Here is a 144,179-nt window from a genome sequence, read left to right on the forward strand (position 1 = left end):
AAATGTATGAACAGCAGATCAGGTGGCAGCCTTCCAAATCTGAGATACAGATGATTGATACTGAAAAGCCCAACAAACACCAACAGCTCTAGTGGAATGGGCTCTGATGGGAAAGGGAGGAACCTTTTCATTGATGGCATAGGTCCTGGAAATTAATTTTCTGATTCATCTGGCAATGGTGGAGCTGGAGGCAGGGGACCTTTATGAGGGCCTGTGGGCAGAACAAGGTCCATCAGTGCCACCTATCAGTGCCAAAAATGCCATCTATCAGTGAACATCAGTGCTGCCTATTAGTGCAGCCTCATCAATGCCCATCAGTGCCGCCCATCAATGCCTGTCATAATACCAAAGTGGCACTGGACCTCCTCTTCTGGGGTCCCCTGCCAGTGATCTTGGCTCCTCCTCTTCTGAGAGTGTCCCCATAGCAAGTGGCTTGCACATAGTATAGCTTAGCCCTGCTCCCTGCTCCCTCTTCACAGGATTTGATTGACAGCAACAGAAGCCAATGGCTACCTCTGTGTCCTATATGGCGAGGAACACAGACAAGTGCCGTTGCCGACAGGCACAGCGCTGAATCAAGATAGATAAATATTTAGGGAGGTGATACAACAATGGGACATTTTTTATTGTAATGCATGGAATGCTCTACAGCATAACTTCTCCCAAAAGGGAAAGTTCTGCTTGCTTGCATCCTCCCCTCCTCTTTAACAATTGGCAGTTTATTTTTGGAGGGTGTGGAGGGAGCAGGTACCTGGTTTTGGCTTGAGCTCCTCTTTAAGGTAAAAAGTATCCTTGCTTTATAATTAACTTTAACTACAACAAACCTGAAAGTAAACAATGAGTGTCTTTTAATTAAAAAAAAAGTCCTATTTAATCCTCAAATAACTTCTAGTCATAATCCTTGAATAACTTCTAGCCTGATTAACTCTTTCATCCTCCTTTTTTTGCCCCATACTGTGTGTGTGGTGTGTATATGTGTATATATATATATATATATATATATATATATATATATATATATATGTATATATATGTATATATATATATATATATATATATATATATATATATATATATGTATATATATATATATATATATTTATTTTTATATATATATATATATATATATATATATATATATATATATATATATATATATATATATATTTATTTATTTATTTTTCTAATTTTACCATTGTACAAAAGTAAACGTTTCTGTTTTGCTTGTTCTTTATTTGTAGTGTTAGCATTAAAATTGCTCAGAATATGAAAACAACATTTTTATTTGGCAAAAGCTTGACACAAGAATCAACTTCCATGTCATATTATACAGGACAGCATGCGGAATACAGTTTTTAATTTATATCTGCAGTATCACTAGCTGTTTTCTAATTATCACTTGGCAGAGTATGGAAAAAGCTTAAAGATGACCTCTGAGATAAGACAGTTCTAAATACATAAGGCAATTGTACTTTTGTTGAGCTGGCAGGGCCACCCACTGAATCAGCTGAAATTCTAACAGTGTATACCTATCTTTAGTACCTTTTCTTTTGATATCGGCTCTCTGTAATCATTTGCACAGCAGCACATAGACTAGAAGAGGAAGGACCAACATTAGGGCACTATGTAGTTATTGTCCAGTCAGTAGGGCATACTCTGGATTATTCTGTACAGCTGAACTCAGGGGCAGACTGGCAACTTTTGGCCCAGGGGGCAAGTACAAATCCGAGGCCCATGGTGCAGTGACTCGCCCCCCCCCCCTCCCACTCTCCCTCTTCCGTCCTCCTCCTGACCCCCATTCCAGGCTGAAGCCCTGCTCCAGGTACTCTCTACTCACCAACTGAATCGGGGTTCCCAACCTGGCCAGCAGGAGGCAGTTGGGGGGAGCTGGGACAGCTTGATTGGGGCTGGCCAGGGGAGGAGAGTCTCCAGTGGGGCATGGACTGTCCTCTGCTCATACACAGTTTACGCCATCCATGCTGGGGAAGGAGGCCTGCGCTCTGTCCTTGTCTTCAACCCACACTCAGTAGGTCAGTGGCAGGGACTTTTTACTTCTCTCCACCAGGAATCCTTTAGGCATGTCTGTGGCAAAAGGGGTGTAGCCTTTTTTCACAGGACATCAGAGTGGCCCAGGGGGCAATTGCCCCCCTGCCCCCTGGCCCAGTCCTCCCCTGGCTGAACTGCAGTGGAGGTCCAGGACCTGGCTGTGCTTTCCTGCAGAGGTGTATAGATTGCAAACATGGCTAAACAAAAGTATTTTTGGGTGAAGTGACAGATTCTCTGGAAAGCTAACCCTCACTTATCTATACTTGCCTTTCACTAAAATTCCCAATTACTTCATTGATTGGTTTTACTTAGCAATGTGCAACCCCTGTGTATGTAGATCTGTTTTGAAGCGTACACAGGGTTAACAATCTGCATACAGTGTTCAGGGCTGGTATTTGGTTGCTCAGGCTTGGCACCAAATTCTGGGAGAAAGGGGCAAGGTAATATGCCCCTCCATACCTAGAAGTACCTGGTACTTCTGAAAGTTCCAAAAATAGACTCGACGGCAGGGGAATGTGGTGAACGGCAGGGGAATGTGGTGAACGGCAGGGGAATGTGGTGAACGGCAGGGGAATGTGGTGAACGGCAGGGGAATGTGGTGAACATCAGTATTGATGAATTTGGAGTGAGTGGAAGGGATTTAAGAGAACTAGTCACTTGGGCAAAGTGATAGATACTCTTTAAGAATGATGAGTATACTTTGTATACTTTGTATGTCCAATCAATGTATCCAGTAAGATATTACAATAGAGTCATAGTACTTGTTTTGTTTATAATTTGCAACGGGTGGTTAATGTGAACCTGATCAGGAACTTCACATGAACCAATTTCTGCAAAGCAGACATTATATTGAAATTATATAGATATTATTTAATTCAGAGCTATCCAAAATCATTCCCCCAGACTCTGAACTCTTGGAATTTCCAAAATCATTACTCCCAAACTCAGGACTTCAGGCTATGCAAAATCATTTGCCCAAGCACAGGACTTCAGGGCTATCTGAAATTGTTTCCTTGAACCCAGAACTCAGTAGCATTAGAAAAAATGTCCCTTAACACAGGACTCCAGGACTATCCAAAATCCTTTCCCCAAACTATGACTTTAGGGCTATATGAAATCCTTTCCATAAGGACTAAAGGACTATCCAAAATCTCTTCCCTGAACTCAAGTCTCCAGGACTATTGAGAAAAGTTTCCCTGAACTTAGGACTCCAAGGCCATCCAAAATAATTTTCCTGATCTCAGAACTCCAGGGCTATCTGGAATAATTTCCCCTAACTCAGGACTTCAGGGCTATCTGAAATTACTTCCCTGAACTCAAGTCTCCAGGACTATTGGAAAAAGTTTCCCTAAACTCAGGACTCCCGGGCTACCTGAAATTGTTTCCCCAAGCTCAGGACTCCAGAGCTATCCAAAATAATTCCCCTGAACTCAAGACTAAGGCCGGCCATACACGGAGCAAATTTCTTTCCCGGCAACCACAGTTTGCCGGGAAAGAAATTAGCTTGATCCCCCCATCAACACAGAGAGTGTTGCTTCAGGAATCCCTTTTTCTGGGCCACTGTCTTCACCCGGCGGGGGAGGGCAGGGGAAGCTGTCCCTGCCAGGAGGAGACAGTGATTATTGCTAGCGGCTATAACAGCCACTAGCGATAATCACAAGAGAATCCGGCTGGCTGGTTATACACAAGTTGATCGATCGATCAACTTGGTACATTTAGCTTGCCCGTTAACAGTTCAGCAGGAACTGACCGACATTTGAACCATGTATGACCGCCCTAAATGGCTATCTGAAATTGTTACCCTGAACTCAGGACTCCATGGCATTCTAAAATCATTTTCACAGACTCAGGACTTCAGGGATATCCAAAATTATTTACCCAAACTCAGGACTCTAGATCTTTCTAAAATCCTTTCCCCATACCTATCTGAAATCTTTAACCCTAAACTCAGGACTCCAGGGCTTTCTGAAATAGTTTCCCTGAATTTGGGAATCCAGTGCAATATCAGAAATAATTTCCCTTAACTCAGGACTCTAGGGCTATCTTAAATCGCTTCCGTGAACTTAGGTCTATTGGAAAAAGTTTTCATGAACTAAGGACTCCAGGGATTTCCAAAATCATTTCCCCAAACTCAGGACTTCAGGGCTATCTGAAATAGTTTCCTTGAACTCAGGACTCCAGGGCTGTCAGAAAAAAATGTCTTCAAACTCAAGACTCCAGGGCTATCCAAAATAGTTTCCTCAATTCAGGACTCTACAGCAATCTGAAATAGTTTCTGTGAACTCAGGACTCCAGGGCTACCCAAAACCATTTCTCTGAACTCAGGACTCCAAGGCTATTAGAAAAAGTTTCCCCAAACCCAGGACTTCGGGGCTATCTAAAATCATTTTTAATATAGCATCCCTCACCCTACTAGGCAGGGCTGGCCCAAGACATTGTGCTGCCTGGGTCCAAGAATGAAATGCTGCCCCCCTCCCCCCCCAAAAAAAAAGAATAAAAAATCACGCCCACCAAAAGGCCCAAACATCCATTATTTTATATAAATATAAAAATTTTGAAAATATTATACTGTATATACTTTTATCTTCTTTCATAACTCACCACCAGACCAGTCCACCAAACACCCATGTCTGTCCTAAGTCCTCCTGTCACCACTGTGTCTGCCGCGGCCACCGCCCTAGAAAATCCAGCCTGCCCTACGTGAGATGGAGTGCGCTGATGTCTGTCATTGCCCACACCACGATTCCGTGAGAGCCGTTCCCAGGAGGAGAAACTCTGCCTCCTCATACTCATCAGTTTTCACTATAGGCAGCAGTAGGAGATAGTGAAAAGTCACTCGTAAAGGTGCCGCTAACTGATGACACAAAAAACTGCTGAAAAAGATTCTTGGGCATCAATTTGCTGCCCCACTCAAAGTTCTGCCTGGGTCCAATGGACCCAATGGGACCCATGGTAGGGCCGGCCCTGCTACTAGGTCACGGAGCCTCCAGCAGGAGCAGTGTACACCACCAATCCAAGCCCACACCATAACTATCAAGCCCGCTCCCCTCCTCTGGCACATTTATGATAAATGTTCTCAATAACAAGAATGCCTGGACCAGAAGATGATTAATCATTGAGCTTTATTTGTGACATTTCAATACAGTTCTATTAACTGCAGTGGCATTACAGTGTAGTGGTTCTTGACTCAACTTGTGCTGGAAAAATGCACCCTTGTCTGAGGTGCATCCGAGGCGCATCTGGTATCAATGACTGAACTTGGGTTTAAGTTGTTCACTTTAAGGTCAACACAGAGGACAAGGGGGCACTCTTTACATTTAGAGGAAAACAGATTTCGGCTCCAAATACGGAAAGGTTTCTTCACCATAAGAGCTGTGAAAATGTGGAATAGACTCCCTCCAGAGGTGGTTCTGGCTAGCTCACTAGATTGCTTTAAAAAAGGCCTGGATTCTTTCTTAGGTGTAAATATTATAAATGGGTACTAACATTTTTTTTTTTTAGGTAAAGTTGATCCAGGGAATATCCAATTGCCTCTCGGGGGATCAAGAAGGAATTTTTTTCCCCTGCTGTAGCAAATTGGATCATGCTTTGCTGGGGTTTATTTTTGCCTTCCTCTGGATCAACAGCAGGTATAGGATTGTGTATATGGGATTGTATGGTTGGGTTTTCAATACTGTTTTTTTTATGGTTGAACCGGATGGACTTGTGTCTTTTTTAAACCTGACTAACTATGTAACAAAGTAACTATGTCCTAATGCTTAGTACACACAGAGATCATACGGTGCATATCTCTGTGGTTACATGAAAAGCCACACCCCTTTACAGTAAGAAGCACGCCACGAGGGACACACTTAACCCCTGCATCTCCAATAAAGTTAACCCGTTCCCTGCCAGTGTCATTTTTACAGTAACAGTGCATATGTATAGCACTGATTACTGTAGTAATGTCACTGGTAACCCCAAAAGTGTCAAAAATGTCAGTCAAGGGTCTGATCTGTCCGCCGCAATGTCGCAGTCCCGCAAAAAAAAAATCGCAGATCGCCGCCATTACTCGTTAAAAAAGAAAACACCAAAAATGACAGAAATCTTTCCCTTAGTTAGTAAACGCAATAACTTTTGCGCAAACCAATCAAAATACGCTTATTGCGATTTTTTTTTAACAAACATATGTAGCAGAAAACAAATTGGCCGAAAATGTTAAACAATTTTGATTTTTACATTCTTTTGGGGAATTTCATATAAAAAAACGTGAAAAAATATTGTTATTTTTTTTCAACATTTACGCTCTTTTTTTGTTTATGGCGCAAAAAGTAAAAATCGCACAGGTGATCAAATACCACCAAAAGAAAGCTCTGTTTGTGGGAAAAAAGGACGCCAATTTTGTTTAGGTACAGCGTCGCACGACCGCGCAATTGTCCGTTAAAGTCACGCAGTGCCGAATCGCAAAATAGGCCCTGGTCAGGAAGGGGGTAAAATCTTCCGGGGCTTAAGTGGTTAATATGCGATGTCTGACATCGCACTAGTATGATCCTGGGTTATGACACCCCCAGATCAGTTCACAGATCGCATTGCAAACTGTGAAATGGTACAGGAATCAAATAGCATGGGCGTGAACACGCATGCGATCCGATTCCAGTGCGGACCAAAGAAAAGGGTCCTGCACCATTTCGGTGCAAATGCGATGCGATCTCAGCCATACAAACTGTATGAATTTGAATCGCACAGACATTGCATGTGATCTGCACAGCTATGCGGCACGAATCACATGCGATGTCTGTCATCGCACAAGTGTGAACCCAAACCGCTGCGAGTGTCATTGTGAGGGCCGGTTCATACTAAATGTGGTGTGATTTCGCTGCAAATTCGCACCGCATCAAAATCGCAATCAGTTCGCAAAACATAGCGCAATTTGCAAAATCGGATTGCATGGGTCCGATCCCGGTGTGGACAAAAAAGGGTCCTCCACGAGTTTGGTCTGAATGCAATGCGAATTGAATTTGCATCGCAAAAACTTTGCATGCGATCTGCACAGCAAAGCAGTGCTAATCGCATATGATGTCTGGCATCGCACTAGCGTGAACCCGGGTTATCACACCCCCAAAACGGTTCGCAGTGTGAAATTATACAGGAATCGGATTGCACCGGTGTAAACACCTATGCGCCTTGATTCCAGTGCGGACCAAAAAAGGGTCCTGCACCATTTTGGTGTGAATGTGATGCCAATTCAGGAGATTGTACAATCTGATTGCATCACATAAATGGTACGACCAATACTTTCCAGTCTGTATGGGCTGTGGGCACAGTGAGACTTTTATTGCTAGAAAATGGGATTGATTTTATGAAGGCAGTGAGGGGTGAAGGGTACTGACACCACACACATGACAGGACAATGGCGGCAGAGGAGTGAGCTGAGCCGGGAAACCAGCAGGCGACATTGGCACAGTGACAACACAAGGAGGAGGAGGGGAGGGGAAAGAGTTGCTCGGAATCAATAAAGCTTGTTGAACCAGTTGTTCCTGTTGTTCCCGCAAGGCATGATGGACCTTGTAGTTTGTCTTCCTGTATAGCATTGGATCGGTGGCTGGCTGGCGGCTCGGAGTGTAGATCACATCAGGAGGTCGGTAAGTGTGTTTTTATGTGTCTGTGTGATCTGTTTGTTGTAGGAGTGTGATAGGAGGGGGTACGGGGGGGATCGGAGGAGCTGTCATTCCTTACACTGCGCCCCCCCCCCCCCCCCATAGACATCAGTGTCCTCACCACCCCCTCCATCCTTCATATCACTTGTCCTGTGTGACCTGGAGGGGTTCCTGTGCTGGGGGGATGATGGCAGTGCCCAGCAGCTGAGGGTGACCCCACCATATGTTTCATGTCAGGAGTCACAGCAACCGTCTGAGGACTTCACAATATACAACAACTTCCATGGAGTCACCACACTTCCCAATGGAATCCAAATCCGGTCTATGTATATCGTGTATAGTGACTGTTACCAAACAAGAGGTTAGAGAGGGGCCTGTTCCCAAGAGCTTACAATCTAAATGGGAGGGGCAAGTGATCAGAGATGTGGGGGGAGCGGATGGAGACAGTAAAGGCCTTTGCACACAGGCTGTCAGGTAGACCTGATGAGAAAGGGTCGTGTTGGCTCCGTGTAAGCCCCCAGATCCCGAAACATGACAGAGCCTGGTGTAGACGGGTACAAGACCTTCTATATCCATCACCTACACCAGGGGTCTTTAAACTATGGCCCTCCAGTTTAGGAACTACAAATCCCATCATGCCCAGTCATATCTGTGAATGTCAGAGTTTTACAATGCCTCATGGGATGTGTAGTTCCACAACAGCTGGAGGGCCGTAGTTTGAGGATCCCTGGTCCTACACCCACCACAGTCCACTGTGTAAAGCCGCCCATAGATGGATCCAATCTTGCCCGGTTCAGCAGGGACTGGCCCAGATTCCATCCATCTATGAGCCGGTTGGTTGTACGGAAGTGGTCCCATCAAACGACTTCAGTACAAGCAGCCTGTTGGATTGTTTTTGCATGCGATTGCTGCCTGCAGCTATAGCTGCTAGCAGTGATTTTTTTTTTCAGGTACTTATATAGCGCCTGATAATAACAAAAAAGTATATCGGCGCGAACACCAACAGGTTAATCTAAATAACCACACAACATTAAATGATATACACTATTTTTGAATATCGCCTATATAGCGCCGTCCATTTACACTGCGCTTTACATATACATTGTACATTCACATCAGGTCCTGCCCTCAGTGTCGGTTCACACATATGCGATGCGGGAACCCTGCGAATCCACTGCGTGTTCCTGTATCGCAATGAACTCGCAGGCAGTTCACACTGCCATATGTGAATCGCTGGGGGTGTCAATACAAAGTTAACCACACCCCCAGATCAGTTCGCACGTGAATTGGATCGCGTAGGTGTGAACACCCATGCGATCCGATTATGGTGTGGACCAAAAAAAGGGTCCTGTGTGAGTTGTGTCCGAATGTGATGTGAATTCAGCCATACAATCTATATAGCTGAATTCGCATCACGTGATTTTCAGAGCAGTGCGCTCCGAATCACATGCAATGTCTGTCATTGCACATATGTGAACTGGGACTCAAGGAGCTTACAATCTAAGGTCCCTAAGGGCTCTTTCACACACTATGTCCGTCGGACGGAGTCCGTTTTTCTCAGCGGGGGATCGAGCCGCCGATCCCCCGCTGAGCAGAAGTGTGACAGCTGTGTCTCCGTGCTGTGTGCGGAGACACAGCTGTCAGTTCCCCATACATCCCTATGGGGGAATCGGATGGGAACGGACCGTCGGTCCGTTCTCATCCGATCCCATCCGATCCACTGGACGGATGGAAAATAGGGTTTCCATCCGTCCAGATTTATCGGATCGGGTGTCAGCGGACATGTCTCCGCTGACATCCGATGCCCCATAGGAATGCATGGGGGGTCCGCCTGTGTGAAAGGGGCCAAACACATGCATACATACACCTACTAGGGCCAATTTAGACAGAAGCCAATTAACCTACCAGGAGGTCTTTTATAGTGTTCTGCCTGGAGAAACATTGGCCCGGCAGGAGCGATTCCTGCATCAACACTGGCTTTGTTGATGGGGGAATCGAGCGACGATCTTTCCTGCAGTGCGTAATTGCAGGACAGAAAATCACATCAACTATAGCCTGCCTAAAGTCTCGTACACACAAGTTTTTTTTTATTTTTTTTTTTAACCCAGCAGGCCTAAGCGAAAAAAAAATCTGACCGCTCAGGAGGAGCCGCTGTACTAACTATGCGATGTTTGTACAGCGATCTCCCTTGCTGTGCTATTGTGCTCTGACAGGGGGATGTCTCCCTCACTAGAACACTGCGGACAGCGCTCTCAGCCATTAGCCAAGAGTGCTGATCAAGAGCCAATCTGCAGATCTTTTTTGGTCGGTCATGCCCATTCAACAGAAGCCGGCCAGACTGCAGTACACACGGGCCCAATGTCAGCTGGTTTCTATTGAACCGGCCGATACCACCTGTCATTTGGCCCATGCCTACTAGGCTTTATGGCCCATACACACGATCCAAAAATCAGATGAAAAATGGCGCATTGGTAATTGATCGCGAATTAATCAGTTTTCGAGAGCTGATCGCGAGAGTTTATCTGATTGGACAAGCACAAAATAGTTTTCTTATACGATTTTTGTTTAATCAGTACAGTTGTCATTCAAAAATACACTACAACACGTTGCATCACTTCTGATTTTTTTTTTTTTTTTTTTTTATATATTTTTTTATTTTGTCTTATGAGAATTTTTGTAACTTTAGCAAACTCTTCATGTTCAATATGCGACTAGCTACAAAGACAAACAGACGATCTGTCGTCCAATTTTCGGATCGTATGTACGGTAGGGGTGCACTGATCCGCCTTTTCTTGTCCCGATACCGATATCTGACATTGTGTATCTGCCGATACCGATCCGGAACTACACACATAAACAATATGCATGCGGCTACAGTACAGAGCAAAGCCGCTGCTTCATGTGTATGGCTCCTCCATTCACAGGCGGAGTGCATCTGATATCACTCCGCCTGTGAGCCGGGACTATACAGGAAGTAGCGGCTCCCATCCCATACTACTACTGCACCAAGTAAGGGATGGCTGAGCCGGGACTCAGCAAAACCGCATCGGCGGCTCAGTGCAAGTAAAGCCCCGTACACACGAGTCGAAATTCGGCCGGGAATTTTCGTCCGACGACCGATCTGCCGATTTTCGGCTTGTTAGTATGATGCTTCCGACAACCGACTCCGACTTTTCGGCCGAAAAAAATCTGGTGCGCAGACTATAAAATTTTTGTCCTCCGTCAAAACATGGCCGATTTTCGTGCAGTCAGTACAGATTTCGACAGGGAAAAATCTAATGAGCAAGACTGGGCATGCTCAGAGAAGGAAGAACACAAAGAAAGCAAACCAACACATGACATCACTTCTGAAGTAGAATTCTGTCGTGCGGGAAAATTTGTAATATAAATAGAAGAAAAATTTCCGCGCTAGATGTGACAGAAAACCAAATGATTAAGAACAATAGTGAGCAGCTGGCACAAAATCAACTAACAGTGATTCAAAAAATACAATAAAAACCAAAAAGTGCAGCGCTGAAATCAGTATACAATTATATAGCTGAAAAGCTCATATAAAGAAAACAAAAAAGGAGAGGGGATAATGTCCAAATGAATAGTCCCAATATTAAGTGCAGAGATGTGAATCCACGTGCAAAATAACTTTCTTCCAGTGACACCAGGGAAAAGTGTAGGAAGGGGACACCCTTGTGCTCAGGTATAACAAGCAGCTTACCGAAATTCCGTGGCTGCTCAATTTAATGAGACAGCCTCTCCCAGCTAGTAGTAAACCAGTAGGTCAACCGATATCAAGCTCAGGTGCTTCGAAAGACTCCAAAAGCCGAAAGCCGTTTCCGGTGTGTTGTTAAACCGATCACATTAATATGTGGCACACTTGGAACTTCTCATATACTCCATTGAACGTAAAGCCATATGTAGAAAGAAACAGAGGCCCATAGCGTAATCCCGTAAACCAATAGGTAAATTTATTAAAAAAACTACTTACAATTTAAAAGACAAAAACAGGCATGTAGTATGTGCCGGTCACGGATCTAACCGCGGCGTCCCGCAAGTCTCCAGATCAGCATATGGATAAACAGCCGGCTTCGTTGGGGGGCGTGTGGACGTTTATGTCTGGGATCGCCCAGGAAAATTGCGGGAAAATTTGTGTGCAGTCTAGGCACATTCCAACCAACAAAACACAACTCTGGACAAAAGACGGACGATCGGTCAGTGGAAATTCGTTGCGGGGCTTTAGGGACAGCTGAGCCGGGACTCAGCAAAACTGGATCGGCCTGTAGATCGGTTAATTTTACCGATCCAGCTATTGTGGCAGTATCGGCGCCGATATCTGATCCTAATATTGAATCGGTGCATCCCTAGTGTACGGGCCATTAGTGCAGACACAAACTGAATGGGCACGGATGTCAAGACAACTGATATCTCTCCCTGCTCACGGATCTCCTGCTGAACAGAGCAGAGCCTCAGTGTGTGAAAGGAGCCTAAAGCCTAGTACACACTATGAGAAAATTGGATGACTGGTTGTTCAACACATATCATGATGTAGTTGGACTGGTATGGACTTGTATGAAAAGTCTCAGCCGGCAAAGGCAAACGTAGCTACGTACTAGAAGAGAAAGTGTAGTATGCTTCAGAGCATGCGCATTTATTTTTCTATTCGCTTATTACCATACGATTACTGTATACATAAAAATAATATTGTATGTTGTGATCACTTACGATAAACCTATTTTAACCTTCACCTTCAGGTTTTGTCGTTTAAAAAGTCGTAATCGGCTGTCAAAAGCACTAAACTAATGATCAGATAATTGGCCGATTTGCTGTACAAGATTTTTCTTACAATCTCATCCGGTGTATCAATGGTGGGCATTAAAAATGGCACTCTTAGGAGCATTTTACTTTTTTTTTTTTTGTCTACCTCTAAACGCCCCTCAATGTTGACCTATGTGACCACGCACACTTAGATGTTTACAGAAAAAAAAACCCAGCGCATTCAGGAAGGATTTACGTTTTCACAGAAGAAATGCATGTTAAACCTAGGTGCAGTTAGCATTTACGCATTCATTTTACTTCAGTGGCCTGAATAAATTATTATTATGCCCAATTAAATAAACGCCTAAGTTTTTGATAAGCCTAAAGGTGTCTAAAACAGAGACAGCTTTTCTCTAGTCAGGAGAAAGGCATTCAGGAGAGCTGGCCAAATGCCCAGTGTGAGTTTTCAGGAATTGCCTAAGGGTCCTTCCAACCAGGTGGACTCTGCTTTGCATATCGGTGGACCGATCCGCTAAGCAGGTGGGTGACAGGTCCGTCTCTGTTCACTGTGCTGAGACAGACCTGTCCGAGCCCCACTCTCCTCTATGGGAGATCGGATGAAAATGGATCGCCTGTCTGTTTTCATCCGAACCTCCAGACGGATGGAAAATAGGGTTACCATCCATCACGGACAGGATCAGATCGGATAGCAGCGGGTGTCAGCGGACATGACACAGCTGACTTCTGTTGCTCCATCGGGGTGAATGTAGCATCAGGCTTGCTTGAAAAACTGACAGGTGGACCTGATCGAAAAGCTTGTGTGAAAGAGACCTATAGGTGGACAGAGTAGCAGATAGCGGACAGATTGGGGTAGGGATGATCCCAGAACCTGACGGTTTTGGGGGTTAGGGATGATCCCAGAACCAGATGGTTTTGGGGGTTAGGGATGATCCCAGAACCAGACGGTTTGGGTGGTAGGGATGACTCCCTATTAGGAACGATACCAGGCATGTTTGGATTCTGGTCCGAACCCACCTGAGTGATCCTGCCAGCAAGCTGTTACCTGTACTGGACCAATCCTAAGTGACCAAGGCATTCCCTGTCCCACAGCAGCACACATGCAATAGGCATGTATATGTGTATCTATGATGGAGAGGGTGCCTTAGTAGTTTTAGGATTGGCCCAGTACAGGTGACAGCTTGCTGGTGGGATCACTCAGGTGGGTTTCGGACTGGGATCCAAACATGTCTGAGATCGTTCCTAATGGGGAGTTCCAGAGGATGGAGGCGGCTCCAGAGAAGTCCAGCCTCTAACAGTCATATCTTTGTACTGTGCTAGCCATCAATTATTGCAGAAAGTTTGGCATTTAAACAAATTTCACCCCCAGCTCTCCTTTATTTTGTTTAATCCCCTCTTCTCTAATGCTGAGTTATCCTCCCATCACATACTCTCCCAACGAGTGGATCCAGCAATGTCCTGCTTCAATCTGCTTCTCTTCTCCCACTTCTGGGTTCCATGTCAACATCCTCTGTGATGTCATTAGGAGGTGGTTGTCTCTTCTGGATAAAGGCAGCCAGCCAGCCCCCCTGATAATGGATATCCAGACTGAGGTGCCTCCATCTTCCATAAATGGAAGCCAATGCCTCCTAGAATAGGTGATTTGCAAATAGCATGGGGCAATGGAAGTGCAGCATGTCATTCTTGCCTAGGACAAGGAGTGAATGTCTGCTTTAAGTGATTTCCCTTTATTGGCTAACATGTACCTTCACCCTAGAGTGGAAATTCCGCTTTATGTCCTCACACCCCCCACCACATTTTGCTCAATTTTTTTTTTTTTTTTTTTTTGGAAAAGCGCGTACCTAGTTTTGATAGGTACTTACTCCCATTACGGCTTGGATCGCCTCCCCATTCCCCCCCCCCTTTTTCCTGCAGTCTTCTGGGAAACATCACAGGTCCTAGAAGGCTGTGGGACCATTGACAAGGAGCAGCTTTGGAAAGCTGGCTGTGAACTCGCAAGGAAACATGCCAGAGCTGGGGACCTAAGGACTGGTGAGGATGGTGCTGGATCCCTGGACAGGTAAGTGGTCCTTTTTTATTAAAAGTCAGCAGCTACAGTATTTGTATCAGCTGACTTTTAGAGCCGGTTCACACTGAGGTGACACGACTCCTTACTACTTCGGGGGCGACTTGTGCATTCCCATGCACCACGACTTCGGAGCGACTTGCAGGGACTTCACATAATGGAAGTCTATGCAAGTCGCTTCGAGGTTGCCCCGAAATAGTACAGGACCCTTTTTCTAAGTCGGAGCGACTTGTGTCGCTCCTATTAGAACGGGTCCTGTAGTGGTCAATGGACCGCGAGGGAGCGCGACTTGTCAGGCTGACAAGTCGCGCTAATGTGAACCGGCTCTAAATGTTTTCTTTCTAGAGTGAAGATCTCTTTAATGATGCAAGCTTTCAGGATAACTTAGGCCCCTTACACACATAGGTCCGTTTGTCTGTTTTTCATCCATCCGTTGACGGTTGAAAAACGGACATCAATGCATCTCTATGTAAAAACGGATGACAAAACGGATGATCATCCGTTAACATCCATTTTCATCCGCTTCCGTCAATGTCCGATCCGAAAAACAGATGTAAACGAACAAACGGTCCGTTTTTCATCCGTTTTTGCATTGGTAGTGGATGTAAGAAAAACGGATGAAAAATGGATGAAAAACTGATACATTTTGACGTGACTGAACTGATGAACTGAACGGATCGTATGTGTGAAAGGGGCCTTAAGGCCCGTACACACGTACCGATCGTCGGCATACAAACGTCGGTGGACGAAGGATCTGCCGATTGTACGCGTGTTAGTATGGTGCCTCCGACAGATGTCTGCGCACAATCCGCGGACAAAAGTCTTTCGTGCAAACATGAAAATATTTGTATGCCGACACCAGAACGGACGATTGTTCGCCTGTCAGTACACAATTCGGCCGACAGACCGCAGATTTGCAAGACTGGGCATGCTCAGAAAATAGAAAACACAGGGAAAGTTAACCATTACATGACATCACTTCTGCAGTCGGCGGACAAAATTCTTGTGCTGTCCTTGTGCTGTCTTTGCACTTTTCAGCAGACACCGACATCCCGGGGAGAAAAGAGGAACATTTGTAAGCCGACCATCGGTACGTGTGTACGGGGCTTTAGGCTGCATTTACATTTTAGTGTTTTGTGAACATGCACAAAACTGTAAATTTTGAATGCATTTATGAAACGCATAAAAACACGTCACGATTGCAATGCCATTCATTCTTACTGGCACTCCAAACTCGTCTTAACAGATGTACATTTTTCGCGCAAAAATGCATCCAAATCCCTGAAGCCCAAAGCGGTTCTTGGTCTGATTTGCTGTGCTTGTCGCATATAGGGCAGCCCATTAAAAATGATAGGCTGCTGCATACACGTGGTTAAAAAAAACACATATGCACAATACGATTTTGCTTATGTCTACGAATTGCTGTAATGTGACTATATCGTCTGTAATAACTTGTTTGCCAGTAAAGGGTCTCACTTAAGGAGGTACTAATCTCCACTCCAATGATTTGTTTGTGAGGTCCTTCACCATCACCAACATCTTCTCTTTGACTTCTTCGGTGGTGCCGAGTCTTCAGATCTCTTGATTGGCCAGTGAATGATGATGTAACTCCTGCACGTACACAGGAATTCAATTCATTCATCCTGACACTGAGGCACAGTGCCAGGAATGTAACATGTGCAGCTCAATCTACAGTCTAAAAATAAGATTGCCAATGGGCAGGTAAGTTAAGTTCATTAGAGTAGAGACTCGCCTGCATTCTCTTCTTTAATTTCACTCAAAACTCCGAACTTTCTGCATAATTTGTACAGAATGCTGGCAATAGACAAGGTAATTGGCAGGAATTTAATACAGTAATGACTGACAAGACCTGCTTCAGGCTCCGTTTACACTTGTACACCTCCAAATTTGTGCAACTTTTAAAGGGTGCGTCTTGGATGTGACTTGTCCCTCTGCAAAGTCGGACCCACTGTTGCACCTAAAACGTTCAAGTACTACTTTCATGCAACTTTTGTGGGTAAAATTGAAGTCTATGACCCTCAAGTTGCATTAAAGTCACACCAAAGTAGCGTATGAACTACTTTGAAGTTGCTGCAACTTTAGGTTGCACATATGGTTATCATTGGGAAAACATGGGGTATGACTGGTCATGCAACTTTGATGTCCAAATTTGTATGACAAGTCTCATAGGTGTGAAATGGGGTGTAGCTCTGAAACGATCAAGACTATTAGCAGAAGATTTGGTTTGTCTAATCATTTTTGAAGTTGAAGTGAGAAAACTGCTATGTGTATTTTTGTCCTTGGTGTTACATCCCCCATTCACATGACGTGAGCAGTTTTCTGGCTAGTTCCCTTTGCCTGGCTACGCTCTACATGCAGAATCTATTTTACATTTGTAAGCTCAGCCGCCCTGTGCAAAAAGGTGAATTCTTTATTTATTGTTTTTGAGACTATTCACGCATTTTTGGCCTCATAGACTTTAGGCTGGGTTCACACTTCTGGGAATTGGGCGTGGGTTTCCCTGCATCCGGTTTGCATGACAAACGAGTGTGACCGCCTCTAAATGGAGCCAGCTCACACATCTCCGGAGCGGATTGCACAGCTCCATTTCAGGTCTGAATTCAACCAAAAATTCAGGCCTGAAGCGGAGAACCGGGACGCACCGGTCGCATGCAAATCAAGTGTGAACCCAGCCTCAATGGGAACACCTGCAGACATGCAATGTGAGTTTTTACTGTTTACTTGCATTGTTTTGTGCCTCAAATCCAGCCCAAACCCTTGAATACTGATCCAGCCTGTAAAACATGGGTGTCCAACCTTTTGGCTTCTTTGGGCCACATTGTGTAGAGAAATTTTCTCGGGCCGCATATAAAATATATACTATAGTTAAGGTATATAAGTAATAAAACGCAGCCGCGCCCTTCCCGCGCTGCTGTGCCCCCCACCAACTAGTGGATGATCCCCTCCAAGGCAGTCTCTGCCTGGAGTTAGTTGGAAGCCGCTGTGGCTGTGCCCCCGACTCGACTTCCTTCCTCCCCAGCAAAAAAAATAAAAAATTGTCGGAGCAGTGGGCCGCATTGCCTGCGGTTCCGGGCCGCAGGTTGGACATACTTGCTGTAAAACAAGGGGAAAAACAAACCAAAACGCTTTAAAATCACCAGGAATACGCTCTGCCCATGTGTGTATTCATGTTTATGGTGTCAGGGGGCAACATGGCATTAATATGACATCTTATGACCTGTCTGTATGCTGTGTACAATAACGTGAAACTGACGTTTCCAAAAAGCTTGTTTTTTTTATCAGTCTTACATTCCAATAGTAAGTCATGCCGTTTATTTATAGGCTTGGTGATCTTGCCCTGCTCCAGTCTATAGATAACACTTTGATTATACAAGTAGGATTGTGTAATTCTGTGCTTCTTCCTGCTAATTTACCACTGTTCTCAGTAAAGACTGGCTGGCATTGAAGATGGGAATAATAAGGTGTTCCCTTATGAAACTGAACAGGAAAATCTAGTCTTGCTTGGTTAAATGTAGTGCTGCCGCTGAGCGAACTGACCACTATTTGGTAATCCAACTTGTAGCACACTAAGGCCCCTTTCACACAGGCGGACCGTTCAGATCCGCCTGTTCATTTTTTTGGCGGATCTGAACGGTTCCCCCCCCCCATGCATTCCTATGGGGCATCGGATGTCAGCAGAGACATGTCCGCTGACATATGATCCGATCCGTCAAATCTGGACGGATGGAAACCCTATTTTCCATCCATCCAGCGGATCGGATCGGATGAGAACGGACTGACGGTCCGTTCCCATCCGATTTCCCCCATAGAGATGCATGGGGAACTGACAGCTGTGTCTCCCCTAAGGGCTCTTTCACGCGGTCCACCTCCGTAGGCAAATCGGTGCTGCTCAGCAGCGGATCGTAAACACAGATCCCCGCTGAGCAGGAAGGTGACCGCTCCCTCTCCGCTCTGTTTTTCATCCGATCCGTTTTTTTTTTTTGACGGATGAAAATAGGGCATTCATCCGTTAAAAAAAAAAAAAGACATTGACGGAAGCAGATGAAAATGGATGTTAACCGATGATCATCCGTTGTCATCCGTTTTTCCATAGAGATGCATTAATGTCCGTTTTTCATCCGTCAACGGATGGATGAAAAACAGACAAACGGACCTATGTGTGAAAAGGGCCTATGGGGGAAATTGGATGAGAGTGGACCGACCGCTTGTCTGCTTCATCCGATCCCCTGGACGGATGGAAAATGGGGTTTCCATCCGTCTGGATTTCACGGACCGGATTGGATGCGGATGGCAGCGGGTGTCAGCGGACATGTCACCGCTGACATCTGCTGCCCCATAGGGATGCATGGGGCATCCGATCAGATTCGCCTAAAAAACTGACAGGCGAATCTGATCGGAGCGCTCGTGTGAAAGGGGTCGGAGCGCTCGTGTGAAAGGGGCCTAAGGGTCCTTTCACACGGGCGCTCCGCTTGTCCGCAAATCATCCTATTTTTTTTGCGGATGATTTACGGACATAATGTAAGTCTATGGCATTGCGAATGTCAGCGGAATACCATCCGCTGACATCCGATTTTCTTCCTTTCAGTTCTGTTCCGTTTTTTGGAACGGAACAGAACCCTATTTTTCCTCTGTTCAGAAAACGGAAAGGAAGCAAAATCGGATGTCAGCGGTGTCATACGCTGACATCCGCAATGCCCATAGACATACATTATGTCCGTATATCATCTGCAAACGGATGGGATGATATGCAGACATACAGAGCGGATGACACAAGTGTCATCCGCTCCGTGAAAAAAAAAAGTCCCGCAGCGGAGCAAAAAACCGGAGCGGCCGTGTGAAAGGACCCTAAATCAGAAAATCAACGTGGATAATTAGATTCTAGGTGCAACAAAGCCAAAGTAATTTAGAGCCGGTTCACACTACTCCGACTTGGGACGCGACTTGTGTGCCCTCAAGTCGCTCCAAGTCTCTTGTCATTACAAATTCAATGTAAATGAATGAGAGCGGTCTTAATATGCACTACTGAAGTCGCTCCGACTTCAGAAAAGGTTCCTGTACTACTTCATGGCGACCTCTATCCGTGCACATAGACTTCAATGGGATTCGCCTCGAAGTCGGATCCTTATTTATTTTCAAGCGACTGTGATCAGACTTTCCAGGAAGAAGAAAAAGATTACCCAGGCATTCCCCACAGACAGGCGCCTATCATTTAAGTCTCTAAAGTCTCTGCTAAAAAGTCGCTCCTTCATGGGGCGACTTTCTGGTCGTGGTAGTGTGAACCGGCTCTTAAAGTCTTCCTGTTACAGGCATGGGAGAGGCTTTTTGGACACAGACTGCATCTGCTGTCTAAGGAAAATGAATTTTGCCCCATGGTGATGTGGTTACTTACATTTTATAAATGACATACCAATGCCCTGCCATAACATACCTGTATGGTAACACACTGCCAATGCATTGCCATAATTCAGCAGGTATGATTTTGGAACCGTTTTGGTGCATTTTGCAGCCCATGCAATGCAGAAGATGCCTTGCTGTAATGCACGTTAACATGTATGTGTTAGGGCCGGTTCACATTAGTGCGATCACAGGGATCGCATGTTATTCAGAGGGCACTGCTCCTTAATTACATGCGATCTCTGTGCGGTGCAAATTTCAGCCATAACAGTTTGTATGGCTGAATTCGCACCGCAATCGCACTAAACACGCACATGACCCTTTTTTTATCCGCAGCAGAATCGGATCGCATGGTGGTTCACACTATTGCAATACGATTCTGTGCGAACTTGCAGATCGCACTGCGATATGTGATCTCAACTGGGGGTGTCGCTAACTTTTAATTGACACCCCCTGCGTATCGCATATGGCAGTGTGACACGCGGTCTCTCCAAGCAGAGATACTGGCCAGATGGGTCAGGCTTCCTCAGTCCTTGGACTTGAGGGTGTCTTTGAGTCGCAAAACCAGAGTGGATCTTCTGTGGTGGCTCCAGTCTCCGGCCGTAGCGGAGGGAGGGGAAGTTCTTCCGGCCGTTGCTGTGGACGGTGATTACCACGGATGCCAGCCTGTCGGACTGGGGTGGCGTTCTGGGCACCCTGTCTGCCCAGGGCACTTGGTCAGTGGAGGAATCCTCCCTGCCGATAAACATCTTGGAACTGAGAGCGATCAGGCTGTGCCTGCTCCATTGGTCAGATCGTCTGACCCTGTTCAGGTGCAGATGGACAATGCCACTGCGGTGGCTTACATCAATCACCAAGGGGGCACCAGGAGTGCCCTGGCGGCCCAGGAAGTGACCAGCATTCTGTCTTGTGCCGAGACCCATGTCCTGGCGATTTCGGCACTTCACATTCCAGGTGTGGACAATTTGCAGGCCGATTATCTGAGCTGCCAGACCCTGGACCAGGGGGAATGGTCCCTGCACCCGGAGGTGTTTCAAATGCTGTGTGCGAGATGGGGATCCCCTGATGTGGATCTGTTTGCGTCCCGGCTAAACAACAAGGTGGGAAGGTTCGTGGCAAGAACGCGCGATCCTCTGGCAGATGCCTCGGATGCGCTGGTGGTGCCTTGGCACCGTCTGATATATGTCTTTCCCCCAATTCAGTTGTTGTCCAGGTTCCTTTGCAGGTTGGTCTCGGAACCGCAGTTGGTGATTCTGGTGGCCCCGGACTGGCCGCGCTGGTCCTGGTACGCGGACATCATTCAACTGGCCGTCGAGCCTCCATGGCGGCTACTGTTACGAGACTGTTACGAAACAATCTACTGTCTCGGATCGATCTTCCATCCTGCTTTACAGTCGCTGGCTTTAACGGCATGGCTGTTGAAAGCCAGGTCCTGAGAGACAGGGGTCTCATCGGAGGTCATTCCTCCTCTGCTCAAGGCTAGGAAGGTCTCATCTGGTAAGATCTATTACCGTACCTGGAAGGCTTATTTTGCCTGGTGTGAATCCAGGGGCATCCCTCCTCGCTCCTTCTCTGTGGCGAGGGTATTAGCTTTCCTACAAACTGGTGTTGACCACGATTAAGGGGCAGATATCTGCACTGGCTGTCCTTTTCCAGCGCCCCTTGGCGTCAAAATCTTTGATTCGCACCTTTATTCAAGGTGTGCGTCATTTGGCCCCTCCTCGGAGGGCGCCTTTACCTCCTTGGGACTTGAACTTGGTTCTGTCCGTTTTGCAACGTCCTCCCTTTGAAAACATCAGGGAGATTTCTTTGCCTCTGCTGTCGCGAAAGGTTGCCTTTCTAGTGGCAATCACTTCTGCCCGCAGAGTGTCGGAGTTGGCGGCCCTGTCCTGCTGCTCCCCTTACCTGGTGGTTCATAGGGATAAGGTGGTCTTGCGACCCAACCAGTCCTTCCTTCTAAGGTGGTTTCTGATTTTCACCTTAATGAGGACATTGTTTTGCCTTCACTCTGTGCGAATCCTAAGCATCCTAAGGAGTTTGCTTTACATTCCTTGGATGTAGCCCGGGCGATCAGGGTGTACTTGTCGTCCACTGAATCCTTTAGGAAGTCGGATTCTCTTTTTGTCCTTCCTGAGGGACCTCGGAAGGGTATGTCTGTGGCAACCATTTCTAAATTGATCAGACAGACGATTGTACAGGCCTATTCACTTAGGGACCGGGTTCCGCCCTTCCCTGTCAAGGCGCATTCTACCAGAGCGGTGAGTGCGTCCTGGGCCTTCCGACATCAGGCTTTGGTGGTCCAGGTGTGCAAGGCTGCGACTTGGTCGTCAGTGCACACCTTTTCCAAATTTTACAGATGTTCTGGCATCAGCCGATGCCTCCTATGGCCGCAAAGTTCTCTGTGCGGCAGTGCCTTAAGTGGACCCTGGTTTTGCGGGTCCCTGGCTGTTGGGGTTTTTTTTCTCCTTTTTTATTTGCTTTCTTGGGTTGTTGCTCCAGTTGAGCCTTTTTTGGTTGCCCAGAGGATTTACCTTTCTGTTCAAGTAAGGTTCCTTTCTCTGACTTGGGTGCTGCGTTGCCTTTGTGATGGGTTAAGTTTCCCACCCCTCATGTCTACACTGCTTTGGGACATCCCATTGGTGAAGACTGAATGAGTGGGCGGTGACTGTCAGAGGAGGTAAGAGAAAATGGAATTTGAAATCTTACCGTAAAATTCCTTTCTCTGAGTCCTCTGACAGTCGCCGCCCCCGCCCCTCTATTGGGGTTCTTTTGGACTTTAACAGCTTGCTACCAAACTGAGTTGGGAATGCTGATAGCAGGGGGGTATTGGGCCAGTGGGACAGCCCCCATAGGTGTGTCTATGTAAATTACTTTGTTTTTAACAAGTCTATGCCTAGCTTGCTCCTATGGATGAGGTCAATACCCATTGGTGAAGACTGAATGAGTGGGCGGCGACTGTCAGAGGACTCGGAGAAAGGAATTTTACGGTAAGATTTTACAAAAATTCAGTTTTCCTGTGGCAAAAAGCCTAACCAGTTAACATGTTAAAGGAACCAGTCTTGCGTGATCGCACATTGCTCAAATCATAAGCTACTGTCAAGTTTGTGTGTGACTGTAGCATTGAGTGCATTCAAGGCCAGAGGCGGTGTTTAAAGCGATTGTTAAACATACGTTTCTTTCTAAAAAAAAAAAAAACCCAACACTCTTCTACTTCCTGCAATACCTTTGCATAGAGCGACCCTGAACCTCCATTTCTGGGGTCCCTTGCTAATGCACTAGCCGCCTCCTTTTCTCTTTTACGTCACCATAGGAAACCGCTTTCTATGGGGGCACACCTACAGCCTCGCTCTCGAGCCAGGCTGTGTGTGTGTGTCTATTGACACACAGCATGGCTTGGCCCCTCACGCCCTCTGACAGCAGTAGCTCCCACTGTTCTTGGCCAAGCTTGTGGGAGATGCAGTCAGGCACAGCACTGGATTTATGCAGGACTCGGGTAGGTATTTGAGAAGGGGTTGTGCACAGAAAGAGGTAGCATGTGTGTGTTTTTTTTTTTTTTTTCCTTAAAGCAGGGAATGCATTAAGGTAAAAAAAACATTTTATTTTCTCTGAAGGTAGTAAACTAACTGCCCCCCCATCGTCCGTGTAAATGTAGCCTAATGGATTAAAGTGTAAATCCAGGCAAAACTGAACGCTAAACCTGTTCTCTGCCACATTCCAACCCTAATCTATCCAACACTGTAAAGCAAAAATTGCTATACTTGCCTATTCTGCAGCTGATCTGGTCCGGTCCCCAGCGGCTAGGTCTGTGCAGAAGAGGATCGACCACGGCTGTGAAATGCCTGGGACGTGACGTCACCCATAGACTTACTATGGGGCTTCCGTTGCCTGCCTCTCCTGCACCCGCCTTCACACTGAAGATGGGTAAGTACAGCGATTTTTTTTTTTTTTTTTTTTTTTTTTTTTTTTTTTTTTTGCAGGATTAGAATGTGGCGGAGAGCAGGTTTAGCCTTAGTTTTGCCTGAGCTTCTACTTTAAAAGGTTATTCTTTGAATTTATTAACACTTGCCTAGCCACATACTTTCTTTTATTACATGTAAACCAGTTAGATATTTAATTTACTTACTCGATCATCACTTATTCTACTTTTATATACATTTTTTAGTATTGTGTTTTTATAATAGTTTTCCTTTCTGTTGAAAGTTCCCCTTTGCCTCTCTTGTGCTTATTTTGTACATATTGCCCCTGTATAATATCCTCCTCCTGCTGTGGATACGTATAACCAGCATTTGCACACTTCATCATTGGCTTGAGAAAGGGGAGAGTCTTCTCCGAAATGCATTTCCATAGTAACCTACCCAATCCTGATCCTGAAATAATGCACCAGGTTGTTGCACCATCTTTTGTTTTGTTCTTTTACCGCCCTTAACTTCCCATTGCAGGCAGTTTTGTTTTCAAGTCGGTGGTTTTTTTGCGCTTTGTGTGTGGTCAGTACAGCTGAATAGGGCCGCTTGCAGAGGGCCCAGCAGGTGTTGTGCTGTGTTCCCGCTGGCTACTGCATACTGGAACTCTGAGCGGTATGTCTAGCGTCCGTTGGCATATTCGCATGGTGGAGCAAGGACTTACTGTGTCCTTCTGGTGCAAGGGGTGCTGCAATTCTACTGGCTCTGAAATCTTTACACGCGGTACAGAAACATGGGTGGCTGACTTCCTTCACTTCTCATTGATTCTGATTGGGAAGCGGCAGCAGATCCTGGACAGTCCACCCCTGTTCCTTGGAACAGAGAGTGCCTGTCTCTTCTAAGATGGCTATAAGACCCTGGTACCTGCCTTTGTGGGTTATCCTATGGCATTAGGAGATTGGTGGGGGAGCTTGTACTGCATGACACGTTTTTGCTCCCCCCCCCTTTTTTTTTTTTTTCTGACCTGTCCTGTTTTTTTTTTTTTTCAGGCACACATTTTGGACAAGCCAGCCCAATAATCTACAGCGCCTGAACCCAATAGCCCTAGGACTAAATGTGGCACGAGTAATGCTTTATAATTCCTGTCTTATTTTAAACACTTATGTGAGTCATGCATTCAAATCCAAACCTTTTTGGCTCTCAATTTTTATTTTGGAGTGGAGGAACTCCTGCTTTTGTATCGCAAAATCCTTGATCGGATTGGCAGTTACAGTGTGGAAGGATACCGATCTCCGTTATGTGCTGTGTGTGGAGTAGTAGATCTCTTGAGTTCCCTGCCAGCAGTGACCGCTGATCCTATCCTCTGCCCTGCTAACCCCCTGTACACTGCCCTAATGACTCTTATACACTGCCATGATGACCTCGCATCCTTTGCCCCCTGACTTATTTTTACTGCACCCCCAAATCGGGCTAGATCCACCCCTGCAAATTAGGTGCAGATTTGTTGCAAGTTGATAAATATGCAAATCTCTCCCTATCAAAGGATATGAAGGCAGAGGTCCTTATTAGGAGAGCCTGGGATTCTAGCCCTTCTGTCACAGTACTGGCCTTGGCTGTCCTGTTTTTGATTCGCAACCTGGATGTTTGGGTCAACTGCTTGCATAATGAGATGCTGAGGTCAGAAGCTTATGGCACTTTTCCACTGCAAGTATCGTCTCGGCTCTACTCGGCCCTGCTTGGCCCGGTTTGCTTTTCCACTGCTGGTACCGCATGGTACGGTGTTGGAACGGTTTGGTACGGTACGGTATGGTTTGCTTTTCCACTAAAGTAGTACTAAAGTTAAGTGGGTGGGATGACAACGATTCTCTGACCAATCAGTGGCTAGTAGTGACTGCATGCAAAGGATTGTAGGATATGGTACCGGGTATGGTACCTCTTGGAACCACAATCGAGGTGGTACTGTTTTTGAGAGCTGTACTGTTCGGTTCCATGCAGTGGAAAAGCGCCGCCGTACTGTACCGAACCGTTCCTACACTATACCATGCGGTACCAGCAGTGGAAAAGCACAAAAGCGAGCCAAACTCTTCGGTTCCATGCAGTGGAAAAGCGCCATTAGTATACAATCTGCTGTGGAAGAGGTTGTGGATTTCCCAAGGCTGTGAACAAAAGATGGAAAAGAGAGGGGGTTGCCAAGCCGACCATAGTGTACTATCCAGGTTTATTGGGAAACCATAAAAACAGTGTTCAGTGTCCAGGCAAAGGATCGGTGGAGGTGGATGGCCAGATCGCAGCAGACTCAGATGCTCCTCTGTAGATAGGCATCGTGGAGGTCAGGAGAGCTGCTGCTGGAGATCACTGGGGCTGCCGCCACAGAGACCTTGCTGACACGTGTCAAACTGCTAAGGGCTGTCGGGAAATACGTTTCGGAGGCTTAGACCTGCCTCCAAAGGATGAGAGTGAATTGGGAAAAGTCGTTTTCTTATTCGGAGTACAGGATTTTTTTTGGATGAAAGATATGTATTCTATACCACAAAACCTTTTTCTAGAGGAGAAAACTAGAATTGTGCTCACAGTACAGGAGATTAAAGGCATTATCTCGTGTTTTTCTTAAGACAAATCATGAAGCTTTTGAATCTGATTGCCTTCATTCTTAATCACTTGGCCACAACGTTCAGAGTAAAAAAAAAAAATGTTTTACCTAATCAAACTTTCTAGCATCATTAGTCTACCTTCTTCAGAAAATGTGTGTGCATCTAGCCTGGTAGCGGATGAGGAAAACCTGTTGGCTGAATGTCTTTGGAAACCTTAACCAGTGAGGTTTGACAGATGCCAGTTCCTGGGGCCCAGTGGTACAAACATGACTCAGTGTGGGAACAGCAGCAACGTAATCTAATTACACAAAACTGGATGCTGTAGGGAAAGCACTGATGGTTTTGCAGAAAAGACAGAAACCAAGGCATTCTGATTCTTTCAGACAAAACTGCCAGTTTTTCACTTCAGTCACCAGATTTTAAGTTCTAGACCTTGCAAGAAGCATTTTGCAGCAGAGAACACGGCACGTTTGCTGCCTAGGTTCTGTTCAAAGTCACTTAATACAGTACTGGATTTTTTTTTTTTTTTGAGTAGACAGACCAAGATCTATGCAAAGGTATAAAAAAAAAAGTTTTCCTCTTGGTAGAGTACAACCACCATTCCACCCAAGAAATCCCAGTAATTCTCAATTCCCTGAAGATGGGGTAACTTAGGCTGGTCCTTAGGGTGGTTGTAACCCCTAACATGCCCAGTGAAGGGACTGGCCTCAGGTGATAGAGATGAAACCAATCCTCCTACATAAGTTGTACTTTTTTTTTTTTTTTTAGCTGCAGCAACCTTTCCCCCTACATATATGCAGAGCGCAGAATTTACACAAAATCTCTCAGCTTTGAAAAGCAGAGAGATGGAAGTTGCATCAGTGAAGAAAGCGAGCTGATGGAAGGGAAGGGTCATGCCCCCATCACATAGCTCACATCAACAGAGCTGAGGCTGTCCATCCCAATCTGTGCCCTCACCTGTCACCATTTTTCTCTTGGTGTTGAGGAAACTTGTCAGAAGTGACACTTGGTGCTCTATATTGAGACCAGTACACACTATAGAGGGAGAAGCTTTGCTCATATTTCATGTCTGAGGTTTGCAAGCACTTAACCGGTTGCCGACCGCCGCAAGTACATATACTGCGGCTGTCAGCCCCGGCCAGGCAAAGTGACGTACCGGTACGTCACTAGTTTGTGAGCCAATAGCGAGCGCGTGCCCGCCCCGGCTCGTTCCCTCGGAAGTCCGTGCGTGTGACCAGCAGACCCGATGTCCGCCGGTCACTCGGCGATCGTCGGTGGAGAGGGAGAAAGGCAGGCGGCTAATGTAAACAAGCTGCCTGTCATTCTCCCCTGTGTAGAAACAGTGATCATACGGTTCTACTATGTAGGACCGTTGATCACTGTTCCTACACCAGTAGCCATGTCCAATCACAGTTAGAAGCACACCCCTAGGGACACACTTAACCCCTCCTTCCCCAATAAAGTTAACCCCTTCCCTGCCAGTGTCATTTTGCAGTAACAGTGCATATATATAGCACTGATTACTGTAGTAATTTCACTGGTAACCCCAAAAGTGTCAAAAATGTCAGTCAAGGGTCCGATCTGTCCGCTGCAATGTCGCAATACCGCAGAAAAAATCGCAGATCGCCGCCATTACGCGTTAAAAAAAAAAAAAACACCAAAAATGACAATCTTTCCCTTTGTTAGTAAACACGATAACTTTTGCGCAAACCAATCAAAATGCTTTTTGCTATTTTTTTTTTTTTTAACCAAACATATGTAGCATAAAACAAATTGGCCTAAAAATGTTAAAAATTTTTACTTTTTTTTTTTTTTTGGGAATTTCATATAAAAAAATGTGAAAAATATTATTTTTGCAAAATTGACGCTCTTTTTTTGTTTATAGCGTAAAAAGTAAAAATCGCACAGGTGATCAAATACCACCAAAAGAAAGCTCTGTTTGTGGGGAAAAAAAAAGGATGTAAATTTCGTTTGGGTATGGCATTGCATGACCGCGCAATTGTCGGTTAAAGTCGCACAGTGCCGAATCGCAATAAGTGGCCCAGACGTAAGACAGCAAAATCCTCCGGTGGTTAAGTTACGACTAATGCATATTGCTGCACTTTCAGTGTTTCTGGACACCAAACTAGCAGATTTTTTTTTTTTTCACCAATTAAAGGTGTTCCCTTAGAACTCCTGAAGTGACAGCACCATGGGATGCCTCAGGAATTTTGAAGAGTTTACCCTTTCTCCATTTGAGCCTTTACGGGAGCCCTCCTTAAATTTCTTGACACTCAAAACGGCCTTTCTTTTTTCCATAACTTCGGCTTAGCATAGGGAATTTTACAAGCCTTCTTTTTTACTATTCTCTGACCAGACCCAACGTACTTTCCCAGGGTGACGCTGAGCTTCCATAGGTTTTAGGAGATTGTATCATCCATGGTTCTAAGAATGACATATATTAGGAATTGCATTGCCTGACTGCACCTACAAGCCTACTGCAGTACTTAGTAAGGACAAGAGAATTTTTAAAGGTCCAGCCAACTTGGGCTCCATTCACACCTGAGCAAATCGATTAACTGGCATTTATTTTGCAGCTTTATACAAGATTTTTAACCACTTAAGGACCACCCACCGCAGTTTTACTGCGGCAGTCAGCCCCTCCTGCGCGAACCAACGCAGTACTACATCGGTCGGGCGCCTGGTGCTAGGGGGCAAGCGCCCACACTCAGTGGGGAAGCTGATGCACGGGGCCGGCAGCCGCAATTGCCGCCGTGCACCTGCGATCGCTCCCCGCTGAGAGAGAACGGTCAGCTGTTGTAAACACAGCAGACCGTTCTTCTCTCTGAAATGATCAGCGCGCCTGTGATCCTTCTATATAGGATCACAGGTCTCTATGATCATTTCAAAAGCCCATCCTCCATACAGTTAGAAACACTCCCCTAGGCTTACATTTAACAACTTGATCACCCACTGTGTTAACCCCTTCCCTGCCAATGTCATTATTACAGTAACAGTGCATATTTTTAGCACTGATTACTGTAGTAATGTCACTGGTCCCTCCAAAAGTGTCAAAAAGGTCAGTTAGGGGTCTGATCTCTCCGCTGCAATGTCGCAGTCCCGCTAAAAATCGCAGATTGCCGCCACTACTAGTAAAATAAATAAATAAAAATTACAAATCTTTCCCCTAGTTGTATACCAATCAAAATACGCTTATTGCGTTTTTATTTGTTTTTATTTTTTTTCCTCAAATATGTAGCAGAATACAAAATGACCTAAGCGCCGGGTCACATTGCAGCGACGCTACTTCGCACCGCGACCTGTGTTTAAAAGGGAAAAATAAAAAACGCAAAACACATCAAATTGCATCACAAACTCAATACTTGCATTTCTGGTGCGATTCTATAGAAGTCTATTATACGCAAAACGCGGGGAAAAAGTCCCTGACCCTTTCCAAAAACGCACCGGTTGCAGACTGCATAGATGTGAATGTTTACCATAGGAAACCATGTTAAATGGACTGTAGTGCATTTCTGCAAACTGCCAAATGCATTAAAAAATGCATAGGTGTAAACCTAGACTAACTGCACATAACAGACTGATTTTATTATTGTGGGTTTTGTAACACTTTAACTGATTTGTGATAACTGACACCTAATTGTTAGTTACTTAACTTGAACTGTGTAAACAGTGTTATTGATTAACTGTTACAGGGAAAGTTATTATCTACTTAGATCAGTTTATTAGAGGTACTTGTATAGTGCCATCAGTTTACGAAGCACTTCACGCACATTTCCTCCAGCTCAGTAACTGAAAGTCCAATGCAGAAGTATGGCTAGAAATCTGGAGGAAGAGTTTGCAGGAGCCTGACATTGCACCCAAGATCCACTGATTGCAGGTACAGTGCTTTGCAGGTTGCTGTGGAACAAAAGAATAAACACATTTCTCTTTCAATCATTGACAGACACCGCTCCATATTCTGTACCATAGGGTTATGCTGCCCTCTGCAGGAGTAGGACTATGCAGACAACACAAAAGCTTGGCCATGCCCTGCAGGCTGTCCTTTAGCTGTAAAAATCCCACCTCTGCTTAGATGCTCAGTTTTTGTTTGCCTAGTTCAGGAGTAGGACCTAGTTTGTGAGGGGTAAGGATGGCATTGGGCGTTGGCTTGGCGAATGCACCAAATGCCCTATACATCTTGAGATGCCTGTTTTTTACGCACGTTTGTGAGTAACACTCTTATTTAATTGCTATTAAATTTACTGCATTGCTACACTTAGATTGGTGCTTGGTCTTCTCTTCTCTCTTTGTCTTGGCGAATGCACCCCCTGCCCTCTTGTGTCTCATCAGATCTGGCATCTGGTTTGGTCGCTGCAGTTGGGACCACCCTACGAGGTCTGAGTCAACGTTTCCCTGACCCGTCAGACAGTGAGCATGATTCATCCATGGCTGCTGCGCTGCACAAAAAAGGCGCTGGTAGATGCACTGATTGCATCAGTGCAGTAGCCATTTATGTTGGAGGGTGTAGCCGAGTCTGCTGCGGACATACTTGTCCACTTCTCACCCACAAACAATCCCATGCTGTTATGGTGTTCTATTATCCAGCTTATTTTGACATGTCTAAGTGCTGGGTGCGTCCACTACGACCTTTGATGGTCCCAAGACTCTTTGCTGTCCGGTATTCCTTTGAGGAGTCTCTTCTGAGGAAGTGGACGATCCCACCGGCAGGTGGGTTCCCCTATTTCGAGGTTTGCTAAGGCAACCAGGTTTCCGGTGGTAGAATTTCCAGCTTTTTAGAAATCTGGCTGACAGGTGGGGGCTCAACAGAAAGGTGCCGAAGTTCGTGGCCAGGTGGCGAGATCCTCTGGCAGACACCACGGATGCTCTGGTGGCACTATGGAGCCGGTACCATCTGATTTACGCCTTCCCCTGCTCCAGCTTCTTCCACGACTTCTACGCAGGATTGAGGCCAAAGGGATTCCGGTCATTCTGGTGGCTCCGGAATACGCCTTGCCGGTCTTGGTACGCCGACCTGGTGTGACTGGTCGCTGACATCTCCTGGAAGCTTCCTCTAAGGGACGATCTGTTGTCTCAAGGGCCAATCTTGCATCCTGTTTTACTGTCGCCGGCTTTGACGGCCTGGCTGTAAAGAGCCAGGTGCTGTGCTGAAGGATAGGGACTTGTCTGGCTCTGTGATTCCGACTATGTTGAATGCGAGGAAATCTACAGACAATGTCTGCCTTGGCAGTCTTTTTTTCCGAAGACCTTTTGGCTTCCCATTCATTGGTGCTTTCATACCTTCAAGGGGTTTGTTTACTCTGCCTGTACGCTCTTCTCCGTCACCGTGGGATTTGAACCTGGTTCTGTCGGTTCTTCAAAAACTTACCTTTGAAAACATACGCTGTCACAAAAGGTGGCTTTTTTGGTGGCTTTCACCTCTGCTCACAGTGTGTTGGAGTTGGCAAGTTTTGTCTTGACATTCTTCCTAGCTTGTGGTTCACAGGAATAAGGTGATTCTGTGACCATGGCTGTCGTTCCTCCTGAAGGTTGTCTCTGATTTATATTTCAAGGAGGACATTGTGTTGCTGTCCTTGTGTCCCAGGCCGGCTCATCCCCAGGGAATTTGCCTTGCATACTCTGGATGTTCGGTCTATTCGACAGCCACTGAGTCCTTTTTGGAGGCCAGACTCGCTCTTTGTTAATATGGATGGCCTGCAGAAGGGGTTTCCTGCTTCCTGCTAACATTTTCAGATAGATCAGACAGACAGTGACCCAGGCGTATTTGCTTCCTTGTGACAGCACATTCTACTTGGGCACTTAGTGCTTTTTGGGCCTTCCATCATCAGACGTCAGTGGCCCAGTTGTGCACAGCTGCCACTTGGTCATCGGTGTGTACTTTTCAAGTTTTACATAGTGGGTGTGTTGGCATCTGCCAATGCCTCCTTTTTGGATGCAAATTTTTGCATGCTGCGATATTTTAAAGGGTCTGTTTTTCCCTCTTGAGGGTTTATTTCAGGTTGGGCTTCTGTTCTGGTTGAGCTACTATTACCTGGATTGGCTTGTGTTTAGCCTTGGGTTTTATTCCCACGCCTTATGTTTGGCAATGCTTTGGGACATCCCATGTGGTACAGAATATGGAGCGGTGTCTGTCAATGAACAAAAGAAAAAATAGGATTTTTGTACTCACTGTAAAACCTTACTGAGTTCATTGACCGACACAGCACCCACCACTCTGCTTGATTGCTTGTTACAAAACTGAGCCTCTCTAAGTAGAGGGGGATTATGCCAGCTGAGGACGGCCCACAGCCAAGCTTTTGTGTTGTCTGCTTAGTTCTACTCCTGCCGAGGGCAGCATAACCCTATGGTACAGAATATGGTGCTGCTTCTGTCAATGAACTCAGAGAAAAAAGGATTTAACGATGAGTACAAAAATCATATATATATATATATATATATATATATATATATATATATATATATATATATATATATATATATATATATATATATATATATATATATATATATATATATATAATATAAATATAAATAAAACCTTTTTTTTTTTTTTTTTTTGCCAAAATATCTTTTTTTTTTTTTTTTTTTTTTCTTAAAGGTTCTTTTTGCCTCTAACCACTTGCTGACCAGCAACATACCCATACGTCCCTAGACTTCAGATTGCTTTTACAAACATCCCGGTATTTGCGTAGCAATTTTTCAAACGCAATTTTTTTTTTTTTTTTTTTTTTTTTAAAAATAAAACCGTGAAGTTGGCCCAATTTTTTTTGTATAATGTGAAAGACGTTGCTCAGAGTAAATAGACAACATCTCACGCTTTGAAATTGCTCGTACTCTTGGAATGGCGCCATACTTTAAAATCTCCATAGGCTGCGCTTTAAAAATCATTACAGGTTACCAGTTTAGTTAGAGGATGTCTTTCACTAGAAATATTGCTCCCACTCTAAAGTTCGTAAGGATAACTCACCTGTGGTTTGAACTTCTTTTACATATGCGAACGCGATCTGTGTATACGTTCGCTTTTGCATGAGAGGACGGGTGCTTTTAAAATTACAACATTTTTTCCTTTTTTTTTTTTTTTTCCTGTCACTGTAAACATACCTTGTAATAGGAATAGGGTACGACGGGTCCTCTTTATGGAGAGATCTGGGGACCCCAGGGCTCTCCTCTAGGCTGGAAAGCCTGAGAAACAAAAAAAAAAAAATCTCAGGCTTTCCAGCCAAACGCATGGCTGTGTTTACAACTGCCGGGACCAGATGTGACGTCACACTGTCTCGCCCCGCCTCCAAGAGTCATAGAGATGATCAGGGACCATCTGGTCCTCGGTCAGCTCTATGGTAAACTTCCACCGGCGGCGGATTCCTCCTCCAGCTCGCCAGTCGCACCGGAGGGCGGAGAGGGAGGGATCAGTGGGCTTGGGGACGTCCCCTCTTGCCGCCTTTTAAAAACAATCAAGCGGCTGAACTGGCGCCATCCATTGTTTTTACTGTGCAGGAAATTGCCGGCAGAAAAAAAGATATCTGAATGATGCCTGTAACTGCAGGCATCAATATCTCCACTGAAAGCCCAGGACGTCATATGATCAGCGGTAAGGAAGTTGGAAAAAAAAATAACAGCAACAGTGTGTCAACAGGTAAAATGCTAAGGTAGAGGGGACTGCTTTGTTAATGCTGATGATATACTGCATTGTATTTTTGCCTTTAGTACACTGACTGAGTTGTCCACATGGGTATGGTGGGTATACTGAGGTATGTTTTGGCAGTCCTATGACCCGAGGACGCCATTCAGATGAGTAGTGAGACTTCTTCAACATTACAGAATGAGTTCAGTTGAATGCGACAATACTTGTAGCCGTATCATGACCTGGATAGATGAGAACCTTCAGACATTATGTGCTATTTCAGTAATCTAATCCCCAGGGCCATGTTACACAAGAGATTTGTAGCACAAATTAGTAGGCACTACAAATCGCTAAGAGTTGAGATTTCTAGCTAGCTTCAGAAATTTGCTGTAAGTGTTACATAATGAAAGTACAACTGCATCATGACTCCAACACTGCTAAATCCGCAATCATTAACAGTTTGTAATCATATACTATAGATTACAACTCTGCAATAAATGCTTAGTGACCTAAAAACTTGGCTAAGATCACTAAAATAATTAACCTTTTCCTAGGGATAAGGATTAAAAAAGCAAAGCACAAATCTTGGTTTGTACTTGTGTGTTGTCTTCACTATACCATGGCCCAGTTATCTAATACAAGATAACCTCTGTCTGACAGTTGGGTGTCTGCATGTTTTGTTATCCATAATGACAGTTACAGTTGTCATATCCTGCATGTGCTACTGTGTGGTTTGTGAAATGCGATCTAGTGAGCCGAATACTTAAACTGAAGGCACTCCCTGCAAAGCTTGCGATATGAGCCACTCCATATGTTACAGATACTCTTCTTTTGTCATGTCATACTGGTTTTATTCAAGTATCTGTACAGGCTTGCACAAAAAAATTCCTGACGTGTCACAAAAACAGCAATTTTGTGATTATTTTTTAATCTCTGCCGTTTAACTTAGAATTCCATCCTAACCCTAAAATCTCTATATCTACAGGCATTCGCAATCTAAGGCTAACCTGTCTAGCCCTGTAAAGAAGAAATCACTATAAATCCCTTTTTCTAAATCCAAAACCCATTCACAATCTGCAAACATAAACCACAATCAATGCAACAAAATATAGTGTATAAAATTATTATTATTATTATTATTATTATACAGGATTTATATAGCGCCAACAGTTTGCGCAGCGCTTAACAAAATGAGGGCAGACATTACAGTTACACTACAATTTGGAACAAAAGGAATCAGAGGGCCCTGCTCGTTAGAGCTTACAATCTAAAAGGGAGGGAAATAACTTGTGTTTTAGCCCCCGTTCACATTAGGTCGCTCCGACTTCGGGGGCGACCTGTGAAGTCGCGTGCAGCGCGACTTGCAGGGACTTCACATAATGGAAGTCAATGCAAGTCGCCTCCAGGTCGCCCCGAAGTAATACAGGACCCTTTTTCTAAGTCGGAGTGACTTGTGTCGCTCCTATTAGAACGGGTCCTGTACTACACAGTGGGAGCGGGAGGACCGTGACTTGTCAGGCTGACAAGTCGCCTGGCAAGTCGCGGCAGTGTGAATTGACTCTTAAAGTTGCAATATGTTCCCGTATGCAGTGATTATTACTATAAAAATGAAATTAAAGCATTTTAATCCAATTAGGTGCTCCAATCAGTATTGTGCTTCAATAACAAAGTGATCTGCCACCTCACTTGTGCCCCCCCCCCTCCTGATTGAAGGCTCCCCTCAAAAGATGTGACCCCCACGATTAAGCTAGGTCAGAATGCACCTGTGAACCACCCTGGGTTCAGTTAATGCGATGTAGATCTCATGGCCGCTCTGTTCACACATGCACCGATTTCCCGGTCAGATGCAATGACACCTAAAATAAAAGGGCTCCAATAGTGATTTATACTGTTTTTAAAAAAAATCTGCCTTAATACAATTGAGTACTCGCATGCTTATGGTGCTTCCAGCACACCAAACTATGCCCAGCAAATATTAAGTCTTCAAAGCCGCACAACCGTTGGGTTAATCGGACTCCTCAACCTCATATGAGTCTGACTGCCTTCACCGTCCTTGCCCCTCCCCTATGTGTGTCGACAGTGTCACATGTCTTCCTCAGGGGTTGAGGAAGGTCTGGCATACTGTGCCTAGACCTTGGAGCCTGTGACGTAAACAGTGGCTCCCCATGCGCATCTGCTGGAGTGACCCCCCCAATCATCAAACCCAGGAGGAAGACTGGGTTGGGATGGAAACCCGCTCAGTGGTGACAGCAGGATGCTGGAGGGCTTTGTTTTAAAGGAAATCTCTCTCGCTCTTAAAATGTGCTAGTATGCCATGCATACTGGCACATTGACATTGCTTTGCAGAGGATTTTTGTTTACTTTAACTGTGGTTTACTACTGCTTTAAAAAGTAATCCTTAACTGCTTGAGTACCAGCCTGTATACTCCATAAAGTGGATGTTTGCCCATAACAACTTGCTACAATGTTCTTTACAACATGTGGACACACATTCCATATTAATAATTATGCTACCAAAAGTAGTGTGTGCTGTAAATCACCTTCAGCACTGCTCCTGTTTCTTCTTGCTGGAGGTTGCCATTTTACTGAAGCGCAGAACCCCTGAACAGCAGTAAATATTTAGGCTGTCAGCAGATCGGCCTCTAGTGGCTTTGTGATGTTCAGCACTAGAGATGGGCTCAGGCGTGTTTGAGTGTCCATGTGCCTGATGTCGCCAGGAATGCCACACGGCACTCCACTAATCGCAGGCACTGAGACATTTCCCGATCCGCTGCTGCACAGACCGGAAAATGTCTCGTGCCTCTTGTTAGCGGTGTGAAGTGTTGACCTCCTGGCAGGATCGGGCACGTGGGGACTCGAACAAACCCGAGCCCATCTCTATTTGGCACAATGCCAAAAATAGAAAGCAACAGAGCAGGGTGAGACAATGTATTACTAGATTTTAAACCATACAGACACTTAGGCTGGCCATACATGTTCAGTTTTCTTGTACTGTTCATGTTTCTGTTATTTACCACAAACCACAAAATATGAGGTCAGAGCTAAACACTTTAACTTGTACCCAATTAGGCAAGCCTTTGTACTACATAGTTGAAGGTAAATTTCAAGAAAATTGTACAGAAAATTGTATGTATGGCCAGCTTTAAGCTCCTTTCACACTTGTGCAACTTGTCCTGCGATTTGGGACTGCAAAGTCGCATGACAAGTCCTACTCCATGATTTCCAATGAGTACCATTCATATCTGTATGACTTCAAAAGTAATCCCTGTACTACTTTGGGCTGATTTTAATTTGTTTTGAGGTCCATAGACATAGGCATTGCTTCAAGTCCAGTCAAAATCGCGTCAAAAAGATTGCGGTAAAAATGCGTGACTTTTAGGTTGCATAAAGGGGCCTTACTTGTATATAATGTTTTACATAGCTATACCTGACAAAGGGGCCAGACTGCAGTGGTCTAGCAGGACTTCATTTTCTGACTAAAGTTCCACACTCCAGGCCAGTGATGGTGAACCTTGACACCCCCAGATGTTTTGGAACTACATTTCCCATGATGCTCAACTACACTGCAGGGTGCATGAGCATCATGGGAAATGTAGTTTCAAAACATCTGGGGTGCCAAGGTTCGCCATCATTGCTCTAGACCAGGAGTTCCCAAACTGTGGGTCGGGACCCACTGGTGGGTCACGAGCTCCGTTTGAGTGGGTCGCGCTAAGCTGGAAATCACTGAGAGCGGGCCTGCCTAAATTGTGCTGTGCGAGCCTGCGCAAATTACAGAGAGCCAGAGCAGTCAAATCGCGATGGATTCAGGACCCCGCCCACGCAGTTTACAGAGGCTGGTCTGCATTTCCCACGAGGAGGATACTTGCATTAGTGAGTACATATTTGGGCTGTTATGTAGGATATGTTCATCGGGTGCAGAGCCAGCTCCTCTGTCTTGCTGGCGGCAGCGGTGGTGGCTAGACTGGCGGTGGGATTCTCTCAGCTATAGCGGGCAGAGATGGCAGCCTCGTGTCATAGGAGGACCAGGTGGCCTGGCAGTGTCAGGAGTTCATGGCAGCTTCTGTGACCCCAGTAGAGGATCTGAAGGAGAAGAGCCAGGACACCAAGACCAGCATAGAGCTCCTCATCATGGAGACTCTGGCTGAGGTGTGCTGGGCCCTGGAGAGGGCAAACAGGGGCTTCACCTTCACTGTGGACCGCTGGGAGAGGAAGGAGGGTGAGTGTCATATAGCCTGCTGATCACTGTCCTGGGGTGGTTGATTTCTGTCCTCTGCCTGCCTTATACTGTCTATGAGGGTGCTGATTACTTACAACTCCTGTGGCATATAAGCGGTTTCTGACCCCTCACTTAGAACATCAGGCAAGTGTATTCAATAATAAATTGAAAAGCAGTAAATTTTTAATTTAACATCCCCCTCCCTTTTAAAATATACATTATTATTATTATTATTTGCATTTATATAGCGCCAACAAATTCTGTAGCGCTTTACAATATTCAATTACAAGCAAGTGGGTCCTGAAAAATAACTGTATTCAGAAGTGGGTCTCGGCCCAGAAAAGTTTGGGAAGCCCTGCTCTAGACCATTTTTTTCAGTTTTAAGCACTGCGATGGTTTGAATGGCAATTACTTTGTCATGCAACATTATGCCCAAATACATTTTATATCATTTTCTGTCTAGTTAAAAAAAACAAAAACGCCTTTCCTTTGGGGTTTTTTTTTTTCATTTTTTTTTTTCTTTTACTAAAAAGAAAAAAACCTAATTACTAGTTACAATAAATGTATTGGCCATACAAAGAGGAAGTAAAGGGGTTAATGCTCAGATGTGCAGGATAGGAAAGGTAAGGGGTTATTATATAGGTCACTAGAGACATCCAGGAGATAATCTGTGTAGGAGATGGAGGAGCATGAAAGCATTAAAAAAACAAAACCAAAAAAAAAGGACCCCGTGCCACTGAAACAGACTGAATGAAGGAAACTGCAGTTGCTGATCCATTTGGAAGGGGAAGGGGAGAGATCAACACTAAATAAAAGCATGTGATTGCTAGAATGACTGCTCGGTACACAGAGATTACTGGGTGAATCAGCTGCCCGATGGCTATTTTTCCAGTGCCGTTTATAAATGACATGGTAAATAACGGGCCGCCGATTCATTTTAACCACTTGCCGACTGCCTAACGCCGATCTACGTCGGCAGTCAGCCCCTCACAGGCAAAGTGACGTAGGGCTACGTCACTAGCTTGTGAGGGTCTAGGGAGCGAGCGCGCGCCCCCGGAGGCGCGCTCCCACTCCTGCGTGGTCACGGACCCCCCCCGCGCGTGTGACCGGCGGACCCGATGTCCGCCGGTCACTCGGCGATCGGCGGGGGAGAGGGAGAATGTCAGGCAGCTTGTGTAAACAAGCTGCCTGTCATTCTCCTCGCTGTAAAGACACTGATAAAACGGATCTAGTATGTAGATCCGTTGATCAGTGTCCTTACAGCTCAAGCCACAGCCAATCACAGTAGAAAGCACGCCCCTAGGGATACACACAGCCCCTCCCTTCCAAATAAAGTTAACCCCTTCACAACCAGTGTATTTTTACAGTAACAGTGCATATGTATAGCACTGATTACTGTAGAAATGTCACTGGTAACCCCAAAAGTGTCACAAATGTCAGTCAAGGGTCCGATCTGTCCGCCCCAATGTCGCAGTACCGCAAAAAAAATCGCAGATCGCCGCCATTACGCGTTAAAAAAAAAAAAACAACAAAAATGACAAAAATCTTTCCCTTTGTTAGTAAACGCGATAACTTTTGCGCAAACCAATCAAAATACGCTTTTTGCGATTTTCTTTTTTTTTTTTTTTTTTTTTTTTTTTTTTTTTTACCAAACATAGGTAGCATAAAACAAATTGGCCGAAAATTTTAAAAAATTTTGATTTTTACTTTTTTTTTTTGGGGGAATTTCATATAAAAAAAATGTGAAAAATATTATTTTTGCAAAATTGACGCTCTTTTTTTGTTTATAGCGCGTGATCAAAAAATCACACAGGTGATCAAATACCACCAAAAGAAAGCTCTGTTTGTGGGGAAAAAAAGGACGTCAAATTCGTTTAGGTACAGTGTCGCACGACCGCGCAATTGTCCGTTAAATTCACGCAGTGCCGAATCGCAAAATACCCCCTGGTCAGGAAGGGGGTAAAATCTTCCGGGGCTTAAGTGGTTAAAGACCTATCCCAGTAAAAAAGGGGTTATGCTCCAGTCAAGTTTCAGTGTCTGAAGCAGTCTGATGACATCTCAGCCTAGTTAGGAGGAGGCATTGTCCTAGTCCCCTCTCTTAACCACTTTACCACCGGAGGATTTTGCTGTCTTACGTCTGGGCCACTTTTTGCGATTCCTCGCTGTGTGAATTTAACAGACAATTGCGCGGTCATGCAACGCTGTACCCAAACAAAATTTACGTCCTTTTTTTCCCCACAAACAGAGCTTTCTTTTGGTGGTATTTGATCACCTGTGCGATTTTTACTTTTTGCACTATAAACAAAAAAGAGCATAAATTTTGAAAAAAAAAAAAAAAACTATTTTTCAAATTTTTTTTTTTATATGAAATTCCCCCCCAAAAAATGTAAAAATCTAATTTTTTAAATTTTTGGCCAATTTGTTTTCTGCTACCTATGTTTGGTAAAAAAAAAAATCACAATAAGTGTATTTTGATTGGTTTGCGCAAAAGTTATTGCGTTTACTAAGGGAAAGATTTCTGTCATTTTTTTTTTTTTTTCGGGACTGCGACATTGCGGCGAATAGATCGGACCCTTGACTGACATTTTTGACACTTTTGGGGGTACCAGTGACATTACTGCAGTAATCAGTGCTATACATATGCACTGTTACTGTAAAAATGACACTGGCAGGGAAGGGGTTAATTTTATTGGAGAGGGAGGGGTAATGTATGCCTGGTGCTTACTGACGTGTGTGGGGGGAGGTGACTGAGTGACACAGGGACAGATCGCAGCTTTAGCTATGCTGAACCCTGCAATCAGTCCCTGCCTGTCACTTAGGAGATCCGCCCGCTCTGTTTACACAAGCGGGTGGATCTCCAGACTCGATTCCCCAACGATTGGGGAAGAGAAGCGGCGATCGCCGCTGCTCCTCCCCTGGCCCGACTCCCGCTGTGACTGAATACAGCGGGAGCGAGCCTCCGGCGGCGCGCGCCTCCGAGAAAGGGGAGTGTCTGGCGACATAGGTCTACGTCGCCAGACGATAACGAGCCACTTTGCCGCATTAGAGCTCTAGTGAGCAGTGGCAAAGTGGTTAAAAGTGATTATACTGCCGCAGGAAGCATTTCCGCAGTCTCCCACGCAATGGGTCTATTAAAGCTGTAATAAAGCGCATGAAAAAAAAAAATGGGCACCAAGCAGTTAAGTCCTAATGTGCTAGTATGCTACGCATTGACAGATTTACCTGAAAATGAAGCCCTCCAGTGGCACGCTCCCATCTTCACCCGCTCTTCCTTCTTGGTTTGGGGGCTCCGGGGATATGAATGGCGCACAGGAGTCACTGTCTACAGCACGGCTCTAGAGGAACGCCATGGGTTGCCGTTTCTTCAGAGTCCATGACGTCACCGGCTGGGTCTAAAGTAAATATCTCCTAAACTGTGCATGTTTAGGAGATATTTGCTGTACTTACAGGTAAGCGTTGTTCTAGGCCTGCCTATTGGGGAAAATCATACAAGGGAGTTTACTTCCACTTTAAGGGGATACTCTGTGTCCAATATTTGTGAATATAGCGAAGAACTGTAATGGCTCCAGGATTTACATTAGTAAGTGTGTTCTATCTGAGGCAGCATCTTATGAGAGAGAGCAGTGTACACACCACCTTAGTGTAGTATTAAAACTAATCTGATTCTATTCATTGAGGATAAAAGGTATGCACTCACAAACCTCAATGTCAGGTCAGAAGCACTAAGAGTCACAGCAAAGCCTTGAGGATGGAAAGGTCTGCCTTGGCGGCCCATCTGGTGCAGCGTGGAATAAACATCTGAAGCATCCACACGCAGTGGGGGAACAATGATGGTACACCCAGGCTTTGCCTACCTCTGCATAGGGCATCACATGGTATGGAACATATTTCATTGGCTGATAAAGTGGAGGCACGCGTTCCTTAGCCCGTGACTGATTATCCAGAAGTGGGTGGAGCCATATGCACTGTCATTTGTTCCATGATGACCATACAAGTATTTGTATTTAACAATTTAAAAAAAAAAAAAACTTAAGGTAACGAGAGGTAAAGTGCAGGTGAGGTCTTCAAATTGATCTTCATGGTGTCCCTTTTTTGAGCCTAGTCTCGGCTATATATGATGCCTCTATTACCCTTCAAGTTAGGGGTAAGCCCCAGCTCCACCTACTAGGGCTGCACGATATTATAAAAAAATCGCATTGCGATATTTTTTTCCCATACGATATATATTGCAATATTTTTTTGCGGCGGATCCTCTTCGTCGTGCATTTTTGGTAGTGCAGAGTTACTACAGTGTGCCCCCATTCAATGCAGAGTTACTACAGCATGCCCCCATTCAGTGCAGTGACCAGCGTACCGTGTCCCCATCAATGTAGTGACCAGCGTGCCGTGTCCCCATCAATGTAGTGACCAGCGTGCCGTGTCCCCATCAATGCAGTGACCAGCGTGCCGTGTCCCCATCAATGCAGTGACCAGCGTGCCGTGTCCCCATCAATGCAGTGACCAGCGTGCCGTGTCCCCATCAATGCAGTGACCAGCGTGCCGTGTCCCCATCAATGCAGTGACCAGCATGCCGTGTCCCCATCAATGCAGTGACCAGCGTGCCGTGTCCCCATCAATGCAGTGACCAGCGTGCCGTGTCCCCATCAATGCAGTGACCAGCGTGCCGTGTCCCCATCAATGCAGTGACCAGCGTGCCGTGTCCCCATCAATGCAGTGACCAGCGTGCCCCCCCCCCCCCCCCCATCAATGTAGTGACCAGCATGCCGTGTCCCCTTCAATGCAGAGAGACTTGCCTAAGGTAGAAGAACACTGCCTGACATCCGTCCCACATGTTCAGTCTGTCCCGCAGCTAGTTCTCTTGACCTAGCGGTGAGCGCGGCACAGCCAACCAATCACGTCGTGAGTAGCGGCACAGCGAACCAATCAGGTGTGCAGGCACGCGTGATTGGTTAGCTCACGGCGTGCTGCTCACCGCTCAGTCAGGAGAACTAGGCTAGCTGCAGGCAGGCAGACTGAACGTGTGGGACGCTGTGTTCTGCTACAACCACTGTAAGTCCTCCCGAGTCCCGACTTCTCCCTGCCTAATGCCTATGCCTTACTATCGTATCTTCGGCGATGTGACTATCGCCCACGCCCGCAGCATGATAGTCGATATCACATCGACTATCGTTCAGCCCTACCACCTACCATTAAACTACTGCCCACTAGGTGCCATTTGGTAAGTGAAAGACAAGGGACATTTGTTTCTGAATTAAAATTAATGAGAAAAAAAGGCATAAAATATGGCAGGTGTAAAACATTTGGGAACCCCAATCCATCTGTACTCTGCAACACCCCTTTAGAGACAAAGACCTACATATCGCCCTTTTTTTTTTTTTTTTTTTTTTTTTTAACCAACCTTTTTTTCAAAAACCTTTTTCTTACTCTTCCTTGCAGAACTTTTCTAGTTGATAAGTTGTTTCTTAAATCCTGTGGCTAGGCCACATCTTTACCCCTTTCTACTGATCCCCCTTTTTTTGGGGGGGAGGGGGGGGGAATGTACACATGCTCTGCTTCACAGCCCCAGCAAGAATTATACCCCTGTCATGCTGCCAAGCCCAGAACACTTTTACATATGGTGAACCCCCCCCCCCCCGTCTGCCTCCTTCCCAATCGCTCTCCCGTGACTGAAACCGGCGGTTGGGACGGCACATGATGGAGATAAACGAGGAGCTTGTTCCCCAGATCATCTTGTCACTTCCAGTTTTGGTTTGTTTACAAGCCATTACCATCTTGTAATGTACAGTGCTTGAAAAAGTATTCGTACCCCCTTAATTTTCCACATTTTTGTCATGTTACAACTAAAAATGTAAATGTATTTTATTGGGATTTTATGTGATAGACCAACACAAAGTGGCACGTAATTGTAAAGTGGAAAGAAAATGCTAAATGGTTTTCAAAATTGTTTACAAAGTGTGGCGTGCATTTGTATTCAGCCTGCCTGAGTCAATACTTTGTAGAACCACCTTTTGCTGCAATTACAGCTGCAAGTCTTTTTGGGTATGTCTCTACCAGCGTTGCACATCTAGAGAATTACATTTTTACCCATTCTCTTTGCAAAATATCTCAAGCTCTGTCAGATTGGATGAACAGCATCTGGGAACAGCAATTTTCAAGTCTTTCCACAGATTCTCAATTGGCTTTAAGTCTGGACTTGACTGGGCCATTCTAACACATGAATATGCTTTGATCTAAACCATTTTATTGTAGCTCTGGCTGTATGTTTAAGGTTACTGTCCTGCTGGAAGGTCGATCGCCGCCCCAGTCTCAAGTCTTTTGCAGATTCTAACAGACTTTCTTCTAAGATTTCCTTGTATTTGGTTCCCTCCATCTTCCCATCAAATCTGACCAGCTTCCCTGTCCTTGCTGAAGAAAAGCATCCCCACAACATGATTCTGCCTCCTCCATGTTTCACAGTGGGGATGGTGTGTTTAGGGTGATGTGCAGTGTAATGCCCCGTACACACGTACCGATCATCGGCCGTAAATATTCAGCCGACGACCGATCGGCCGATTGTATGCTTGTTGTTAGTATGATGCTTCCGACAGCGCATTTTTGGGGCCGAACAGAATCTGTCGTGCAGGCATTAAAATTTTTGTTGGCCAACACCAGAACGGCTGATTGTTAGCCAGTCAGTACAGAATTCAGCCGACAATCAGCAGATTTGCAAGACTGGGCATGCTCAGAGAAGAAAAAAGACACGGAAAGTTAACCATCACATGACAGCACTTCTGCAGTCGGCTGTTGTTGGCCGACAAAATTTGCGTGCAGTCTTTTGCACTTTTCAGCGGACAGGACAGCCCTGGACAAAAGACGGCCGATCGGTCGGCCGACGATCGGTACGTGTGTACGAGGCATTAGTTTTCCCCACACATAGTTTTTTTGCTTTGAGGCCAAAAAGTTCAGTCTTGGTCTCATCTGACCAGAGCACCTTTCTTCACTTTTGCTGTGTCCCCCTCATGGCTTCTCGCAGATGAGACTTCTTATGGCTTTCTTCTTGCCACTCCTCCATAAAGGCCAGACTTGTGGAGTGCATAACTAAGGCCCCTTTCACACTTGTGCGATCTGAAAGTCTAATTTTGACACAATTTTGCCGCAATTTTGACTGGACTTGAAGCAATGCCTGTGCAATGTTGAGGTCTATGGACCTCAAGTCTGACCAAAGTAGTGCAGGGACTGCTTTGAAGTCCCACAGATATAAACGGTACTCATTGGAAATCATGGGGTACGACTTGTCATGCGATATTGCAGTCCCAAGTTGTAGGACAATTTCACACAAGTGTGAAAGGAGGCCTAATAGTTTACCTGTGGACAGATTCTCCCACCTGAGCTGTGGATCTCTGCAGCTCCTCCAGAGTTACCATGGCTGCTTCTCTGATTAATGCTCTCCTTGCCCAGCCTGTCAGTTTAGGTGGACGGCCATGTCTTGGTAGGTTTGCAGTTGTGCCATACTCTTTCCGTTTTTGGATGATGGATTGAACAGTGCTCCGTGAGATGTTCAAAGTTTGGGATTTTTTTTTTTATAACCTAACCCTGCTTTAAATTTCTCCAACTTTATCCCTGACCTGTCTGGTGTGTTCCTTGGCCTTCATGATGCTGTTTGTTCACAAAGTTTATCTAACAAACCTAAGGCATGGGTGTCCAACCTTTTGGCTTCTCTGGGCCACATTCAGTGTAGAGACATTTTCTCGGGCCGCATATAAAATATATACTATAGTTAAGGTATATAAGTAATAAAAGGCTGCCGCGCCCTTCCCGCGCTGCCCCCGCCCCCCCCCAGCACTAATTTAACACAACTAGAGGATGATCCCTTCTGAGGTAGCCTCTGCCTACAGTTAGTTGGAAGCCGCTGTGGCTGTGCCCCCCCGACCCGACTTCCTTCCTCCCCAGCAAAAGGAAAAAAAATTGTCAGGAGGCAGTGGGCCGCATTGCCTGCGGTTCTGGGCCGCAGGTTGGACATGCCTGCTCTAAGGGCTTCACAGAACAGCTGTATTTATATGGAGATTAAATTACACACGTGGACTCTACTAATTAGGTGACTTCTGAAGGCAATTTGTTCCACTAGATTTTAGTTAGGGGCTCTTTCACACAGGCGGTTCAGATCCGCCTATCCGTTTTTTTGGTGGATCTGAACGGTCCCCCCATGCATCCCTATGGGGCATCGGATGTCAGCGGAGACATGTCAAATCTGGACGGATGGAAACCCTATTTTCCATCCGTCCAGCGGATGGAATCGGATGGGAACGGACCATCGGTAGAGATGTATGGGGAACTGACAGCTGTGTCTCCGCACACAGCACGGAGACACAGCTGTCGTGCTCCTGCTCAGCGGGGGATCAGCGGATCGATCCCTCGCTGAGAAAAACGGAGTCCGTCCAATGGACGGAGTGTGTGAAAGGGGCCTAGGGGTATCAGAGTAAAGGGGGCTGAGTGACTACAAATGCAGGCCACACTTTTCAGATAATTATTTGTAAAAGTTTAAAAACCATTTATCATTTTCCTTCCACTTCACAATTATGTTCCACTTTGTGTGCAAGTTTTAAAGTGGAGTTCCACCCTAAAATGATACTTGCCTTCATCTTCTCGCTCCGGGTCATCTGAAAAACAAATGGATAATCGCATTTTTTTTTTTTTTTTTTTTTACTTACCTCGTAGAGAAGAAAATACTTGCCTTACTTCCTTCTTCCTCCCCTCGGCGGCCGCGGCCCGTCGTCACTTCCTGGCTTTGCAATGATTCCTGGGAGCTGAACGTCATCGCTCCCAGGAATCATTGCACCGGCCCCGACGTCGGTTCCGGGGCACGCGCGTCATTCCCTTCTAAACAGCTTCTGGGCATGCCCTGAAGCTGTGCAGGGATGACGCTGCGGCACCGGAAGTGACGGTGGGGCCGGCGTAGTGCATCGTTGGACCGAAGAAGACAGGAGAGGACACAGAGGATCGTGCTGGCTTCAAGCTGCCCACACCTGAGATGGCAGCGCTGGACAATACTTTTTCAAGGTAAGTATTTGTCCTAAAAGGTAAGTGCAACCCGGGACAGATCAGAGGCTAGCCATTGTGGAATGTACTAGCCCTGACTGTCCCGGGGTTATTTTTATAAAAAAAAAGTATTCCAGGGTGGAACTCCGCTTTAACTTGCTGGTTTTGTATTCCTTTAATGTATATGCACTGATCAAGGAAATAATACAGCCGAACCATAGGAGTAGAGCAGTAATTGTCCAGAAGAATCCAGTCCCATCCACCAAGAACAATTAGTCTGGGATGCAAAATTGCTTCTACCTATATGAGGATTAGAGAAAAAAAAAAAGTACCCGTTCTCCCCCCCAAATGTGGCACTGGAGGGGGAGGAGGAGACAAATGAGCAAAAGTTCCACTTGTGGGTGGAACTCCGCTTTAAGGCCTCATGCACACTGGACATTTTTACAGCTACTGTTTTTGGCTTCAGACCTTTTTTTTTTTTTTTTTTTCTGCAGCCAGTAAACTCCCCAGCATGTTATCCTATATGTTCATGCACACATAAGCTGTTATTTTTTCTTTTTTGGCTGGGGCATTTTCTGGCTGGGTTTGACGTGGAGATTTTAAGCTGTAAAAAGCTCTAACTGATAAAAGCTTAAAAAATGATGAAAATGCGGCTAATCAGCATTTGGCAACGTTTTTGAGCCATTCGCTTTTGTGGGAGTGTAGTTTTGCTGAAAAAATGCTCCTGCAAAACTTCTACAGCTAATGCTACTGGCATTTTTAGAACTTCCAGTGTGCTTGAAGCCTAAAACTGGCCTCTTTGGGTACGTTATAGCTCGACCGGTTTAGCTATGTGGACTGTGAACTTGTGTACACACTTCCTCATGTGACTACTTTATCGTTTACAAGTGAATAGAGCAAAACTACCAAACCTGTTACAATAAAAGGTGTGGGGATGTTCAGTTATTGCTTGCACAATGACTGTCCCTGCTGACCTACTACAGCTATTTCAAATATGTCAAATGTTGATAACTTGGTTATTCATTAAAGCAGGCATAATGCAAAACTTGTTTTTCCCTTTGGATAAAGATGATGAGGGTCGTAACCCTGAATACATTTTTTTTTGCCATCTGTATCTCAGTGGCGAGATATTTCCCTTCACCTCCTGTTCAGTCACAACAAGAAGTGGGAGAAAATTTCTGGTTGTTACCACAACTAATGTCCCCATTAGAAAATTCCCCCTCTATTCCTATTTATTATTATATTCAGGATTTATATAGCGCCAGCAGTTTGCGCCAACGCTTTACAATGTTAAGGCAGACCGTAAAATGTTATTTTTAATACAGGAGGAGTCGGAGGGTCCTGCTCATTAGAGCTTCCAGTCTAAACCCCGGTTCACATTAGTGCGATCACAGAACTTGCACCGCATCCGCACTAAACACGCACATGACCCTTTTTTTAAATTTTTTATTTTTTTTTTATCCGCAGCAGAATCGGATCGCATAGTGGTTCACACTAGTGTGATCCGATTCTGTACGAACTTGCAGATCGCACTGCGATATGCGATCGCAACTGGGGGTGTCAACTTTTAATTGACACCCCTTGCGTATCGCATATGGCAGTGTGAACTGCCAGAGGTGCGGATGCAATGTGGGATCACGCTGTATATTTGCAGCATTCCCACATCGCACAAATGTGAACCGGGACTAAAAGGGTTCTGCGGAACCCAAAATCCATGATTTTTGCTTTCATTGCCAGTGAAAACTAAACAAATCAACGCCTAACAGGGATAAATACAGCAATAAGTGCCAGGTCACACTTATGCGATGCGGGAAGGCTGCGAATTCGCAGCCTGTTCCCGCGTCGCAAACGCACCCTTGGTAGTTCACACTGCCATATGTGATACGCTGGGGGTGTCAATGGAATGTTAACGACACCCCCAGTTTGATCGCATATCGCAGTGCGATCTTTACAGTTCGCACAGGATCAGATCGCACAAGTGTGAACCACTGTGTGATCCGATCCTAATGCGGCTGAAAAAAAGGGTCATGTGCGACTTTTGTGTGGGTGCAGTGCGAATTTAGCCATACAAAGTGTATGGCTGAATTCGCACCGCACAGCTGATCGCATGTAATGAAGGAGCAGTGCGCTCCGATATTACATGCGATCGCCGCAGCCGCAAGAGTGTGAACCGGCACTAACACCCTGAAAGGGGTTCTAATCTCTCTTCACTTTATCCAAAGCTAAAAAAGGTTTTGCCATTAGGAATACTTTAAGGCTTCGTTCACATGTTAGCGTAGCGGACCGCGGCAGAATCACCGCGATTCTGCCCGCAATCCGGAAATCATTGAGAAAACCGTACTTGTACATGAAAGCCAACCACTAGCTGTAACAACAATACCAAGATGATGCCTAAATATGCAGGCATCATCCTGGTATGACCACTCAAAGTCCAGCGTGCAGGTTCTTTTTTGTTTTTTCATGGCGCTTGTAGGCTGAATGAAAAAAGAGAACCAAACAGATTCCTCCATTCACATCGATGTGAATCAGGAAATATCTGCAAGAAAGTGTGTGGTATGCCCACCATTAGACCTCCCAGCATCCACCCTCTTCTAATGTTGGACATACATGCAATGTTCGTTTTTTTTTTTTTTTTTTTTTTCTTTCTTTCTATTCACATTGATCAATGTGGATGAAGAAAAGTGTTAAAATATATGGCGACGCATAGGGGAGATCCGCTCTCTGTCTCCACCACCCCATCCCCTATGCTTCGCCATATATGCTTTTTTTTTTAACTGTGGTGGTGAAATCACCTTTTTACAGCGCTGCAATCATTTATTTACGTATATGCTGAGAGCAAACGCTGTTGCTGTCAATAAACAAATCAGTGCTGCAGCTGATGGGTGTACCTGCAAAGCAAACAATGATTAACAATAAAACCTTACAATAGTATACAGTGCAGTAAAACAGTAGAATGGTGGTACCTGCAAAGAAAACTATGGTCTAACAATGAAGAACACAGCAACAATAAAACATTACATTATAATAGTGTACAGTTTTTTGTAGCTGTAAAAAAAACTTAAGACGTTCCAGGCTAGGGTCTCCCAAAATGCGATAGCCATCTAACCTCTTTCAAGACCCTGTGTGAAAGTTTGCCCTAGACTGTCCTGTGCTGTACCCTATACTAATAATAGTGTGTGGTAGCGATGGAAACAGTCCCCAATGCAGAGACCAGGTTGGCCAGGACAGGAGGGTCAAAAAAGGCGGGTGCCACGCCTATATCCACGCTTTCTACGGACACAACCTCTTGTTTGGGGTGCTCTTTGGGTAGGAGTACTGGAGGACATCCGGAAAATACCTCTCATGCAGTCGGCTCACTGCATCTGGATTGTGAATTTCGGCCACAGCACCTTTTGGATACAGAAGGGCTGTGATGATCTCTTCCTGGAATTTTAGGAAGGATCCACTTCATCCTGATGCTTTGTATAGCACATAAGCATTCAGCAGAGCCAATTGGAATAAGTATACACCCATATTGTACCAGCCTCTGGTCTTGCAGGCAATTAAGTAGGGCGCCATCATCTGGTCGTTGAAGTCCACCCCTCCCATGTTAAGGTTGTGTTCGTGGACACAGAGGGGCTTCTCAACAGCACCAGTCGCTGTTGCAATTTGGACTGTTGTATCTGTGTGAATGGAAGACAGGAAAACATTCAGCGTGTCCCTCCACTTCACTGCAAGCAATTTATTACACTTCAAGCAGGCTCTCTCCCCCTCCGTCTAAGTCAGGAAATCTACAAGCCGTTGGGGGAAGCCCCGGCGATTAGGTCACACGGTGCCACATGCACCAATTCCAAAATAAAAAAGTGACTAAAGTGGCACGCTTGTGTAATAATTGTCCACGTATAAATAGTACCCCTTTCCGAATAAGGGTGACACCAAGTCCCAAACAATCTTGCCGCTGCTCCTTATGTAGTCTGGGCAGTTGGGGGGCCTCCAGTGCTATCTTTTCCTTCGTAAATCCGGAAACTCCATGTTTAGCCTGTTGCCGTGTCACAGAGCTTCTACATCTCTACCCCATATCTGGTACGCTTACTGGCGAGAAACTGCTTAAAAGGAAGGCGGCCAGAAAATGTAATCAGGGACTCCTCAATGCAGACCGCTTGTTGGGGCGTATACAAGGCTGCAAACTTCTGGTTAAAGTGGTTTACGAGGGGCCGAAATTTTGTGGAGCTGGTCATATGCAGGGTCACCGCCAGGACGACAGAGTTCTTTATCACTGAAGTGCATGAACCGCAAGATTTGCTCGCATCTAATCCTGGCCATGGCAGCAGAGAACACAGGCATATGATGAATTGGGTCAATGGACCAATATGACCGCAACTCACTCTTTTTAGTAATGCCCATGAGGAGGGATAGGCCCAGAAAGGTTTTCAATTTGGAAACTGATACGTTTCCATGCAAATTCTCTGGCAAGGGTCAAAAATAGATTTGCGGCAATTGAATTGATCCACATATAAATTGCTTTGGTCGACAATAGGTCTGTAAAAAAACAGCTCATAAAAACCAAGGGGAGTACAATCTGCTTTTTCCACCTTAATTCAGGGTTAGCCAGTAATTGGGGGAAGTACGGGTGCTGCAGAAGTGGTGGGCTCCCAAACAGTATTTGCAAGCGCATCAGGAAGAACACTATGGACTCTATGGGTCTGTCTTCGAATTATTGGTGGCTGCGGGGCACTTGTGCTAGCCACTGCACTTATGGGACTCACCACGTCATCAAGTGTGACTGCAGTGCAGTGACTATGACTAGGATGTACGAGGCTGCTGGTGCTTGCCATTTCACCAGAGGGTTGAGCGGCACTAGTATTGACACTCTGCTGCATATGAGAATGCTGCGATTGTTGCACCTCAGCAACAGAAGAATGGGGTCCGGTATGCCTGACCTTAGCAGGGACACGAACGTGAACTGATGTCACCTGTGACACTAATGCAAAGATCTGTACAATAAAATAGTGACACTGTGACAGGGCACTGAAGAGGTTAATGGGGGGGGGGGTGACCAGAGGGTTAAATCTTTTAGGTTTAGGGTACCTGCCATACATCCCCTAACTGTCTCTCACACTAACTGAAGTCACAAGTAACACTAATACAGTGATCAGTAATTTACCTGTATATAGTATACACTGTGGCAGAGTGAAAGGGTTAACTGGGGGGTGATCAGGGGGTTAAATAGATGCCTTTGTGTACTGGTGTCAGTGTAGTGCTTGTGTTCTCAGTTGATGTTCTCTTCTCTCATGCTGTAATTGAAAAGGGCTCCAGGAGAGGAGATTGCATCATTGCACGTGCCTGTGCTTACTTTACACAGTCACAGGACGTTCTGCAATTGGTCAGAACTAATCAATGCGCACCCCCTGGCCCTGCACAGGACCAAGGTAGTTGTGTCGGTTTGCGCAGCCGAGCCACCTTGCTGCAGTAAAACTGCAGCAGCAATTTTTTTTTTTTTTTAGAGCTGCATGCATTCATGGAGGTATGCCCCCCAACATAAGAATTCCATGTTCGAGGCAAATGTCTCTGAATGCATACAACCCTAAAGACAAGTACCGCTCAGTACAGCATCCAGTCACCAAGTAATTCAGCCTATCATAGATTTTACCAGGCTGCTGTCATTGGTCCTGGATTCTGCACTTGGTTCTGTATGGTAGAGTTCAGATTTGCAATCGGTTAGTGTCATAGTGACCTTGGGCTGCAGAATTTATATACTTTGATATGAAGTACAACCTTTTACCTTATTACATCATATTTCGGTATGGTTTCATATTTGCCAACAGTAGATGTTTGGACATTTTTATTTAATTATTTTTTTTTTTATTTTTACACCTGTTAAATATTAAACCTGTCACAGGGTTCATGCTGTAAACCTGCCTAACCAGCTTCAGACCCTAGGACCTATGTAATGCCCTCTAAACGTTTGTAATACACTCTAGATAAAAATCTCTCCTGTGTCATCGCCAGGAAAGGTAGATAAAATGAACCTTTTTTTTTTTTTGAATATACAAAACTTTTATTTATTAAACTTTATTGTATTAAACGTTATTGTAAAGTGTGTGCGTGTGTGAGGTCAGGGACTGATGTTGGACGAGAAGGTATCTATAAACCAGCTAAACTGTGTAAAATTGATGCTTTCTTATAAGAAAAGTCCAGAATTTTGTTTCTTTACCACTACATCATCTGGGTTCCTGTGTGCCGCTTCCCTGAACTTCCAGTAGGGGAACACATGCTCATTACTTCATAAAGTCCGTGTCCTTGTCCTCGGGACTATATTTCCCATAATTTCACCATTTCACCACAGCCTGGATTTCTTCCTGTCTGTGTTTCCTCCCCCCTCCACTTGGGAATACATTTCTCATTATTCCATTACTGCCACTATGCATATGAGCCCCAGCTATTCCTCCTTTGGCTCCTGTGCATGGAAGCACAGACAGCCCACTAATATCGGCTTGGAGTCTCTCTCCCTGGAAGTTCGGCCCTTGGAACTATGGTCTTTAAAGAGCTCATTATGCATGAATGCTATTGTATACTCATGTTTACATCCCTCAGGAATTTGAACTAGTCTCTAGAAAAACCTGAGTGGCTGAAAATATGCGATTCAGATTATAAAATGTGTGTGTGTGTGTGTGTGTATATATATATATATATATATATATATATATATATATATATATATATATATATATATATATATATATATATATATATATATATATATATATATATATATATATATTATACACACAGTATCTCACAAAAGTGAGTACACCCCACATTTTTTAAAATATTTTATCTTTTCATGTGACAACACTGAAGAAATGACACTTTGCTACAATGTAAAGTAGTGAGTGTACAGCTTGTATAACAGTGTAAAGTTGCTGTCCTCTCAAAATAACTCTACACATAACCATTAATGTCTAAACCGCTGGCAACAAAAGTGAGTACATCACTAAGTGAAAATGTCCAAATTGGGCAAAATTAGCCATTTTCCTTCCCTGGTGTCATGTGACTCCTTAGTGTTACAAGGTCTCAGATGTGAATGGAGAGCAGGTGTGTTAAATTTGGTGTCATCGCTCTCCCTCTCTCATACTGGTCACTGGAAGTTCAACATGGCATCTCATGGTAAAGATTTCTCTGAGGATCTGAAAAAGAGTGGTTGCTCTACATAAAGATGGCATAGGCTAGAGGAAGTTTGCCAAGACCCTAAAACTGAGCTGCAGCACAGTGGCCAAGACCATACAGCAGTTTAACAGGACAGGGTGGACCAAAGACGTTGCGCGCACGTGCTCTGTATTATATCCAGAGGTTGTCTTTGGGAAATAGACGTATATGTGCTGCCAGCATTGTAGAGGTTGAAGGGTTGGGGGGGGGGGGGGGTCAGCCTGTTAGTGCTCAGACCATATGCCACACACTGCTCAAACTGGTCAGCATGGCTGTCATCCCAGAAGGAAGCCTCTTCTAAAGATGATGCACAGGAAAGCCTGCAAACAGTTTTCTGAAGACAAGTAGACTAAGGACATGGATTACTGAAACCATGTCCTGTGGTCTGATCTGATGAGACCAAGATGAACTTATTTGGTTCAGATGCGTTCAAGCGCGTGTGGCGGCAACCAGGTGAGGAGTACAAAGACAAGTGTGTCTTGCCTACAGTCAAGCATGGTGGTGGGAGTGTCATGGTCTGGGGCTGCATGAGTGCTGCCTGTACTGGGGAGCTACAGTTCATTGAGGGATCCATGAATGCCAACATATATTGTGACATACTGAAGCAGAGCATGATCCCCCCACTCCCTTCGGAGACTAGGCTACAGGGCAGTATTCCAACATAAGGACCCCAAACACACCTCCAAGACAACCACTGCCTTACTAAAGAAGCTGAAGGTAAAGGTGATGGACTGGCCAAGCATGTCTCCAGACCTAAACCCTATTGAGCATCTGTGGGGCATCCTCAAATGGAAGGCTGAGGAGCGCAAGGTCTCCAACATCCACCAGATCCTTGATGTCGTTATGGAGGAGTGGAAGAGAACTCCAGTGGCAACCTGTGAAGCTCTGGTGAACTCCATGCCCAAGAGGGTTAAGGCAGTGCTGGAAAATAATGGTGGCCACACAAAATATGACACTTTGGGCCCAATTGTGGCATTTTCACTTAGGGGTGTATTCACTTTTGTTGCCAGCGGTTTAGACGTTAATGGCTGTGTGTTGAGTTGTTTTGAGGGGATAGTAAAGTTTTCAACAATGCTTCATGGCCAGTAATTTCTGTACGATTTTCCAGAAGTGATCCCTAAATGTAAAACTTTAACAAAAGCCCTTTCCACCCCTCTGAACAGTGACCGCCCACTGACCTGTGCATTACATGCTGTTGGGGCACAGCTCTATTCTCTTGAATGGATCATGTTTGGCTTTAGTACTGCCACCTTAACACATGTGGGATCCTTTTTTGCCGTGGCATGGTGCACAACTCCATCTGGCTGCCTTTGCGGTTTAAGGGGGCAGTAAAAGTGCAGCTCAACTGCCCTTTTTTACTGTAAACATGTCCTTAGACATTGTGAGCTAAATGACAAAATAGGCAGGAGCTGTGATCAGCTGTGTATGACTGTAGAATTGCGGTCTCCTCTACTGGTAACCATGGCTGCCCTGTAACATAAGCTCAGGTTGCTAGGATCTCTTCCAGTCTAACATGTTCATTCCATAGACTCCATTTGTCATTTCACCCTTGTCTTAAGAATAATCAGGTTGGCTTGGATGATGTCTGACAAACACTTCCTAGAAAATCAAAGAATAAACTCGGTAAGCACAGTGAATGTGAATTAGACGTGCTGTCGCTGGGGGAATGGAGAGCAAATTGCTGCATTCACCTAGAGATGACTATACATACTTTACAGCAGGTTTTTTACTCAGTAACTAGGTGCAGGAACTCCCCCTTGTCACCACCCCTACCCACCTCTGAGCACTGTTCCTTGGTTCCACCTCCCAGGACCATTCCTTTTAGAGAATACAGAACCATGTAACATTTGTAGGACTAAGTCGTTTGTATGGAACATGTCAATAACAAGAAAGCGGTCAAATAGATCCCCTACAGCCAGCAGCATTAGATACCCCAAGCAAGAATGGGCCACCTGCAACAAAATACCCCCCCCCCCCGCCCCCCATCTCCAGCAACAATATTCCCCTTGCCTCAACAACCAATCTCCTCACAGCCAACATCAATGGACTCTTCCCTCCCAGCAACATAACACTCACCCCCATCAATAATAGTCCTGCCATCAGAAACAAAAGACCCCCCCCCCCCCCCGAAAAAACAGATCCCCCCTCAAGCAACAATGGATCCCACAGCAGCCAACATCAACAGACCCTGCAGTACACCCCAGCACCCCTTGCTATTACATACATTCAGTGCTGGAGGTGCCGGAACTGCCTTCCCCCGCGTTCCCCTTGAAAAAAAGCCCTGCTTTACAGCAACCTCTGGTTCTTCCAATCATGGCTGAACCTTAAGCCACTCTACAGGCAGAGTTCTGACACTTCCCGATAGTGCCTAATCTCTATTCCTTCTCTCCTTCTGCATTTTGCTACTGACCAATTAGACCACCCATCGTAGAGTGGGTGTGGGATTTAGTGTTGAGCATCAACACTACCCAGAAGTGTCAAAGCTTTGCCTGTCACAATGACCCATCATTGGGCTGTTGCAGGAAGCCTGGGAGTCTGCAGCACTTTGCCTCCTCTTCCTCCCATGACAGAGTATTTTTAAAGTGTGGGACAGGGAGCAAGGGCAACACAATACTTTTTTTTTTTTTTTTTTTTCATAACATAACATGGGAGTGTTCTGCAGTCTGTAGAGAGCTGGGAACACAGCTAATTGATAGATGCAGCCCAAGGAGTGTGCACAGGAATTTGGGAGCTCATTGAATTTCTGGCAGGACCAACAAGTAGTTTTGCTGCCCTTCTCACACTTAAATAAAACAATTGTAATGGTTCATTCAATGAAATAGAAAAAGGAAGCAAACCAGAGAAGTTCATTATTACCGTTTTTTACATATCTAACATCTTGCTTCCCACATAACACATGTGCACTAGTAGAGCGGGTGGCAGAGGTTTCTGTGCCAAGTGTGCTTTTCCAAAACCGAGACCAACCTGTCTGTTCTATATTGGTGATCAGGAACTGGTGGGACCTGCTTCCCATCATGTGACCACTTTGACAGCAAATTACAGTGGTCACAGAACTGGAAATGGATTAGGTCATGGCAAAAACATAATTTTTTTGCCACCCAGCATTGGTAGTAAAACACTGGTGAAGCGCACTGCAACTAAAAGTTCTAATAAAAAGCCAGATGGAAAGCCTGGTCATGTGTCCTGTCAGTCACATGGCCAGTTCTCCTCCAATCATGCAGCTCTTTCAGTTCTGTTAAAGCGGAGTTCCGGACGCAAAATTGTTATCTTAGATTTTGTGGCATCCGCTTCCTTATTGTACCCTGAAAAAGAATTGGATATTCCCGAATTTTATTTTTTTAACTTGCCTTGTTTCAGCAGAAAATATACTCTCCTTTCCTTCCACTTCCTCCCTGTGCGACCGCGGCCCGCGGCGTCACTTCCTGTCCCGCAATGCGTCCTGGGAGCTCTTACTGATCACTCCCAGGAGGCAATGGGCAGTGACGTAGGCGGCCGGCCGCTCCTCTCATCGTGTTATTTCCAAACAGAAAATGACGCGATGAGAGGCGGAGCACAGCGCGGACGGCGCCAGCCTATTGCCAGTACTTTCCTTTGCACTGGGCATGCACGAGATTTTGCGCTGCATTGATCGGCCCCCCTCCATCTACAACCAGGAAGCAGGGCATATATGTGCACACTGCGGCTTCGGGTGACCATGGAAAACATGGCGCTGCTTTGCAAAAATTTTATAAAGTAAGATTTTAGTCTTGTCAATCTATTATTTACATGTATAAAATCGGATTAGCGGATGTAAGAAGGGCGGTGGATCACTGTTTGAGAGGTATTTAAAAAAAAAAAATGAATCTGTGGCCGGAACTCCGCTTTAAACAGAGAGGACTCAGTGAGGCTCTGCTGGCACAATGCAGCCCATTTTTTTTTTTTTTTTTATTTATATGAATGGGGGTGTATATTAATAAATGGATAGCGATATCCTCTTTATCAAATTTGGTGCCGCATAAATAGCATGACTTAAGGTTTTATCAGCCGCACTGTAAAAAATATTAATCAGGAAATTACCTCTAGTAGTAATGTGCTTCTCTATATTCTGTAAGCCTTTAAAATGGCAAATTGACTTCCAGATATGCCTTTGTGTGTTACGCCTTTTCTATTTCCAACCAGTTGTGGCAAGTGAAGTCCTTAGAATGTGGAAGGTGAATTTGAATCTTGTCCTTTTTTTTCAAATTTTGATTTATTTATTTTTTTTCCCATTACTTCCCCATTTAGTATAGCGTTCCAAAGCTTTAACTATTCTTTATGAAAAATCCTTCCTACATAAATGGAAAAATCTTCTATATTAATCTGTGCGCAACTGTTGCATCCTTGTCCCCTTGTTGCCAAATCTTGACAGTAGCCTTTTTTTTTTTTTTTTTGTCACTGAAAACCAGTCTCCAGCAAAAAAGTACAACCCCCACACAGTAATTCTAAAGAATTAGGCATCTTGTAATTTTAGGAATGCGGGTGTGAGCTTCTAATGCTTCTCCTTCATAGGCAAAATCCAGCACTTAGTTGTCAGTGCACAGTGTGGTGGGGTGTACCCAGCAAGGACTGGTTTCAGGAAAAGTCTGTTGATTTTTGCACAAAATGTTTGTGGGGGGGGGATTGCAGGGACTTTTTTTTTTTTCCTTCCTTTTACTTAACTCTGTAGCTTGTCTAATCATTGACGAAGGAAGGGGTATTTTAAATCTCAAACAACCATGTAGATGGAGTTTTTTAGAATAATCTGATGGTATTTAAATATGGAATTAAATATGTATAAATATGGAAATGTGCAGCGCTAATAGATAACATATGATAGTCGGTGAAAATTCATAACATTGTGAAGAATACATATACAAACAAATGTATAATAATCAAAAAAAAGTGAGTAAGGGCAAAAAGTCCTTTTTGAATGGAGTGAATATAGAAAAATCTTAAAAAGTGTATTCAAGAAGTGAATGACTGAAAATTTGCTGTGACACCATCCACTACCAATATATATGTAAGGAGGCTTACCGGAGTGAGTGGACTCAGTTGTGAGTGAACTCATGCGTTGGTCTATAATACACCCGATAGGCCAGGGAGGACACAGTGGCCCTTCACACCACTCATTTTCTTTGGAAAATCACATAAGCCATCAGTAATCCAAATGAATGCAGAGAATGTAGACTTTAAGATGGATACTCTCCCATGATGGATGAATCATCAAAGAAAGGAAACAAAAGGCTACACCTAGTGTAAAACCTTAAGTAAAGGGTATTTATTAAATGTTCAGAACACTTAGGCTCCTTTCACACGGCCGCTCCGTGTGAAAGGTCCGCTGCGGGACTTTTTTTTTTTCCACGGAGCGGATGACATTTCTGTCATCCGCTCCGTGTGCCCGCATATCATCCCATCCGTTTGCGGATGATATGCGGACATAATGTAAGTATATGGCACTGCGGATGTCAGCGGATGACACCGCTGAAATCCGATTTTCCTTCCTTTCCATTTTTGGAACGGATGAAAAAATGGGGTTCTGTTCCGTTCAAAAAAACGGAACAGAACTGAAAGGAGGAAAATCGGATGTCAGCGGATGGTATTCCGCTGACATCCGCAGTGCCATTCACTTACATTAAAGTCCGCAAATCATCTGCAAAAAAATAGGATGATTTGCGGACACACGGAAAGCAGCGGAGCGGCCGTGTGAAAGGACCCTTAGTGAGGTCGATAAAAAGTGCTAAAATCCAGATCAGTAAAAACATCAACAGGTAGTAGCATGGACCGAAGTCAACCCAGTGCGTTTCATCTGCTTAGACATCATCTACCCTAGACATACGCCAAACTGAGTCCACTCACTCTGGTAAGCCTCCTTGTATATAGGTGGTGGATGGTGTCAGTCAATTTTCAGTTATTCACTTCTTAAATACACGTCTGAAGGTTTTTCTATATTCACTCCATTCCAAAGGACCTTTTGCCCTTATTCACTTTTTTTGTAATTCTATATTTGTTTGTAAATGTATTCTTCACAATGTTATGCATTTTCACAGATTATCATATGTTAATTATCTATGAGCCCTGCACATTTCCATATTTATACATTTACACTGGTTCAAGTGGTGTGCTGGCTGCTGTCCTTTTTTCCTTTTTGGGTGCAAGCGCGGCCATTTTTTTCTGTATTTGTGACTTATGGTATTTAATGGCCTGGTTCAAACTCTAGAAGTGGGAATATCTGCTTTCCTCCTGAAACATTGGGCTAGGTTTCTTATGCTGCTTACACAGGATTATCAACCTGGTAGAGCCTGTGACTGGGGTCAGTAGTTTTATGTATAATCGCTTATATTGTAACCCATGATAAAGCTTGTAATAGCACAGGGTGTGGGATCATACTTAAAGCTGAATTCCAGGAATTCAGAAACTTTAAAAAATGTAAGTTCAAAGTAGGTACATATCACCTCCGGGGCTTATCGCACTTCCGGAGGACACACTCCAGCTGTGAGAGGAGAGTAGTATACACAGAAGCTGTGCCCGCCTCTCCCTTCCCCTCTGCAGCCCATTCACAGAAGCCTTTTGTATTTTGTAAGTTTTGCATAATACAAAGGCTTTTGTGAATGAGCAGAAGGAAGGGCGGGCATTGCAGTTCCAGTGACTCTGCTCCTTGAAGGAACATAGACCACAGTAAGTAGCATTGATGCTCTGGAAGTATCTACCTGAAGCACAATAAACCTGTCGGATGTAAATAATAGTGAATTCTACAAGGTGACAGGAACCTTGTTAGACTTGAAGCCTAACTTAGCCTAAAATGTTGAATTTTTTTTTTACCATGCAGTGGGACTATGCCTGCATTGATTAACTGCTCGTTTTGTCCTCCAGGAAAACATTGCTCTCCCACACCCAGCAGTGGACTGTTCTGAAATCTTCAAGTCCAGAACCAGTCTATGGGCATGATGACATCAGGAGCAGTTCACCGCACAAGTCCACTGGACCATGGGGTGCAGGAGCAGCAGGGACCGGTATTGCGCTGGGAGGATCAGAGGATTACATAGTTGGAAAGGTTGAAAATAGACACTAGTCCATCCAGATTAGATGAGTATAACTTGGCTCTCGGAGCCCCTAGACCAGTGATGGCGAACCTTGGCACCCCAGATGTTTTGGAACTACTTTTCCCATGGTGCTCACCTACACTGCAGAGTGCATGAGCATCATGGGAAATATACAAACATCTGGGGTGCCAAGGTTCGCCATCACTGCCCTAGACCAAAATCAGCGGTTAACCCATGCAGTGAGGGCACAACCCTGCTGCATGGTAAACAAAACAAAGTGCCTGAAGTTCAGCATTACCCCTCATGGTATGCCTGCAGTTTTTACACAGTAGCTGAATTCTTGTAATTCTGTTTTAATTGGATTGTACCTGTTGTGGAGAAGGATTATATACAAGACAGACCGAAATGAGATTTAATATTGTATAATATATACAGTATGTGTGTGTTGCATTGTTATTGAGATTACTGGCACTGCTGTAAAAACTGTGTGCATTGTAGTGGCCAGTGTTGTTCATATGGTTCCATTAGTGTCAGGTTGGGTTGTTGTCAGTGTAAACACATTGCAAACACATCACAAACGCCCCTATGGTGTTTACAGTACGTTTTTTAAGATGCATTTAGAAAGCGTTGCTGATGAGGTGATGATACAAAATCCATACAGTAAAAAAACCAACACAGAGGGGGAATCTGGCAACTTTTTTTTTGGCAAGTTACCCCCCCCCCCTGTACCTACATAATAATGTTATTTGCGGATAGAGCAAATTTTCGCTTTATTTTTTTATAACATTACTAGACATTAAGCCCGTTAAATTAACGGGCGCTAGAACATAGAGCCGCATGACGTAGCCAGCTCTGCGCATAGCGTCCCTGTTGCCCTAGCAACATCGGGGACACGCGCAGAGCTGACCAAACGGCTCTCGTGTGACATCGCTCGCCCGCCGCCACTTGTAACGGCCGCTGCCTCTTAGCAGTAAGTCCACGTGAGCACGCACCTGCCGCGTGTCCGCGCACACCCGCCGCTTCAACAATTTCGCCCGTCCGCCCGAAGTCTCTGCGCTCCAAGTCCCAACGGCTGTCCGTGGGGCACATGCTCAGTAGCGCAATCCCTAAGACACAGGGACTGGACGCAGAGACACGCCGTGGCAAACTGTGGATGTGGCAAATTGCTTAGCAGGGATAGGGTAAACAAAACCCAGACTTCCTAGTACTCATAAAATATGCTGTGATTGCTCAGCCTACCTTAAAGAAGAACTTCATAAAAATAGTCAGAGACTGCATAGCAACCAGCAACTGTGGAGAGAGACAATGAAGACTTTGGTGAGAAGTATATAATGTACATTATTGTGTATATAGTGAAGGAGTGTGTAATGTACAGAATGCAGGAGACAGGAGTATGTAATGTACAGAATGCAGGAGACAGGAGTGTGTAATGTACAGAGTACATGGGACAGGAGTGTGTAATGTACAGAATGCAGGGGTTGGACTCTGCTCCATCCACCCCCCCAGCTCTATACACCCCAAATGTCCATCCACCCCCCAGCTTCATCCCTCCCCCGGCTCTATCCACCCCAAATGCCCACCCCAGCTTCACACATCCCCCCCAGGTCCATCCACCCCCCCAGCTACACCCCTCCCTCAGCTACATCCACCCCAGCTCCATACACCCCCCGAGCTACATCCACCCCAAATGCCCACCCAAGCTCCATACACCCCCCCAGCTCCATACACCCCCCCCTCTCTAAATCCCTCCCCCAGGTCCATCCATCCACCCCAGCTCCATACAACCCCCCCGGCTAAATCCCTCCCCCAGGTCCATCCACCCCCCCCCCCCTAGCTACATTCACCCTCTTCCCATGCTTGAAATGTCAGACCTCAGATCAGAGGACCGTTGTGGCAGCTCGCTCCCCGGCTCCTCCTCTGTGTACAGGAAAACACAGGAAGGAGGAGGGGCGGGCTCAGTGCACTCCGCTCTCTCTCTGCATGTTACAGGCAGCTGAGAAGAGAGAGCAGCTCCTATATTGCTCGCGGCGGTGCGGCTTCCTTCCATAACGAAGCGGTGTGGCTTCCTTCAATACCAGAGCAGCGGTCTTCTCCGCCACCGAGGTGAAGTACGTCTCCTTCCCCAGCTGGATCAGAGCGCCGGCCAATCCTGAGGCGGATGTTGAAAGGTGGGCGGGGATCCACTCATGTTCACGCCCACCCAGCGCCGGCCACCCAAAGGCTCTGCGTCCCAACGGCTGTCCGTGGGGCACATGCGCAGTAGCGCAATCCCACAGACACAGGGACGGACGCAGAGACACTTGCATTTTATTAATATAGTTAAGCTGCTTTGTATGCTTATTTAGCAGGTGTTGAAATGGTTTGGTTCCATTCTCTAGCCGTATGCAATTGGCATGTTTTTACAATATATTTAAGTTTAACGTAAAAGTAATCTAAATTTACATGCAACAATTTGAGCTTGCTATTCACTTTATATTAATCTAAATTCAATGGCCCTGTCCCTTAAAGATAACACAGCACATGAGCTTTGTCGGTTCCTACCTCTTCCTTGCTGTTTAGTTTACATGAGCATTGGAGATGGCATTTTACATGTTTTTCAATGCATTCTTCTTTTACTTTGGTGGATTTTGACTTTCAAATGACAATCCAGTATCGTACTGGCATTCCGCCTTTTATAAAATATGTAACAGTCAAGTACACTTTGTAGTTGATTGAAGGCTAATAGACCCAGTTAAGCAAATACAAGACATTCAAAACACATCAAGCCTCATTTTGTAAATCCCTTAAAACACTGGTTGCATTCCTTATGTAGTTGTACGTCTAGTTGTCAGAAGTATCTAAATGTCATGATATCAACCTCCCATGCCTCATCTGTGCAGCAGTATTCCAGCTAGGTCAGTGAAGGGCAGCACTGACCCCATCAATGTTCTGCCCCTTCATTGTCCAGTAGGCAGACTGATAGCGTGTTTTTTGATAAAGCTGTGCTGCTACTGATGCATTGTGGATTGGAGGCAGACTAGATAAATTGTCTTTCAGGAGTGCTTGATTTTCATGGATGGCTAAGTTACAAAACTTTTGGCAGGGAAGACTTTTTTTTTTTTTTTTATGAATGTACAACACTTTTTAAACATCTCAACAGGTATATTAGACCTGACATTCTTCAGACTAGCATTTACAAAAGAAGATCTGTGTGTACGTGTTGATCCTAAACCCTAAGCCCTTGCTGTCTTTCCAGAAAACTAGAGGGATTGCACTGTTCTTTTTCTTCTGCATGCATGCAGCTACTGTTAAGTCTTTTCAGGCATAGGTTAAGCTGACTGTGTTGCTTTCCAATATGATTACAGGTTGGGAACATTTCTTAAGATTACTTTTTTATATCCTATAATGAGTTCTTGTATTCTTCTTTTTAAATTCTGTGATGGCCAATGGTGTGTGTGTGTGTGTGTGTGTGTTATTTGTATACACTACTGTGCAAAAGTTTGAGGCAGGTGTGAAAAAGTGCTGTAAATGAAGGATGCTTTTAGAAATAGAATTGTTTATTTTTATCATTTTTATCAATTAACAAAATGGAAAGTACAGTAAATGAAAAGAAGAGAAATCCATATTGGGTGTGATCACCCTTTGCTTTCAAAATCTAATCAATTCTTCTAGGTACATTTGCACACGGTGTTTAAGGAACTCTGCAAGTAGAGATCGGTACAAAAATTAGTGTCTGCTGGCAACAGTGCAGCATGGTGGAGGTTCCTAGCAAGTTTGCAAGCTGCATTTCTGCAAATGGAGTCAGAGATTTGGTCAGGATCAACGGTGTCCTCAATGCTGAGAAATAGACAAATACTTATCTATCATGCCGTACCATCAGGGAGGCATGCGTTTGGCCCCAAATGTATTCTGCTGCAAGACAACACCTCCCAACATGCAGCCATTGTCCTTAAGCACTATCTTCAGTGTAAATAAGAACAAGGAGTCCTAGAAGTGATGGTTTGGCCCCCACAGAGCCCTGATCTCAAAATCATTGAGCCTTTCTGGGATTACATGAAGGGACAGAAGGATTTGAGGCAGCCTACATTCACAGAAGAGCTGTGGTTATTTATCCAAGATGTTTGGAACAACCTACCTGCTGAATTCCTTCAAAATCGTGTGCAAGTATACCTAGAAGAAATGAGGTTTGAAGGCAAAGAGTGGTCACACCAAATATTAAATTGGTTTGGATTTCTCTTCTGTTGATTTACTTTCCATTTCTTTAATTGATTAAAAAAAAAAAAAGCGATTATTGGTTTTATTTACATTAGTATAAGGGTCCATGTACACGGGACGCTGGAAATGGCCGTTTAGGAGCAGTTGGGCGTTTTTTTTTTTCAGAAGCCCCTGAACCCATCTACATTTTATCTTATCTGTCCATGTACACCAGGTCGTTTACAGTCATTTGCAGGCAGTTGCGTTCAGGGACTTTTTTTAGAACGCAATTATTTGCATTCGAACGTGTGTTTCCCGACGTTTCAAACGCACGAACGCGTCCGAACGCGATGAACCGCGTTTAGCGTTCGCGTTTTTCCATTTTAAAAGGGGAATCATTTTTTTGACCTTTTTAGGAACGGTTCTAAACGCAAACGCCGCTAAACGCGGGCACAAACCCGAGCGAACGGACGTTTCAAACGTCGTAAAAATTCCAGCATTCAAAGGGACTTTTAACAACGTCCCGTGTACATGGAGCCTTAAAGCATTACTAATTTTACTGCATTTTTCGTGTTTGTGTGTGTTTGTGTGTGTTTGTGTGTGTTTGTGTGTGTGTGTGTGTGTGTGTGATCAAAAACAATGGCAGTGTTTTTATTGTCAACATTCAATGAAGCTCATTCCCATCTTTCTCCTTGAGAAAGATCTCTCTCCTAAAAAAGATGGACTGTGCCTGTGCTTCAAAACGTTGACGATAAAAACACTTGCATATCTCCACAGGTATCTTTTTGCTATCTCTTTCCCTGCTGGGTAAATCTAGGCTCTCTATCTGTCCTGGTGACCATGGTCCTAGAGATGTGATGAGAAATTCAATATTTTACAGTTGTCACCAGCACAAGAGTTGAAGAGAAATCACCTATTGGGGACACTTGTTCTGATGATGACTATCGAAGAATGGGTTCCCCCCTACTTTGGAGATATGTCTCCCCAAAGGAACACACTATATAAATTGTGTTTGTTATGCACTAAAGTGGTTGATTAATCAAGGCGTTGGTAGCGACTCGCCTATGTTGCAGAAAGAAAGTCTTTGTCTTCTACCACCCAAACGCTTAAAATGGGAATAAAAATGTAATGACTCCAGTCACAAAGGCACAAAATATTCTGGACATGAAAGACTCGGCTACTGTTTGTAGAAGCATTGTGTCCCTTTGTATCCTTGCAATAAATCTTTTTGTTTATTGTTTCAGGTGGAAAATTGCCATAGTTGGTGGGAAACATGAGAATAGCAGGTACGTGGATTTTTGATTTCTTCAATAGCTGCTGAGTTGTCGTATTTCCAACTGAGTGATTCTGTCCCACAGTATCTCTATAACCAGTAACTGCAGGTAGAATTTGTTAAACAGGTTCCACAGGTTCCATGAAAGCTGTTCAGTGCAGCACATAAGGGCTAATGAGGATAGTACGTGTGAAATGCAGAATTCATTGACTTGCCTGAATGTTTTTAATATTCTGTCTTTTTAGTAAGACTTCATTCAGGGAAAAGAATAAACCGAGAGCATACTTAAACGTTACTTATTTCTGTACATGATCGCTATCCACAGCCCGTAAATTCAAATACAACACTGGAAAAAACTCCATTGATGGGTCACAATTGAGACTTTAGGGGACACCATACTGTATAATACACGTTACCTGCCCCCACTAGTAATACAACTGCTAATTTTTTCAGTTCTAATTTTTACATTTGTTAAATACCAAGTAGCTAGACCCCAAGATAATAATTAAATGTAGTTTTCTCTTTTGTTCATTGACAGACGTAGCTCCTGAATCTTCTTAACCATTGTGTTATGCTGCCCCCCCCCCCCCCCCCAACAGGAGTAGGACACTAGGCAGGAAAAAGCTTTTCCACGCCTATAGGGTAGTCCCAGGGGGTATACTCCCATACTCTGCTATGGGCATTCAGTTTTTTTCTGCCTAGTCAGGAGTAAGGACCTAGTTCCTTGCTGGGATCTCTGGTCCTAGCATTTTTTCTTTTTAAATGTTGTTTTTTTTTTTCCTCTTATTTTTATTTTCTGTTCCTGTGAGAACTACAATCAACTGCTGGGCGACGGACTGGATATTCTAGATCCTTAAGGTCTCCCCAGGCTAGCCAGCAAGCGCGCACAGGCCCTCAGCTCCACGCTAGGTTGGCTGTGACATATCCTCACTGGTCGGGTGCTGGCCTGTGAGATAAACGTCTGTATAGGATGCATACAACCTGGTTGTGGCCTGAGTCGCAGCTTTCCTCCTGGTCGACTGCACCCTCATTCCGGTGGTGAGGTGATCTGTCCGGAGCAGTGCCAACCCGGTTCTACGGTATGGTAAGTAGTTGTCCCCCCTCTCCCCTTGAGGGTTTTAGGGAGGATGTGGGACCCCCGGGTTCCCCTCATTCTCTTCAGCCCCTCTAGGGTCACTGTGGGTCTTCTGTACCCCTCACCATCTCCCCCACCCCCTTTCCTGGAGGTTGTGAGCTGGCTTTGGCCATGTGCTTTGAAGGGGAACTTCCTTTGGGGCTGCTGCTGGCCAGTTTTCTCTGGGCACACACCAGGGGTTACAACAGGGTCCTTTGTCACCCTGGGGGTTAGTGACCTAGGCAGGGGGGTCCTAAGGGCTCCCGGATGTTGTGTTGGGCTGGAGGAGCAGATGGAGTTTCATCTGCGGGTCCACGCCAAATCCGGCCGAAAATTTAGGCCACGTCTTTGCTGCCTATTGGCTGGATGCTATTTGGGAGGCCCCAGTGAGGGTGGCTGAAGCCACCACCCTCCGTTTGGGCATCCGCCCTCTCCCCCGTTGTTCGTGGGCAATCGGCCCAGGCGGAGGGGCGCCCACAGAAATCTCCTCATGCTTATATTTTATTCAAAATATAATATAATATAAATAACCTATCAAATGTTGAAAGGGAGACATTTTGAAATGTCATGCCAAATATTGGCTCATTTTGGATTTCATGAGTGCTACACATTCCAAAAAAGTTGGGACAGGTAGCAATAAGAGTCTGGAAAAGTTAAATGTGTATATATAAGGAACAGCTGGAGGACCAATTTGCAACTTATTAGGTCAATTGGCAACCTGATTGGGTATAAAAAGAGCCTCTCAGAAGTCAAGATGGGCAGAGGATCACCCATTCCCCAATGCTGCTGCGAAAAATAGTGGAGCAATATCGAAAAGGAGTTTCTCTGAGAAGAATTGCAAAGATTTTGAAGTTATCTACAGTGCATAATATCATCCAAAGATTCAGAGAATCTGGAACAATCTCTGTGTGTAAGGGTCAAGGCTGGAAAACCATACTGGATGCCCGTGATCTTCGGGCATTTAGACGGCACTGCATCACATACAGGATTGCTACTGTAATGGAAATCACAATATGGGTTTAGGAATACTTCCAGAAAACATTGTCGGTGAACACAATCCACCGTGCCATTCGCCATTGCCGGCTAAAACTCTATAGGCCAAAAAATAAGCCATATCTAACCATGATCCAGAAGCGCAGGCATTTTCTCTGTCCAAGGCTCATTTAAAATGGACTGTGGAAAACTGTTTCTGTACTGTACTGTGGTCAGACGAATCAAAATTTGAAGTTCTTTTTGGAAAACTGGGACACCATGTCATCTGGACTAAAGAGGACAAGGACAACCCAAGTTATCAGCGCTCAGTTGAGAAACCTGCATCTCTGATGGTATGGGGTTGCATGAGTGCGTGTGGCATGGGCAGCTTAATCTGGAAAGGCACCATCAATGCTGAAAGGTCTATCCAAGTTCTAGAACAACATATGCTCCCATTCAGGCGTCGTCTTTCATGGAAGACCTTGCATTTTCCAACATGACAATGCAAGACCACATACTGCATCAATTAAAACATAATGGCTGCGTAGAAGAAGGATCCGGGTACTGAAATGGCCAGTCTGCAGTTCACATCTTTTACCCATAGAAAACATTTGGCGCATCCTAAAGACAAAGAAGACCGAAGACAGTTGAGCAACTAGAAGCCTGTATTAGACAAGAATGGGACAACATTCCTATTCCTAAACTTGAGAAACTTGTCTCCTCAGTCCCCAGACGTTTGCAGACTGTTCTAAAAAGAAGAGGGGATGCCACACAGTGGTAAACATGGCCTTGTCCCAACTTTTTTGAGATGTGTTGATGGCATGAAATTTAAAATCGTCTTATTTTTCCCTTTTTAAAATAATACATTTTCTCAGTTTAAACATTTGATATGCCATCTATGTTGTATTCTGAATAAAATATTGAGATTTGAAACTTCATCATTGCATTCTGTTTTTATTCACAATTTGTACAGTGTCCCAACTTTTTTTGGAATCGGGCTTGTATATGGATTGCCCGAGAGACCGAGCTCCTGAGGCTTCATCCAGCAGACAATCATATCCCACACATGCAGACATTACCAGTCACATTCTCTGGGCCTTACACTGGTAGCTTATAGGACATGATTCCGGTCCTCTAGCTTCAGGGGAATATGGTATATCACTTCTGGAGGTTCCAAGAGGACCTGATCTGGTAAGCCGAGAGTGGGTTCTTCCAGACCTGCAGGCAAGCCTTCTTCTGCCTGAAGGGGCGCCCCCACCCGTGTCTGAGCTGGGGGAACGTCTTTGCTTCTTTCCGGACCTATGGACCACCTGGATTCAAGACAGTGGTCCACGAGCGGATCCGGTCCGGCTTCAAGATCGAGTTTTGGTCTTATCCTCCAGTGAGGTTCTTTCCTTCCAATCTGTGTTTTTGTCCCCAGACCGCCTGCAGGGTCTCTTCGGGGCGGTGCAAGACTTTCTACTACAAGGGATGATGGTTCCGGTTCCAAAAGCAGAATGTTTTCAAGGTTTCTAGTCAAACCGGTTTACAGTTCCCATGAAGGAAGGCAGGGCTTCCTCCTAGAGCAGGAGTTCCCAAACTATGGGTCGGGACCCACTGGTGGGTCGCGAGCTGCATTTGAGTGGGTCACGCAGAGCAGGAAATCATTGAGAGCTGGTCAGCTTAAATTGTGCTTAAATTGCAGAGAGCCAGAGCAGTCAAATCGCGATGGATTTAGGACCCCGCCCACGCAGTTTAAGGAGGCTGGTCTGCATTTCCCAAGAGGAGGATACTTGCATCAGTGAAGTACGTATGTTGGCTTTTATATAGGATACGTTCATGGGGTGCAAAGCCAGCTCCTCAGTCCTGCTGGCGGCAGCAGTGGTGGCTACACTGGCGGCAGGATTCTGTCAGCTATAGCGGGCAGAGACTGCAGCCTTAGTGCCATATGAGGACCAGGTGGCCCGGCGGTGTCAGGAGTTCATGGCAGCTTCTGTGATCCCAGTAGAGGATCTGAAGGAGAAGAGCCAGGACACCAAGACCAGCATAGAGCTCCTCATCATGGAGACTGGGCCCTTGAAAGGGCAAACAGGGGCTTCATCTTCACTGTGGACCACTGGGAGAGGAAGGAGGGTGAGTGTCATCTAGCCTACTGATCACTGTCCTGGGGTTGTTGATTTCTGTCCTCTGCCTGCCTTATACTGTCTGATTACTTACAACTCTCCTTTTATGCCGCAGGTTTCTGAACCCTCACTTAGAACATCTGGCAAGTGTATTCAATAATACATTTAAAAGTAGTGAATTGATATACAGTGCCTTGTGAAAGTATTCGGCCCCCTTGAACTTTGCGACCTTTTGCCACATTTCATGCTTCAAACATAAAGATATAAAACTGTATTTTTTTGTGAAGAATCAACAACAAGTGGGACACAATCATGAAGTGAAACGAAATTTATTGGATATTTCAAACTTTAACAAAAAAAAAAACTGAAAAATTGGGCGTGCAAAATTATTCAGCCCCTTTACTTTCAGTGCAGCAAACTCTCTCCAGAAGTTCAGTGAGGATCTCTGAATGATCCAACGTTGACCTAAATGACTAATGATGATAAATAGAATCCACCTGTGTGTAATCAAGTCTCCGTATAAATGCACCTGCACTGTGATAGTCTCAGAGGTCCGTTTAAAGCGCAGAGAGCATCATGAAGAACAAGGAACACACCAGGCAGGTCCGAGATACTGTTGTTGAGAAATTTAAAGCTGGATTTGGATACAAAAAGATTTCCCAAGCTTTAAACATCCCAAGGAGCACTGTGCAAGCGAAAATATTGAAATGGAAGCAGTATCAGACCACTGCAAATCTACGAAGACCTGGCCGTCCCTCTAAACTTTCAGCTCATACAAGGAGAAGACTGATCAGAGATGCAGCCAAGAGGCCCATGATCACTCTGGATGAACTGCAGAGATCTACAGCTGAGGTGGGAGACTCTGTCCATAGGACAACAATCAGTCGTATACTGCACAAATCTGGCCTTTATGGAAAGAGTGGCAAGAAGAAAGCCATTTCTTAAAGATATCCATAAAAAGTGTCGTTTAAAGCTTGCCACAAGCCACCTGGGAGACACACCAAACATGTGGAAGAAGGTGCTCTGGTCAGATGAAACCAAAATCAAACTTTTTGGCAACAATGCAAAACGTTATGTTTGGCGTAAAAGCAACACCGCTCATCACCCTGAACACACCATCCCCACTGTCAAACATGGTGGTGGCAGCATCATGGTTTGGGCCTGCTTTTCTTCAGCAGGGACAGGGAAGATGGTTAAAATTCATGGGAAGATGGATGGAGCCAAATACAGGACCATTCTGTAAGAAAACCTGATGGAGTCTGCAAAAGACCTGAGACTGGGACGGAGATTTGTCTTCCAACAAGACAATGATCCAAAACATAAAGCAAAATCTACAATGGAATGCTTCACAAATAAACATATCCATGTGTTAGAACGGCCAAGTCAAAGTCCAGACCTGAATCCAATCGAGAATCTGTGGAAAGAACTGAAAACTGCTGTTCACAAACGCTCTCCATCCAACCTCACTGAGCTCGAGCTGTTTTGCAAGGAGGAATGGGCAAAAATTTCAGTCTCTCGATGTGCAAAACTGATAGAGACATACCCCAAGTGACTTACAGCTGTAATCGCAGCAAAAGGTGAAGCTACAAAGTATTAACTTAAGGGGGGTGAATAATTTTGCACGCCCAATTTTTCAGTTTTTTATTTGTTAAAGTTTGAAATATCCAATAAATTTCGTTCCACTTTATGATTGTGTCCCACTTGTTGTTGGTTCTTCACAAAAAATTACATTTTTTTATCTTTGTTTGAAGCCTGAAATGTGTCAAAAGGTCAAAAAGTTCAAGGGGGCCGAATACTTTCGCAAAGCACTGTATTTAATTTAATATCCCCCTCCTTTTAAAATATGCATTATTTTATTATTTACATTTATATAGCACCAACAAATTCTGTAGCGCTTTACAATATTCAATTACAAGCAAGTGGGTCCCGAAAAATAACTGTATTCAGAAGTGGGTCTCGGCCCAAAAATGCTTGGGAAGCCCTGCTCTAGAGGATCCAAACTAACCTGGTCTGGCAAGCCGACAGCGGGATTCTCCATATCCTGCGGACAAGGCTCCTTCAGCATGAAGGTGCCCCCTCCCCGGTATCGGAGGTGGGAAGATGTCTTCGCTGGGTTCCAAGCCTGTGGACTTCCCTGGTACAAGACAAGTGGGTCCACAAAGTTATTCGATCTGGCCACAAGATCAAGTTTTCCTGGTTCCCTGGCAAGGTTCTATCCTTCCAACTTGCGCCTGTCCCTGGACTGCATACAGGGTCTGTTTTGGGACAGTACATGACCTGTTATTTTAAGGTGTGGTTTGTTCCAACTTCGTAACGTTTTCAGGGTTTTTACTCAAACCTGTTTACAGTTCTTGGGAAGGAAGGCAAGGTGCGTCCCATCCTGGGCTTCAAGGCGCTGAACTGCTTTGTGCGGGTGCAGAAGTTCAGGATGGAGTCCATTCGCACGGTGGCGGCATCCCTGCATCAGGGGGATTTTCTTGTCTATCGACATCAAAGATGCTTACCTTCACATTACAATATGTGCCGTTCACAAGCGCTTTCTCCACTTTGCCGTGGGAGAGGAGTATTATCAGTTTTTGAAGTTACCCTTTGGTCTAGCCTCTACTCCTCGGGTCTTCACAAAAGTGTTCGCTCCGGTGCTATCGTTGTTACGCCAATGGGGGATCGCGCTACTGGGCTACTTGGGACGACCTTCTTCTGAGAGCGGAGTTTCGTACTTCTCTGGTGGAAAACCTGGAAATCCACTCTTAAGGAGTTCAGCTGGATTCTGAATTTTCAAAAGTCTGCTCGGGTTCGGTCCACAAAGCTGGACTATTTGGGTCTGACTCTGGACTCGGCCTTAGCCAGATTGCTCCTTCCTGTGGACAAGCTCCAGAAATTGCAGGCTGCAATCCACCTGCTGTTCAGCAGATGGTCATCCCTCCGGACTTGCATGCGGATGCTGGGCTTGATGGTGTCTACCTTTTTTGAGGCTGTTCCATATGAGGTCCCTGCAAAGGGAGATTCTGGGCAAATGGAGCAAGACTCTGCAGTCTCTGGACAATCGGATCCGGCTGAGCCAGGGAACGAAGGAGTCCCTGATATGGTGGTTTCGTTCTCTGGCGCTTCGGCTGGGCAAATCCTTCCTCCCTTTGTATTGGACAGTGGTCACCATGGATGCTAGCCTGTGCTGCTGGGCAGGCGTCCTCGGCAAAAATTCTGCTAATGGGATCTGGACAATAGAGTCCAGACTAGTGATCAATGTCTTGGAACGCCAAGCAAATCAAGACACTGCCTGGACCATTGGATGGATCGTCTTCAGGGATGTCCAGTGCGCATTCAATCGGACAATGCCACGGCTGTGGCTTATGTCCATCATCAGGGGGGCACAAGAAGTGTCCTGGCGGCTCTGGAGGTAGCCGGCATTCTAAGGTGGGCAGAATGGTTTGTTCCAGCCCTCTCCGCTGTACACTTTTTCCTGGGGTGAAAAACTGGCAGGCGGATTATCTCAGTTGGCAGGCGTTGGGACCAAGGGGCGTGGTCCCTTCATCCCGAGGTGTTTCTCAGTGGGGTCTCCGGTGGGGCATGCCGAGGTGGATCTGTTGGAGTCTCGGCTCAACAGAAAGGTGCAGAGGTTTGTGGCTTGGCCACGGGATCCACAGACGCGCTGGTGGCCCTGTGGGGGTCAGTATTGTCTGATTTTGCCTTCACTCTTCTCAAGCTTCTGCCAAGACTTCTACGCAGGATGGATCGAGGCAGAAGAAATTCTGGTCATCTTTAGTGGCCCTGGACTGGCCTCGCCGGGCTTGGTAGGCCGATCTGGTGCGGCTGGTCGCCGACGTTCCTTGGAGGCTTCCTCTCAGGGATGATCTGCTGTCCCAAGGACCAATCTTCCATCCTGCTTTACAGTCGCTGGCTTTGACGGCTTGGCTGTTAAAAGCCAGGTGCTGATGGAAAGAGGTTTGTCTGCATTGATGATTCCAACGCTGTTAAAAGCTAGGAAATTTACTTCTAGAAAGATCTACCATCGTGCGTGGTGTGAATCTCTTGGGGTTCATCCTCGCTCTTTCCCGGTGGCTCAGATCTTGGCCTTCCTTCAACGGGGGGGGGGGGGGGGGGAGCAGAAATTGGCTTTGAGTACTATCAAGGGCCAGGTGTCGGCGATCGCTTATTTCAACGGCCCTTGGCCACACACTCCCTGGTGCGTACTTTTTTTCAGGGAGTTAGGCACTTGACCCCCCACTGCGGTCTCCGTTGCCGCCTTGGGATCTCAATTTGGTGCTCTTAGTCCACCTCTTGGGAATCTTTGGGAGATTCTCCTGCTTACGCTGTCCCAGAAGGTGGCTTTCTTGGTGGCTATCACTTCTGTGCTCAGGGTGTGGAATTGGTGGTGACATCCTGTTGTTCACCTTGGTGGTTCTTCATCCCTGGCCATCATTCCTTCCAAAGGTTATGCCTGATTTTTTAATTTGAATGAAGACATTGTGTTGCCTTTCCTGTGCCCCAGGCCAAAACATCCAATGGAAATTGCTTTGCATTCCTTGGATGTGGTCTGGGCAATTGGGGTGTACCTGGCAGCTACGGAGTCTTTTAGGAAGTCGGACTCACTATTTGTTCGTATGAATGGGCCTCGGAAAGGGTTGTCCTCTGCAACCATTTCCAGATGATCAGACAGACGATGATTCAGGCCTATTCCATCAAGGGTCAGGTTCCTCCTTTCCCTGTCAAGGGGCACTCTACTCGGGCGCTCAGTTCTCCTGGTCCTTCTGTCATCAGGTGTCAGTGACACAGGTTTGCAAAGTGGCCACCTGGTCGTCGGTGCACACTTTCACACTTTCACAAAGTTCTATAAGTGGATGTGTTGGCATCTGCGGATGCTTCCTTTGTCCGCAAGGTTTTGCAGGCTGCTGTTTAGAGGACCTGGTCTGAGGGTGTATTTTTTTTTTTTTTTTTCAGGTGAGCTCCAGCTGTTTTGGTTGAGCTCCTGTTCACCTGGTTGGCTATAGTTAGCCTTGGGAATTTATTTTTCGTTGTTCCCACCGCTCATGTTTAACACTGCTTTGGGGATGTCCCAATGGTTAAGAAGATCAGGAGCCATGTCTGTCGATGAACGAAAGATAAAATGGGATTTTTGACTTACCGTAAAATCCATTTCTCTGATGTTCATTGACGGACACAGCACCCCCCCCCCCTCTTCTGTGGAGTTGTAATTTTGACACTGCTTGTAACCAAACTGAGTATAGCAAAGAGAGGGAGTATATCCCCTGGGACTGCCCATAGGCATAGCCAGATTTATTTATTTTTTCTGCCTGTGTCCTACTCCTGTAGGAGGCAGTATAACCCAATGGTTAAGAAGATCAGGGGCTGTGTCCATCAATTTAAAATCAGAGAAATGGATTTTATGGTAAGTCAAAATCCCATGTTTTTTTTCCCCATCAAATTTTGCGAAGAGGGATAAAGGCTGTTCTCTAAATCTGGGGTTAGCATCCCATCCTTTGCGATCTACCCATCAACCGCGGGCAACCAACGGCTAGATTGTGAACACATTCCCGCTTTGCCAGTCCCCCCCCCCCCCCTCAGCCTGGTCTCCTATTCACTGTAGAGTAGGGAGCGGGAGGCAGCACAGTACTGGACAGAGTGTGGGAGCGGGAGCTGCCCCAGTTAAAGCGGAGTTCCGGGCACAAAAACAAACTTTTTTTTTTTTTTTTTTTTTTTTTTTTTTTTTTTTGTGCCCATCCGCTTGGTCTCCCTCACCTGAAAAGGAGTTGGATAGTTAGGCATTTTTTTTTTCACTCACCTTGTAATTGGAGATTGAATATACTCACCTATTCTCTACTTCCTCACTCGGTGCCGCGGCTCCGACGTCACTTCCTGTCTTCCGATGATTCCTGGGAGCTGAACGTCATCGCTTCAGGAATCAATGCAACGGCACCGGCCCCGCTCGTCCCTTCCGGGGCGACGCCGCATTCCCCGCTAAACAGCTTCTGGGCATGCCCAGAAGCTGTGGAGGAATGCGGCGCCGCACCGGAAGGGACGAGAGGGGCCGGTGCAGGCGCATTCTGGGACAAGAAGAGGACGCCGAAGAGGATCGTGCTGGCTTCAGCTGCCCACAACAGAGATGGCAACGCTGTGGAAGAAATTTTATAAGTGAGTATTTCTTCTAAAAGGTAAGTGCGAACCAGGACAGATCAGAGGCTAGCCATTGTGGAATGTACTAGCCCTGACTGTCCCGGGGGTATGTTTGTTGAAAAATGGTTTCTGTGCCCGGAACTCCGCTTTAATCTTTCAATTAGGTAGTTGGTTGGTAGTACGCCGAGTGGTCCTAGCAAACCATAACCAACTTGCTAATATGAAAATTTAACTCCAGCAGCTCTCATTCTCTGTCCAGTACTGTACTGCATCCCTCTTTCTGCTCTGCTGTACACCCATTGTAAGGTAGGAGAGTGCTACCCATATACTGCTGTGTGTTTGTCAGGGGAGGGGGTGCAATGTGAAGGGGACAAAGGACACTGCTGGGGTAAACGGGTGACATTACTGTGGGAGTGATATGACTGGGGTCAGAGGACACTACTCTGTTCATGCTGTCTTTTTTCTTTTTTATTAGGGGCTAGATAGTTATTTTATTTTTCTTTTTTTTTTTTAAAAAGGGCGATTGCGTGGGTGGTGGAATCTGTTAGTGGGTGTAGTAAGTGTATAGCCAGCTATATAGGCTTTTCTCTTGGCTGCGGGAGGCTTCCTATAATGATCCTTAAAGTGGTTGTAACCCCCCCCCCCCCTCATTGTTTGTATCTATATGTAAGCCTATAATGATGCTTACCCATAGGTACTAGAAATATCTCGTAAACTTGCACCATTTAGGAGATATTGACTGTATACTGTGCCAATGTCATCGGCGCATGCATTCTGAAGCAATAGTCGCCCATTCCATTTCCATTCCAGAGTCCTGTGCCGTGTGACCAGGGGCTCCCGCGCACATGCGCGGTAGTGACGTCATGCGGCTCCGGCCAGTAGCACAGCCGGAGTCTGCGGACCCGGAAGGAACACGGGTGAAAATGGATGCGACCCCCCCCAGCAGGGACCACAAGGGATTCGTTTGAAGGTATGGGTCACATAATGTGCTAGTATGCGATGCATACTAGCACATTATGCCTATTGCCTATACTTCTTAAAAAAAAAATCTTTAATGCTTTTCAGATAATGACAAGGTTAAAAATGATAGGTGTTCCTACAGACTTGTGACATTTGTAAGGTAAAAGCCTCAGGACTGTTCCTTTAAGAAACAAGTGTGTTGCCGGTTAGGTTGTGGGAAATATGATTTTCTTCCTTGTTTAAATTAGTGACTGTTTACATAGTGACAAGAAGCTGAGGATGATGGCATAAGAACCCGCATTATTCTAGAAATTCCACATTTCTGGCACGTTTTCATATTTTTTTTTAAATAGAACATTACTTCTAAAGTTCATGTTATATACATATAGTGTCCATATACTGTATATCGTGTGTGTGTGTGTGTGTGTGTGTGTGTGTGTGTGTGTGTGTGTGTGTGTGTGTGTGTACGTTTTTACATTCTCTCTCCCCCCAATTCCAAAAAAAGTTGGGATGCTGTGTAAAATCTACATAAAAACAGAATGCAATGATATTTTCAAATCTCATTAACCCATATTTTCTCTTACGTCCTCCGAGTCGCCGCCCCTCATAAGTCATCACTATTGGGGTATTGACTTCCGCTCCGCAGGAGTAGCTAGGCATAAGACTTAGTCAAAAGAACAAAAGCAATTAGCATAGACACACCCATGGGGGCTGTCCCACTGGTCAATACCCCCCTGCAGTAATCCCTCCCAACTCAGTTTGTCTCTGCCTAGCGTCAGGAGTAGTCAGGCTTCCCTGTGCTGGGGCTTCATTCTCAGCCTTTCTAATCTTTTCTTTGAATTTCAGTTTTTTTTCTTTGCTTTACTAGCTGTTTATTTTGTCAGCTTTAGTTTAGTCGGATCTTCGGATGAAGATGGATCATGTGGAGCTGGGAATCGGACTGGCCGCCCTGGCTCTCCAGGGCAGAGGATCATATGGATCCCCAGCCCGCCATCGAGCGTTCGGCTATGGTTCGCCCTGGCGCTATGAACGACCCATCCCTGCTCGCAGCAGGGATGCAGCCTGTGAGGTGGCTACCTCACTTGGACACATCTGCGGTTCTGTGCTGCAGTTGGCTGACGGCATTCCATGTCATCTGAGGACAGAGGCTTTCCGTTCATAGAGGCACCCCACGCCATCCGGTACAGGTAAGTACTTTGTGTGGGGACCTCTGTCTGGGGTGGCAGTCTTGTGTTGCTGTGTGTCCCCTCATGTCTGTGCGTTTGTGGGGCTCCCTGATGTGATCCCTGCGGGGGTCTTCTTTAATACACTGCTGGCACTGTGTGGTGTGGGGGCCCCTCTCCTGTGTCACTTTTAGTGTTTGGGAGGTGCAGACTGTATGCGAGGCGACCGATGCGGCTGAAAACCGCGCGGTCCGCCATTTTGGATGTGGGCAGCATGTCTGGCTTCACTGTGGGCTTTTGCTATAGCTTGCTATGTAGTGATTTTGGCGCCATGTGTGGCAGAACGATCATTCCGAGCACATGTTGGCGGCCATCTTGCCGAAGCCTTCCATTCATTCCTATGGGCAGCCATTTTCCCTGGGCCTTGCAGCATATAGTTCGGCTTCTGGTGACCACACTTCCGTTTCCTCTGGAGCAAACGATCGGTGTGGTAACACTCTGTGGGGCTCTGCAGACTGTCTCTTCCATATCTTTCTGTTCTATCCTTCCTGGCTCAGTTTTGTCCCTTTTGGGGGGTCTGTGTACACTGTGTGTTTCTAGCAGTGGGCTGCGCTATCCGCATCGCTTTTAAAGGGCCAGTACTTTCACTGTTATTTTTTGCAATGGATTCTCAGGACAGCAAATTCCCCCCAGCCTTGGTGGGGGACCCCAGTTCTGCTGAACCCCCCGTTATACCTAATTTGGCCGCTGTGGTGGCGTCTTTGGTGTCAAAAATGGAGGTGCTGATGGCTGAACGTGCTACTAGGAAGAGGCCCACATTATCTTTTTCCTCTGATTCAGATGGTGATATGGCTGGCGTGCCCTTTTCAGGGTCTCGCTCGTCCCTGGACCCTCTGGGGTCTGAGGGGGAGGCGGAGGTGGAGGAGGTTGATGAATCTTCCCTGGGGTCGCCTGAACGCGCACACATGGATGATTTTATTTCTTTTGTGAAAGAAACACTACATTTGGAGGATGAGCCCACTCCTCCGGCTGTTGTGTCCTCATTTGGTACACATAGGGCCCGCAAGTCGGCGCAGGTTTTTCCCTGCCCCGCTGAGTTTCATCACACAGTGAATGAACAATGGCGCAGATTAAAACGCCCCTTCACGGTGCCTAGTCGGTTTAAACTGCTGTACCCCTTTGCACCTTCTACGGATGCGCGCTGGTGCGTGGCCCCCAAGGTGGATCACGCTGTGGCCGTGTTGAACAAGGCTACTCTGGTTCCCACTGAGGATTCCCCGGTGTTTTCTGGGATCCTACGGACAGGAGGTTGCAGTCTCTTGCCTGCCATGCCTATACAGTGGCGGGTTCCATGCTCAAACCTATTTTCGCTTCTGTCATGGTGGCTCAGGCGGTGGCGGACTGGACTAAGGTGCTTACTCACACTAGTGTCTGATTCTGCCCCACCTACTACGCTGGAAATGGTGGACCAAATTCATCAAGGGGTCATGTTTTTTTGCGATGCGGCCTTAAATGAGGCCCCTTTTGGCTGCACGCCTGTCTAGTGTCGCGGTGCTTAACCATTGACTGATCTGGATGAAGAGCTGGTTGGCTGACCAGACGTCACGGAAGACGGTGGCTGACTTTCCTTATGCCTTTTTGGCGAGGCCTTGGATACTTTGAAAGGAGTCACTGGGGGCAAGAGCACTCTTCTGCCCCAGAATCCGAAGAACAAGTCCTTTCGCGGCAAGCGGGGTCCCGCCTTTAGACCCACTTGGGTCCTTTCGTGCCTTTAAGTCACAATTCAAGGGCAAACCTTTCAAGGGCCAAGGTGGCCAGAAGAAGCCCTGGGCGGGTAAGCAAAAGTCCGGCCATGCCGGCACGGCGGCTCAGCCCGCCTCTGCCTGAAGGGACGCCCTCACCCGTTTCAGGGGTGGGGGGACGTTTGCGCGTTTCCTCCAACCTTGGCTGCTCCAAATTCCGGACAGGTGGGTTCAGGAGATCATTCGATCAGGATACAAGATCAAATTCCTTTCACGGCCGGCGGACAGATTCTTTCCCTCAAATCTTCATTTGACCCCAGGGCGTTTTACAGGACCTGCATCGAGCGGTGCAGGACCTCTTGGTCCAGGGGGTAATTGTCCCGGTGCCTCATCGGGACACGTTTCGGGGGTTTTACTCCAATCTGTTCACTGTGCCTAGAAAGGAGGGCAAGGTGCGTCCTATCCTGGACTTGAAAGCTCTGAACCGCTTCGTGCGCGTTCGGAAGTTCCGCATGGAGTCCCTCCACTCGGTGGTGGCCTCCCTGAGTCCAGGGGAATTCCTGGCCTCTATCGACCTAAAGGATGCGTATCTGCACATCCCCATTTTCGAGGGTCATCAGAGGTACCTTCGGTTCGCCATTGCGGAGGACCATTATCAGTTTGTAGCGTTACCTTTCGGTCTCGCTTCGGCTCCAAGGGTCTTTACCAAAGTGCTGGCGTCTGTTCTGAGCCTGTTGAGGGCACAGGGCATTGCGGTCTTGGGATATCTAGACGATCTTCTGTTAAGATCCAGTGCCAGTTAGAGCCTGACGTGCGATCTGTTCACTATGGTACAGACGCTACAGGAGTTCGGTTGGACCATCAACGTTCAGAAGTCGACTTTGTCTCCTTCGGTTCGTCTTCCCTATCTGGGAATGGTTCTGGACTCTGCTCAAGCATAGGTTTTTCTGCCAGAGGACAAGCTCCGGACCCTTCAAAACGAGGTCAGGGACAACTAGTCCTCATCGCTCAGGACCTGTATGCGGTGCCTGGGGTTGATGGTATCAGCCTTCGAGGCGATACCATTTGCTCAGTTTCACACTCGGTCTCTCCAAAGCGATATCTTGGCCAGGTGGGACGGGCTTCCTCAGTCCTTGCATCTGAGGGTTTCGTTGAGTCGCCAGACCAGAATGGCTCTTCTGTGGTGGCTTCAGTCCCCAGCTGTGTCGGAAAGGAAAGTCCTTCCGTCCGTTGCTGTGGACGGTGATTACCACGGATGTCAGCCTGTCGGGCTGGGGTGGAGTCCTGGGCAACCTGTCTGCCCAGGGCACTTGGTCGGAGGAGGAATCCTTCCTTCCGATCAACATATTGGAATTGAGAGTGATCAAGCTCTGTCTCTTCCAGTGGTCGGATCGACTTCGGGGGCCGTCCTGTTAGAGTACAGATGGACAATGCTACCGCGGTGGCTTACATCAACCACCAAGGGGGCACCAGGAGTGCCCGGGCGGTGACCGACATTCTGTCTTGGGCCGAGACTCATGTCCCGGCAATATCAGCAGTTCATATTCCGGGTGTGGAGAATCGACAGGCCGACTATCTGAGCCGCCAGACCCTGGACCAGGGGGAATGGTCCCTACACCCGGAGGTCTTCCAAATGCTGTGTGCGAAGTGGGGATCCCCGAACGTGGATCTGTTCGTCTCTCGGCTAAACCACAAGGTGGAAAGGTTCGTGGCAAGAACGCGCGATCCGTGGGCGGACGCCTCGGATGCGTTAGTGGCCCCTTGGCATCAGTATCGTCTGATGTCTGTCTTTCCTCCGATTCAGTTGTTGTCCAGGTTCCTTCGCAGGCTAGCCTCGGAACCGCACATGGTGATCCTGGTGGCGCCGGACTGGCCATGCCGGTCCTGGTACGCCGACGTTCACCTGGTGGTCAAGCCTCCTTGGCGGCTGCCACTGCGGGAAGATCTACTGTCTCAGGGACCGATCTTCCATCCTGCTTTACAGTCGCTGGCTTTGACGGCCTGGCTGTTGAGACCCAGGTCCTGAGGGACAGGGGTCTCTCCCCAGAGGTCATTCCTACTTTGATCAAGGCTAGGAAAGCCTCGCCTGGTAAAATTTATTGGAAAGCCTATTTTGCCTGGTGTGAGTCCAGGGGGTTTTCTCCTCGCTCATACTCGGTGACGAGAGTGTTGGCTTTCCTTCAGACTGGTGTGGACCAGCACCTGGCGCTGGCCAAGTTCAAGGGCCAGGTTTCTGCACTGGCTGTTCTTTTTCAATGCCCTGTGGCGTCTCATTCCTTAATTCGCACCTTTTATTCAAGGTGTGCGACATTTAGCTCCTCCCCGGAGGAAGCCTCTACCTCCATGGGACTTGAACTTGGTTCTGTCCGTATTGCAGCGTTCTCCCTTTGAAAACATCCGGGAGATATCGTTACCTCTGCTGTCTAAAAAGGTTGCCTTTCTAGTGGCGATCACTTCGGCTCGCAGGGTGTCAGAGTTGGCGGCGTTGTCTTGCCGCTCTCCTTATTTGGTGGTTCACAAGGATAAGGTGGTCTTGCGACCTCATTCGTCTTTTCTCCCTAAGGTGGTCTCTGATTTTCACCTTAACGAGGACATTGTTTTGCCTTCGCTCTGTGCGAAGCCTAAGCATCCTAAGGAGGTTGCAATACATTCCTTGGATGTTGTCAGGGCGATCAGGGTTTACCTGTCGTCCACTGAATCCTTTCGGAAATTGGATTCCCTCTTTGTCCTTCCTGAGGGACCTCGGAAGGGCATGGCTGCGTCTGCGGCGACCATTGCCAAATGGATCAGACAGACCATTGTACAGGCCTATGCTTTGAGGGAACGGGTTCCACCCTTTCCTGTTAAGGCGCACTCTACCAAATCATTGAGTACGTCCTGGGCCTACCGGCATCAGGCCTCGGTGGCCCAGGTGTGCAAGGCTGCGACTTGGTCGTCGGTGCACACCTTTTCCAAATTCTATAAGGTGGATGTTCTGGCATCAGCTGATGCCTCCTTTGGCCGCAAAGTTCTCAGTGCGGCAGTGCCATAGGGGACCCTGGTTTTTTTGTGGGTCCCTGGCTGTTGGGGTGTTTATCCCCTGGGTAATTTGTTTTCCTGGGTTGTTGCTCCTGTTGAGCTTTTTCTGTTGCCCAGAAGGTTCTCTTACTGTGCGTGTAAGGTTCCTTTCTCTGATGTGGGTACTGCGTTGCCTTTTCTACGGTTGCGTCTCCCACCCCTCCTGTCTACACTGCTTTGGGACATCCTAATAGTGATGACTTATGAGGGGCGGCGACTGTTGGAGGACTCAGAAAGGAATTTTACGGTAAGATTTTACAAAAATTCAGTTTTTTCACAATAGAAAATACTACACATTTTAAACCACCATTTTAGGAAAAAGAGGTAATTTTGAAATTGATGGCAGCAACATGCCTTAAAGTTGGGACAGGGCAAAAAAAATCTGGCAAAGTAAGTGATACTAAAAAGAAAAACCTGTAAGAACAATTTGCAACTATTTTGGTTAATCGGCAACCGGTCCGTAACCTGAATGGATCTTCGAGAGTCAGAGTGTCTCAGAAGTAAAGATGGGCTGAGGATTACCAATCTGTGAAAAGCTGCATCTAAAAATTGTGGAACAATTTTAGAATATGGTTCCTCACTGATTAAATATATCCTCTACAGTACATATCGTCTCCATCCATCATCGATTCAGAACATCTGGAGAAATCTCTGTGCACAAGGGATAAGGCCGAAACACAATATTGGATGCTTGTGATCTTCAGGCTCTCAGATGGCACTGCATTAAAAACAGGAATGATTCTGTGATAAACATCACTGGATAGGCTTAAAAAAAAAAAAAACCTCCAAAAATTCAGGTTTAATCCTCTTATCATGCAAAGAAGAAACCATATCTGAACATAATCCAGAAACGCCATCTTCTCTGGGCCAAAGATTTAAAATAGTCTGTTGCAAAGTGAAAAACCGTACTGTTGTCAGACAAATCAAAATTGTACATTCTTTTTCACATCCATGGGCACCACATCCTCTGAACTAAAATGGAGAGGGACCTTCCAGCTTGTTATTGGCACGCCGTTCAAAAGCCTGTATTTCTGGTGGTTTAAGGGTGCATTAGCATGTACAGAATGGGTAGCTTGCACATCTGGAAAGACAACCTCAATGCTGAAAGATATAAGATAATTTTGAAATTGATGGCAGCAACATGTCTCAAAGTTGGAATAGGGCAATGTTTACCACAGTGTATCATCCCCTCTTTAACACTCTGTAGGCATCTGGGAACTGAGGAGACCAGTTGCTGGAGTTTTGGAAGAGGAATGTTATCCCATTGTTGCCTGATCTAGGATTCTAACTACTCAAAAGTCTGGGGTCTTTGTTGTATATTATGTTTCAAGATGGGCCAAATATTTTCAATTGGTGGAAGGTCTGGACTGCAGGCAGGCCAGTTAAGCACTCAAACTTTTTTTACTACAAAGCCATGCTGTTGTCATACAGTGCATCCGGAAAGTATTCACAGCACCTACTTCTTTCCACATTTTATGTTACAGCCTTATTCCATAATGGAATAAATGACTTTTATAGTTTTATTGCTACATTCAGCTTTCCCTCGATCCTGACTAATCTCCCAGTTTATGCCGTTTAAAAAAACATCCCCAAAACTTGATGACGCTGCCACCACTATTCTTCACTGTAGGGATGGTACTGGCCAGGTGATGAGCGGTGCTTGGTTTTTACATAGCTGAGCTATCAGCAATAGTAATAGTTTATCAGTGAGTAATACCCATTGTCTGTGAACTGATTTTTCACGTTATGTAAAATCGCATATGTGGATTTTAGTTGGCGTGCCACTTTTTTTGGAATTGGGGTTGTATGTCTGTATGCGTGACACAATGACTAGTAGACCTGACTTGCATCTCTTCTTCTGAATGTATCTACTCTAGTTCTAATGATATAAGAGGCATTCTGAATTCAACGGGCAGAGTAGGACTCTAGCAGGTGTGTGAAGTGCAGGGATCTTGACACCCAAAATCTGGAGACTCCCAACAAGAAACGTTAGGTGTAACTCAATCATTTTACAGTACCTGAAATACAAATTTTGCAAAGATTGGCCACTGTGATTGTGCGTTGCTGTTAAACAGTGCTCTCTGCTGGCTGTTCATTCAGCTAAAGTCGTGGGTGATTTGTGTCACAAAAATTGCATTAGTTGAATTTTTTGAATAATATTTTCATCTGCACATTTTCCTGCATTGTTCCTTGATACACAGCAACCCTGCACCATAAATAATAATAAAACCACAACCATCTTCTTCCCCTTTTTTTTTTTATCAAATAAAAAAAAATCAGTCCAAACTATGAGGTTATTGTTGATTCCAGACTGTTGAACCCTTTTGAACTGGTAATTAGGACTGGTGGCAGCATAGAAAAAAAGCAATATGTAGGGACTATTTTCACATCCTTTTCTCACAAGATGCATGATTTTTTGCTGTAAATGCATTGTAATCTAAATCTCATTTTTATGTGACTGGTTTTCATCTATGGACTAGTTCAATGTGAAAATCAAAACTATATAGGGGCTCACTTATGTCTATATATGCGCATTAGCATGTTTTCTGCAGTGTGCACGCATATGTGTAAATGAGCCCTTAGTCATTTGTGAGAATTACTGGCTTTCTTTTTTTACTACATTTGTGTAAACAATCCGAAGATACAATGCTGTAAAAAGTTATAATTTTGATCTACTGGTTTTTGTTTTATTTCTTATAGGTGCCATAAAATTTGTTGTAGCTGTAGCGGCCTTTTTACTCACCTTTTATGTGATATCTCAAGTATTTGATATAAAAATGGATTCCAATTTAGGAAAACTTTTAGGTAAGTACTATGCCGTGTGATTCCTGTATTTGTATTTCTTTCCTCAAAGTGGTTGTAAACCCTCTCATATACCCAGTGACGTGAATCACCTCAGATGATACACAGAGATGAAACAAATCCTCCTACAAGCTACAAGTTTTTTACTTGTTTATCTGCAGCCTTCTCTTTTCTACACCCCTTTAAAAGGGCAGAATCGTGTTTAAAATTCTTCATCTGTTAGTATCACAGAGGGGGGTGGAGAGCTGCAGTTAGTGTGTTGAGAGTTGATTGGAGTAAAGGAACAGACCCCCCCCCCCCCCCAACACCGCACATAGGAGCAGAAGAAGGATACAGGGCTGTGTTGCGAATATACCAGCTGTGTGCTGAGCTCTCCTCCCCTTCACATACACAAATTTATCTCCTGTTGCCTGGACCCAAGAATCAAATTCTGCTCCACCCCCCCCCCCCCCCCCCCAAAAAAAACAAAAAAACAAAAAAGGAAGACATGCTGGATGAGATGGGGAAATGCCATCCATAATGCGCTGCAAGCTGATGACACACAAAACTACTGGAAACAAAAAATCCTCTTGAGCGTCAATTTGAAGCCCCTCCAGAGACTCTAGGCTTTGTGAGGCCTTAGGCAGACCTTAAGCATTAGGCCCTGCTCACACTTGTGATGGGGGGAAAAAAAACAAAGTGATTAAAAATAACTGTATAAATAAATTGCATATATTAAGAGCCTTAAAGTGCTGGTGTTGGTGTTCTCTATCTTAACTGGCGTCAGTGCACTTTCTCTCAGTACAGGCGTTGGGGCACTCAATCTTAGTGCAGTGTGTCTTGAAGCTAGTGTCAGTGTCCTATATCAGTGCTGATGTCAGTGTTCTCTATCTCCTTGTCCTCCTATCTCTGTGTCAGTGTCCTCTATCTCTAATGTCCTCTGTCTCGGTGCTGGTGTCAGTGTCCTCTTTCTTTTCTGGTGTCAAGGCACTCTTTCACAATGCTCTCTACCTTGGTGCTGTGTCCTCTATCTCAGTGGGTGTCAGTGCTCTCTCGTAGTACTGTTCTAGTGCTAGTGTCAGTGCACACTCTTGGTGCTGGTGTCAGTGCACACTCCTCTCCTCTTATCTGTGTCCTCTTATCTCTGTGCTGGTGTCTTCTATAAGTGCTGTACTCGTGGAGCTCCTTGAACTTGGCCTCATAGAAGAGAAGGGGCTGTGTAAGTTTCACCACCTCAGAGGTCTCCTCATCCCCGCCAGGCCGCAGTAGGTCCCCCGGAACTCCCTGTAGAGGAAGAACTCCTGACGGGAGATAGCCGCGGTTAAGCCATGAGGTGAGAAGGGTCCTTATCCCCCACACACCATTTCATACCCCACCCCTTCTCCCCTGGGGACATGGGGTTGTCTCACTCCCCATGACCAAGCTGCAGGACACATCTGTGGTCACCTAGGCCCTCTCCAGCAGCAGCACAGACAGGGTGATCAGCATATCTCAGACTCCAAGGATCTGCGTATGACGAGGGGAGGAGGGGGGGCTGGCCTGGCAGACAAGCCTGCGGTGTCCTCCGGTTCTCCGAGGGCTATTGCACCGCAGCGCCTGTTTTTTTGTGTGGGAGCAGGAAAGGATGCAGCTGACTCGGGGGGCTGGGGGGGGGGGTAGGGAACTCTGCTACTCTCCCCCAGAGGCAGCTCTTTAATTGGGCAGCAGCGAGGCCTAAGGCGACTGCCTAATTAAATAGGCGCCTCTGCCACACCTCTCAAAGTGCTGCCTGGATCCAGTAAACCCAGTGGGACCCATGGTAGGGCCGGCCCTGGTGCTGGGGAAAACTTTTCTCAAAAGCGACTCATGCTGATCAGAGGAACGAATCACCAGAGAGAAACCACACTTGGGTCTTTGGAGAGCAATAAGTAAACACTACAGATAATACTGTATGTGCTTTGTTTAGATTTTATGACTGGGCTTTACAACCCCTCTAAAGTAGAATTGCAGCCTATACCTAAATAGTCTTAAAAATACCAGATCATGTGACTGGACTGGAGCAGGCTAAAAAAGGTTAGTATATACATCTTTCTAACACTGATTAGTCAGCTTAGGTGTTAGGATTCATTTACAACCACTTAAAGAGGGCAACGTGTGGACTCTCTTCCATGTGGAGGAGTGCTAGCAGTCTTTTTTTTTTTTTTTTTTTTTTTTTTTTTAAGACTGCTTTTTTAGAATCTTTTTTTTTTTTTTTTATTTCTAAGCAACAAGATGGTGTTCCTATTTGATTATGTTGTGGTCTTGTAAAACTGATGCTTAAAACTGATGCAAATTATTTAGGCAGTTAAGGTGTCCAGAAAGTGACCTGGGGGAGTTGCTTTTAGGGGTTCTTGCTGATCAGTTTCAAGCCTTCCTTCATAGATCCCATGATGACACTGGTAGTTGGCAGCACAGGTAAGGTCCTCCTGGCTGGTTGCTGTGGTTTACTGCATTCAGTCTTACTGAAGACCATGAATGAACTTTATAGTTTATTTTTTATTTTTATTTTTTTTGAAGCTCTTAATTTTTACTCGTATGAAAAACAATGTGAGGTTTGCATTTCTTATATGATGATCTTAATACATGTTGTTTGTTTGTACTTTTAGCTCGAGTGCCCCTGGATAATGGCGCACATCCTAGTAAGTAAAGTCAACCAGTTCTCTGTTTATGGAAATTCCGTTCATTTTAAAGAACGTTATCTTTGCTCTTTTAAAGTAATATAGAACATTCAGCGTTTTATAGTTTAACACCCTTGTTTACAAAAAAATACACCTTCACCTTAATCTACTATTTATGAGAGTTTTTTACACCAGCACATGCGGCTTACAACTTTCAAATCTGCGGGCTTCTGTACTCATGGTGCTGCTTTCCAAAACTACCAGTCTTCGCAAGAAAGGGTTAACAGTAGACAGTACATTCTCCAGTCAGGTTGTTCGGAGAGGAAGCATTGGAGGTGGAGGAGGAGAAGGGAAGAGCAGGGAAAGCAGGGGAGCGCCTTGCCATCCCAGGCTATGGGGCTGTGTGTTTGTAGGTAGTCCCTGCATGCAAGCATGGCTCCATGGGACATTGCAGCAGAAAGAAGCCACCCTGAAACAGGAAACCATGGCACCAGTCTACATGAGAACATAGACCAAAATTAAAAGATAAACAAGCCATATACTCAGGAAATGATTGAGTCAGCTTCTGAAAATGATAAAAAATTGAGGGTTTAATATTTCTATAATTTTCGGTAGCATTAAAAAATAGTGATGCATAGACATTATATTGTCAAAAGTATTGGGACGCCTGCCTTTACATGCACATGAACTTTAATGGCATCCCAGTCTTATTCCATAGGGTTCAGCATTGAGTTAGCCCTCCCTTTGCAGCTAGAACGGCTTCAGCTCTTCTGGAAAGGCTGTCAACAAGGTTTAGGAGCGTGTCTATGGGAATGTTTGACCATTCTTCCAGAAGCACATTTGTGAGGTCTGACACTCCCAATTTGTTTGACAACAAAGTGTAGTTTTACTCCATTTAAGTTATATCGTTGTTTTCTGAGGGTATCAGTAAGATTAGAAGGCACAATGTGTAGAACTGTGTTGGTGGACAAATGTATATCTGTCATCTATGAAGGAATCTTTCAGCTTTCAGGCCATTTAGCCTAGCATTAGGAGTGTCAGTGCCCTAAAGCAGTGGTCTTTGGGCATTATTCCACCCACTGTCAACTACAATGGGGGCGTTCTGCCACTGACGCCAATGATGGGGCACTGTCCCACTGACACCGGTGATGAGGTACTGTTCCTCCCACTGACACTGGTCTACAAATTTTGGGAGACGATCAACCTACGAGAGAACGTGCTAATTTGTATATATTTTGATTAGATGAATTAGAAAACGTGTGATTAAAGGTGCTGGTTGGCTACGTTTTTTCAAGATGTTTCAACATAAAGCTTTATACACAGACGAGTATAGTTGCATACAAGGGAGGGAGGTGTCTGATGATCATGATGCCTCATAACTTCTCGACAAGCAGGGTAGAACAATGGAAATGGTACCACATGGAAGTGGTATTATACATTTATCTTCACTTTGAGACTAAAGATTATTACCTAACTGTAATGTATTGTACTTTTATTGTAAGATACATTTTGTCTTTGCCAGATCTTTGCTTCATGCAGTTAAATCTGGTGACTTGTGAAAGTGTCATTGCTTAACATTTCCCAGGAACAGTTGCGTAACATTTTTCCATCAGAAGCCAAGACTCCTCAAACTGTAAACATTGCAGATAACTTCTGCTAAATTTTGGGCAAGGTTACATTTGCATCTCACATGTGCAGTATGACGGCAGTGGTAAAAAAGGCATACCACCTATATTTTGGATGCAAAATTGGGGGATCAGGACAAGAATTGGGCCCCTCATTATTGTTGCATTACATGTGCAACTTATCTGTGTCATTGGCTAAACAAGAAGAAAGTCTATGCCTTTCACAGTCTCAATGGTGTGGAAGGAGCAAGAAAATGTTCCATGAAAAGGCAGTAAATGAATGGAAAGTTTTTTATGTTATTGGTATCAATAAAAAGATATATTGATAATCATTAGTGTGGTACCATTCTAGTTGCTATATCAAATTTTGCATAAACGTTATGGAGCATAATTGCACATCCCCCTTGTAATTTTAAACTATTTTGATGCAATTTTGACCTTATGCTGTATCTTGGAAACTGGAGCCAATTAATACTTTATTAGTGACCCTGGTAAAGTTTTTAGCTACTTTCATATCCGAGGCTTTCTCCTTATAGCCAGTGTTACCAATGCTCGTCAAACCCTTATCAAGGTGAAAGCTTGCATGTGCCCAAAGTTTGATGGCATGTAGTTACTATATAGAGTAAAGATGCTAAGCTTACTTTAATAAACCAAATGTCTTCCTTTTTTTTTTTTTGCATCCAGCTACTAAAGCTCCAAGATACAGATGCGGAATTTCAAAGATTTGTCCAGAGAAGCATTTTGCCTTTAAGATTGCAAGTGGAGCAGCTAATGTGGTTGGACCAAAGATTTGTTTGGATGATAATGTGTAAGTACTCTGTAAGACTCTTATTTCCTTTTCTGCATTGTAAACATAGTTTATAGAGAGGGAGGGAGGCATATATTTTTAAAGTTTTTGTATATTTTCTTTATGCTTTTTTTTTTTTTTTTTTGGCCAGTTTATGCTTGGCCAGATTAAAAAATGCAAAACGCGTAAAATATGCACTACATGCTTTTCTGCAGCATCTCCATTGAAGTATTTTGAACCCGAAAAAGCACCGTTTTGCATTTAAAAAGTCCCTCACCTCTTCCAAAAATGCAGAGGCACAAAATGCATTGATGGGAACGTGGACCATAGGAACCCATGTTAAAAATGTCATGCGTTTCTGCAAAAAGCACAAAAAAAAAACACATTGGTGTGAATAGAGACTAATACCAGAGCTAGGGAAAAGGATTATTGGATGCATTTAAAAAAAAAAAAAAAGAAAAAGAGTTTTGTTCTTTATTTTCAGATTAATGAGCGGTGTGAAGAACAATGTTGGTCGTGGCATAAATACTGCTTTGGTGAATGGTAGGTATTGCTCTATTTACCTTTTTTATAGAGAAGTTTTTCTTGGTTGCAACTCTAGTAAAGCAAATCAATAAGGGCTCATATACACAGGGCGTTTTTGCTGGTGGTTTTAGGAGCGTCGGATGTTTTTTTTTTTTTTTTTTTTTGCAGCTTAAAAGTGCCCCTCCATGTTATCTTATCTTATAGCCTCATGCGCGCGCACACAGACATTTTGCAGCTGTAAATGGCATAGGCGTTTTCAAGCTGCAAAAAAAACCTCAGGGCCAGTGCATTCTGAGGATCTGCCTCGGAGCTGTAAAAACGTCTGATGCTGCTTAAGGTTGCTTATACAGCGTGAGGCCACGTTGTATGTTTTTTTTCTTTATGTGAAAATCAATGGTTTCCTATGCGAGCCCATTGATTTGAATGAAAGTCTGATCAGGATGATCCGACTTGTGGTGCGACTTGCGCTCTGAGGATCTTGAGGGGGGATCTCCACGCCAATTAGGAAAAAAATGGCGCGGGCCCCCCCAAAATCCATACCAGACCCTTATCCGAGCATGCAGCCCGGCAGGAAAGGGGAGGAGACGAGCGGGCGAAACTCCGGACTATACCTGGCCACACGCCCTCAAAATTGGGGGGTGGTGCTTTTGGAGCAGGGCTGCACTCCCCCACCCCAAAGCACCTTGCCCCCATGTTGAAAAGGACAGGGGCCTCTTTCTGTCAACCCTGGGCGGTGGTTGTGGGGGGCTGCGGGCAGGGGGCTTATTGGAATCTGGACGCCCGTTGTAACAAGGGGGGCCCCTCAGATCCTAGACCCCTATGTGAGTAAGTATGGGGTACATTGTACCCCTACCTATTGACCCCAAAAAAGGCAGTGTAGTGTAAATAATGACAAAAGATGGTTTTGAGAAGTCCTTTATTAAAAATCTTCCCCTGGTCGTCCTCCGATGTCTTCCGTGTTTATGCCGGCTCTGCGCTTTGCAGCTCCTTGTATAGCCATGGGGGCATGGGCTCCTGGTGACATACCCTGGAGTGGAGACCCCACCCTTAATGTCGTTATCTGATGATTCGTGGCGGCATAAGGGGACGGGGTCTCCATGTGACGTCACCGGGAGGCCACGCCCCCATGGCTATATAAGAAGCTGCAAAGAGCGGAGCCGGCATAATCACGGGAGACCTTGTCAGAGGAGGACCGGAGAAAGAAGATCAGAGGTAGATATTTAACAAAGGACTTCTCAAAACCGTCTCTTGTCATTATTTACACTACACTGCCTTTTTTTGGGGTTAATGGTTAGGGGTACAATGTACCCCATACTCATTCACATAGGGAGGGGGTCCGGGATCTGGGGGGCCCCCTTGTTCAACAGGGGGCTTTCAGATTCCAATAAACCCTGCCCGCAGACCCCCACAACCACCGCCCAGGGTTGTCGGGAAGAGGCCGTTATCAACATGTGGACAAGGTGCTTTGGGGTGGGGGGGGTTCAGAGCCCCCCCCGCTCCAAAGCACCCCCCCCCCCATGTTGAGGGCGGGTGGCCTGGCATGGTCCAGGAGGGGGTGGGGCCACTCGCTTGTCCCATCCTCTTTCCTGACCTGCCGGGCAGCATACCTCAGATAAGGGTCTGGTATGGATTTTGGGGGGGGGGACCCCACGCAAAATCCAGACCAGACCCAAAGGGCCTGGTTTGGGGGGACTCCCACGCCATTTTTTCCCCCCATTTTTGGCGTGGGGTTCCCCCTCAAGATCCTCAAAACGCAAGTCGCACCACACGTCGGATCATCCTGATCCGACATGTGATGCGCCTTCTATTCAAATCAATGGGCTGAAAGCTGTATCAAAGACGGCTCATAGGCAACCATTGATTTTGAATGGAGCCAGAAAAACGCTGCTAAAAGCCAACATGGCCAAACGTTCATTAACTGCAATGGAAAAAGGTACTAAAGGCACGTTTTTCCAGCTGCTTTTTCCTGGTGTTAGCAGTGGCTCTTCAGCTCGTTTTTTCTAATGCTCTGTGTGCATGAGGCCTAAATCTAAAACTTGAAGTCTGCAGCTACAATATGTCGTTATTAAAGCTACATGTCCTAGGATTGATTTGGAACTGCACTAAAATATCAGCTCAACTCGGCATTGAAATGTGGTAACTTGGTTCATCTATACTGGGAATGGATGACTCTCCCGTGAAGTCCCAAAGAAAGCTCCAAAATCCATGCAGTAGCCATGGCTTTTTCATCAAGCCAAATAGTCTGTGAACGAAGCTTAAATCTGAATTCCAAGTATAGATATGTGTGAATAGTTACATTGGTCCAGTTTGGACCAATGCAAGTATGCATATACCATACCAAGCCAATTTCATTGGAAGGGGATAATCACTGTGGTAGTAGCCTTTTGCTATAGTGATCATAACCCTTTTCCAGATCCTGTGCAGAACAGCTGCCCTGCTGGAGAGTAACCACAGGAGGTTGTCTGCCTGTCACGGGTGCCATTCAGAGAATACTTTGCATTTTCTTAATGAATGCAAAGCATTTTTTCATTCAACAAGGTGGAGATCGACTAGGTATAAAAAATGCATACTTTACATTGGTCCAAACCAGTCCATGAAAACCTATCCATACCTGAAATTGAGTTTTTAACAGGTATGTTGAGGCATTAAAGGAAATGGCCGATTTTCTATTTCATAAATGTGCCACGTAATTTGTGTTTTTTTTTTTTTTCTCCTCCCCAAGCCTGAGCAATTCAAGCTGATCACATGACCCAATGAGTTAGCAGAGGATACCTTTTTAGAGGATGTTTACATCTTAAAGCAACCAACAGTTGGTAGATTTTAAAGATCTTGGCATCTAAAGTTATGTGCAGATTTTTAATTTTTTTTAAAGAAAATCTTGTGCATCCCTACCACCTTCCAAGCCTTCCTATTTGTTAGTATGGTCACCTATCACATTAAACAACCAGTAGCAGGGGTGCTTAAAGTTGGTGTAAACCTCAGACTTAAAATATGAACAAAGCATAGTGTAATTTCTGTCTTCTGCTTTGTTCCTCTATTGGCACGAATTGCTTATGACAATTTTTCCTGACACAGAGAGAAAAATGGTGATAGGAGGGACCTCCAGCTGATTGACAGTCTCAGCTCTGTTCCTGTGTGCTGTGTAAAGGGGGGTGTGTCTCCTCCTTCCAATCAGCTTTCAGACCTCTCCTCACTGAGCTCTGCAGAGTGTAACTTCAGCTCTCCGTCCCTTTTTTCTGAACTTTCCGACAAGCTTAAAAATGCAGCACTTTGAATGGGTGAAGGGTAGACTGCAGATAGACACAAAGCATGTAGGAGGATTTGTTTAATCTCAGTGTACCTGAGGATAGACGCTTAACTGGGTATATGTAAGGGTTTACAACCACTTTAAGTTTTACAGGTGTAGTAAAGATCTGCATATGAATCAAGATGCATACATTTTGACATTCAGTTTTTAAAGAAGATCTCTTCTGCATTTTTTTTTTTTTTTTTAATGCTCCATTAATTACTTTTAGTAAATTAAGTCTAAAAATGGCAAAGTATTTCTTTACTATAACCAGACTTTGCAACATTGTCCCTGTTTCCTTGCTTTTGATGTGTTTGTGCACTACACAGTGAATGCAGAAGGAAAGTTCCAAGTAATCATGTTTGTGAGATACCATCCAATACTGATATCCAAACTGCATAATTGAAAAAAGCGAGAATGTTTCCTTTTTCCTTTTTTTGTCTTTTTGCTGCATGAACAATTTCAGTTATTTCTTTTTGTGTGTTCTAGGAAAAACAGGAGAGCTGGCAGAAACAAAGTATTATGATCTCTGGGGAGGAGGTAAGAATTGATTTGTGCATTTTTTACATTGCCTTTAGGCCAGGTTCACACTAGCTGCGGCCACGGCTCACAGCAAGGAGCCCGGTGCGTCCCTATTCTCCGTTTCAGGTGCGAATCTGGTCTGACTTTTTGCCTGAATTTGCACCTGAAAGGAAGCCAAAGACACACATGACCGCGGCTGCCCGAAGGTGAACTCTCTCCTTTGAAAGCCAGTCGCAGTCCTCTGTCATGCAAATTGGATGTGGGAAAACCTGCATCCAATTCGCATAAGTGTGAACCCAGCCTTAAAAGTAGGATCATTATAAATAAAAACTGCACTGAATGCTGGGAGGGGGGAGCATCTGTGCATAGTAACCAACCTGCTTCTAACTTCCGCTTGTTCAGTTAAAGTGAAATTTTACCCATAACAATTTGATTAAAAATGTGATTACTCTTTCGCTAATTGACAGACACAGCCCCTGATCCTCTTAACCATTGGGTTATACTGCCCCCTACAGGAGTAGGACACTAGGCATAAAAAGGTCTGGCTTCACCTATACTCCCTCTCTCTGCTATAAGTACTCAGTTTTTTTCTGCCTAGTCAGGAGTAAGGACCTAGTTCTTTGCTGGGATCTCTGGTCCTGGCAATTTTTTTTCTTGTCTCGGTCCGAGTCCCAGCGTTTTTTAGCCGACAGCCTCCCATTTTGATGGTGAGGGGTTCTGTCTGGAGCGTTGCCCCTCTGTTTCCTGGTATTGTGAATAGCTGTCCCCCCCCCTCTCCCCCTGGAGGGTTTTTGGGTGGACATGGGACGTTCGCACCCCTGGTCCCCTCCTTCCCGTTAGGAACCCCCCTATCAGCCTGGTGGTTCCTGTGGGCCATATAGCTCCCCCTTTCCTTCACTGACGCTGGGGCTGTGGGGTGGCCTGGTCCACCACCTGGGGTGGGGGGCAGGGTGGTGCGCTGCTGGCAATCGGCTGTGGGGAGGGGGGGGGACTGTACCTGGTGGGAGCTCCTGCCCAAGCCCCCTCTTCCTTCCTGGGCAGTTTTCTGAATCCTAGGGATCCCTGCTGGGTCCCCGGGAGCCTTGTGGTGCCGCCATTTTGTTGTAGCCTGTGTGCTCAATGCACGGTGGCCATGTTTGTGTAGTCCAGCGACCATTATGCAGTGGTTTGCTGATTAAAATAGTGGCTGGCATAACAGTGAAGCCCTCTGGGCGGCGATTTCGGCAGTGGGAGCCTCTTCTCATTCTGGATCATTTCATTTCCTGATCACCGCATGTGCAGATTCTCCTGGTGGCTGCGGTGCCTGGTTTCTTTCCGGGTCCCATCCATTTATCGATACACTTACGGCGGTTCTGGAGCCTTTGTGTCCCAAGTGGAGGTGGTTTTTGGGCAATGGGCTGGCAAAAACCGTCCCCCGCTTTCCCCTGCCTCATCTGTCTCATCAGAGCCTGAATCGGATTCGGCCGTCGCGGACATGGGTCACCCTGCTGGGTCTGGGATCACGCGCCCTGAATCCTCAGTGAGCATTCCTCTTCTGCAACTGCTTACAAAAAGTTGCTGGTGGTCGCACTGATTGTAGCTGTGCGTGAGACCTTAAAGATGGAGGACGCAGCTGCAATGGAGGCGCAGGTTGTCTTTGGTACGCACAAGCCATCCAGAGCGGAAAAGGTGTTCCCTCTCCCCTCTTTTGATAGAACTGTCACTAAAGAGTGGGGACGAGCAAAGCGTCCCTTTGGGGGTCCCTAAGCAATTTGCTAGGCAATACCCCTATGAGGAGTCCCTTCTTAAGAAGTGGACTGTTCCACAGGTGGGGGACCCTCCGGTTTCCAGAATAAATAAGGCATTCATGATTCTGGATGAAGAGTCCCCGGGTTTTAAGGACCCAGCTGACAGAAGGGGGAGGTTGTGGCCTGCATTATGTACACCCTGGCTGATTCGGCACTGAGGCCGATATCACCATTGCCCTGGTGTTGCAGACTGACTGAATGGGCTAGGCTTTTCCACCGTGACCTGAAGGGGGAGTAGCTCCCCCCCTGCCTTTTGCTGATCTGGCGGACCAGCTGGTCCAAGGGCTGCATTTTAACTGTCATGCCTCTTTGGATGCGGCTCCCCTCGTGGCTCGGCTCTCTGTTTCGGCGTGTCTTTTGGCTCAAATGCTGGTCTGCAGACCAGACTTCTAAAAAGGCCTTGACTGATCTTTCCTTTCAAGGAGATAGCCTGTTTGGTGCAACTCTGGATGACATCATTAAAGGTCTCACAGGGGGGGAAGAGTACAGTTGTGCTCATAAGTTTACATACTGTTACAGAATTTATGATTTTTTTTGGCCATTTTTCAGAGAATATGAATGATAAAACAAACTTTTCTTTTTAAATCATAATAGAAACTACCTAGATGACCCTGATCATACTTGCATACATACTTACTTTACATACCCTGGTGATTTTGGCCTGATAACATGCACACAAGTTGACACAAAGGGGTTTTAATGGCTATTAAAGGTAACCATTCTCACCTGTGATCGGTTTGCTTGTAATTAGTGTGTGTGTGTATAAAAGGTCAATGAGTTTCTGGACTCCTGACAGACCCTTGCATCTTTCATCTAGTGCTGCACTGACGTTTCTGGATTCTGAGCCATGGGGAATACAAAATAATTGTCAAAGGATCTGCTGGAAAAGGTAGTTGAACTGTATAAAACAGGAAAGGGATATTAAAAGATATACAAGGAATTGAGAATGCCAATCAGCAGTGTTCAAAATCTAATCAAGAAGTGGAAAAAGGGGGGTTCTGGTGAAACCAAACCACGGTCAGGTCGATCAACTAAAATTTCAGCCACAACTTCCAGGAAAATTGTTTGGGATGCAAAGAAAAACTCACAAATAACTTCAGTTGAAATACAGGACTCTCTGAAAACGTGGTGTGGCTGTTTTCAAGATGCACAATAAGGAGGCACTTGAAGAAAGATGTGCTGCATGGTTGAGTCGCTAGAAGAAAGCCATTACTACACAAATGCCACAAAGTAGCCTGCTTAAAATATGCCAAACAGCACAGAGACAAGCCTCAAACCTTCTGGCACAAAATCATTTGGAGTGATGAGACCAAAATTGAGCTTTTTGGCCACAACCATAAACTGTACAATTGGAGAGGAGTCGACAAGGCCTATGATAAAAGGTACACCATTCCTACTGTGAAACACGAAGGTTTATCGCTGATGTTTTGGGATGTGTGAGCTACAAACGCACAGGAAATTTGGTCAGAATTGATGGCAAGATGAATGCAGTTTATCAAAAAATACTGGAGGAAAATTTACAGTCATCAGCCCGGAACCTGCGCATGGGACGTACTTGGACATTCCAACATGACAATGTTCCAAAACGCAAGGCCAAGTCGACCTGTTATTGGCTACAAGAGAATAAAGTGAAGGTTCTGGAGTGGCCATCTGTCTCCTGACCTCAATATCATTGAGCCACTATGGGAAGATCTCAAACGTGCAGTTCATGCAAGACAGCCCAGGAATTTACAGGAACTGGAGGCTTTTTGCCAGGAAGAATGGGCAGCTTTACCATCTGATAAGATAGAGCCTCATCCACAAATACCACAAAAGACTTCAAGATGTCATTGATGTTAAAGGGGCAATACACGGTACTAAGAACTGGGGTATGCAAACTTTTGATCTGGGTCATTTGGGGTAGTTTCTATTGTCTTTATGATTTTTAAAAAGAGTAAACACAGTTGATAATAAATGGCTTCAGGCAAATGCTAACCATGAGTGAAAAAAGTTTTTGTGTTATTCATATTCGCTGAAAAATGGCCAATAAATCATAAATTCTGCCAGGGTATGTAAACTTTTGGGCACAACTGTACCTTTTTTCCCACAGGCTACTAAGGGCAAGGACCCTTGTCGTAGAAGTGGGCCCTCCTCGGCTTAGAAGACGTTGTTTCATCCCTCAGGATCGACTAACAAGGGATCGGAGCCCTTCGGTGACTCCTCTGAAGGATCCAAGCGAACTTGGTCTGGAAAGTCAAGTGCGGGCTTTTCAAGACCTGTGGACGAGGCCCCTTCAGCATGAAGGTGCGCCCTCACCTGTATCTGATTGTCTTCACTGGTTACCAGACCCGTGGACTCCCCTGGTACAAGAACACGTGGGTCCACGAGGTCATTTTGGTCCGGCTACAGCATCGAGTTTCGTTCTTACCCTCCGGTAAGGTTCTTCCTTACAACGTGCGACTGTCCCCGGTCTGCTTACAGGCTCTTTATGGGGCGGTGCATGTCCTTTTACTTTAAAGGTTGATGGTCCCGGTTCTGACTTTGGAATGTTTTCAGGGGTTTTACTCAAACCCGTTTACAGTCCCCAGGAAGGAAGGGAAGGTGCGTCCAATTCTGGACCTCAAGGCGCTGAACTGCTTTGTGCAAGTGCAGAAGTTCAGAATAGAGTCCATTCGCATGGTGGCGGCTTTCCTGCATCATGGGGATTTTCTTGCCTCCATCGACATCAAGGATGCTTACCTTCACACTCCAATATGCATCGTCTCCAGCGCTTCCTCCGCTTTGCCGTGGGATAGGAGCATTATTCGTTTTTGGCCTTACACTTTGGTCTCACCTCTGCTCCTCAAGTCTTCATAAAAGTGTTAGTCCCGATGCCAGCTTTGTTATGCCAAAGGGGGATCGCGGTACTGAGCTACTTGGACGACCTCCTTCTGCGAGCAGAGTCTCCTACTGCTCTGGTGGAAAACCTGGAAATCCCCATATGAACTCTGTGGGAGTTCGGCTGGATTCTGAATTTTCAGAGGTCTGCTCTGGTTTGGTCCACAATGCTGGACTATCTGGGTCTGACTCTGGACTCGGCCAGAGTGCTCCTTCCTCTGGACAAACTCCAGAAACTGCAGGCTGCTATTCATCTCCTGCTGTCTAGCAGATGGTCATCCCTCCGGACTTGCATGCGGGTGCCTGGAACATTGGACGGATCGTCTTCAGGGATGTCCAGTGCGCATTCAATCGGACAATGCTATGGCTTATGTCAATCACCAGGGGGCACAAGAAGTGTCCTGATGGCTCTGGAGGTAGCCAGCATTTTAAGGTGGGCAGAACGGTTCTTTCTAGCCCTCTCCGCCGTACACATTCCCAGGGTGAAAAACTGGCAGGCGGATTACCTCAGTCGGCAGGCATTTGGACCAAGGGGAGTGGTCCCTTTTTTTATCTGGAGGTGTTTCATCAGTTATGTTTCAGGTGGGGCATCCCCGAGGTGGATCTGTTGGCATCCCGGCTCAACAGAAAGGTGCAGAGGTTTGTGGCTCGGTCACGGGATCCTCTGGCAGACATGCTGGTGGCCCCATGGGGGTCAGTATCGTCTGATTTAAGCCTTCCCTCTACTCAAGCTTCTGCCAAGACTTCTATGCAGGATCGGGGTAGAGGGGATTCTGGTCATCTTGGTGGCCCCAGACTGGCCTCCCAGGTTTTGGTAGGCCGATCTGGTGCGGCTGGTCACCGACGTTCCTTGGAACAGATCCTCCCTGAGAGGAAGTTTCCAAGGACCAATCTTCCATCCTGCTTTACATTCGCTGGCTTTCATGGCTTGGCTGTTGAACGCCAGGTGCTAATGGATAGAGGTTTGTCTGATTCAGTGATTCCAATGCAGTTAAAAGCTAGGAAATCTACTTCTGGAAAGATCTACCATCGTACGTGGAAGACGTACATTGCGTGGTGTGAGTCTCTTGGGGTTCATCCTCCATTCTTTTTCTGTGGCTCGGATCTTGAACTTTCCTTCAATGGGGGGGATTGAGCAGAAATTGGCCTTGAGTACTATCAAGGGCCAGGTGTCGGCCTGATAGATCTTCTTTCAACTGCCTGTGGCCACACACTCCCTGGTGCGTACTTTTCTTCAGGGAGGTCGGCACTTGGCTTCTCCAGTGCGGTCTCCGTTACCATCTTGGGACCTCAGTTTGATGCTCTCAGTCCTCCAGAAGCCTCCTTTTGAGAATCGTCGAGAGATTCTCCTACTAACGCTGTCCCAGAAGGTGGACTTTTTGGTGGCTATCACCTCTGCGCGCAGGGTGTCAGAACTAGCGACGTTGTCCTGTCGCTCACTTTATCTGGTGATTCACAAGGATAAGGTGGTGCTTCACCCCAGTCCGTCATTCCTTCCTAAGGTGGTCTCTAACTTTCATTTGAATAAAGACGTTGTGTTGCCTTCCCTGTGTCCCAGTCCTAAACATCCAAAGAAAATTGCCTTTCATGCCTTGGATGTGGTCTGGGCAATTAGGGTGTACCTGGCAGCTATGGAGTCTTTCAGGAAGTCAGACTTTTATTTATGCTCACAGATGGACCTTTGCAAATTCCTCTGCGACCATTTCCAGATGATCAGACAGACGGTGGTTCAGGCCTATTCCATCAGGGGTCCGGTTCCTCCTTTCCCTGTCGAGGCGCATTCTACTAGGGCACTTAGTGCCTCCTGAACCTTCAATTGGCAAGGGTCAGTGTTTACAAGAGTTTGCAAGGTGGCCACCTGGTCGCTAGTGCACACTTACGAAGTTTTATAAAGTGGATGTGTTGGCATCTGCGGATGCTTCCTTTGGCCACAAGGTTTGGCAGGCTGCTGTTTAGAGGACCTGGTCCTCTTTGAGGGTGTATTGTGTTTTTTTTTTTTTTTTCCAGGTGGGCTCCAGTTGTTTTGGTTGAGCCCCTGTTGCCTGGTTGGCGAATCTTTAGCCTTGGGATATTTTTGCTGTTTCCTATCCCTCATGTTTAACACTGCTTTGGGACGTCCCAATGGTGAAGAATGACAGGAGCTGTCTGTCAATGGACGAAAGAGAAAATGGGATTTTTAACTTACTGTAAAATCCATTTCTCTGATGTTCATTGACGGATGCAGCACCCACCCCTTTGTGAAGTTAGAATTCTCCTGACACTGCTTTTAACAAAACTGAGTGACTGTAGCAGGAAGAGGGAGTATATCACCTGGGACTGCCCATGGGTGTAGCCAGAGACAGAAGTGTTTTTTTTTTTTTTTTTTTCTGCCTAGTGTCCTACTCCTGTAGGGGGCAGCATAACCCAATGGTCAAAAATGACGGGAGCTTTTTATTTCATTGAACATCAGAGAAATGGATTTTACGGTCATTTTAAAAATCCCCATTTTTTTTTTTTTTTTTTTTTTTTTTTAAAACAAGGTATTTGCGCAGCAATTTTTCAAATGTGTTTCTTTGTGGAGAAAAAAAAAACCCCTTTCATGAATTAAAGAACAAACACTAAGGTTACCCCAATTTTTTTATTTATAGAATGTGAAAGATGTTACGCCAAGTAAATGGATACCTAACACGTAACTCTTTAAATTGCGCACTCTAGGAATGGCTCAAACTTCGATACTTAAAAATCTCCATAGGCAATGCTTTAAAAAATGTTTACAGGTTACCAGTTTAGAGTTGCAGAAGAGGTATTGCACTAGAATTATTGCTCTCCCTCCAACTTTCTCAGGGATACCTCACATGTGTGGTTTGAACGCTATATACATTTGCAGACGCAACCTATGTATGCGTTTTTTGTTTTTTTTGTTTTTTTTCTTTATCTTGTAATAGGAATAGGGCATTACAGGTCATCTTTACAGAGAGATCTGGGGACTAAAAGTCCCCAGATCTCTCCTCTTGGCTGGAAAGTCTGAGATTATAAACCAAATCGATCTCTGGTTTTCTAGCTAAAAAATGGCAGTGTTTACATCTTCCAGTGCCAGAAGTGACATCATGAGGTTGCTTCCGGCCTCTGAAGGTCATAGAGATGGCCGAGGACCATCTGGCCCACGGTCAGCTCTATGGTAAACGACCATTGCTGGCCGATTTTATGGCTCCCCGATCGCACAGTCAACCCAGGCGAAGCACTGGAGGGCGGCGAGAGGGGAACATTCCCCTCCCACCACCTGTAAAATCAATTGGCTTAACAGTTGCTATGATTTTTACATTGCAGAGAATAGGCAGCAGAAAAAAAACCTGAATGATGCTTGCACTTGCAGGCATCATTTAGGTTTAACCACTTAAAACCCAGGATGTCCTATGACGTCCACCTAGGGTTAAGTGGTTAAAGTGTATATATATTTTTTAATGTTTTACACAGCTAATACTGTACCTGTGAAAGTGGCCAGCCTAAGTGACCTTGCAGGATTTACTTTTCTGATTAAAGTTCCGCTTTAAGATTTGAAAATAGAAGCTAGAAATTGACTGCCATGTACAACTGCTCCAGATTCTGGCTGTTCCAGTCTTCATAAATTCTTGTAACTATTTTCCGATATCTACAGGAAAGTAAAATGCAATAGTTCTAAATGAATTCAGGTGGACAAAAGCATCTAACATTGGTTCGCAATATGCAGCCTGTCTCTGTATCCTGCAGAATGTTTACTGTGAGGGCCTGTTCGCACTACATGTGGTCCAGTGCGGGTTGTTTTATTTTTTTTCTGCGTTTAAAAATGCATGGAAAGTAGGTTATATGGTTTCCAATGGCATAGTTCACAACAGTGCAGTCAGTCCCAGGGCGTTCCAGTTCCAGAAAAAAAGTAGATTTTTCCTGCACTGCACTGGAACGCAGTAAAACGCATCAAAAATGCACTGAACGCCTCAAACATGCTCCAGACCCCAGTACAGTGGGGGAAAAAAAACAAATCAAGCATCTGGCATGCATCCAGAAATGCATTAAAAATGCACATACAGAAATGCATCCGAAAACAGACCTGGGTCGTGTTTTTGTGGTGCGCAACAGCCCTGAATGATTTAAGGGTTGCATTAAAAAAAATAGCCAGAAGATGGCAGCACTATACTCATTTCTGGCTCTTCAATATAACTTGCCAGTGGATTTTAAACCTCCTAAAAGCATAAGGTTTTACACTGCAATTCTATATAATATACTGTATTTTTGTTTGTTTCTCTAGATGTAGCGCCTTTCATTGAATTTGTTAAGAAAATTCCAGATGGAACGATAGTGTTAATGGCAACCTATGATGATGGAGCATCAAAGTAAGTAAAACAATCTTTCTCATTTGACTCGGATATAACAAATGAAGTTACTGTCCTTGAAAAGTTGCTATAGGAGCACCTGGCAAGTTGAGGGATATAACCATAAACCCACACTAATACTGCATTGTAGCCAACACCATAAGGGGCCTACTCCTCCCTGCTCATCACTGCCCAGATCTGTTTATGGGCCTGTGGAATGTGATTTTCTGGAGGCCACTGATTTCATGGAGCTAGGAATATCTTATAAACACTGAGACATCCATCTGACTGTGATTAGATTAGATCTGGCAAATGGTCCCCTGGAATTGTGCATTGCGGCAGGCAGGGGGATGTGTTAAAAACAAAAACACCCCACACCTGGAAGTCCTGATTTTTTTTTTTTTGGGAGCTGCAGCACTCAATCCAGGTGTCGGATCACACTGTGCAAATTGGCTTGTTAATGTATTGCGCCAAATTCATGACGCATCTGCTCCACTTTTTTGGTTCTGACAATGTGCCAAATTCAGGTAGTTCTAAAATAAGCAACTTTCACATTTGCTTGCGCCAAATTTAAAATAAAAATACCAATAAGTTTGATAATACCAATCATTTGAATCTTATGAAAGTGGAGTGATCGGAAACTGCACTTACTATATCTGGTCTTCCACAGTACGTGAAAACGCAATAGTTTTAGTAAATATAAACTGCTAAATACCTTTTCTCACCAACAGTATATAGCAGTCTTGTGACTTCTTCTTCTAGCAGTGTCTTGTTAAAGTTTGTAGGAAGAGTTTTCATTCTCCTATGATTGTCCTATGAGAATGCAGGACCCCTGACCCTCTGTCTGGACAGTTCTGATTGGCCCTGTGCTCATCACATGCACTCTCCCAAGAGAAAAAAAAAACTCTAGCAATACACACCAAACTGAGCATGTGCAGCTTATCCTCTAGCCTCTAGCCTCTGTACTATCAGGAGATGATTTGGGGACTGTGTAAGAAGGGGAGGATTAGAAGAGACAGGAACAAACAGCCTTTTTACACAATGCAGAGGATTAACTCCTTGGGTTCCCCAGTGAGTATAACGAGCATGCTTTACTGCATATACAAACTGATTTTTACTGCTGTGAGTTTAGTAACCCTTTTTAAGAGCTAATTTGGAGTACAGAGAGAGACCCTGGCACAGATTTTGTGAAAGTGTCTGTCTAACGTGTGTCCTAAAAGCGCAGCTTGTGCCAAATGCAAGTACAAGTTCTAGACCGGTACATGATTTTGTTGGATGCTTATACTCTTGCAAAATCTGTCTGTACCAGTCTTTATGAATTCCCTGGAAAATGTATGTGCAGTATTTTGTGGGACTAGAGAATTCCTTTCTTCTAGCACACCACTGTCTGGCCACTCTGTCACTTAGAGCTCCGTGCAGCTTTCAGCATAAATCTACAAGGCTCCTCTCCACATTATGTTGTACAAGTTTAAATGACAAATATAAAGGATGGTAAAACACATATTATACTTAGCATTTAGCACAATATTTATATATATACAGTATATATAATACATTTTTTATTGTATGTCAAACGCCCTGGCTTTTTTTTTTTTTTTTTTTTTTTTTTTTTTTTTTTTACTTTTGGGATTTCCACCAAATAATATGAATTTTATATACTTTTTTTTTTTTTTTTTTTCCCTGTGATTACTTGACCACTGCGTAAATGTTGTTGTTCCATTTTGCAGACTTAATGATGAAGCGCGGAAACTAATTTCAGAACTTGGAAGTTCAGCTATCAATTCTCTAGCTTTCAGAGATAACTGGGTATTTGTTGGTGGAAAAGGTATTAAGACCAAAAGTCCTTTTGAACAGGTAATAGTCTAATCTTGAAATGTTTTGTGGCTTTATGTGTACCAGTGAAGTTTCAGTGCTATATAGTTTTTACTATTCTAATTATTTCTTATGTATAAAGTGCCATGTATGCAATGCAATAAATGGACTGCCCTCTAAACAAGCAAGACTTCTTCTAGATAAAAGAGGGAAAGGGAAATAAATTATTGCTCATTATTAATGACTAGGGAGTAGAGGAGGCATCTTTGAATAGGTGTGTTTTTTAAAGAGCAATGTAAAGGTACAGGTGTGTCTAGTAAGAAGAGGAGGAACATGGCTAAGAATGAGACCTGCCTGAGGTAGGCCATAGACAGAGCGATTTTCTTTCCTGCAGCCATCACGGATTCCCCCATCAACAGAGTGATGGGGGAATCCCTCCTGTGGAGCCATTGTGTTCTCCTGGAGCAGGAAGCCGTCCTGCCTGGAGAACAGTGATTATGCCTAGCAGCTATAACAGCTGCTGGCAATAATTGCATATAAAATCCGACAGACTGGTTGTACACAAGTTGATTGATCGATCAACTTGGGTCCATTTAGCCTGCCCATACATGGTTTGAATCCCAGTTGGTTCCTGTGGAACCAGCCAAGATTCAAACTGTCTATGGCCAGCTTTAGATAAGTCTTGTATCAATGCAAAGAAAATGAGATGGACAGAAGCAAAAAGGACAGAGCGGAACTGGTGGGGTTTAGACTTGAAGTCCAGAAAATCTCAGGTTAGACCTCTGGCTACATGTACAACTATTTGCAGCATTCCGATACTCAAGGCAGAAGATTCTTCGGTCAAGGGCAGTGTAATTTGGCAGGAGCAGCCTTAAAGGGATTGAAAAGTCTCATGTGTGTGTTTTTTTTTTTTGTTAAGTTAAAAATACCAAACATGTTATACTTACCTGTTCTGTGCAGTGGTTTTGCACAGGGCAGCCCAGATCCTCCTCTTCTCAGGTTCCTCTTTAGTGCTCCTGGCTCCTCCCTCCTTTTGAGTGCCCCCACAGCAACCAGCTTGCTATGGGGGCACCTGGGCTGGACCACAGCTCCGTGTGTCCATTCAGACACAGAGCTGTGGCCTGGCCCCACCCCTTTCTCTCCTTATTGGCTGACTGACTTTGACAGCAGCGGAAGCCAATGGCGTTAAGATAAAAAGCCTTCTATGTGCAGCAGCCTCCCTAATACTCGATCTGTGTCCTGCAATGTGTCCTGCAATGTCCACAAGTGCCTTGGCAGTGTAGGACTTCCCCTCCTGATTGGCTGAGACACAGCAGCAGGGCCCAGCTGCTGTCAATCAAACTTGGCTGATCAGGAGAGAGCGAGAGGGCGGACCCAAACAGCAGCTCAGTATCTGAATGGACACACGGAGCTGCAGCTCTGCTCAGGTGCCCCCATAGCAAGCTGCTTGCTGTGGGGGACACTCAGGAGGGAGGGGCCAGGAGCAGTCACGATGGACCAGAGAAGAGGATCTGGGCTGCTTTGTGCAAATTCACTGCACAGAGGAGGTAAGTAGAACGTGTTTGTTATTTTAATTTAAAAAAATGACTTTACAATCACGTTAAGATAAAAACCTTTTGACTTTACAATCACTTTAAACTGTGCAGATGGTAATGGATTTATGTACTGTGTGGTTAAAAAAGGTCAGGTTGGAAAGGGCCGAGATTAAAAAAAAGAAGGAAGGAGAAACTGATTTAAATTTGTGGAGATTTCTTTGCAAACAGGTTTTGGAGGAGGGTTGGGAGGACATGGGGAAGTTTAGCATTAGAAGGTCATGGTTGGAGAGTAGGAAAAGTAAACTGAGCCATAGAAGTGGAGGAAGGGGACATCACTTTCAATCCTTGTAAAAATGATTGCTAATCAAATGACAAACTAGCCAGGTTTTTTTTTTTTTTTAACCCTTTGACTGTAGGACGAGACAAATTCTTGACATTGAAAGGGTTAAATATTATCCAGATTAGCCATATCTGTGAGTTTATCAAATCTGATGTCAGAAGATCTAATTCCTGGTGTGCACTGCATATATATGGTGGGCTATGAACTCCTTGAGGTCTGATTTGAAGTGTGAGAAAATAATTTATTGGGTACAACACCTTGTACATTTTGGTAGTTTTTAACATTAGTTTACATGTTTATCATTAAAGTAGAACTAAAGGCAAAACATTTTTTTAGATTTTGGATAGAAAAGGGGAAGGCTATAACCCCTGTCAGATTTCTTTTCACCATCTGTGTTCCATTGTAGAGATTTCCCTTCACTTCCTGTCCCATAGCTAAACAGGAAGTGAAAGAAAATCACTGCAAATTAAAGGAATTCCTTGTGGATCCCCAGATAACTAGAACTAGTGTCCCCATTGGAAGATTTCCCCTATATTACTTTTCTGTTGACAACCCAAAATGTGGGATTTTCTTTTTACTTTAACTTTCAATGATAATGGTAAACGGGACAGATTGAAAGGGTGAATCTCCTTAACAGGAGGCACAGACAGCAATAAAAGCTGACAAGTGTGCTAATCTCCCTCCACTCTATTCAAAACGAATTAAAATGTTTTGCCTTTAGTGGAACTTTAAGGAATATTTGTTTATTAAGTCTTTTTATTATACTGCATAGCAGGGTTAGAGACTGGAAATAATCCCCTGGCAATCACTATCTACTGTCAATCAGCTATTCCATTCAGATTCACTTACCACAATGGTGGAAATGTTCATGGGGGTGGTGGGGGTTTACTGTAATGCATATGTGGCATGTGACTGCTGTGAGGGGAAGGGAGTTAAAGTGTTACTAAAACTGGTCTCCCACAGTACACACAACATGGAAATGCAATTATTTTAGTAAATTTAAACTGCTAAATACCTTTTCTCATCAGCAGTATAGAGCAGTCTTGTGACTTCTATCAGTATCTTGTTAAAGCTTTTAGGGAGTGTTTTTTAATTCTTCCCAAATTGTCCCATGAGACTGCATGACCCCTGACCCTCTGGACAGTGCTGATTGGCCCTGTGCTGATCACATGCACTCTCCGAAGGAAAAAAAACTCTCTAGCAATACACACCAAACTGAGCATGTGCAGAGAGTGCCCCCAAGTCTCTACTCTATCAGGAGATGGATTGGGGACTGTTGAAGGGGGAGGATCAGAAGACAGGATCAAACAGCCTTTTTAAACATAGTACAGGATTAACCCCTTAGATTCCACAGTGAGTAGAACAAGCATGCTTTACTGCATATCCAGACTGATTTTACTGTTGTGGGTTTAGTAACACTTTAAGAGAACGTTAATGATGGCTGCTACGGGGAGTTATGTGAACTGTATATAGTATAGTTGATGTTGGGAATGGGGTGAAGTGAATTGTTGGAGGAAGCAAATGGAAACTGAAATAAAACTGTTGCTTTGTTTTAATTCTTTTTGCAGCTGGCACCTACATAGTGCTTCCCATAATGAACCGGTGTATTTTATAATTGTAGTTCAAAGCCTGATTTTTATAATCTGGTGGCTTTGCTTGTTAAATATTGTTAAAACAGGAAAAAAAGCTGTATAACTACTGAAAAGAGTGATGCTTCTGTTAGTAGACATGGGTGAGGGAATCCAAGTTTTCCTAGAGTTACCCTTTACTCCTTTATATAGACTAATTCTGAATTTTATTTTCCTTTTAGCACATCAAGAATAATAAAGACACCAACAAATACGAAGGCTGGCCAGAGGTGGTGGAAATGGAGGGCTGCATTCCTCAGAAGCAGAATGAATAAATGAAGGCAGTAGAACATTTCAATAATGGACTTGAATCAAATGCATCTCAGAATACACACTTTAGTACGCTGAAAGATTTCATCAGTCATTGTTGATGTGAGCATGAGTCTACACTCTGAGTATGAGATTTATTTATTGTTGAAAGAAATAGGTATTTTTGTAAAGACTTAAACTATAGAAGACAAAGAAAGAGAATAGTTTGGAATATGTGCGTTATCCAGGCTGGTGGTGTACATTTAACACCGAATGGACTGTTATACAAGGCATTGAACTGTCACAGTCGCACTATTCGATTTCTTTCTAAAAATAGCTTTTTCCGTTGGGATATATTCCACCAAAGATTTTGAGGAGGTTTTTTTTTTTTTTTCTTTTTGTTTGTTTTTTTTTTTTTTTTTTAAATAGGAATACCGTTGTTTGCACCATAGCTGTTTAATATGTATTTGCTTTTTTTTGTATTTGAGTAGAATTTTAACAAACACGTCTTTGTCTACTGATTTTTTTTTATTTTTTAGTTTCTTTTCTCCTTGTGCATATACAGAACCATTTACTAATGAGGTTTTGTAGTGAACAGCACATCAATGTGCTGGAGATTAGTGAAGATTTAAATGGGTTGTCGTCAATATATCTTCAATGCACTGTTGAAGAATTTATACTATAGGTTTCCTTTTTTTTTTTTCTAGTACATTAGGAAGCACAAGAATTCAATATGTGTGTACAGTGTTTCATGGTTACTTAATATTGAATGTGTGGCAGCCATGGGTTTTTTTTTTTTTTTACAATGCGTTTTATCACACTAAGTGCCCATTCACACTACCACGACTGGTCAGCCTGACATGTCGCGGTCCATTCTGTGCTACGGGAACCGTTTTAAAGGAGCGACTCAAGTCGCTCCCACTTAGAAAGTAGTTCCTGTACTACTTCGGGGCGACATCGGAGCGACTTGCATTGACATTCATTATATGAAGTCCGTGCAAGTCGCGCCGAAGTCGCGGTGCAAGCAACTTCACAGGTCGCCCCCGAAGTCGTGACGCGGTAGTGTGAACCGGCACTAAAGCTCCAGTTTATAAGGAGTGACTTTCTCCCTGCTCACGATCAACCCAATTGCCTGCTAAAACTTTCTTTGGTGTTCCTTAAAAATGTGATTATTACACAGTGTAATATATGATGAAAAGTAGACAGTGTCATCTTCAGGATTTTTGCATCTCCAGCTCCCCTTCACCAAAGACGATAGATTAATCCATGTTTAGACTAGTGCGAACTATATGCAACATTTTTGTTGAAAAACAGGTGGAGAGTACTTATAAAGTGTCAAATTTATAACATCAGTTTTTCTAGATAATGTGTACCTTCATGGCAAAAGTGAAAACACTTGCCCAGAACAGGACTTTGCTAAAGCTGAATCCCATGTATGGCAATTCTTTGTACATAGATACATTGGTCTAGCTTGGACCAATGTAAGCATGTGGGCGTCGTACTGCTAGGATTCCAGTGAAAACTGAAAAACACTCTGGTTGGCACCGCTACTACCTCCATTGTCTTTCAGGTCCAGTGCCAAATGTCTGTCCTGCTGCATTGTGTGAGCTAAAGAGGTCGCTCGCTTGGCACGGGCATCATTCAGGAAACTGTTTTTTTTTCTCTTAATGAATGCAAGAGTGATGTCACAATCTCTATTTATCCATCAGAAAACATTTGCATTAATTGATAGTATGAAGTGTTCTCTGAATGGAGTCTGTATCGAGCGGACCACCTCCTGTATTCACAATGCAGCAGGGCACCCCTCTAGCACAAGAGGTAGAAGCCAGTGGCAATAACTGTAGTAGCGGTGTCTACTACAATGATTTCCAAGAGTCCAAATCAATGCTTCTTATTAAAGACATGGCAAAATCTACATTTCAACTTTTATGAATAGATCACTTTAATATATGTAATTTTTAATATTGGGAATTGACATTTAAAGGGTTACTTTATTTTCCTTTTTCCCTTTTTTAAAGAAGTTATTTACATTTCAGAGTTTTATTTTATTTTGCTAATGAATAGTGACGGTTTCAAGAAATGTGAATCCTAAAATATATTTTGATTTCTTATTTCTATCTCTGTTCCACAAAAAAAAAAATTGTACATGGTTTCCAAAATGCATATAAAACACAAGCATACGTGTATAATCTCCTACTATCATATTCCCAAATTCTAGTGCTCCCTATAATATATATATATATATTTTTTTTTTTTTTTTTTCGCCATTTTATGCATTAATCTACATTTTTTTTTTTTTTTTTTTAATTGGAACAACTTCATGCATTTACAAATAGACACCTTGTTCTGAATGTTGGCACTACGAGCAGATCTATTTCTTCTTGTTAGATGCTGATGGCAACTTTCCCCATACGTGATAACCCATCGTGCTTCAAACCAGTCATTTTCTCTTCCTCAAGTTTGATTGTGAGTGCAAGAAGTTGTTTTAGCTAATACAGGTTTGAGATTTTATTGCGTGAGAGGTCTTGTTCTAATAAATACATGCAAAGTAACATGATGTTGAAAGCCACAAGTTCTATGAATTTAGGAGGAGAACCCTATGCCAGTGTTGTATGACTAGAGCTTTGAAGATCCTGAAAGAATTGGCTCTTCGGAGACCTAAAGGAAGTACTAAGATTCTGCTTGAAAAAGTGTCTACAGAAAGGATTTGTGACTAAGAGTTCAAGGCAGAAAATGGCTAGAAACAGAGTTCATCATCCATAAGGAGGAGAAGGGGCACTGTAATTTGGGAATGTGGCAGCAACAGTAACTTTACTCCATGGCTTTGGGTTTCAGAAAAGCGCACCCGAATGCAGATTAGAATCCAATGTAATAGGACACATCAAGATACCGGTGTACTTAACTAAAGTTTACAGTTCAGAGAACTAATTTAACCTTTCTCTTACTGCTTCACAGTCGCCAAATTTGCTTCTATATGTAAGCCAGGAACAAAAATGAAAGCATTCACTGGCCAGGAGTTTGTATGTTTGCTGGAGCCAATGTAATGGTTACATCAAGGGCAGGACAGGCGTTAAAGCAGAACTAAGTATATACTTTTTTTTTATTGCAAACACTGCAATTGCTCATTAAAAATTAGACATGCATGCAGACTTTCAAAAAAATCCATGTTACCTTTTGCACTATCCATATGCAATCCCCTAGAATCTGTCCCTTAACATTAGGAGGAGGCCCTTAAAGCCCAACTCCATGAATTTTAAAAAATATACCCTTTGATGCGGCTCCTTCTTACACTGCAAGGGTTAAATGCTCAATATGTCTAGGTGCTAGAATAAAGAGAGATTTAGTTCTCTATCAGGGTCAATCTAGAGGTGGGACCAGTCCAGCGCTGCTACCTCTCTAAGCCACTCATGGTCTATGCCCCCCACCTGCTTGCCCCCACCATGTACAGTGCTCGGTTAATTTGACTATATGAGAGACCAACAGACCGCTCCTTTGGCAAGTAGAGGGCAATTCCGAAGCTGGCCAGAAGGTGGTTTGGGTTAATAATAATGCCTGTCCCGTAACCCCTAGACATAATGCTTATGTAATCCTTGTAGTGCAGGGGCCCCACTGCAAGGCTATATATGCAGTTTGGCTTTAAGGTGTTACTAAGTGATGTAGGAATTCCCTCACAAGAATTTCCACGTAAGAACCACTTTCATTCTTCGGAACAGGGTGTGTAATAGGTCAGTTCTTTCCTTGCCTTAATCCCTTTCCACTGTCTTGCTCTTCTATCGGTTTTTACTTGTTTTACTAAAGTTGCTTTTTTGTCAAATGAGAAGGGGAATACAGATTGGCACGGGGAGGGGGCCACATCGTTCTGTGTAGTGATTTAAACTGTCCCGTAATACTCCAAATACAGGAGTAAATGACATAGTATGGGCAGGTGTTGAAAGTCTAATACTTCTGAGCTGTTCAGCCAGCAGTGCTGAAACCAAGAGGCCATAGAGATCCTAGGTTCCTGTAAATAATGACTTATTCTGCTTTTCAATGCCACATACCTGTGAGTTTTGGGTTGTACCCAGGATTTGGGCTATACCTGACCCACATCTCTGCGATAGAAAAAGATCAGAGAGAACGTTTCTTTCACTTGAGCTTTTCCTTTTCAGTAATTACTATGCAGAAGATAAGTTGGAAAGGTCTAACCTGCAGATCTCTGGGTCTACTCTTGGGTCTGTAGTATTTTAAATGACCTTGCTTGGAGGTCCTTCAGGCCTGGATTAAGAGACCACACTGACCCCAGCCACAGAAGTGCTAAAGGGGTTAAAGTAGTGTATCATTACTTTTCATACATAATTGCACAAATGAGACACAAAATAAACTCCCTTTCTTATTAAAATTTATTCAGGAATTAGATCCCAATGGTCGTATGTTCCTATAGTCCACTCCTACTGTGGTCCTATAGATTACCCGCTTCTCTTTGAACTCCCTATTTTTATATAGTTGTCAGAGTGAAGGAAAAGAACATTTGTGTTTACCATATCTGTGAACTTCACAATAAATTAAATTGTTATCCGTTTAAGTCGCCTGTTACCAATAGAACATAGCAACCGTTTCAGTTTGTTCCTTGTCATAATGGCAAAAACATCTTCTCTGTGTTCTTCCTCACTATTTAAAATGTTACAGCGACTAAATTAAACTTTTGTATTCATCCAGAATACTGCACAGTGAGCTCATATTATTATAATTTAGAACAGCCTGTTGCTAGTAAACCTTAGGGGCGCATTCACACCTTTAATGAGCAGTTTTGTACTGTTCTTCCGAATTGGAGCATGTTTAGATTCATGTTTTCAGTGCTGTGTGGTTTGGAAGGATTGTGTTAACGATGTTGGAAATGCTGGCGTTTTTGATAGAAATAGATGGTAACGCATTTCGCACACTTTAAACGTTGCACATTACAAGCACGCCACAATACATTAATAAGTTATAGCGACTATTTTTAAATGCGTAGATATAAATGTACCCTAATGGCGACTGTTTGTTTTTCACTTTCATCCATGCAATAACTTTAACACAAAGGGCTTGATTTACTAAACCTGGCGAGTGTAACATCTGGTGCAGCTCTGCATAGAAACCAATCGGCTTCCATGCTTGTTTGTCAAAGCTTAATTGAGCAAGTGGATTGGCTACCATGCACAGCTACACCAGAGTTTTCAAACACTCTCCAGTTTTAGTAAATCAGCCTCAAAAAGTCTTGTTTTTTAATGTTTAGGCATTAGTAAAATGTAAGTGATATTACTGAATATATACCTTCTAGAAGGTTAACTGGACTGTAAATCTGAACTAATTAAGAAACAAATGTAAAATGTTTTTTTTTTTTGTAAGCAAGTTGCATGTTTACCTGATGATACACTCGCATACAATATAGAACTAATTGTTTTTACAGTGAAAGTTTTGCCGATACTGCTGACATCTTGTTTCCATGTCCATGTTTGGTAAATAGACACTTTTATACTCACTGCTTCTAATTTTAATTCCAGTGATTGCACTATATCATTAGAAGCCATTTTTAGCAAAAATAAATATTTAGTAAAATTTCACTACTGGGCTGTTATTTGTTTGCGTTATACATAATATGAATTTTGTTTTTAATAATTTTATATTCAGTTTTTTTTTTATGATTTTTTTACTGTGCTGCGACGTGTGTGTGTGTGTGTGTGTATGTTGCCACTAAGTGCAAGATTAAAGACTTACAAGAGATAAAAACAATTAATGCTTGTCATGTGGTGTCTGGTCCCAATGGTTGTAGTCATCCTATAAGCTTCACATTAGCCCGTGGAACGCGGAAGCAAAAATGACGTCAACAATGCGGGGCGTAAGTCTGCTCTATTGGCTATCGCACAAGGAGACTTTACTTGTTTTACTAGTTTTTGTATTCAATATCAGTCTACTGGTCGATGTAGTCCCACGGCAGCAGCACACCCTATTATTCCCGCATTTAACCACTTCTGGACTGGAAGGATTTACCTCCTTAATAACCAGGCCATTTTTTGCCATTCAGCACTGCGTTACTTTAACGGGCAATTGCGTGGTCATGCAACACTGTACCCTAATAAAATCCATGTCCTTTTTTTTGTCACAAATGGAGCTTTCTTTTGGTGGTATTTGATCACCTGTGCCATTTTTTTTTTTTTTTAGTTTTTTCTGAATATATGCACTGTTACTGAAATGACACTGACAGGGAAGGGGTTAACCCAGGGGTCAACACCGAGACCTGCAATCCTGAATAGGAGGAACACAGGCACTCTGTATTGATTCCAGAGAGAACAACGGTCTTTTGTATTTACATTTACAACAGCAGACCGCTGCTCTCTCTGAGAGCGGTCGGGGGGTCCCGCGGCAAACGCACATCCGAGCAAGTCTGCCAAAGTATATCTGCGGCGGGCGGTCGGCAAGTGTTTAAACTGCTCTCCAGGGAGCAGTAGGCCAGTAGAAGGAGCAGTGAGCTCTGAGCCTGTAGCCTCCTTGTGGTGTCCTTTCCGCACAGATGATGTCCTTTCCGCTTCCGCGTTCCACGCTGGTTAGCGTGGAGGTTTACTGCTGGACACCCCGTATCCACCAGCCTACAACCTTCTCTTGGTGTGTGGGGATAATGTGAATCTCCTAGGACGACTATAACCATTGGGACCACATACCAACAGGCGCCGGCATGAATTTTCTTATTGGTTTTTCCAAAAAATATAACCATACAAGCAAAAGGTGAATTAAACGTATACATACAGCGTTAAGCTTAGGGATACACATGTAACATAAGACAAAAGATGACCTTAATAGCATAAATGGATCGGGGTCCACACAGTCTGCTTCCTTCTCTCCTCCGGAAGCGAGGGAGGGAGGAAAATGGTATAGTGACATTAAGATAAAGGTCCTGATACATCAAAACTAGGATTTGATGAATAGAAGAAACTCTATACATGTGCTCCAAACTATCAATAACAGTGAACAGAGTGTGTATCCATACCTCCTAATGCCATTGAATAAGTACTATATACTGAGGCCAACAAGAATGTCTTATCCATTTGTAGCGTGTGGAGTGGCGTAGTCCTAGTCTTCTGTATCTATATTTCAAAGGGTAGGTGATTGATCCGTGTTAGTGGAATGTGGAGGTGTTTGGTTTGCATGGGGGGTATGGATCTTGATTGAATACGGTACCACAGGGGGGACTCCCTTTCAGATATGTATGTGCGTTGAATTGTTTGTTTAGGTTACTTTTGAGAAAGGGTTTTCTGCTGTAGAAGGTGAAGGGGAGGGGGAGTTAGAGGATGGGATGTGGGTGAGGGGTTGGGGGACTGTAGGTAGGGGAAGGAAAATGGGGAGAGAAAAAAGGGGGGTACTGAAGAAGAGCGAGTAGAGGCGATCTGTGTATTGAGTAAGATTAAGCCCTATCTATGTCTTGTCAAGTTATGAAGTTTTGGAAAAGAAAACAGTCTGCTCAATTATCAGCAAATTTAGATGGCGAGTCTTTAGCTATTGCGATTAATTCTTCCATTTCAGCAATTTTGTGTATATGTTTGGACCATGCTGAGAGGGGTGGAGTTTGGTCTGTGCCCCAAAGTACTGGAATACACATTTTGGCAGCATTTACCAGCAGCATAGCTAGTGATTTAAAGTATTTAGGGGGAAGGGATATATAATAGTGGAGCAGGTATTGCGTATGTGTGAAATCGAATGCAAGTTTGGTTATGTGAGATCTTCTCATGGACCTTTCCCCAAAATACTTGTACGAATGGGCATTCCCACCATATATGTAAAAAGGAGCCGATTGTTTGGTGGCAATGCCAGCATTGATTGGAGGTAGCATGGTTGAATTTATGGAGGAGAGCAGGGGTTCTATACCAGCGAGAGAGAACTTTTATAGCTGTTTTTCTGGATAGAGACGTTTATGGAGCCTCTGTGTGTAGTGTTGTGTATTCGTTCCCACTGCTTGTCAGTAAGATCAATTTGAAGGTATTTTCTCAACCCAGTAGATGTTATCCCAAAGTAAATTGTGAACTGTGGAGATTGTGTTGTTGAGAATTGGCGGACGTTCATAAGCGTTCAAAAGGGTGTTAGTGATTGGGGTCACGCCTGAATTCCTAAGTGCCTTATAAAAATGGCTTAGTTGCATATAGGACCAGGCGTTCATGCGTGAGTTGGGACATTTTTCTGTTAGTTTGCTTAGCTGGAGGAGTTGTCCAGAAAGGGTGATTTGGTGCAACCTAGGGCTATGAAGATCTCTGGGGAAGATGTCTCCAGATAGTCCAGGCGGGAAGTCTGGATTCATCTGGATGGGTGTCATTGGACCCGGAGTGTTGGACAATGTAAATTTGGAGCAGGTGCTTTTAAAACTGAGAATTGTTGGGCCTGTAAGTGGGTGATCAGTGAGAGATTTGGGTATATGAACAGTTTGTACTGATGGGGAAGGGTGTGAAGGAATCTTCCAATGCAATCCAATCTTTTGTTTGGGCATGAATGTTCCAGTCTTCTACATGCGTTAACTGGCATGCCCAGTAATAATAATGCATGTCTGAAAGTGCGATCTCCCCCCTTTTTTGTGTTTCGGTAGCGCCAGTTGGGACTGATTCTGGGGCGTTTGCGATTCCAAAGGAAGTTGGAGCAGATATGTCTAATTGATTTCAAGAAGGGCATTGGCAGTAATAGGTATGGTTAAGAAGATGTATAGTATATTGGGCAGAATGTTCATTTTTCAGGATCGCTACTCTCCCAAACCAAGAGAATGAGGGGTTCCTCCACTTTTTTAGGTCTTCGGTAATATTGTGCAAGAGAGGGACATAATTTTTAAGGTATAAGTCTTGTAGTTTGGAAGGTAAGTGGATCCCTAAGTATACAATGTTGTGTGTTTGTTTTGTTTTTTTTTTTTTTTTTATATATCTCTTGTAAGTCTTTTTAATCTTGCAGAATAAATATATACATTTTTATGTCACACTTAGTGGCACTTTCCACATGTTGTACAAAGCTCCTGCCCACATTCTGAGGATGGCTGCCTTATTCTAAGTGCATATTCCCATCTGCTTGAACAGCAGACTTTTACTATACCTATTTCAAACAGTATTTTTGGTCAGAGACCTTTTGACATTCAGAGCGCCAGAATCTTACTTTATTTTTCATGTGTGTAATTATTATATATATGAAATGCACTTACCGGCCACTTTATTGGGTACACCTAGTAGTGAGTTGGACCCCCTTTATCCTTCAGAACTGCATTCATTCTTTGTGGCATAGATTTAACAAGGTGTTAGAAACCTCTCTCATATTGACATGATAGCATCACGCAGTTGCTGCCGATTTGTCTGCTGCACATCCATGATGCAAATCTGCCATTCCACCACATCCCAAAGGTGCTCTTTTGGATTGAGATCTGATGACTGTGGAGGCCATTTGGAGTACAGTGACCTCATTGTCATGTTCAAGAAACTAATTTGAGATGATTTGAGCTTTGTGACATGGTGCATTATCTTACTGGAAGTAGCCATCAGAAGATGGGTACACTGTAGTCCTAAAGGGATGGGCATGGTCAGCAATGATGCTCAGGTAGGCCATTACGTTTAAACAATGCTCAATTGATCTAAAGGGGCAAGAAGTGTGCCAAGAAAATATCCCCCCCCACAGCATTACATCACCAGCCTCAACCATTGATACAAGGCGGGATGAATTCAAGTTTTCATGTTGTTTATGCCAAATTCTAACCCTACCATCTGAATGTCATGGCTGGAATCAAGACTCATCAGACCATGCAAGGTTTTTCCAATCTTCTATTGGTGAGCCTGTGTGAATTGTACTCTGATTCCAGTTCTTAGCTGACAGTGGCACCCAGTGGTCTTCTGCTGCTTTAGCCCATCTTTTTCAATATGCAATGTGTTGTGCTTTCAGAAAGGATATTCTGCATACCTTGGTTGTAACGAGTGGTTGTTATCTCAAACCAGTCTGCACATTCTCCTCTGACAAGGCATTTGGTCCACACAACTGCCGCTTACTGGAGGTTTTCTCTTTTTTTCCTGGTCATTCCCTGTAAACCCTAGAGATGGTTGTGTGAAAATCCCAGTAGATCAGCAGGTTTTAAAATACTCAGACCAGCCTGTCTGGCACCAGCAACCATGCCAGGTTCAAAGTCACTTAAATCCCCTCTCTTCCCCATTCTGATGCTTGGTTTGAACTTCAGCAAGTCATCTTCACCATGTCTAGATGCCTATATGAATTTAGTTGCTACTATATGATTGACTGATTTGTAATTTGTTGTTACCAAGCAATTGAACAGGTGTACTTAAAGTTGCCGGTGAGTATGTGAAAATAGACTCACTCACACTCTCTCTCTCTCTCTCTATATATATATATATATATATATTTTGGGATGCTGGCCCTTTGCAGCTGTAACAGCTTCAACTTCTGTGAAGGCTGTCCTCAAGGTTTAGGAGTGTGTATATGGGAATGTTTGACCATTCTTCCAGAAATGCATTTGTGAAGTAAGGCCTGGCTTGCAGTCTCAGTTCTAATTCATCCCAAAGGTATTCTATCAGGTTGAGGTCATGACTCTGTGCAGGCTAGACAAGTTCCTCCACCCCAAACTCGCTCATCCATGTCTTTATGGACCTTGCTTTGTGCACTGGTCCAAATCATTAGGTGGAGGTGGGATTATGGTATGAAGTTGTTTTTTTTATCGGGGATTGGGCTTGGCCCCTTGGTTCCAGTGAAGGGAACTCTTAAGGCGTCAGCATACAAGACATTTTGGACAATTTCATGCTCCCAACTTTGTGAGGAACAGTTTGGGGTTTGCCCTTCCTGTTCCAACATGACTGTACACCAGTGCACAAAGTGAGGTCCATAACGACATTGATGAGTGAGTTTCGGGTGGAGGAACGTGACTGGCCTGCACAGAGTCCTGACCTCCAACCTTTGGAGAGTGGAGACTGCCAGCCAGTCCAACATCAGTGCCTGACATCACAAATGCACTTCTGGAAGAATGGTCACATTCCCATAGACACACTCCTAAACCTTGTGGACAGCCTTCCCTGAAGAGTTGAAGCTGTTATAGCTGCAATGGGTGGGCCAACTCAATATTGAACCCGTACAGACTAAGACTGGGATGCTATTAAAGTTCAGGTGCGTGTAAAGGCAGGTGTCCCAATACTTTTGGTAATATGGTGTATGTAATATATATATATATATATATACACGTGTATGTGTATATATAATTTTTTGGGGGGTGATTATTTACATTTACAGGAGAGAGCTTCTTTCTGGGTCTAATAAAGATTTTAACAACTTACACTTTGTACACTTTTACCCCCTTCCAGTCCAGGTCATTTTCGGCTATCAGCGCTGTCAAAATTTGAATGATAATTACTTTGTCATACAACACTGTATCCAAATTAAATTTTCATCATTCTTTTTGAGACCGTTAGAGCTTTATTTTGGTGGTATTTAATTACCAAAGAGTTTTTTTTTTATTTTTTGCAATATAAAGGGAAAAAATGGCAAAAAGAAAAAGTAAGTTTTCAATTATAAAGGTTTGCAAATAAATAATTGTTCTTCATAAGTTTAGGTCAAAATATATTGATACATTTCTTTAAGATGACCCAAATCAGTGTATATTATTTAGTCTGTGTGAAAGTTTTAGAGTCTACATACTATGGCATATATAATTGAAAATTGATCATTCCTTCAATTGACAGTACAAATACTCCCCAAATGATCCCTTTTTGGAACGTAGACAGTCCAAGGTATTTAGTAAGAGGCATGGTGAAGTTTTTAAAGTTGTAATTTTTATTCTCACAACTTTTTGGAAAATCGAGAAATATATACAGTTGTGTTCAAAATTATTCAACCCCCACTGAAATTGATTGTTTTGGCCAGTTTGACATTGATTTTGATCATTCAGTCATCCTGCTTACAATTAAATCAAAGAGGCATGTGTAGGTCAGACAAATATAACATAACATTTATAATGAAATAAACCACAAATGTCTTTTCTGTGCTCACATCATTATCAGTTTTATTAAACCCCCAGTGACATTCAATCTTAGTACAACATCCTTTTACAGTTATAACCGCTTTTAAACGTGAAGCTTTGCTTGACACAAGTGTCTTGCAGCGATCTACGGGTATCTTTGCCCATTCATCATGGGGAAAAGCCTCCAGTTCAGTCACATTCTTGTGACCGAACACTGCAATTGCTTTCTTTAAGTCCCACCAGAGGTTCTCAATCGGATGTAAGTCTGATGACTGTGATGGCCACTCCAAAATGTTCCAGCCTTTAATCTGCAACCATGCTCTAGTGGACTTGGAGGTATGGAGGTATGCTTGGGATCATTGTCCTGTTGAAAGGTCCAACGTCTCCCAAGCCTCAGGTTTGTGACGGACTGCATCACATTGTCATCCAATATCTCCTGGTACTGAAGAGAATTCATGGTACCTTGCACACGCTGAAGCTTCCCTGTACCTGCAAAAGCAAAACAGCCCCAAAGCATGATTGATCCCCCACCATGCTTCACAGTAGGCAAGGTGCTCTATTCTTCATAGGCCTTGTTCTTCCTCCTCCAAACATAGCATTGTTCCATGGGCCCAAACAGTTCTAATTTTGTTTCATCAGTCCACAGAACACTATCCCAAAACTTCTGTGGTTTGTCCACATGAAATTTGGCATACTGCAGTCGACTCTTCTTATTCTTTGGAGACAGCAAGGGGGTGCGCCTGGGAGTTCTGGCATGGAGGCCTTCATTACGCAGTGTGCGCCGTATTGTCTGAGCAGAAACTTCAGTACCCACATCTGACAAATCTTTTCTCAGTTCCTCAGCAGTCACACTGGGACTTTTCTCCACTCTACGCTTCAGGTAGCGCACAGCAGTCAAAGTCAGCATCTTCTTTCTGCCACGACCAGGTAGCGTTTCAACAGTGCCCTTTGCCTTAAATTTGCGAACGATGCTTCCTATGGTGTCTCTTGGTATGTTTAACATCTTTGCAATCTTCTTATAGCCATTGCCCTTCCTGTGAAGAGTAATCACCTCTTCTCTTGTCTTCCTGGACCATTCTCTTGACTTCACCATGTTTGTAACCACACCAGTAAATGTCTAGAAGGAGCTGAGTATCACAGTCATTTTAAAGCTGCCTAATTGGTGCTTATTAGGCTTTATTGCTGCTCCCTAACATCCACAGGTGTTTTCAATACCTGATTGAATACACTTCAATGAACCTCTGTTCTTCAGAGTGGTAGTCTTTAAGGGGTTGAATAATTGTGTCAATGAAGAATTCTCAAAAGAAAAATTTACTATTACAAAACCAATTGATGTCATTTTAGTTGCATATGGTTCTTTAAGAAGTCCTTGTAGGATTTCATTCTGAATACAATTACAAATGTACACTAAATTCCCTAAAACCCTTTCCAGCATTGGGGGTTGAATAATTTTGAACACAACTGTGTGTGTGTGTGTGTGTGTGTGTGTGTGTGTGTGTGTGTGTGTGTGTGTGTGTGTGTATATATATATATATATATATATATATATATATAATTTTTTTTTTTCACAAATTTGCCATTTACACGGTAACTCCACTTTAGTGGGGGAGAAATGGCAAATAAAGAAAAAACAATATATAGTATACAATTGCGACACAAATCATATTCTGATTGGAAAGGTAATTTTTAATAACATTCAATCTGCAACTGTTGTAATATTCTGAAAATGCAATGCAATATGACTACCTGGAGCTGTTCTGTACACACAATGTATATTGACCACACCCCAGAAACATCATTTCCTGCTTGTGTGATTGGCTCACCATTTTTCCCAGAAGTCTGCACTAAGATACAATTCAGATTTCTGGTATCCCCTGCAACAAAAATTTAATTTTTGGTGAGATACTCCCAATAGGAACACGTCTAAAGGGATGCAGGCCCAGCAGATTTCCTCATTAGAGTCCTGCAGCTGCCACAGCTGGTTGATAATTATGAAACCACTCCCATTTGACCCACTCAGCACAGAGGAACAAACAATGATTTCTTCAGAGCAAAAGATAGGAATTTGCAGCAAAGTTTGTTAAAATCCATGCAACGTACAGAGATCACAGAGGGGAATGGTTTTTTTTTTTTTCTCAACTAAAGTGGAGTTACGCTTTAACAAAGTTTTTCTTACACAGGGCATATGTAGAATTATACCCCCAAAACACATTCTGCTATGGGTCCCAGGTATAGGGATACCACAGGGTAAGACTTTTCCACAGTCTACAGGCATGGAGTGGCCCAAAATCCAAGGAGCATCTTTGTGCTTTCAAGGGGCATCAGATCTAATTTCCTGACTACCTATCACATTTGTGGAGGCCTTGGAGCACCAGGCTGTGGAAATGACAACAAAATTACCCCTTGCCTGAAAGCAAACCCTCCAAGCTTTTTTTCTGAAAGGCAAAGTGAGTCTTTTGAAAATGTCATTTTTGCCACAAGTTTTTGGAAAAGGCAGGAAAAAAAAAAGTTTGGGGTTTTAAAAAAAAAAAAAGAAACAATTATACTCCCCTAGGTGGATGCAGCATCCATCCCCTGCCAGCTCTGCAGTAAGAACTGAATAATCAAACACCACTGTTTGCTTAGCTCTTCCCTTCCTCTCTTAGCAGAGAGCTGTGAATGTCAGTCAGAGGCTCTCTGCAATAACCTCCCGTTCTCACTGGAACGCTGGGGTGGGAGGGGCAGGCGCAGGTCGCTAAGAGGGTAAGCCAGTAGCCAGCAGCCAGTCCATATGGTTGGGATCTTTTCCAAGCCCAAACTATCTCTGTGACATCAGATGACAGCAGGTTTCAGCTTGCTGTCAGCTGAAAACCGATCACAGAAGTGCAGATGAACTCCTGTAATAGATAGGAGAGGTATGGCCGAAAAAGCTTTGGCCATACTTCTTTAATTTTTTTTTTTTATTTACTCAAAAGTTGTCAATTTAATAAGGTATTTACTTAGATCTACACCTAAAAACGCATTCTGCTACTCCTCCCAAGTGCGGAAATACCACATGTCTGAGACTTTTCCACTGTCTCGACTGGTTATATAAAATATAGGAAAAAGCAGCGCTACTGACCCAAATAAGGATATTGCTAAATGATAGTCTCTTGGGGAACAAATGTCCAAGGTAAAATCACTCACACATATAAATATGGTATACCATAAAATTAGCAAAAATAAGTCTGTACATGAACAGAGATATCGCAATAAAATGATAATAATAATGTTATGTAAGGTCAAAGACCATAAAGTTCATATAGTTCATATGTGATCAAATAGTCCCAGAAAGGAATGCCCAGAACGGTGAAGTAAAGGAATCCAATGGGTTAAACACCTCAGTGCTGCACACAGGTAACACACATGTCTCCTTACCAGAGGGAGAAGGTAGATGAGCATACAATGGTATTCCACATAGCGCCCCTCAGGCAGGATCACAGCAGCCCGAACCTCCAAATAGCCAAAATGATGCTGACACCGGTACCAGCCACAGGGTGGAGCTCAATGTATATGCGAGAAAAAAGGGACTGGATAGTGTGATACCGTAAGGACTCTTTATTCCATAATTGGAGAAATAAAAACGCATGTCAAACATGTAACAAGCCGACCGGCTCTCGTGTAGCCCGTTCCTCCGGGCACCGTGCTGACTTCACCCATAAATACATTAACCACTCTACGACCGCTCACAGTAATACTACTGCGGCAGAGTGGTTCGTTATCGTCCAGCCACGTAGTATTAACGTGATTGGACACTCCCCCTTCTGGGCGGCGCTTGCGCGCCGCCGGAGGCTCGCTCCCGCTGTTTTCATTCACAGCGGGAGTCGGGCCAGGGGAGGAGCAGCGGCGATCGCCGCTGCTCTTACCCGATTGTCGGGGATCGAGTCTGGAGATCCGCCCGCTGTGTGTAAACACAGCGGGCGGATCTCCATAGTGACAGGGAGTGACAGATCGGACTGTTCAGCATAGCTGGACATCCGATCTGTCCATGACTCACACAGTCACCTCCCCCCCTACACATCAGTAAGCACCAGGCATACATTAACCCCTCCCTCTCCAATAAAATTAACCCCTTCCCTGCCAGTGTCATTTTTACAGTAACAGTGCATATTTATAGCACTGATTACTGCAGTAATGTCACTGGTACCCCCAAAAGTGTCAAAAATGTCAGTCAGGGGTCCGGTCTGTCCGCCGCAATGTCGCAGTCCCGCAAAAAAAATCGCAGATCGCCGCCATTACGCGTTAAAAAAAAAAACACCAAAAATGACAGAAATCTTTCCCTTTGTTAGTAAACGCAATAACTTTTGCGCAAACCAATCAAAATACGCTTATTGCGATTTTTTTTACCAAACATATGTAGCATAAAACAAATTGGCCAAAAATTTTTAAAAAAATTGGTTTTTACATCTTTTTTGGGGGGAATTTCATATAAAAAAATGTTAAAAATATTGTTATTTTTTCAAAATAAACGCTCTTTTTTTGTTTATAGCGCAAAAAGTAAAAATCGCACAGGTGATCAAATACCACCAAAAGAAAGCTCTGTTTGTGGGAAAAAAGGACGTAAATTTCGTTTGGGTACGGCGTCGCACGACCGCGCAATTGTCAGTTGAAGTCGCACAGCGCCGAATCGCAAAAAGTGGCCTGGACGGAAGACAGCAAAATCCTCCGGTGGTAAAGTGGTTAAGCAACCAAACTCAGGATAGCAACAAGATGAGTTGTGCCAGAAACGCAGCGGCCACCATTTAAGGTATTGGAACCACTGCCCTTAGTTCTATATATAAGATAAATCCCTATTACGGCACATATCTTTACCTTATTATGGCACATATCTTTAAAAATTGTATGTAAACATCGATCTCCAGCGCATGGTTTGAACTAAGAAACATGCTGGGAGCAATGTGTACATAGAAACATATTTTGGGCTGTAATACCAAATAAACCACCAGAGGGATAAAATACACAGCTCATAAACAGTAAGTTAATATCTAAAAGAACTTAGTCCCTGTGACATAGTCCATATTGGTACATAATTGGTACATAGTCATTATGGTACATAATGACTAAAAACCATATACAAAAACCATATACAATAAATAGGTAAAAAACAGATGAATACATAAAAACATGGATTACAATTATGATAAAATATCTATCTAAAAAATATAGTCAAAACATAGGCCAAATATGGGATTTAATACTGCTGTAAAAACCAATAAAAATCACCAATCGAATGGGTAAAAACGCTCACTCCAATTAAATGAAGGGTCAGTGGTTGCATTATAAAATGTAGTGACACCTACACTATCTGAATATAAATGGCATCTCAGCATCAAAAATACACAGGATAAAAGTGGATATATTCAGGAATTATTAATAAAGGCGATAACATCTACATCAACATTTAATCCAAACGGAACATAAGTCTTGGCCTTATGGATCCAGGACATCTCTAGTTTGGATATGTCTCTGACAAAAAGTTCCCCCCGCCAATGAGGACTAAATTTATCTATGCCAAGAAAAAGGGTGTTACGCGGATCTTTATTATGTGCAAGTAAATAGTGCTTGGACACAGAGTGCTTGGGAAAACCCTTTCTGATATTGGCTATGTGTTCGTTGATTCGCACATTCATGGGCCGCTTAGTTCTCCCAATATACTGCAGCCCATAGGGGCATTGCAGTAGGTAAACACCTGTAGTAGAACAGCAAATCAGGGGTTTAATAGGGTATGATCGACCAGTGCTGGTGGACTCAAATTCCCTAGTGTTCCTTTGTTTGGAGATATTCAACGCACAAACCTGACACCTGTTGCACCTATAATACCCAACTAAATGGTTAAAAAAGGAGGGTTTTGAAATAGGTGGATCTAAAACGTTAGACGCAAGCCTGTCCCTAAGGGTAGAGACTCCTCTGAATACCACCTGCGGTTTTTTAGGTAAACCTTTATTTAAGGTCTTGTCATTACTCAAGATGTGCCAATGGCGCTGCATTATATTTTTAATACCTTTATGCTGTACAGAGAAGGTAGTGACAAACGGGAGTGAAAAATTTGTCTCCTCTCTCACAGGACGAACTCTGGGTTGTAACAAACTATCTCTGTTCGTGCTTGCAACCTCCCTCAATACATTCTGCAGGAAGGGCTGATTGTATCCCTTCTCAAGAAATCTGTCAGTGAGCATATGAGCCTGGGAAAGGAAATCATTGTCACTCGTACAATTCCTTCTAATCCTAAGGTATTGTCCCTTAGGGACAGCCTTGAGCCAAGGGTCATAATGGCAACTATCTGTTGGAATATAGGAATTCCTATCTGTGGATTTGAAGTATGTGGTGGTAACGAATTGATTATTATCAATCTTAATTGTCAGATCCAAGAAATTGATTGATGTCTGACTAGCTTCATAATTCAGATGGATGCCCCTCGTGTTATGGTTCAGCAATACCATAAAGGAATCCAATTCGTCCTTGGTCCCATTCCAAAGGAGGAGGACGTCATCAATATACCTAGCCCACAGCACAACCTGGGGTTGGTTATCGCGATAAATGACGTCCTCCTCCCATTGGGCCATAAATAGATTGGCCAAACTAGGGGCATATTTAGCCCCCATCGCTACACCCTCTCTCTCACTCATTCATTTGTGTGTCTCCTCCCTCTGCACTCCTCTCCACCCTTGTCTCTTCTTCTTCTCTGGGATCATCTGGCTCAGCGGTCAGCCTGCCAGGGATGTTTAAAGAGAATACATGACACCATGAAGACAAAATAGACGGTACTGAAGAATGCTTCTCCGAAACCAATTTCTTTTACTGTCGGCTCTGGCTGCATTTCTGGCATTCCTAAGCCTTAGTCTGCAATTCTGAAAAGGGACGCAAGATACGCTTTAAAGAAAGACACATTCAGCAGCTGCAGCTGATCCAGGGAGGAGATTTGAGTTCTTTGCCTGTTTGCCTATCCTATGAGAATAGGTAGGCCACGCTTTCTGGTGAGTTGCCATCCCCCTATTTATGTCACAAAGGTGGAGGATTTGCGTTTTGGTGACCCCATAACACAATGGTGATCCCAATTGGTGGAGAGGATTGATACGAGACTCTGCATAGAGATGGACGTTTTTTATGACATTTAGAAGGACTTTATGTTTATCCTATGTGGAGCATGTATTTGAACTATCTGTGCTACTAATACTGGTTTTATAATCTCTTTAGGGGATTTTTGCATTCTAGTATTTCTTACATACATACACCCCTATCTTGCCTGTAAAACTGGTTATTGAACCAGAAATAATTGGACTTAGTTGCAAAACACAGCAGTTCCATGATAAAATTTACCTGGGTCATGGGAACATGAGACTCTCTCTCCAAAAACAGTTTCACTGCACCCAAACCAAGATCATGTGGAATAATGGTGTACAACGACGTGACGTCCGCTGTCACCATCCACATTTGGTGTATGGTTCAAGACTTCCTTTCCTCTCACTCTTTTCCATCCTGGGAGGCCATCTGGGAAAAACACACGAGGCCCCAGCCGGAGTGTTACTGATTTCTTCAACTAAAAAAACTGGATTGTTGCCCTATGACACATGTCCACCTACCCATATCCCCTTGGGACCCTGGTCTAATTTCGGCCATTTACCCGTCCTTGAATAGACACCCAACCTCAACACTCCTCTCTTACATGACCCAATGGGAACCTCCAATCCCCCATAGATTTGGAAGACTGGAGTAAGTCTTGGAAAATAGTGGCCAAATGCTCCTTTAATATAAATACACTAGAAGCAGCAAAAAGGTCCTATTTCTATGGTATTGGATTCCTGCCTGTATAGCCCATGCTTTCCCTGGAAGTAGTGATAATTGTTTCAGCAACAGTGGACAGCGGGAGGATGGAATACATACCTGGTGGTCCTGCAGAAAACTAGTAGGAATCAGGTCAAGAGTTTTTGGCTTGCTTCAGAGACTTCTCCATCCAATTCCCTCTAGGGAGGCTAAGCTAGCCCTACTACACTGCCCAATATCATAAGGAAATAATTCCGGATGGCTGCACTTTCAAAAACTATTTTATTGAAGATTCATATGACAAGTGGTTGACAGATGGAGCAGGAGACAGAGGTAGATGCTTTTCGCGCAAATGTTAACACTCCGTAATGACTAAGCGCTAACATTTGCACAAAACGCGCCTACCTCTTTGTCCCTGCTCCATCTGTCAACCACTTTTCATATGAAGCTTCAATAAAATGATTTATTGGAAGTGCAGCTGTCTGGAATTATTTCCTTATGATATACAGCCAGCAAGCTGGGCTAGCTCCTGACTAGTGTGTGTGGGGATTAACTAGAGACTTACTCACCTGGAGCGTCTTTTTTTGGTTCATTGTACACTGCCCAATGCCTTGCTTATACGCATCAAAATTATTAAAAGAGCTTAGTGGTGAGCTGGCAAAACCATTAACAGATTTATTTAACCAATCATTAGTAACAGGAGTCGTCCCGGAAGATTGGAAATTGGCAAATGTCGTGCCCATTCACAAGAAAGGTAGTAGGGAGGAATCGAGCAACTATAGACCAGTGAGTCTGACATCAATAGTAGGCAAATTAATGGAAACCCTATTAAAGGATAGGATTGTGGAACATCTTAAATCCCATGGATTGCAAGATGAAAAACAACATGGGTTTACTTCAGGGAGATCATGTCAAACAAATCTTATAGATTTTTTTGACTGGGTGACTAAAATAATAGACGGTGGAGGTGCAGTAGACATTGCATATCTAGATTTTAGTAAGGCTTTTGACACTGTCCCACATAGAAGACTTATCAATAAACTGCAGTCATTGAGCATGGACTCCCATATTGTTGAGTGGATTAGGCAGTGGCTGAGTGACAGACAACAGAGGGTTGTAGTCAATGGAGAACATTCAGAACAAGGTCATGTTACCAGTGGGGTACCTCAGGGATCTGTACTGGGACCAATTTTGTTTAATATCTTCATAAGTGATATTGCAAAAGGCCTCGATGGTAAGGTTTGTCTTTTTGCTGATGACACAAAGATATGTAACAGGGTTGATGTTCCTGGAGGGAAACGCCAAATGGAAAAGGATTTAGGAAAACTAGAAGAATGGTCAGAACTCTGGCAACTGAAATTTAATGTGGATAAGTGCAAGATAATGCACCTGGGACATAAAAACCCAAGGGCAGAATATAGAATATTTGACACAGTCCTGACCTCAGTATCTGAGGAAAGGGATTTAGGAGTAATTATTTCAGAAGACTTAAAGGTGGGAAGACAATGTAATAGAGCAGCACGAAATGCCAGCAGAATGCTTGGATGTATAGGGAGAGGTATAAGCAGTAGAAAGAGAGAAGTGCTTATGCCGCTGTACAGAACACTGGTGAGACCTCACTTGGAGTATTGTGCGCAGTACTGGAGGCCATATCTCCAGAAGGATATAGATACTCTAGAGAGAGTTCAGAGAAGAGCTACTAAACTAGTACATGGATTGCAGGAAAAAACTTACCAGGAAAGGTTAAAGGACCTTAACATGTATAGCTTGGAAGAAAGAAGAGACAGAGGGGATATGATAGAAACTTTTAAATACATAAAGGGAATCAACTCGGTAAAGGAGGAGAGCATATTTGAAAGAAGAAAAACTACCACAAGAGGACACAGTTTTAAATTAGAGGGGCAAAGGTTTAAAAGTAATATGAGGAAGTATTACTTTACTGAGAGAGTAGTGGATGCATGGAATAACCTTCCTGCAGAAGTGGTAGCTGCAAATACAGTGAAGGAGTTTAAGCATGCATGGGATAGGCATAAGGCTATCCTTCATATAAGAAAGGGCCAGGGACTATTCATAGGATTGAGATATATTGGGCAGACTAGATGGGCCAAATGGTTCTTATCTGCCGACACATTCTATGTTTCTGTTTCTATGTTTCTATCACAGCAGAAGCTGGCCACATATGTTTTTATTTCAGCTAAACGGACTATAGCTCAAGCCTGGAAGACTTGTACCCATCCAGGGGGTGAAAACATGCTTGTTTTTTTTCGTGGGTCAGTGGCTTCCCAGCCTGCCATCGAGCGTTCAGCCAGGTAACGCTCCTGGCACAGTGAACGACCCATCCCTGTTCGGTGCAGGGATGATTGGTGAGGTGGCTACCTCACTGGACGCTGTGCGGTTTCTTAACCCCCATTTTGTGCGTCTTGAATTGCGACTCTCCCTGCCTCATGTGCAGCGGCTTGTTCGCCTGTGCGGGTCCCCCACGCCATTGAGAGGTAAGTGTATCTATGTGGGGACCTGTCTGTCTGGGGGGGTGTCAGTCTGGGACTGTGTAACCTGCCTCTATTCACACTGCTTGTCTCCCTATCTCTCGGCTGCATGCTGTGGGCTGCAAGGGGGGGGGGAGCTGTGTGACACTGTGTGTGTCAGCCTGGTCAGTGTGAGAAGCTGTGTGCTGTGGGGCATGTTTTTTTTGGCATGTTTGGGCATATACAGCGATCGCTGCGGCGATCTGACATGTATTCCTATACAGGGATGTCACGTGTGCATTACTGCACTGTGGAGCGGCGGTTTCGGCGCCAAACGGCGCCATTTTGCCTACACTCTCTCCGGCCGCATGTTTTACATGCATGGCGGCCATTTTCTTGTAGCCTCCATAGGCTTTCATAGAGCGCCCTGGCAGCATCACTTCCTCTTTCCAGGAACACCGATCGAGGCAGCAGCAGCGGCGAGGGTCTCCTCAGGTTTTATCCTTCTGTTCTTGCTATCCATTGCCTGTGTTCAGTTTGCATATTCCCTGTGGGGGTCTCATTGTGCTTGAGTGTGGTGCGGTGGGCTGCGCTTGCCGCGCTTGCTTAAAGGGGCAGTTAACCCTTTATTGTCTGGCATTACAGGGGCAATGGATTCTCAGGAGGGCAAATTTCCTACCGCCTTGGTGGAAAGCCAGGGGACCGCTGTTTCCCCCCCAGGGGGGGATTTAGCCACTATTGTGGCTGGCCTTGCTGCTCAGGTGCAGATGCTGGTGGCTGCTCAATCTACTAAAAGACCCAGAATTGCTCTTTCCTCTGATTCTGTGGGTGAAGGTGATGGGGTTGTTATGGCGGGGGCCTCCTTGTCGGGGTCCCGCTCCTCCCTAGATCTAGTGGGGTCCGAGGTGGAGGCTGAAGTTGAAGGGGTTGATAATTCTCCCCCTGGCTCGCCTGAAGAGCTTGCAATCATGGATGAATTGATTGCTTCCATAAAGCAAACACTGCGTTTGCAGGATGAAGTGTGTCCCCCCGCTGCCTTGGCGGCCTATGGGACGCAGAGAAAACGCAGGACGCCGCAGGTTTTTCCCTGCAATGATGATTTTCAGCGCGCTGTTAAGGAACAATGGCGCAATCTGCGCAAACCTTTTGCTGTACCAAGTAGGTTCAAGCTGCGTTATCCTTTCTCGCCTTCCACTGATGAAAGGTGGTGTGTGCCTCCCCCAGTGGATCACGCAATTGCGGTTTTAAACAAGGCCACTGCGATTCCTGCAGAGGATTCCCCTGTGTTCCGTGATGCCACGGATAGGAGATTGGAGTCTCTTGCCCGTCATACTTATTCTGTTACGGGTTCTATGCTTAAAGCTCTGTTTGCTTCTCTCATGGCGGCCCAGGCGATCGCAAGTTGGACGCAGATGCTTAGGCGCGTCCTAGTGGCCGACTCGGCCTCGCCGGCGACCCTGGATATGGTGGATCAAATCCACCAGGGTGTCATGTATCTGTGTGATGCGGACCTGGACCTGGTTCCTTTGGCTGCACGTGTGCACAGCGTGGCGGTGTTGTCTCGCCGCCTGGTTTGGTTAAAATGTTGGTCGGTGGACCAATCTTCACGTAAGACCTTAGCCAATCTGCCTTATGATGGGTCTCGCCTTTTTGGGGAGTCCTTGGATGTGTTGATTAAGGGGATCACCGGGGGTAAGAGCACTCTCTTGCCCCATTTCCCCAAGGCTAAGGGGGCTTCTGGGAAGAAGCATGCTAATTTTCGGCCCCCTCAGGGGTCCTTTCGTGCCTTTCGGCCGCACTACAAGGGCAAGCCGTTCAAAGGTCAAGGCTCTCAGAAGAAGCCCTGGTCTGGGAAACAGAAGTCCGGCCAATCCTGATCTGCAGCCCATAACAGTTCGGCCTGAAGGGGCGCCCTCACCCAGTTTTGGGGTGGGGGGACGCTTGCTCGGTTTTCTTCAGCCCTGGTTGGCCCGTGTGCGGGACAGATGGGTTCAGGAGATTGTTCGATCTGGTTACAAGATCGAGTTTCTCTCTCGGCCGGAGAGCAGATTTTTTCCCTCAAATCTTCAACTGTCTCCAGAGCGTTTGCGGGACCTGCACCTGGCGGTGCGGGACCTGAGGGCTCAGGGAGTGGTGGCTCCGGTGCCTCATCGGGACAGATTTCGGGGGTTTTATTCCAATCTGTTCACCGTGCCCAGAAAGGAGGGCAAGGTTCGTCCAATTCTGGACTTGAAGGCTCTGAACCGCTCTGTGCGGGTTCGCAATTTCCGCATGGAATCCCTGCGGTCGGTGGTGGCTGCCCTGGTTCCGGGGGAATTCATGGCCTCCATCGATTTGAAGGATGCGTATCTTCACATCCCCATTTTCGAGGGTCACCAGAGGTTCCTTCGATTTGCCATTGCGGAGGATCACTACCAGTTCATGGCGTTGCCTTTTGGTCTCGCCTCGGCTCCGCGGGTCTTCACCAAGGTGCTTGCACCGGTTCTGGCATTATTGAGGGCCCAGGGCATTTCTGTCCTGGGGTATCTGGACGACATTCTGGTTCGGTCTGCGACCAGCCAGGGTCTGGAGAAGGACCTGTCTGTCACGATGCAAACTCTGCAGGAGTTTGGTTGGACGATAAATTTTCCAAAGTCGACACTGAGTCCGTCGGTTCGTCTTCCCTACCTGGGAATGATTCTGGACTCGGTGCAGGCGAAGGTCTTCCTGCCGGAAGACAAACTCAGAACTCTTCAGGAGGAAGTCAGGTCCCTCAGGGACGTTCCGCACTCGTCTCTGCGGACGTGCATGAGATGTCTGGGATTGATGGTCTCGGCCTTTGAGGCGATTCCCTTCGCCCAGTTTCACACGCGGGGTCTCCAAGCGGAGATCCTGTCCAGGTGGGACGGGCGACCTCAATCTCTGGATCTTCAAATCTCGTTGAGTCATCGCACCAGAAGAAACCTGTGGTGGCTCCAGTCCCCGTTGGTGTCCGGGGGCAAGTCGTTTCGTCCTGTCTCGTGGACGGTGATCACCACGGATGCCAGCCTGTCGGGCTGGGGTGGTGTTCTGGGTGTTCTATCCGCCCAGGGAACTTGGTCGGAGGGGGAGTCTTCCCTTCCGATCAACATTCTGGAATTGCGTACGATAAGTCTCTGTCTTCATCGCTGGACGGACCGGCTGCAGGGCTGCCCGGTTCAGGTGCAGACGGACAATGCCACGGCGGTGGCCTACATCAACCACCAAGGGGGCACCAGGAGTGCCCGAGCGGCTCGAGAAGTGGCCGACATTCTGTCTTGGGCCGAGACTCATGTCCCGGCGATAACGGCGGTTCACATTCCGGGGGTGGAAAACTGGCAGGCGGACTATCTGAGTCGCCAGACCCTGGATCAGGGGGAATGGTCTCTCCACCCGGCTGTCTTCCAGATGTTGTGCGCGAAGTGGGGTCTTCCAGATGTGGACCTGTTCGCGTCTCGTCTCAACAACAAGGTGGAAAGGTTCGTGGCAAGGACGCGCGACCCTCGGGCAGACGCGTCGGACGCGTTAGTGGCCCCGTGGCATCAGTACAGGCTGATGTACGCGTTTCCACCGATTCAGTTGCTGTCCAGGTTCCTTCGCAGGTTACACTCGGAACGCAGCACGGTGATTCTTGTGGCACCGGACTGGCCTCGCCGGTCCTGGTACGCAGACCTCGTGAATCTGGCGGTCGACGCCCCGTGGCGTCTGCCCCTTCGAGACGATCTACTGTCTCAAGGACCGATATACCATCCTGCTTTACAGTCGCTGGCTTTGACGGCCTGGCTGTTGAGACCGAGGTCCTGAAGGAGAAGGGTCTCTCTCCAGAGGTCGTTCATACTTTGATCAACGCGAGGAAGTCTTCCTCGGGTAAGGTTTATTACCGTACTTGGAAGGCCTATTTTGCCTGGTGTGAGTCCAGGGGGTTTTCACCCCGCACGTACTCGGTTTCCCGTGTGCTGTCTTTCCTTCAAACGGGTGTTGATCAGCGTTTGGCGCTGGCTACGATAAAGGGTCAGGTGTCTGCACTAGCCGTTCTGTTTCAACGTCCCGTGGCTTCCAACTCCTTGGTTGGCACTTTTGTTCAGGGTGTGCGGCATCTGGTTCCCCCTAGGAGGGATCCTTTGCCCCCTTGGGACTTGAATCTCGTTCTGTCTGTGTTGCAACGTGCTCCTTTTGAACGGATCAGGGAGATCTCGTTGTCTATGTTGTCCAAAAAGGTTGCCTTTTTGGTGGCGATCACTTCGGCTCGCAGAGTGTCGGAGCTGGCAGCTTTGTCCTGCAAGTCTCCGTACCTGGTTGTTCATTTGGATAAGGTGGTCTTGCGACCTACTCCTTCTTTTCTTCCGAAACGAGTTTCGGAATTCCATCTTAATGAGGATATTGTCTTACCTTCGCTGTGTGCGAAGCCTAAACATCCAAAGGAGGTGAGATTACACTCTCTGGATGTTGTTCGGGCGATAAGGGTTTACCTTAAATCGACTGAGTCTTTTCGAAAGACGGACTCCTTGTTTGTTCTTCCAGAGGGTCCTCGGAAGGGCATGGCGGCTTCGGCCTCTACCATCGCCAAATGGATCAGGCAGACCATTGAACAGGCCTATGCTTTGCAGGGGAAGGTTCCCCCTGTGCCTGTGAAGGCGCACTCTACTAGATCTTTGAGTACGTCTTGGGCCTGTCGTCATGGGGCTTCTGTAGCCCAGGTGTGTAAGGCGGCGACCTGGTCGACCGTACACACGTTCCCTAGATTCTACAAAGTAGATGTTCAGGCATCAGCGGATGCTTCCTTTGGCCGCAAGGTTCTTAGTGCGGCAATTCCCTAGGGTCCCTTGTTAGGGACCTCTGGCTGTTGGGATAGGTTTTGTATCCCTTGGTTTTTTGTCTTTTCCTGGGTTGTTGCTCCTGTTGAGCACTTGTTTTTTTCTGTTGCCCAGCTGGTTTCCTTCCTTTGGTAAGGTTCCTTTCTTTGATGCGGAGACTGCGTTGCCTTTTCGGCGCGGATGCGTTTCCCACCCCTCATGTTTGCACTGCTTTGGGACGTCCCCATATGTGACGAATATGAAGAGGCGGCGACTGTCGGAGGACGTAAGAGAAAACTGAATTTTTGTAAAATCTTACCTGTAAAATTCCTTTCTATGAGTCCTCCGACAGTCGCCGCCCCCGCCCCTCTTTTGGGGTTTGGTTGTATACTCTACTGCTATTCCACTAAAACTGAGATATGGTTGCAGGAAGTAGGAGGGTATTGACTGAGGGGACCACCCCTTGAGGGTGGGATATGTTAAAAGCTTTAATGTTAACATATTCTGTTGCCTAGCTACTCCTTCGGAGCAAAGTCTAATACCCCATATGTGACGAATATGAAGAGGCGGCGACTGTCGGAGGACTCAGAGAAAGGAATTTTACAGGTAAGATTTTACAAAAATTCCGTTTTTTCAGCACATTTTTTTGTGCTGAAAACGTCCCCCTCGGCTTATACTCGAGTCAAGAAAAAAAAAAAAAAAAGCTCCCGGCTGCTCCGACGTGCTTGAGTTTTAAAAATGGCGCCGCCCGGCGCATACATGTCATTGCGCACGTGCCGCCGCCGCTCGGGAGAGGCCGGGAATAGCCGAAAGTATACGAGCGGCGGCGGCGCGTGCGCAATGACGTGTTGGCGCCGGGCGGCGCCATTTTTAAAATGAAGGTGCCTCTGGAACAGGTAAGGGAAACTGCTGCACTACCTGCCATTCTGCAGGGCTGCGGGTATACTACAAGGGATGCAGTGCTGCGGGCATGGTCCACCTGTACCACGCCCACAGCACTGCATCTCCTGTAGTATGCCCACAACCCCGGATCCTCTTGCACCATGCCAGTCACCCTGCATTCTCCTGCACCATGCCAGTCACCCTGCATTCTCCTGCACCATGCCAGTCACCCTGCATTCTACTGTACCATGCCAGTGCCCTGCATTCTCCTACACCATGCCAGTACCCTGCATTCTCCTGCACCATGCCAGTACCCTGCATTCTCCTGTACCATGCCAGTACCCTGCATTCTCCTGCACCATGCCAGTACCCTGCATGCTCCTGCACCATGCCAATACCCTGCATTCTCCTGTACCCTGCCAGCCACCCTGCATTCTCCTGTACCATGCCAGTACCCTGCATTCTCCTGTACCATGCCCGCCGCCCTGCATTCTCCTGCACCATGCCCGCCGCCCTGCATTCTCCTGCACCATGCCCGCCGCCCTGCATTCTCACCCTAGGCTTATACTCGAGTCAATCATTTTTCCCATCTTTTTGTGGTAAAAGTAGGGGCCTCGGCTTATACTCGGGTCGGCTTATACTCGAGTATATACTATAGTGTATATTCATCCTTTTTGTCATCCTGTCTATATGTATTCATATGTGAAAAAGAAAAGTGCGCTGATCCGTGATATGCTGCTCCCAGATAAAAATAAGTAGATGTGTGTATTTGGTGGTGCGCTATATCTAAAATATGTGCAAAAATGCAAACAAATGATGTGCAACCTCAAATATAAACAATATGGGTGCAAAACTCATACATATAAATATATGTGAAAAAAAAGTCCCAAGACACTATTGTGTCTGTATTGAAACAATTTTCGGTGATGTGACTGGTGACAGATGGTGTTCATAAGCAATAGGTGACTTGAATTCCCTCCACCTGTTAGAATTCCTCCTTACCGGACGGAATGAGTTAAGTGCTCTCCTTAAAGGGAACAAACAATCCCAGGTGCTCCCAAATCAAAAGGTGCTCCCCACCGTGCGTATAAAGTAGCCTGCTGGGCTTCTTACCAGATGGATATAGATGACATGCGTGATTACATCCCTCTTGGACGAGTATGTCTCTGTATCCAATTGGTCCTTAACAGCCTCTGGTGGATATGGACACCGAATACTATTGCGCTGCTCACAGGCAGATAAGATCCTGTATTCCGATGGCACTGGTAGCCGCTTATAATAAGCGATGGGATGGATAGTGTCGTTCCAGCATAACATGTAAAAAGGAATGACTGCTATAGTGCATTATCCTTGGTGTAAACTTTATTGAAAATAAAATTGCACTTACATGAGATGTAATGGTAAAAGAGCGTGAGGAATTCCTGTATGACTAGGGTCCGGCTGCAGTCCGGATCCCCAGCGACGTGGTGACGGCACGCCTCCTGTCTGACGCGTTTCCGCCTAATTGGCTGTCTTCGGAGAAAGGAGGTTCTTGCGCGCCGTCACTTCCGTCCTATTAATTCTGAAAGGAGCCGCGTAACTTCCGGTGTCAGCAGAGGAGGCGCCGGAAGTTAGTCGCGGGACCCTTGGTTTCAGTTTTCTAGTGCAACCTCAAATATTAATGGTCCGATATCGGGGTGGTCTCCTATATTTAGTTAGAACTAAAACTACCATGTACTGGCATTGGATATCTGACAGTATATAATACCCTTGCCTTTTCTTGTATCGGCTCCTCCCCATCGGCCACTCGTTATTGAAAATTGGAATGGATATGCATATATAATATACATCTCAGGGGATAAATCTCCTATATAAAATTAATAGTACTTAAATAAATAAAAATCTTTATTTAAAGTGTTAAAAATTAAAAATTCAACTAGTATCTGCAATACCGACGGTGACACCGGAAGTACCTTCTAGGCACTTTCCTAATGGTGACACCGATCGGATTGCAATATAAATGCATTAAAAAACTGAAACCTTCATTTCAGCATGTATGACATCTTCAATTTCTAAAAGTTATATCAATTTAAAACTTACATATATTTTGTGGTAAAAACAATAAAAGATTTTTACAACAATTAAAAACCATATGGCATATAGGTGTATATTATATGTATATTGAGATGTTCCATGCCCATAAATGAAATAAGAGAGTAAATACTAGCTATATATATTAACTGTTGTTAATATGAGAATTAATGTCCCAGTCTATATTGTGGCCTTTCGGTCTGTAACATTTAAGCTCATAAATCCAAAAGGTCTCACGTCTCGAGATAGACCTCTGTAAATTACTGCCTCTCCAGTGGGGGACGTGTTTCTCAATCACTGTGATTTTTAGTTTCTTGGATTCTTTATTATGACAGGTGGCATAGTGTTGAGAAACACTATGTCCTGGGAATCCATTATGGATATTCGTTAGATGCTCTCCAACGCGAATGCCTGCTGTTCTAATGGTTCTCCCTACATATTGCAGGTTACACTCGCATTGCAGCAAATAAATGACTCCTTTAGTATCACATGTGATGAACTCTTTAATGGGATATTCCTTCCCTGTTACTGAAGAGGTAAATTTGTTAGTTCTCACTGTGATGGCTTCTGTACATATACGACACCTTTTGCAAGGGTAGAAGCCTTTCATATTTGGAAATATCTCCATTTTTAATGGCCTTTCCACTGGGTTTCTGGCTATTAAGTCTTTCAGATTTGTCGCCTTTCTGAAAATTAGCTTAGGTTGGGTCGGTAAAGCAGGTCCCAAGACTTTATCCTCTTGCAGGACACCCCAGTATTTTCTAAAAACATAGTTGAGCCATTTATAATTGCTGGAAAATGTTGTAGTAAATGCATATTCGAACTGAGGAGAAGTAGATTTGGTTATGCTTTTTGGTTCCACTAGGTTCTTTTGTTCCAAAGGGGTGACATTTTCAATCTCTCTGTCTAATTCGGAGATGTCATACCCTTTTTCGACGAACCTCTGTTTTAGGGTTCCCACTTGTTGCTGGAAGTCCTCCTTTGCGGTACAGTTCCTTCTGATCCTCCTAAATTGGCTTCTAGGGACCGAACTGAGCCATTTGGGGTGATGGCAGCTGTCTATGGCTATGAAGCCATTTCTGTCAGTCGGTTTAAAGAAAGATCGGGTTGCGAAGCCCGAATTCTTTCGATAAATCACCAGATCTAGGAAGTTGATAGAGGTATTGCTGTATTGGTAGGTGAACCTGATGCCCCAATTGTTGCAATTCAGGTTATCCATGAAAATTTTCAAAGATGTTGCGTCCCCTTGCCACACAAGCAAAGTGTCGTCTATATACCTCCTCCAAATGACCAGTTCTTTGACACGATTAGTAAAGATATTTCGATCTTCCCAGAGGGCCATGAACAGGTTGGCCAGGCTGGGGGCAAACTTTGCCCCCATGGCCACCCCCGTTCTCTGGCGATAGAAATTCTGGTTATAGTAGAAATAGCTGTGATCCATCCCAAAAATTAGGAGATCCAAGATGAACTGCTTTTGTTTGAACGGGATTTCTTGATTAGCATCGAGAAATGTACAAACAGCCTCATAGCCCATTTCATGTGGTATAATGGTATATAGTGATGTCACGTCAGCCGTGACCAGCAGTACATCCCCTTGAATCTCTACTTCGGTAATATCTTTGATGCATTGAGACGTGTCTTTAAGGAAGGCGGGTGTCTCTTGTACTAACGGCTGCAAGAAGTAATCAACATACTTTCCTATCCTCGAAGTAATGGATTCAATCCCACTAACTATGGGCCTCCCGGGTGGGTTATCTAGGCTTTTATGAACCTTTGGGAGGTAGTAGATAGTCGGAATTCTAGGTGAGACTGGGACAAGGAATTCTTTTTCTTTCTCATTTAAAATTCCCATGTCAAAACCTTTGTGTATTAGTTTTTACAGCTTCTTTTTATACGTGAATGTAGGATCACTTTTCAAGACTTCATATGTGGTTGGGTCTGCTACTAATCGATCCATTTCTTGGATGTAATCATCCTTATTCAGTAGCACGATCCCCCCACCTTTGTCTGCTGGCCTAATCACGAGGTTCTTCTTCTCACAAAGGGATTTAATACCCTTTTGTAGATCCCCTTGGGGTTTAAATTCCAACTCTTTCTCTTCTTCCAATTCTTTAAGCACAAGGTCCCTGAATACGGTAACGTGATGACTTGGGACTCCTGGGGGGTTAAACAGTGAGGCATTCTTAAGACCTGAAGGAATAATTGTGGAGGTTTGGTAGGAGACATAGTTCCTCTCTCCGGCTTTTGACAGAAAATGTCTTTTCACGTTAAGTTTCCTCACATATTTGTGGATGTCCACGAATGTCTCAAACTTATTTAAGGGTTTTTTCGGGGCATATTTCAACCCTTTGCTCAGTGTGTGTTTTTCAGAGTCAGAAAGATCTACCTTACTAAGGTTGAAGATTCCTTGAGTTTCATGATTCTTAATTCTTTTCTTTGAACCTCCTCTGCATCCTCTCATTGTTTTCTTCTTTTTTTGCCCTTCTTTGGGCCCTGTCCTAAAAAACTCTTCTTATTGTTTTTTATAGGTGTTCTGGTCTGTGGAGGTTCAAACACCTCTTCCCAATTCCCAGAATTCCTTGTCCCAGTCTCACCTAGAATTCCGACTATCTACTACCTCCCAAAGGTTCATAAAAGCCTAGATAACCCACCCGGGAGGCCCATAGTTAGTGGGATTGAATCCATTACTTCGAGGATAGGAAAGTATGTTGATTACTTCTAGCAGCCGTTAGTACAAGAGACACCCGCCTTCCTTAAAGACACGTCTCAATGCATCAAAGATATTACCGAAGTAGAGATTCAAGGGGATGTACTGCTGGTCACGGCTGACGTGACATCACTATATACCATTATACCACATGAAATGGGCTATGAGGCCGTTTGTACATTTCTCGATGCTAATCAAGAAATCCCGTTCAAACAAAAGCAGTTTATCTTGGATCTCCTAATTTTTGGGATGGATCACAACTATTTCTACTATAACCAGAATTTCTATCGCCAGAGAACGGGGGTGGCCATGGGGGCAAAGTTTGCCCCCAGCCTGGCCAACCTGTTCATGGCCCTCTGGGATGATCGAAATATCTTTACTAATCGTGTCAAAGAACTGGTCATTTGGAGGAGGTATATAGACGACACTTTGCTTGTGTGGCAAGGGGACGCAACATCTTTGAAAATTTTCATGGATAACCTGAATTGCAACAATTGGGGCATCAGGTTCACCTACCAATACAGCAATACCTCTATCAACTTCCTAGATCTGGTGATTTATCGAAAGAATTCGGGCTTCGCAACCCGATCTTTCTTTAAACCGACTGAAAGAAATGGCTTCATAGCCATAGACAGCTGCCATCACCCCAAAT

The 144,179-nt window shown here is 44.8% G+C and overlaps 1 protein-coding gene across 1 annotated transcript; it reads left to right on the plus strand.

Moving 5' to 3' along the window:
• Nucleotides 1-7,582: 7,582 nt before the first annotated feature.
• On the plus strand, nucleotides 7,583-111,246 carry FAM3C (FAM3 metabolism regulating signaling molecule C). The gene is made up of 10 exons (XM_082256069.1): nucleotides 7,583-7,667; nucleotides 66,908-66,949; nucleotides 86,855-86,959; nucleotides 89,560-89,592; nucleotides 91,881-92,004; nucleotides 92,468-92,526; nucleotides 96,284-96,334; nucleotides 105,221-105,305; nucleotides 107,012-107,138; nucleotides 110,782-111,246. Exons 2-10 carry the CDS (start codon nucleotides 66,937-66,939, stop codon nucleotides 110,872-110,874), a joined length of 690 nt encoding a protein of 229 aa, XP_082112195.1. The 5' UTR covers nucleotides 7,583-7,667; nucleotides 66,908-66,936; the 3' UTR covers nucleotides 110,875-111,246.
• The last annotated feature ends 32,933 nt before the right edge of the window (nucleotides 111,247-144,179 follow it).

The sequence above is a fragment of the Pelophylax lessonae genome, assembly GCF_965119305.1.
Source record: "Pelophylax lessonae genome assembly, chromosome: 4".
Classification (NCBI taxonomy): domain Eukaryota; kingdom Metazoa; phylum Chordata; class Amphibia; order Anura; family Ranidae; genus Pelophylax; species Pelophylax lessonae.

Excerpts from the sequence above, each read along its gene's own strand:
- FAM3C (XM_082256069.1), top strand. Across the intron at positions 86,960-89,559 it reads CAATTTAGGAAAACTTTTAG|CTCGAGTGCCCCTGGATAAT; the intron begins GTAAGTACTATG and ends TTGTACTTTTAG. Across the intron at positions 92,005-92,467 it reads ATTTGTTTGGATGATAATGT|ATTAATGAGCGGTGTGAAGA; the intron begins GTAAGTACTCTG and ends CTTTATTTTCAG.